We start from the raw sequence: 121,896 nt of genomic DNA on the forward strand, positions 1-121,896 counted from the left end.
TATAGTTGTGTGTCATCAGCTCAAAAATGGTGCTGAAAGCCATATTTGCTGATGGTCTGTCCAATTTATATGCTGTTTAGAGAGAGAAGAGGGCCAATAACTGCACCCTGAAGAACCCCAATAGTGAGGAGAAGTGGAGCCAGCAAACAGTACACTGAAGGAGCACTCAGAAAGATACGAAGAGAACAGGAGAGAACAGTGTCCTTTATGCTGATGGAACGCAGCATAGAGAGTAGGAGATGGTGGTCAACAGTGATAAAAGCTGCAAAAGAGGTTGAGACAAATGAGCAGAGTGTGGTCACCATTATGCTTTGCTGTCAAAAGGCCATTGGTCACTTTGATGAGTGCAGTTTCTGTAAAATTTAGCGGTCGGAAGCCGGACTGTGATTTATCTAGAAGAGAATGAGTGGAGAGGTAACAGGTAAGGCTGGGGTAGACCAGGCGCTCCCAAGAGTTTAGAGATGAAGGGGAGAATGGAGACTGTTCTGTGTTATACTACTAACTTACTCCCAGCCAAAGCTAACAGACAGTTCTCCATCCTCCTCCTTCTCGACCTGTCTTCTGCTTTCGACACAGTCGACCACTGCCTACTGCTACAGATTCTTTCTTCCCTTGGCATCAAAGGCCTTGCCCTGTCCTGGATTGCCTCATCTCTTTCTGACCGCACATTTAGCGTTTCCCACTCCCACATTTCCCACTCCCACAGTACCTCCTCACCCCGCCCCCTCTCTGTTGGAGTCCCTCAAGGCTCTGTCCTTATTTTTTTTCCATCTATACCCTTGGCCTAGGATAACTCATAAAGTCCCATGGCTTCCAGTACCACCTATATGCGGATGACACTCAGATCTACTTCTCTGGCTCAGATGTCACCTCTCTGCTGTCCAGAATCCCGGAGTGTCTGTGAGCCATATCCTCCTTCTTCAACTCTCACTCCCTAAAACTCAATGTAGACAAAACCGAACTCATCAACTTTCGCCATCTTGCTTATCTCCCCTACTTGATCTATCTATTATAGTAAACGGCATCACGCTCTCTCCCGCACCTAAAATCCGCTGCCTTGGGGTAACTCTAGACTCTGCCCTGTCCTTCAAACCGCTAGTCCAAATTCTTGCCACCTCCTGTCGCCTCCAACTCAAAAATATTGCCAGAATCCGTCCCTTCCTCAGCCAACAATCTACTAAAACTCTTGTGCATGCCCTCATCATCTCCCGCCTCGATTACTGCAACACCCTCCTCTGTGGCCTCCCCGCTAACTCCCTTACACCACTCCAATCTGTCCTCAACTCTGCTGCTCGGCTAATCCACCTCTCTCCTTGCTACTCCCCTGCTTCTCCCCTCTGCAAATCCCTCCACTGGCTCCCAATTCCCCAATGAATCCAGTTCAAACTACTAACACTGATCTACAAAGCCATCCACAACCTGTCTCCTCCATATATCTCTACACTAATCTCCCACTATCTTCCCTCACGTAATCTTCGATCCTCCCAAGACCTCCTACTCTCCTCCACACTTATTCGTTTCTCACACAACCGCCTCCAAGATTTCTCCCGAAAATCCCCCATCCTCTGGAATTCCACGCCTCAACACGTCCGATTATCCACCACCCTCGGATCCTTCAGACGGAACCTGAACACCCATCTCTTCAGGAAAGCCTACAGCCTGCAAAAACCATTCTGTCGCCTCATCAACTACTCGAGCTGCTGCCACGTCACCAACCACCCGAGCTGCCGCGTCACCATTGCCAGAGCTGCCGCCTCACCAGCCACCCGAGCTGCAGCACACCGACCTCCTGTCTCTTTCTCATTATCCTGAAGAATGTACGTTCGCAAGGACAGGGTCCTCTCCCCTCTGTACCAGTCTGTCATTGTAAATTTGTTTACTGTTAACGATATCTATAACCTTGTATGTAACCCCTTTTCACATGTACAGCACCATGGAATTAATGGTGCTATATAAATAAATAAATAACAGTAATAATAATAGTTAATTGAGCAGGATGGGTCAAGAGAGGGTCTTTTTGCATTGGATTAAAAATAGAGTATTTGAAGGAGGAGGGAAAGATACCAAAGGAGAGGGAGAGATTGAAGATTTTAGTTAAGTGAGTAGTAACGACTGGAGATAAAGACCGAAGTAGATGTGAGGGAATGGGGTTAGTGTTATGATCCTTAGTGGCAGAGGATCACCGAATGGACTAGCTAAGTTACTGAACATAGAACAAGCTCTAGGGAGGTGGTAACTGGACTGACCGCAACCTGATCCTAACCACACACACTAAAGGTAGCCGGTCAACGTGCCTAAATTCCTGGACGTCTCGACGCAGCCTGAGAAACTTGCTACCCCTACAGAAAAAGTAAGACCTCACTTGCCTCAGAGAAATAACCCCAAAGATATAGGAAGCCCCCAACAAATAATAACGGTGAGGTAAGGGGAAAAGACAAACGTAGAAATGAAAACAGATTCAGCAAATGAGGCCCACTAATACTAGATAGCAGAAGACAGACAGGGAACTGTGCGGTCAGTAAAAAACCCTATACAAAATATCCACGCTGAGAATACAAGAACCCCCACACCAACTAACGGTGTGAGGGGAGAAACTCAGCCCCCTAGAGCTACCAGCAAGCAAGGAAATCACATATTAGCAAGCTGGACAAGGACAAATAAATAATCAAGAAACATATTGAACACTGATGAGCAAAAAATAACCAAACAGAAACTTAACTTCTCTTGGCGAGACTGATAACGAAGGAATTCAGGAGAGATCAAAATAGCACTGAATACATCGACAGCAGGCTACCACTGAAAGTCCAGGTGAGCTAAATAGGAAACCAGCTAACAGATAACGAGACAGCTGAACCAGCCTCAGACCTGCAGAATGACACAAAGAGCCACCAGAGGGAGCCCAAAGACAGCACTCACACAGTACCATTTGTGACCACAAGAGGGAGCCCAAAAACAGAGTTCACAACAGTACCCCCCCTTGATGAGGGGTCACTGAACCCTCATCAAAACCCCCAGGGCGATCAGGATGAGCCACATGGAAGGCATGAACCAAATCGGCCGCATGAACATCAGAGGCGACAACCCAGGAATTATCCTCCTGACCATAGCCCTTCCACTTAACCAAATACTGAAGCCTCCGTCTAGAAATACGAGAATCCAAGATCCTCTCCACCATGTACTCCAATTCGCCCTCAACCAGCACCGGGGCAGGGGGCTCAACAGAAGGAACCACAGGCACCACATACCTCCGCAACAAAGACCTATGGAACACGTTATGAATAGCAAACGACGCTGGAAGGTCCAAACGAAATGACACCGGGTTAAGGATTTCCAAAATCTTATAAGGACCGATGAAGCGAGGCTTGAATTTAGGAGAGGAGACAGCCATACCAAATCCCCAACACGAAGTCGGGGACCCACACCGCGACGGCGGTTGGCAAAGCGCTGAGCCTTCTCCTGTGACAACTTCAAATTGTCCACCACATGGTTCCAAATCTGCTGCAACCTATCCACCACAGAATCCACCCCAGGACAGTCAGAAGGCTCAACCTGACCCGAGGAAAAACGAGGATGAAAACCAGAATTGCAGAAAAAAGGCGAAACCAAAGTAGCAGAACTAGCCCGATTATTAAGGGCAAACTCGGCCAATGGCAAAAAAGTCACCCAATCATCCTGATCAGCAGAAACAAAACATCTTAAATAAGTTTCCAAGGTCTGATTAGTTCGCTCGGTTTGGCCATTCGTCTGAGGATGGAAGGCCGACGAAAAAGACAAATCAATGCCCATCTTAGCACAAAAGATCCACCAAAATCTGGACACAAACTGGGATCCTCTATCAGACACAATATTTTCAGGGATGCCGTGCAAGCGAACCACATTCTGAAAAAATAGAGGAACCAAATCGGAGGAGGAAGGCAACTTAGGCAAGGGCACCAAATGGACCATTTTGGAAAAACGATCACACACCACCCAGATGACAGACATTCTCTGAGAGACTGGAAGATCCGAAATAAAATCCATGGATATGTGCGTCCAAGGCCTCTTCGGGACAGGCAAAGGCAAAAGCAAACCGCTGGCACGAGAACAGCAAGGCTTAGCCCGAGCACAAATCCCACAGGACTGCACAAAGGAACGCACATCCCGCAACAAGGAAGGCCACCAGAAGGACCTAGCCACCAAATCTCTGGTACCAAAAATCCCAGGATGGCCTGCCAACACCGAAGAATGAACCTCGGAAATAACTCTGCTGGTCCATCTATCTGGGACAAACAGTCTCTCTGGTGGGCAACGGTCAGGTCTATCCGCCTGAAAATTCTGCAGCACTCGTCGCAAATCTGGGGAAATGGCAGACAAAATCACTCCCTCTCTGAGGATACCAGCCGGCTCTGAAACTCCCGGAGAATCAGGCACAAAACTCCTAGAAAGAGCATCAGCCTTCACGTTCTTTGAACCAGGCAGGTACGAGACCACGAAATCGAAACGGGAGAAAAACAACGACCAACGAGCCTGTCTAGGATTCAGCCGCTTGGCAGACTCGAGATAAATCAGATTTTTGTGATCAGTCAAGACCACCACACGATGCTTAGCTCCCTCGAGCCAATGTCGCCACTCCTCAAATGCCCACTTCATAGCCAACAACTCCCGATTACCAACATCATAATTCCGCTCGGCAGGTGAAAACTTTCTTGAAAAGAAAGCACAAGGCTTCATCACAGAGCAATCAGAGCTCCTCTGCGACAAAACAGCCCCTGCTCCAATCTCAGAAGCATCAACCTCGACCTGAAAAGGGAGAGAGACATCAGGCTGACACAAAACTGGAGCCGAAGAAAACCGGCACTTCAGCTCCTGAAAGGCTTCCACGGCCGCAGGAGACCAATTAGTCACATCAGAACCCTTCTTGGTCAAATCCGTCAAGGGTTTAACCACGCCAGAAAAATTAGCAATGAATCGACGGTAAAAATTAGCAAAACCCAAGAACTTCTGAAGACTCTTAACAGATGTAGGCTGAGTCCAGTCATGAATAGCCTGGACCTTGACTGGGTCCATCTCAATAGTAGAAGGAGAAAAAATAAAACCCAAAAAGGAAACCTTCTGTACTCCGAAGAGACATTTTGAGCCCTTCACAAATAAGGCATTAGCACGCAGGACCTGAAATACCATCCTGACCTGCTTCACATGGGACTCCCAGTCCTCAGAAAAGACCAAAATGTCATCCAGATACACAATCATAAATTTATCCAGATATTCTCGGAAGATGTCATGCATGAAGGACTGGAACACAGAAGGAGCATTAGAGAGTCCAAAAGGCATCACCAAGTACTCAAAATGGCCTTCGGGCGTATTAAATGCTGTTTTCCATTCATCCTCCTGCTTAATACGCACAAGGTTATACGCACCACGAAGATCTATCTTGGTGAACCAACTGGACCCCTTAATCCGAGCAAACAGATCAGATAATAATGGCAAAGGATACTGAAATTTGACCGTGATTTTATTTAGAAGACGATAATCTATACAAGGTCTCAGAGAACCATCCTTCTTGGCCACAAAAAAGAATCCTGCACCAAGAGGGGAGGTGGACGGGCGAATATGTCCCTTCTCTAAAGACTCCTTTATATAACTCGGCATCGCGGCATGTTCTGGTACAGACAAATTAAAAAGTCGTCCCTTAGGGAACTTACTACCAGGAATCAAATTTATAGCACAGTCACAATCCCTGTGAGGAGGCAGGGCACCGGATCTGGGCTCATCAAATACATCCTGGTAGTCCGACAAAAACTCAGGGACCTCAGAAGGAGTGGAAGAAGCAATTGACACCAAAGGAGCATCGCCATGAATCCCCTGGCAACCCCAACTTGAAACAGACATAGCTTTCCAATCCAGAACTGGATTATGGGCCTGCAGCCATGGCAGACCCAAAACGACAACATCATGCAAATTATGCAGAACAAGAAAGCGAATCACCTCCTGATGTACAGGAGTCATGCACATGGTCACTTGAGTCCAATACTGAGGCTTATTCTCAGCCAATGGTGTAGCATCAATTCCCCTCAGTGGAATAGGGAATTCCAAAGGCTCCAGGACAAAACCACAGCGCCTGGCAAACGACAAATCCATCAGGTTCAGGGCAGCACCTGAATCCACAAAAGCCATAACAGAGTAGGATGACAAAGAACAAATCAAAGTAACAGACAAAATTAATTTAGGCTGTATAGTACCAACGGTGACAGATTTAGCGATTTTTTTTACGCGCTTAGAGCATGCTGAGATAACATGAGTTGAATCACCACAGTAAAAGCACAACCCATTTTGACGTCTATGATTTTGCCGCTTAATTCTGGTCAGAATTCGGTCACATTGCATAGACTCAGGTCTCTGTTCAGAAAACACCGCCAGATGGTGCGCAGATTTGCGCTCCCGCAAACGCCGATCAATCTGAATGGCCAAAGCCATTGAGTCATTCAGACTTGCAGGCGTGGGGAACCCCACCATAACATTCTTAATGGCTTCAGAAAGACCTTCTCTGAAATTTGCAGCCAGGGCACACTCATTCCATTGAGTAAGCACCGACCATTTCCGAAATTTTTGACAATACACCTCAGCTTCATCCTGGCCCTGAGAGAGAGCCAGCAAGGCCTTTTCTGCCTGGTTTTCAAGATTAGGTTCCTCATAAAGCAATCCAAGCGCCAGAAAAAACGCATCCACATTCAGCAATGCAGGATCTCCTGGCGCCAGGGAGAAAGCCCAATCTTGAGGGTCGCCACGTAACAGGGAGATAACAATTCTAACTTGCTGAGCGGAATCACCAGAGAAACGAGGTCTCAAAGAAAGAAATAATTTACAATTATTCTTAAAATTCAGAAACCTAGATCTATCTCCAGAAAACAACTCAGGAATAGGTACTTTTGGCTCAGACATAGGATTGTGAACAACAAAATCCTGAATGCTTTGCACCTTTGCAGCAAGATGATCCACACTAGAAGTCAGACTCTGAATATCCATGTCTGCAGCTGAACTCAAAGCCACCCAGAGATTAAGGGGATGAGAGAAGCTGAACAGACTGCAGCAAAGAGAGAGGAAAAAAAAAAAATTGTACTTAGGACTTCTCTTATCCCACTTCTGCGATGCATTAAACACTTTTTGGCCTGCTGTACTGTTATGATCCTTAGTGGCAGAGGATCACCGAATGGACTAGCTAAGTTACTGAACATAGAACAAGCTCTAGGGAGGTGGTAACTGGACTGACCGCAACCTGATCCTAACCACACACACTAAAGGTAGCCGGTGAACGTGCCTAAATTCCTGGACGTCTCGATGCAGCCTGAGAAACTTGCTACCCTGTCATGATCTCAATGGCAAGAGAACATAGCATAGGCATATATAGGAACTAGCTCTTGGAAGATGGGAACTGAGCTGACCATGAACTAAACCTAACGCACAACTAGCAGTGGCCGGGTAGCATGCCTATGTTGATTCTAGATGCCCAGCACCAGCCGGAGGACTAAATAATGCTAGCAGAGGAAAATATCAGTCCTAGCTCACCTCTAGAGAAATACCCCAAAAGGAGACAGAGGCCCCCCACATGTATTGGCGGTGAATTAAGATGAAATAACAAACATAGTAGGAAAATAGGTTTAGCAAATTTGAGGTCCACTTACTACATAGCAGAAGACAGAAAGGACACTTTCATGGTCAGCTGAAAACCCTATCAAAACACCATCCAGGAATTACTTTAAAACTCTGGCATTAACTCATAACACCAGAGTGGCAATTCCTGTTCACAAGAGCTTTCCAGACACAGTAACGAAACTACAGCTGTGAACTGGAACAAAAATGCAAAAACAAACATGGACAAGAGTCCAACTTATCTAGTAGTTGTCTAGGAGCAGGAACAAGCACAGAGAGGCTTCTGATAACATTGTTGACCGGCAAGAAACTAACAGAGCAGCAAGGTTATATAGCGACTCCCACATCTTGATGGGAACAGGTGAACAGAGAAGATGAAGACACCAGTTCAATTCCACCAGTAGCCACCGGGGGAGCCCAGAATCCAAATTCACAACAGTACCCCCCCCTCAAGGAGGGGGCACCGAACCCTCACCAGAACCACCAGGGCAATCAGGATGGGCCCTATGAAAGGCACGAACCAGATCAGAGGCATGAACATCAGATGCATTCACCCAAGAATTATCCTCCTGGCCGTATCCCTTCCACTTGACCAGATACTGGAGTCTCCGTCTGGAAACACGAGAGTCCAAGATTTTCTCCACAACGTACTCCAACTCACCCTCAACCAACACCGGAGCAGGAGGCTCAACGGAAGGCACAACCGGTACCTCATACCTGCGCAATAATGACCGATGAAATACGTTATGAATAGAAAAGGATGCAGGGAGGTCCAAACGGAAGGAAACAGGGTTAAGAATCTCCAATATCTTATACGGGCCGATGAACCGAGGCTTAAACTTAGGAGAAGAGACCCTCATAGGGACAAAACGAGAAGACAACCACACCAAATCCCCAACACAAAGCCGAGGACCAACACGACGGTGGCGGTTGGCAAAAAGCTGAGTCTTCTCCTGGGACAACCTCAAATTGTCCACCACCTGCCCCCAGATCTGATGCAATCTCTCCACCACAGCATCCACTCCAGGACAATCCGAAGATTCCACCTGACCAGAGGAAAATCGAGGATGAAACCCCGAATTACAGAAAAACGGGGACACCAAAGTGGCAGAGCTGGCCCGATTATTGAGAGCGAACTCCGCCAATGGCAAAAAAGCAACCCAATCATCCTGGTCAGCAGACACAAAACACCTCAGATATGTCTCAAGGGTCTGATTAATCCGCTCGGTCTGGCCATTCGTCTGAGGATGGAAAGCGGACGAAAAAGATAAATCTATGCCCATCCTAGCACAGAATGCCCGCCAAAATCTAGACACGAATTGGGTCCCTCTGTCAGAAACGATATTCTCAGGAATACCATGCAAACGAACAACATTTTGAAAAAACAGAGGAACCAACTCGGAAGAAGAAGGCAACTTGGGCAGAGGAACCAAATGGACCATCTTAGAGAAACGGTCACACACCACCCAGATGACAGACATCTTCTGAGAAACAGGCAGATCTGAAATAAAATCCATCGAGATGTGCGTCCAAGGTCTCTTAGGAATAGGCAAGGGCAACAATAATCCACTAGCCCGAGAACAACAAGGCTTGGCCCGAGCACAAACGTCACAAGACTGCACAAAGCCTCGCACATCTCGTGACAGGGAAGGCCACCAGAAGGACCTTGCCACCAAATCCCTGGTACCAAAAATGCCAGGATGACCTGCCAACGCAGAAGAATGAACCTCAGAGATGACTCTACTGGTCCAATCATCAGGAACAAACAGTTTATCAGGTGGGCAACGATCAGGTCTATCCGCCTGAAACTCCTGCAAGGCCCGCCGCAGGTCTGGAGAAACGGCTGACAATACCACTCCGTCCTTAAGGATACCTGTGGGCTCAGAGTTACCAGGCGAGTCAGGCTCAAAACTCCTAGAAAGGGCATCCGCCTTAACATTCTTAGAACCCGGTAGGTATGACACCACAAAATTAAACCGAGAGAAAAATAATGACCAGCGCGCCTGTCTAGGATTCAGGCGCCTGGCGGTCTCAAGATAAATCAAATTTTTGTGGTCAGTCAATACCACCACCTGATGTCTGGCCCCCTCAAGCCAATGGCGCCACTCCTCAAAAGCCCACTTCATGGCCAAAAGCTCCCGATTCCCAACATCATAATTCCGCTCAGCGGGCGAAAATTTACGGGAAAAGAAGGCACAAGGCCTCATCACGGAGCAGTCAGAACTTTTCTGTGACAACACTGCCCCAGCTCCGATCTCAGAAGCGTCGACCTCAACCTGAAAAGGTAGAGCAACATCAGGCTGACGCAACACAGGGGCAGAGGAAAAACGGCGCTTAAGCTCCCGAAAGGCCTCCACAGCATCAGGGGACCAATCAGCAACATCAGCACCCTTCTTAGTCAAATCGGTCAATGGCTTAGCAATATCCGAAAAACCAGCAATAAATCGACGATAAAAGTTAGCAAAGCCCAAAAATTTCTGAAGACTCTTAAGAGAAGAGGGCTGCGTCCAATCACAAATAGCTTGAACCTTGACAGGATCCATTTCAATGGAAGAGGGGGAAAAAATATATCCCAAAAAGGAAATCCTCTGTACCCCAAAAACACACTTAGAACCCTTCACACACAAAGAATTAGACCGCAAAACCTGAAAAACCCTCCTGACTTGCTGGACATCAGAGTCCCAGTCATCCGAAAAAATCAGAATATCATCCAGATACACAATCATAAATTTATCCAAATAATCGCGAAAAATATCATGCATAAAGGACTGGAAAACTGACGGAGCATTTGAAAGACCAAAAGGCATCACTAAATACTCAAAGTGGCCCTCGGGCGTATTAAATGCGGTTTTCCACTCATCCCCCTGCCTGATTCGCACCAAATTATACGCCCCACGAAGGTCAATCTTAGAGAACCACTTGGCCCCCTTTATGCGAGCAAACAAATCAGTCAGCAACGGCAATGGGTATTGATATTTAACAGTGATTTTATTCAAAAGCCGATAATCAATACATGGTCTCAAAGAGCCGTCTTTTTTTGACACAAAGAAAAAACCGGCTCCTAAGGGAGATGACGATGGACGAATATGTCCCTTTTCCAAGGACTCCTTTATATATTCTCGCATAGCAGCATGTTCAGGCACAGACAGATTAAATAAACGACCCTTTGGGTATTTACTACCCGGGATTAAATCTATGGCACAATCGCACTCTCGGTGCGGAGGTAACGAACCAAGCTTGGATTCTTCAAAGACGTCACGATAGTCAGACAGGAACTCAGGATTTTCAGAGGGAATAGATGATGAAATGGAAACCACAGGTACATCCCCATGAGCCCCCTTACATCCCCAGCTCAACACAGACATAGCTCTCCAGTCGAGGACTGGGTTGTGAGATTGCAGCCAAGGCAATCCTAGCACCAAATCATCATGTAGATTATACAGCACCAGAAAGCGAATAATCTCCTGGTGATCCGGATTAATACGCATAGTTACTTGTGTCCAATATTGTGGTTTATTATTAGCCAATGGGGTGGAGTCAATCCCCTTCAGAAGAATAGGAGTCTCCAAAGGCTCTAAATCATACCCACAGCGTTTGGCAAAGGACCAATCCATAAGACTCAAAGCGGCGCCAGAGTCGACATAGGCGTCCGTGGTAATAGATGACAAAGAGCAAATCAGGGTCACAGATAGAATAAACTTAGACGGTAAGGTGCAAATGGAAACAGATTTATCAAGCTTTTTAGTGCGCTTAAAGCATGCTGATATAACATGAGTAGAATCACCACAATAGAAACACAACCCATTTTTCCGTCTAAAATTCTGCCGCTCGCTTCGGGACAGAATTCTATCACACTGCATACTCTCTGGCGACTTCTCAGTGGACACCGCCAGATGGTGCACTGGTTTGCGCTCCCGCAAACGCCTATCGATCTGAATAGCCATTGTCATGGACTCATTCAGACTCGCAGGCACAGGGAACCCCACCATAACATCCTTAATGGCATCAGAGAGACCCTCTCTGAAAGTCGCCGCCAGGGCGCACTCATTCCACTGAGTAAGCACAGACCATTTACGGAATCTTTGGCAGTAAATTTCCGCTTCATCTTGCCCCTGAGATAGGGACATCAAAGTTTTTTCTGCCTGAAGCTCCAAATGAGGTTCGTCATAAAGCAACCCCAAGGCCAGAAAAAACGCATCCACATTGAGCAACGCAGGATCCCCTGGTGTCAATGAAAAAGCCCAGTCTTGAGGGTCGCCCCGGAGCAAGGAAATCACAATCCTGACCTGCTGTGCAGGGTCTCCGGCAGAGCGAGATTTCAGGGACAAAAATAATTTGCAATTATTTCGAAAATTCTGAAACCCAGATCTATTCCCCGAGAAAAATTCCGGCAAAGGAATTCTCGGCTCAGATACAGGTGCATGACAAACAAAATCTTGCAAATTTTGTACCTTCGTAGCGAGATTATTCAAACCTGCAGTTACACTCTGAAGATCCATTACAAACAGGTGGACACAGAGCCATTCAAAGATTAGAAGGAGAGAAAAAAAAAAAAAAAATTTCAGCAGACTACTTATTTCTCTCCTTTCTCAGCCAAGGATTTTAACCCTTTAGTGGGCCGGTCAAACTGTCATGATCTCAATGGCAAGAGAACATAGCATAGGCATATATAGGAACTAGCTCTTGGAAGATGGGAACTGAGCTGACCATGAACTAAACCTAACGCACAACTAGCAGTGGCCGGGTAGCATGCCTACGTTGATTCTAGATGCCCAGCACCAGCCGGAGGACTAAATAATGCTAGCAGAGGAAAATATCAGTCCTAGCTCACCTCTAGAGAAATACCCCAAAAGGAGACAGAGGCCCCCCACATGTATTGGCGGTGAATTAAGATGAAATAACAAACGTAGTAGGAAAATAGGTTTAGCAAATTTGAGGTCCACTTACTACATAGCAGAAGACAGAAAGGACACTTTCATGGTCAGCTGAAAACCCTATCAAAACACCATCCAGGAATTACTTTAAAACTCTGGCATTAACTCATAACACCAGAGTGGCAATTCCTGTTCACAAGAGCTTTCCAGACACAGTAAGAAACTACAGCTGTGAACTGGAACAAAAATGCAAAAACAAACATGGACAAGAGTCCAACTTATCTAGTAGTTGTCTAGGAGCAGGAACAAGCACAGAGAGGCTTCTGATAACATTGTTGACCGGCAAGAAACTAACAGAGCAGCAAGGTTATATAGCGACTCCCACATCTTGATGGGAACAGGTGAACAGAGAAGATGAAGACACCAGTTCAATTCCACCAGTAGCCACCGGGGGAGCCCAGAATCCAAATTCACAACACTACCCCTATAGAAAAAGTAAGACCTCACTTGCCTCAGAGAAATAACCCCAAAGATATAGGAAGCCCCCAACAAATAATAACGGTGAGGTAAGGGGAAAAGACAAACTTAGAAATGAAAACAGATTCAGCAAATGAGGCCCACTAATACTAGATAGCAGAAGACAGACAGGGAACTGTGTGGTCAGTAAAAAACCCTATACAAAATATCCACGCTGAGAATACAAGAACCCCCACACCAACTAACGGTGTGAGGGGAGAAACTCAGCCCCCTAGAGCTACCAGCAAGCAAGGAAATCACATATTAGCAAGCTGGACAAGGACAAATAAATAATCAAGAAACATATTGAACACTGATGAGCAAAAAATAACCAAACAGAAACTTAGCTTCTCTTGGCGAGACTGATAACGAAGGAATTCAGGAGAGATCAAAATAGCACTGAATACATCGACAGCAGGCCACCACTGAAAGTCCAGGTGAGCTAAATAGGAAACCAGCTAACAGATAACGAGACAGCTGAACCAGCCTCAGACCTGCAGAATGACACAAAGAGCCACCAGAGGGAGCCCAAAGACAGCACTCACACAGTACCATTTGTGACCACAAGAGGGAGCCCAAAAACAGAGTTCACAACAGGTTAGTAGAGAATGTAGTAGGACGAGAAGAAGAGAGGAGCCTGGAGACCTCTTCTGTGACTGGGTTAAATGTGGAGAGTGAGTCAGAGGAGATGTAGGGAGGAATGGGAGTCATGGCATTTGTTGGCTGGGAGCTGATTTCCTGGCGGATGTTTTCTATTTTCTCTGTAAAGTAGGAGGCCAGATGATCACCACAGATGTCTGTGATAGGGAGCTGCACTTTAGGACTGATAGGCGAGGTGGAGGGCAGAGGAATAGGTTCTTAATATAAATTTATAGTGGATAAAGTTTTCTGGTGTGCGAGTTTTCTTCCATAGGCACTCCTAGAGCATCGCTGGAGAAATCGAGTTTGCGATGTGAGCCAGGGCCGTTTTACTCTGTGTTTGGAAGTTCTGAGGGTGAGGGACGCTACTTGGCCTAGGGTGCTTCTGAGAGTGTCATTGTAGTGATGTACAGCCAGATCAGGATAGGAAAAACAGGGGATTGCGGACAGTGATGAGTGTAGAGTCTGTAAGTGTATTAGGGTTAATGGCTTGTACATTTCTGAATGTGTGATAGGTAGGAGTCTGCTGGTGTGGGCGAGGAGGATTTGTGAACGTTAAAGAGAGAGTGTTGTGGTCAGAGAGGGGAATAGGTGAGTTATCTAGGTAGGAGAATGAACAGTCAGACAAAGACCAGATCACGGGTGTAACCGTCTTTGTGTGTCTCAGAGGTTGAAAGCTTTGAGAGGCCAAGATAAGTGGTTAAAAATAGAAGCTGGGATGTAGATGGGGAGAGGTGGGGCTGTTTATGGGGATGTTGAAGTTTTCCAGGATAAGGGATGGTAATTCTGAAGACATGACGTGCACCAGCCAGGCAGAAAAATGGACAAGTGCAGCGCCCCAGAGTCCTGGTCGTTGCAGTAATGTAATTCTTCCACCAGGGGGAGTGATATTAGGTCTAGAGGCAATAAAGGAGATCTTCTGTCCATATATCACAAACCACACACAACACACTTCACACTCCAGGCCGCCAGGGGGAGCTACGCTTCTATCTATTAGGGCACTCCTCACAGCAGTTAGGTAAAACTGGTGGTTTGGATAGGAAGTTAGTCAGAACCCAATGGAGTTTGGCAGAAGCTGGCTGGAGTGGGTTCCAGTCAGCTCCAGACTGCGGTCTGCGGAGGACGAGGGTCCACGGAGCTGCGCCTTCCCCACGTGCGGCAGCATCCTAAGAGAGAGACATTAGAAGAGAAGTGTTTTGCAGTGAGTGAGAAACGAAGTCATAGCAGAAGGAGAGGAAAACCAGAAGGAGTTCTGCCCTGTGAAAGGCTATCATCTTCCTCTTGACTCGGACCATTTTCCCTGTCCCTGCTGCCAAAAAACATCCCCACAGCATGATCCTGCCACCACCATTTTCCACTGTGGGGATGGTATTATTGGGGTGATGAACTGTGTTGATTTGGCACCAGACATAGTGTTTACCTTAGTGGCTAAAAAGTTACATTTTGGTCTCATTTGACCACAGCATCTTCCTCCATACACTTGGGGAGTATCCCATATGTCTTTTGGCAAACTCAAAACTATTTTTACAATTTTTGTAAGTAAAGGCTTTTTTCTGCCCACTTTCCCATAAAGGCCACCTGGAGGTGCTGTCCAGTCTCTAATTTTTTAGTGTATTGCATGCTTTGTCCCCTTTCTTGGACCAGCACTCCTTCTATTTGGCACAGGTGATTTTAATTAGCAACTGCAAAAAGTGGGTCAAGCCTATTTTTGCTCTAATTTCAGAGCTTGAGGAAGGCAAGTTCTAATGCTCCTTTTATTTGGTGTTGGTGCTATGTGGCGGCCTTTGTTGCTGTGGTTTTGTGCTTGTGGGGCGGTGCGGTCTGGGGTCATGGGAACTCAGTTTTACAGCATGGGTGCTGTGAGGCACCAGGCCGCCCACCCTGCGGGTGCATTGTTGCTGCGGCGGTGATTAGCGCACAATGACGCTCCTTTAACCCCTTATCGACGGTATTTTCGGTTTGGTGTTTTGGTTTTTTACTCCCCTTCTTCCCAGAGCCATTACTTTTTTTTATTTTAGGTCAAAATGGCCATGTGAGGGCTTGTTTTTTGAGGGTCAAATTGTACTTTTGAACAACACCATTGGTTTTAACATATCGTGTACTGGAAAATGGGAAACAAAGTCCGAGTGGGGTGAACTTGCCAAAAAAAAGTGCAATTTCACACTTTTTTTTTTTTTTTACCATGTTCACTAAATGCTAAAACTAAAGTGATATTATGATTCTCCAGGTTCATAGACACCAAACATGTCTAGGTTCTTTTTTATTTAAGTGTTGAAAAAAAATACATACTTTGGTTAAAAGAAAAATAAATAAAAAAGGTGCCATTTTCCGAGACCCGTAGCGTCTCCATTTTTCGTGCGTTTGGGGCTGGGTGAGGGCTTATTTTTTGCACACCAAGCTGATGTTTTTATTTATACCATTTTGCTGTAGATACGATCTTTTGAATGCCCGTTGTTGCATTTTATTTCAATGTAGTGGCAACCAAAAAAGCATAATTCTGGCGTTTTTTGAATTTTTTTATCGCTACGCTGTTTACCGATTGGGTTAATTGCTTTTTTAAATTGATAGATCGTGCGATTCTGAATGAATGAATGATACTAAATATGTGTATATTTTGATTTTTTTTAAGGGAGGGTGATTTTAACTTTTATATTTTTTAATATTTTTTTAAAACATTTTTTTTTCTCTTTTCGCATGCTTCAATAGTCTCCATAGGAGACTAGAAGCTGAAGTTGATCGGCTCTGCTATATACAGGAGATGACCAGATCGCCTGTATGTATCAGAAATGCTCACTTGCTATGAGCACCGACAATCTGGCTATGATGACCATAGAGGTCTGCTGGAGACCTCTGGTTGTCATGCCAACCCATCGGTGACCCGCGATCAAGTGACGGGGTCACCGATGGGTGGGATTTCCGGAGCGCTTACTGTAAGTACGAGTTAAATGCCGATGCCAGAGACTGACAGCGGCATTTATGTAGTTAACAGCCGTGGGTGGATCGCGATTCCCCCCGCGGCTGTTAAAGGCAAATGTCAGCTGTTCAAAACAGCTAAGTGTCGGGAAAGAGATGGGGTCAGCGCCGGAGCCCACATCAAAAGGAGGGATTCCGACATGAGTGTACTATTATGCCTAGCATCGGAAAGAGGTCAAAGTAATTAAAGTTAGGACCCTCTGAAAGGTTCGCCGTGACGTGACAGTGGGCTTCATACAGTCTGATCAGAATGTTAAAGTAAGATCCTCATGTTCAGTTACATATATTTTTTGCCAAGCAGCATTAGATCAATGTATGATTTTTTTGGAAGTGCAGTCCATTCTCTCTTTTAGCGTATTGCATGACTTATGAAAGTAATTACTTTCACCAAAAATTTGTAGGGGTTTCATGGCAAAAGGGGTGAATACATGTGAACATGCCAATTCTTTATTTATTTGATCCCATAAATTTGATTTATGCCTATATTTTTTTAACTTCACCGACTTAGACTATTTAGTGCTGATGCATCACACACAAATCGGATTACAAAAATATTTAAATACAGGTTGTCATGTAACAAAATAGGTAAAAAGCCAAGGGGGAGGGGAGTGAATATTATCGCAAGTCACTGTACTTATTTAATTTAAATACTGACTGATGACCTGTTTATGCATCTGTTTTTGAATACTCTATTATATTGATGGCTGGACCATACATGTCTAGCACTTTTTAGCCTTTGGGCTCCCCCTATTTCATTATATATTGTAAGTTTGTGAGCAGGGCCCTCTATTCTATTTTTAATTGTTGAAAATTATTATTAATATGTATTATTATAGCACCATTTATTCGATGGCGCTTTACATGTGAGGAGGGGTATACATAATAAAAAATCAAGTACAGTAATCTTAAACACTACAAGTCATGACTAGTACAGGAGGAGAGAGGACCCTGCCCGCGAGGGTTCACAATCTACAAGGGCTGGGTGAGGATGAAATAGGTGAGGGTAGAGCTGGTCGTGCAGCGGTTTGGTCGATCGGTGGTTACTGCAGGTTGAAGGCTTTTCGGAAGAGGTGGGTCTTCAGGTTCCTTTTGAAAGTTTCCATGGTAGGCGAGAGTCTGATATGTTGGGGTAGAGAGATCCAGAGTAGCTTTTAGCTTTTTTGAAATATTTTAGTTCAATAATTCATTAAAGGTTTTTTTTCAATATCATAAATAGGTAAAGTTCCAAAGTAATTGCTAAAGCACTCAACTTTACAATTAACCCCTCATTAAAAATATTTTCCTCAATCAAAAATGGAGGGACTTTTAATTCTTTATTGCTTGTTTCCTAAGTTACCTCTATCTTTACAGTCAATCAGCAGTAAACAGTTATCTGGGAAAGGAGAACAACACTTTCCAGAGGCGTAGCTAGGGTTTTGGTTCAGGGGGGCGAAGCTTCTGAGTGGGCCCCTAACCAGGTAACCTTCATTACAATTCGGTGACGCACCCTAATAGTGGAGGAGAACCTCAGCAGATGACCGCGCTATTACTGAAGATAATCTCTATATAACGACCAACATGGATATGATGCCTCCAACTCAAAAATATTGCCAGAATCCGTTCCTTCCTCAGCCCACAATCTACCAAAACTCTTGTGCATGCCCTCATCATCTCCCGCCTCGACTACTGCAACACCCTCCTCTGTGGCCTCCCCACTAACTCTCTTGCACCACTCCAGTCTGTCCTCAACTCCGCTGCCCGGCTAATCCACCTCTCCTCGCTACTCCCCTGTTTCTCCCCTCTGCAAATCCCTCCACTGGCTCCCAATTCCCAAACGAATCCAGTTCAAACTTCTAACACTGATCTACAAAGCCATCCACAACCTGTCCCCTCAATATATCTCTGAACTAATCTCCCACTATCTTCCCTCACGTAATCTCCGATCCTCCCAAGACCTCCTACTCTCCTCCACACTTATTCGTTCCTCACACAACCGCCTCCAAGATTTCTCCCGAATATCCCCCATCCTCTGGAATTCCATGCCTCAACACGTCCGACTATCCACCACCCTGGGCTCCTTCAGACGGAACCTGAAAACTCATCTCTTCAAGAAAGCCTACAGCCTGCAATAACCATTGTGCCGCCTCAACATCGCCAGAGCCGCCACCTCGCCCCTACCTTCTGTCTCTTCCCCACTACCCCATAGAATGTAAGTCCGCAAGGACAGGGTCCTCTCCCCTCTGTACCAGTCTGTCATTGTAAACCTGTTTACTGTAAACGATATTTATAACTCTGCATGTAACCCCTTTCTCATGTACAGCACCATGGAATTAATGGTGCTATATAAATAAATAATAATAATAATAATATTACCGCCATATGGTCAGTGGTAGATACCAGCCCTACAGAACATATAAGAGATCACAGCACAGTTACAGATAATGTCTTACCGCTGACTTTCTCTGATGGAATCGTTCACTTTTCCTGTCTTTTCCATCTGCCACAGACCGATATGACAACTTCTTCCAGCCACGACTCGTCTGCAGAGAATACAACGGCACATTTCACTTCTCATATTCTAGCCCCATCACCATCTATTCCTACTACCCTGTAGTAAAAGGCAGTACCCCCATAGGCAGATCCTGAAGTATAAGGCAGCCCCTTTATAGGCAGATCCTGAAGTATAAGGCAGCCCCCCTATAGGCAGATCCTGAAGTATAAGGCAGCACCCCTATAGTCAGATCCTGAAGTATAAAGCAGCCATCCAAAGGCAGATCCTGAAGTATAAGGCAGCATCCCTATAGGCAGATCCTGAAGTATAAGGCAGCCCCCCTATAGGCAGATCGTGAAGTATAAGGCAGCATCCCTATAGGCAGATCCTGAAGTATAAGGCAGCCCCCCTATAGGCTATCCTGAAGTATAAGGCAGCACCCCTATAGTCAGATCCTGAAGTATAAAGCAGCCATCCAAAGGCAGATCCTGAAGTGTAAGACAGAATCCCTATAGGCAGATCCTGAAGTATAAGGCAGCCCCCCTATAGGCAGATCCTGAAGTATAAGGCAGTATCCCTATAGGCAGTTCCTGAAGTATAAGGCAGCCCCCCTATAGGCAGATCCTGAAGTATAAGGCAGCACCCATATAGTCAGACCCTGTAGTATAAGGCAGCCCTTCATAAGCAGACTATAGTAAAAGGCAGCACCCCATAGGCAGTCCCTGTAGTAAAAGGCTGTACCCCATAGGCAGATTCTGAAGTATAAGGCAGCACCTATATAGACAGATCCTGAAGATTATAAGGCAGCCCCCCTACAGGCAGATCCTGAAGTATATAAGGCAGCCCCTCTATAGGCAGATCCTGAAGTATATAAGGCAGCCCCTCTATAGGCAGATCCTGAAGTATATAAGGCAGCCCCCCTATAGGCAGATCCTGAAGTATAAGGCAGCCCCCCTATAGGCAGATCCTGAAGTTTAAGGCAGCACCCTTATAGGCAGATCCTGAAGTATAAGGCAGCCCCCATAAAAAAAATAATAAATGCTCACCTCTCTTCCTCCTTGTTCCAGCGGTGCTCCGACCTCCCGCTCATCTTCTGACAGCTGGCGCCGGGTGGTGACGTCATTGTGCCCACTGTCAGTGTCAGCGTCGGTGACGCCAGATGCTGAGAGGGGGATGATGGGAGGAGCGCAGCGTTCCTTCCCTCATCAATGCGGTGACAGGCGGGGGGCCCACTACTGGCACTGGGACCCCCCGGCCTGCTCAGGGGCCCCATAGCGGGCGGCAGAGCAGGGAGATCGATTCTCCCTGCTCTGCCACAGAAGGTCACTGTACTCATTAGAGCTTACAAGTAGAGATGAGTGAATTTGTTTGGCTCCTTCCTTATTCCGCAAGCTACAGCGCTTAGCGAATAAGCTGCAGAGGGAACCTGGCTACCTGGATCGCTCCTGCTGATCAGCTGTCCAGCTCCGCAGCTGTTAACCTGTTAAATCCCACTGCCAATCACTGACAGCAGCATTTAACAGGCTTCGGTATGCGGTTGTGTCATTCCACGCTCCCATCGGCGCACTCATGATGTGATCATCGGGCGTTAGTGGGTTGCCTTGACAGCGGATGACCCCCGTGCCTGTCCTTACGAACCTACTGTGAAAGCCAGCCAATGGCCAGTGTTCATGGGAGATCGTGACTTCTGCTAAACATAGAACAAGCGATCGGACAATCCAGCTGAAGTAAATGCAGTAAAAAGTTTTAAATTAAAAAAAAAAATCACACCGTGTTGATGAACTCATTGAGAGATTTGGACCTGCAAGGTATATTACCACTCCTGAATTGACGAAGGGCTACAGGCAGATCACTATGTTCCAGGGGCCAAAGAGAAGACGGCCACCTCGAAAACCTGATGGGTGTTTTCAATATACCAGAATGCCTTTTAGACTTGAGAGTGCCCCAGACAACTTGAAGAGAGCCATGGATCGGATCCTAGCTCGGCATAAGAAGTATGCTGCATCCTACCTCAATGAAATTGTGATTTTTAGCCCAGACTGAGGTAGTCATCTTCCAAAAGGTACAGTCGATTTTGGATGTTCTCTCTGAGAGAGGCGGGGTTTACCATAAATCCGAGAAAATGTGGCATGGGGAAGAAAGAGGCCAAAGTCGAGGCATACCAGAAATGGTAGCAACCGATTTCTAAGAAAAAGGTGAGAGCATTTCTTGGAATTGTGGGATATTACTGCCGGTTTATCCCATATTTCACCATGATTGCTGCACCACTGACAGATCAGGCATTCCAGGAGCTGAAGCGGGCTCAGTGTAAACATCTGGTCCTTTTCGCATTGGACTTCAGTAAAGAATCTGTGGACCAGACGGATGCTTCACAATTCAGGTGGAAGTCATGCTGTCTTAAGACATAAAGTTGAAGTATTATCTACTAGGCCGTAATTAATAGATAGAATCTATCATTTTCTCTGTGTATTTGTTGAACTAGTGTGTTTATATATATATATATATATATATATATATATATATATATATATATATATATATATATATATAGTAAGATTGTGCTTACCCCATGTGCCCCATGGGGGACACTCGCTTGGCACGGGATTCAAGCACACGGGCACGGTTTTTCACTTAAACACAGTCTATGCGGTTTACTAAAGTGTCATAAACCGGGTTATGCACAGTTCATTATATACATTTCATAGAACACAATAGGCACCAACCGGTGATATTAACTTGCAGCTTTATCTTAAACACTTCATATACAGCTTTATCTCACAGACACTAAACATACTGGACCTCTCACTTCGTCCAATTACCATGGGTTTCCATACGCCGAATAGCTCATCAATGTCCCTAGTCATATAGCGCACATGACATTGGGTCACTTTGTTCAGTTACCGTGGGAGACCACACAGTTCATAGAATATCACAAGCACCAACAGTCAATGGTACCTTATGGGAGCTCCAGCTCCACCTGCTGACTCCTCGTCAGTCCTCTCTCCTAGGGAAACTGCCTTACGGGGCTCACCAACTTGCCTGGCCGGCACACATCAGTCAGTCCAGAGCCACCGAAGGATGGTAGCTTCCCCAACACAGACCATCCAGGTCCACAGTCTCTCAGGTGCTCCGGGAAGACTCCACTCACAGGAGCTTCCAACACAGACCGTCCAGGACCCCAGTTTCACTGTACGCTATTCAGGTCGTCCATCCCACCTGGGACCGTCCAACACACTGGCATGTGCTCTTCAGGATTCCTACTCCCAGGACATCCAACACAGGTTGTGCTCTTCAGGAAGCCTACTCCCAGGTCTTCCAACACAGGCTACTCAGTGTGCTATTCAGGACGTCCGTCCCTACCGGGGACCGTCCAACACACAGGCATGTGACCTGTCCGGGTGCTATTCAGGACATCTGTCCAACACCCCAGGCCACCAGTGCGCTATTCAGGACTTCCGTCCCAACCTGGGACTGTCCAACACACAGGCATGTGGCCTGTCCAGGTGCTATTCAGGACATTAGTCCAACACCCCAGGCCACCAGGTCTACAGCCCCACCATGTGCTCTTCAGGGAGACGACACTCCCAACACATAGGCTCTCCATGACCTTCCAGCATAGACCATTCAGGTCCACACTCAGCGACCATACAGGAACCATGTGACCCACTCCCTGGTCACATTATACACCTGTAACCACTCCCCTAGATGGGATTGTGTGTGTGGCTAGTTTGACCCACCCTTCTCTCATAAATAGCCTAGTAAGTCTCCCTTCACAACTATACAAACACTTGTGGGACTACAGGTCCCAGAACAACAACATTACAGCAGACTTACCACGCAGACTCCCTCTGCGACACATATCGGCCACTTACAATTCTGCCAGTCACTGTTTCACCACCATTATAACAACAGATACGCCTCCAAGAGCAGCGCCCCAGGGTCCTGGTCATTGCAGAAATATCATTCTCCTTTAGGGGGGAGTGATGTTACGTTTGGAGGCAATAAAGGAGATCCCTTTACCAGGTACCACAAACATACAACACATTTCATACTCCAGTCCACCAGGGGGAGCTATGCTCCTATTTATTAGGGCACTCTTCACACTTAGGTAGGTGTTGGTGGCCTGGGGAGGAAGTTAGGCAGTTGCTGGCTGAGCTTTGCTCAGGTAGTTGGTCCCTGACAGGGGTGGCCTGTCAGAGGCTGAGACAGAAGGTCACTGAGCTGCGCCTGCCCCACGTGCGGCAGTTCCTAAGAAAGGACACGAACAGAGAACTGTATTGTAGAGAGTGAGAAGAAGTCATAGCAAAGGAGTGGAAACCAGAAGGAGTTCTGCCCTGCACAGGCTGCCTCCTTCTGAGGCGCAGGATCCCAGTAGCACCGAGGGAGCAACAGTCCTTTATGCCTTGCTCCAGAGACCGGCAGGACAGCTAATTGCAAGTTACTGATCCGCCCTATACCCAGGAGGCACGGTGGCACCCACGAGAGGCCGGGGCATGATAGAGTCCCTGTAAAAAGCCTCAAGCCACCGGTCATAAGGGTTTATCCTATCCATCCGGGGGACAGAGAGAGAGAGAGATAACATCAATAACATCTACAACATCTGTGAGGACCTAATGAGAGGCTTAGCAGTAAGGTATTACAACACCAAAGCGCTAGAGGAAGGCTACTGATTTCCACCTGGATAAGGGGACTCTGGATTTGCCTCCAAACCGGCCGGACTCTGCCTACCCTGTGGTCTGGTGCTCTGGACTGTGGATGCGGAAGCCTTCAGTAAAAGGTAAAGAGACTGCAACCTTGTGTCCTCGTTATTCACTGCGCCTCACACCATCCACCATCTACATACTGGGAAGCCCTGGGGACATACTTCACCTGTGGGAAGGTATACCATCTAGCTGCCATAACATCACCCCAGCGGACCCCTTAGCAGCATCAGTCACCCTGACCGAATACCACAGGTGGCGTCACGAACATTATCCCTTTAAAGACCTTTCCCCCTTTAACACGGACGTCCCAAGGGCCATGGACCGGGTCAGCCACCGTGACATCCCCCCTGTGAACCGAAGGACCCAGTACCGAGTTCCCCTAGCCCTTGGGGGCACTCCACATGCATATCCCGAGGAGCACACACAGCGCCCCCTAGCTGCCACAGGGGTAACTGCATCACAATATATACATATATACTGTATATATTATTACATAATAAATGTAATCTATCATGTTCTTTGTGTTTTTGTTGAAATAGTGTGTGTGTATACATATATACTGTGTATATATATATATATATATATATATATATATATATATATATAACATAATAAATGTAATCTAACATTTTATCTGTGTTTTTTGTTGAAATAGTGGTATTTCTGTGTATACCTGATGTAATACTTCAACTCCCAGCTTGTGATTTACAATGTTAATTTGTTGAGGTTCATATGTACCAATAAAGCTACAGATGTAAAGTATAATGTCATTAGTAAAAGTGTTTGTGATAAAGTGCAGTGAGAATAGCTGTTTGTGCAAGTATTATCCTAGTAGACCACATGAATCATTTAGAAGGTGCAAAGGTGAATTCACTGTAACATGATACAAAAGAATCCAAATTAAACAGAGAACCTGTCAGAAAGTGATGGAAAAGCGAATGCAGAGAACACACACAGAAGAAAATACACTTCTCATCCAAGGTAAATAAACAACTGAGGAGCAAGAGTAGAGCAAGGCATGAAAGCTCAGAAATGCTCTGAGCACCTCCACTTCTACTGTATGTGATATAATTTATATTGGTGGTCATATGATGTGTAATGTTTGGTCCTCTGATCTGGTTTAGAAGGCCATGAGCTTTCATCAAGGTTAAGACTCAAAGTAAAGCTCATTCGTTTCACATTAGATAAAATTCAGCCAAACCTGATGATTTTGGAAGGATTTGATGTCAGTTTAATGTGTATGGGGCCTCCCACCTCTTCCCCGACAATGATGTCAGGGGAGAGAAGGATCGGGCCTGCTGAATTTTAATGGTCAATTCTTTTGTTCCATGTGGAGAAAAGCCACTATCAAAGGAGTCCGGCAGTGGCTCTCATGGTGAACACAGGAACTCTAGGCTGATCTGACCATTCTTTTGTGGGGCATAATATGGATAGATAGGTATCTGATGAAAGATTGTTCAGCCAACAGCTATCTAACTTGTATGGTCGGCTTAATATGTGAGGAGGAGATGCGTAAGAACATTATCCGTGACCCTTAGTTACATTGAAACTATCAAATATACTGTTAAAATAACACCCAGAAGCACTGATTCGACAGGACACAAAGACGGTTTTGTTACATGTTTTATGTGCGTTTGGTCCATAGGAATCAATGTACATATCCATCCATGAGAGATGTGTAAAAATAAGAAAGGCGTTCTTTGTTCGGAGGCAGGCAGGTCTAAATAGAAAGCACATTAGAAAGCATTTACATATGTTCTATTGTTATGCACAAAGCTCACTCATACACAGGTAACAAGAATAAAAAAGCCTACAACACAGAGAAGCCGCACCCACACTCTGCTTGTCTCTGTACAGAATAGGCAATTCTACCCACACAGCTAAAAACACCACCTTGGGCCTGGCTTCCTAAACCGCCATTGAGGGGTTTCTCGTTCCTCCTGAGGAACCAGTGGTCAGGCCACTGCACACAGCTAACTAGGAGAGGGAAAGTGTGCAGAGAGATAGGATGACGTAAGGTGATTAAATTTAAAGCACATGCACAAAGTGGAACTGGAATACCAAGGAGAATAATAAATGAAACAAGAATAACCTCCCACCCACTTAACTGAGGAGAAAGGAAAGGAACTTCTTAGCACTAACCCACTTGGAAGTATAGCCAGCAAGGAAGTGTTGTGAAGTTCCTGTACCAGTTTGTAGTGTGTAAAGTGATATTTAATGCTACATTCCTTAATGTAGTAGTACCTGTTGGATATAATAAAAGGACACCACATTTGGGTATATTACATCTATCCTACATGTTTTTTTACAGGCTTTGCAAACATTTCCCTCTTTGATATGTGAATGAAACCTAAAGCACCCTACACAGCTTAGATAGCAGTTGGTCAAGCAATGGTTCAACCGATTGCTTAGCCAACAGGTACCTCGGCCATACACAGGAGCCATCAGCTGGCCAAGCTCTCCTGTGTTCTTTATGAGAGTCACTGCCAGACATCTGTGGCAGTGGCCACAGATGTCTTAGAGAACAAAAGGATCATCAATACGAAATTGGACATGCCAGTTCCTTTTGCCACCTGCCATCATTTGTTATACCGGAGAAACAAGAGTCAAAACTGTTATGGTTCTCAATGGCAAGAGAACATAGCCCAGCAAACATACGAACTAGTTCTTGGAAGGATGGAAACTAAACTGACCATGAACTAAACCTGCCGCACAACTAACAGTAGCCGGGTAGCGTAGCCTGCGTTTTATCCCTAGACGCCCAGCGCCGGCCGGAGGACTAACTAATCCTGGCAGAGGAAAATATAGTCCTGGCTCACCTCTAGAGAAATTTCCCCGAAAGGCAGACAGAGGCCCCCACAAATATTGGCGGTGATTTTAGATGAAATGACAAACGTAGTATGAAAATAGGTTTAGCAAAATTGAGGTCCGCTTACTAGATAGCAGGAAGACAGAAAGGGCACTTTCATGGTCAGCTGAAAACCCTATCAAAATACAATCCTGAAATTACTTTAAGACTCTAGTATTAACTCATAACATCAGAGTGGCAATTTCAGATCACAAGAGCTTTCCAGACACAGAAACGAAACTACAGCTGTGAACTGGAACAAAATGCAAAAACAAACAAGGACTAAGTCCAACTTAGCTGGGAGTTGTCTAGCAGCAGGAACATGCACAGAAAGGCTTCTGATTACAATGTTGACCGGCATGGAAGTGACAGAGGAGCAAGGCTAAATAGCGACTCCCACATCCTGATGGAAACAGGTGAACAGAGAGGATGATGCACACCAGTTCAATTCCACCAGTGGCCACCGGGGGAGCCCAAAATCCAATTTCACAACAGTACCCCCCCCTCAAGGAGGGGGCACCGAACCCTCACCAGAACCACCAGGGCGATCAGGATGAGCCCTATGAAAGGCACGGACCAAATCGGAGGCATGAACATCAGAGGCAGTCACCCAAGAATTATCCTCCTGACCGTATCCCTTCCATTTGACCAGATACTGGAGTTTCCGTCTGGAAACACGGGAGTCCAAGATTTTTTCCACAACGTACTCCAACTCGCCCTCAACCAACACCGGAGCAGGAGGCTCAACGGAAGGCACAACCGGTACCTCATACCTGCGCAATAATGACCGATGAAAAACATTATGAATAGAAAAAGATGCAGGGAGGTCCAAACGGAAGGACACAGGGTTAAGAATCTCCAATATCTTGTACGGGCCGATGAACCGAGGCTTAAACTTGGGAGAAGAAACCCTCATAGGGACAAAACGAGAAGACAACCACACCAAGTCCCCAACACAAAGCCGAGGACCAACCCAACGCCGGCGGTTGGTAAAAAGCTGAGTCTTCTCCTGGGACAACTTCAAATTGTCCACTACCTGCCCCCAAATCTGATGCAACCTCTCCACCACAGCATCCACTCCAGGACAATCCGAAGATTCCACCTGACCAGAAGAAAATCGAGGATGAAACCCCGAATTACAGAAAAAGGGAGACACCAAGGTGGCAGAACTGGCCCGATTATTGAGGGCAAACTCCGCCAAAGGCAAAAAAGCAACCCAATCATCCTGATCTGCAGACACAAAACACCTCAAATATGTCTCCAAGGTCTGATTCGTCCGCTCGGTCTGGCCATTAGTCTGAGGATGGAAAGCAGACGAGAAAGACAAATCTATGCCCATCCTAGCACAGAATGCTCGCCAAAATCTAGACACGAATTGGGTACCTCTGTCAGAAACGATATTCTCCGGAATACCATGCAAACGGACCACATTTTGAAAAAACAGAGGAACCAACTCGGAAGAAGAAGGCAACTTAGGCAGGGGAACCAAATGGACCATCTTAGAGAAACGATCACACACCACCCAGATGACAGACATCTTCTGAGAAACAGGAAGATCCGAAATAAAATCCATCGAGATGTGCGTCCAGGGCCTCTTCGGGATAGGCAAGGGCAACAACAATCCACTAGCCCGAGAACAACAAGGCTTGGCCCGAGCACAAACGTCACAAGACTGCACGAAGCCTCGCACATCTCGAGACAGGGAAGGCCACCAGAAGGACCTTGCCACCAAATCCCTGGTACCAAAGATTCCAGGATGACCTGCCAACGCAGAAGAATGAACCTCAGAAATGACTTTACTGGTCCAATCATCAGGAACAAACAGTCTACCAGGTGGGCAACGATCAGGTCTATCCGCCTGAAACTCCTGCAAGGCCCGCCGCAGGTCTGGAGAAACGGCAGACAATATCACTCCATCCTTAAGGATACCTGTAGGTTCAGAATTACCAGGGGAGTCAGGCTCAAAACTCCTAGAAAGGGCATCCGCCTTAACATTCTTAGAACCCGGCAGGTAGGACACCACAAAATTAAACCGAGAGAAAAACAACGACCAGCGCGCCTGTCTAGGATTCAGGCGTCTGGCGGACTCAAGATAAATTAGATTTTTGTGGTCAGTCAATACCACCACCTGATGTCTAGCCCCCTCAAGCCAATGACACCACTCCTCAAAAGCCCACTTCATGGCCAAAAGCTCCCGATTCCCAACATCATAATTCCGCTCGGCGGGCGAAAATTTACGCGAGAAAAAAGCACAAGGTCTCATCACGGAGCAATCGGAACTTCTCTGCGACAAAACCGCCCCAGCTCCGATTTCAGAAGCGTCGACCTCAACCTGAAAAGGAAGAGCAACATCAGGCTGACGCAACACAGGGGCGGAAGAAAAGCGGCGCTTAAGCTCCCGAAAGGCCTCCACAGCAGCAGGGGACCAATCAGCAACATCAGCACCCTTCTTAGTCAAATCAGTAAATGGTTTAACAACATCAGAAAAACCAGCAATAAATCGACGATAAAAGTTAGCAAAGCCCAAAAATTTCTGAAGACTCTTAAGAGAAGAGGGTTGTGTCCAATCACAAATAGCCTGAACCTTGACAGGATCCATCTCGATGGAAGAGGGGGAAAAAATATATCCCAAAAAGGAAATCTTTTGAACCCCAAAAACGCACTTAGAACCCTTCACACACAAGGAATTAGACTGCAAAACCTGAAAAACCCTCCTGACCTGCTGGACATGAGAGTCCCAGTCATCCGAAAAAATCAAAATATCATCCAGATACACAATCATAAATTTATCCAAATAATCACGGAAAATGTCATGCATAAAGGACTGAAAGACTGAAGGGGCATTTGAAAGACCAAAAGGCATCACCAAATACTCAAAGTGGCCCTCGGGCGTATTAAATGCGGTTTTCCACTCATCCCCCTGCTTAATTCGCACCAAATTATACGCCCCACGAAGATCTATCTTAGAGAACCACTTGGCCCCCTTTATGCGAGCAAACAAATCAGTCAGCAGTGGCAACGGATATTGATATTTAACCGTGATTTTATTCAAAAGCCGATAATCAATGCACGGCCTCAAAGAGCCATCTTTCTTAGCCACAAAGAAAAAACCGGCTCCTAAGGGAGATGACGAAGGACGAATATGTCCCTTTTCCAAGGACTCCTTTATATATTCTCGCATAGCAGCATGTTCAGGCACAGACAGATTAAATAAACGACCCTTAGGGTATTTACTACCCGGAATCAAATCTATGGCACAATCGCACTCCCGGTGCGGAGGTAATGAACCAAGCTTAGGTTCTTCAAAAACGTCACGATATTCAGTCAAGAATTCAGGAATCTCAGAGGGAATAGATGATGAAATGGAACCCACAGGTACGTCCCCATGCGTCCCCTTACATCCCCAGCTTAACACAGACATAGCTTTCCAGTCAAGGACTGGGTTATGAGATTGCAGCCATGGCAATCCAAGCACCAACACATCATGTAGGTTATACAGCACAAGAAAGCGAATAATCTCCTGGTGATCCGGATTAATCCGCATAGTTACTTGTGTCCAGTATTGTGGTTTATTGCTAGCCAATGGGGTGGAGTCAATCCCCTTCAGGGGTATAGGAGTTTCAAGAGGCTCCAAATCATACCCACAGCGTTTGGCAAAGGACCAATCCATAAGACTCAAAGCGGCGCCAGAGTCGACATAGGCATCCGCGGTAATAGATGATAAAGAACAAATCAGGGTCACAGATAGAATAAACTTAGACTGTAAAGTGCCAATTGAAACAGACTTATCAAGCTTCTTAGTACGCTTAGAGCATGCTGATATAACATGAGTTGAATCACCGCAATAGAAGCACAACCCATTTTTTCGTCTAAAATTCTGCCGTTCACTTCTGGACAGAATTCTATCACATTGCATATTCTCTGGCGTCTTCTCAGTAGACACCGCCAAATGGTGCACAGGTTTGCGCTCCCGCAGACGCCTATCGATCTGGATAGCCATTGTCATGGACTCATTCAGACCCGCAGGCACAGGGAACCCCACCATAACATCCTTAATGGCATCAGAGAGACCCTCTCTGAAATTCGCCGCCAGGGCGCACTCATTCCACTGAGTAAGCACAGCCCATTTACGGAATTTCTGGCAGTATATTTCAGCTTCGTCTTGCCCCTGAGATAGGGACATCAAGGCCTTTTCCGCCTGAAGTTCTAACTGAGGTTCCTCATAAAGCAACCCCAAGGCCAGAAAAAACGCATCCACATTGAGCAACGCAGGATCCCCTGGAGCCAATGCAAAAGCCCAATCCTGAGGGTCGCCCCGGAGCAAAGAAATCACAATCCTGACCTGCTGAGCAGGATCTCCAGCAGAGCGAGATTTCAGGGACAAAAACAACTTGCAATTATTTTTGAAATTTTGAAAGCAAGATCTATTCCCCGAGAAAAATTCAGGCAAAGGAATTCTAGGTTCAGATATAGGAACATAAACAACAAAATCTTGTAAGTTTTGAACTTTCGTGGTGAGATTATTCAAACCTGCAGCTAAACTCTGAATATCCATTTTAAACAGGTGAACACAGAGCCATTCCAGGATTAGAAGGAGAGAGAGAGAGAAAGGCTGCAATATAGGCAGACTTGCAAGAGATTCAATTACAAGCACACTCAGAACTGAGGAAAAAAAAAAAAAAAAAATCTTCAGCAGACTTCTCTTTTCTCTCCTTTCTCTGTCAATTAATTTAACCCTTTTAGGCCGGTCAAACTGTTATGGTTCTCAATGGCAAGAGAACATAGCCCAGCAAACATACGAACTAGTTCTTGGAAGGATGGAAACTAAACTGACCATGAACTAAACCTGCCGCACAACTAACAGTAGCCGGGTAGCGTAGCCTGCGTTTTATCCCTAGACGCCCAGCGCCGGCCGGAGGACTAACTAATCCTGGCAGAGGAAAATATAGTCCTGGCTCACCTCTAGAGAAATTTCCCCGAAAGGCAGACAGAGGCCCCCACAAATATTGGCGGTGATTTTAGATGAAATGACAAACGTAGTATGAAAATAGGTTTAGCAAAATTGAGGTCCGCTTACTAGATAGCAGGAAGACAGAAAGGGCACTTTCATGGTCAGCTGAAAACCCTATCAAAATACCATCCTGAAATTACTTTAAGACTCTAGTATTAACTCATAACATCAGAGTGGCAATTTCAGATCACAAGAGCTTTCCAGACACAGAAACGAAACTACAGCTGTGAACTGGAACAAAATGCAAAAACAAACAAGGACTAAGTCCAACTTAGCTGGGAGTTGTCTAGCAGCAGGAACATGCACAGAAAGGCTTCTGATTACAATGTTGACCGGCATGGAAGTGACAGAGGAGCAAGGCTAAATAGCGACTCCCACATCCTGATGGAAACAGGTGAACAGAGAGGATGATGCACACCAGTTCAATTCCACCAGTGGCCACCGGGGGAGCCCAAAATCCAATTTCACGACCCAAAACTGGCCAAATAGTAACTAAAAAATAATTAAACATTTATTGAAAATTCATATAATCAATTTTCACCTAAAAACATACATGTCATATATAGTGAATAACAATTTGTAAGAAATACATTGTGACTATATCCATGGATACAACCAATGATCTAGGTTCACAGGGCGGGACAATAGTAAATCTAGTGTCATAACAAGGTACTTGTTACCTACACATGAATGCTAGTAAGTCCGATGTATAGCAATTGAAACAAGTGGTACAATTACACAATTTGCACAAACTATGCTGGTAAAATCGCCATACATCATAAATGTACAGACCACAACATGTTAGATTAAGTAAAGAGGTAAGGAGGCTAATTACCCATATATCTCAAAATGTCCCGTCTGGATCTGGTAGAGTCGCTCCCCTCCTATGCCAGGGACACGTCGGATGTCCTTCGTCGGATCAATGGGATACAGTTGGAGGATAATATGTGTCTTGTTACTGCGGATATACAATCCCTGTATACCTGCATTGGCCATAATGATGGTTTGGAGGCGGTCCGTTTTTTCCTGGATGCCAGCAACTGGGATGGCGCTATCTGTGATTTGGTCATGGAACTTTTGACATGTATATTAACAAAAAAATTTTTTGTGTTCAAGGATGTTTTTTACTTACAGCAGCGTGGCACTGCCATGGGCGCGGCCTGTGCGCCCTCCTTCGCCAATATCTTCCTGGGATATTGGGAGAGGGAGATATTTTGGGGGGGGCGCAGGCCGCGGACCATGTGCAGTGCTGGCTGAGTTACATTGATGACCTGTTTATTATATGGCAAGGGCCCGATGACGCTTTGCATGAATTCATGCAACAACTGAATGACAATGCACACAATATTAAATTGACATACCAGATGAGTAGGACCCGAGGTGGATTTTCTGGACATTAGAATTGAGGTGGATGGTGAACGATATGTGAACGATCACATACAGTGCGCTCCTGTCTGTAAAATTTGGTGAATGAATGGAATGCAGGGGAATGTCCCGTAGTTACCTTGAGTCGCGGTGATGCGCCCTCTGCTGGATGAACTCATATGAACTCGAGCCTGGGAACTTTTCAGAAAAGTTCCCATGGTCGAGTTCATATGAGTTCATCCAGCAGAGGGTGCATCACCGCGACTCGAGGTAACTATAGGACATTCCCCTGCATTCCATTCATTCACCAAATTTTACAGACAGGAGCACAGCTGCATTAGCAGAGCTCCTGGGTGTAAAATGATTTAACCCCTTCAGATGGATTTACAGCGTGGGACATGACTGATGGACGGAAGGTATGGAATATTGTTGTTTTGTTTTGTTTAACTTTATTTCAGATGACAAGGGTCTTCAGGTGGATTGAGAGTATAATAAAATATTAAAACACCCTGTGTCTTTATTTCATTAAAATACTTTTTAATAATGTGTGTGTGTGTTTTATTAACCATTTCATACTATTGGATTAATAATGGGTAGGTGTCATAATTGATGCCTCTCCATTATTAACCTGGCTTAATGTCACCTTACAATAGCAAGGTGACATTAACCCTTCATTACCCCATACCCCACTGCTACACGGGAGTGGGAAGAGAGAGGCTAAGTGCCAGAATAGGCGCATCTTCCAGATGTGCCTTTTCTAGGGTGGCTGGGGGCAGATGTTTTTATCCAGGGGGGTCCTATAACCATGGTACCTCCCTAGGCTATTAATATCTGCCCTCAGTCACTGGCTTTCCCACTCTGGCGGAGAAAATTGCACGGGAGCCCACGCCAATTTTTTCCAGGATTTAACCCTTTAATTTAATAGCTAGAGCTTCAAAATTTTACACACAGGCACTTGTTACATTAGTAAAGAGGAATATGTAATAAAAAAGGGATATGAGATGGTTTACTGTATGTAAACCATGTCTCATATCCTGTCGGGTTTGTGAAGGAGAGAGCAAAAGCCGGCAATTGAATTCCGGCTTTTATGCTATCCTGCGCTGAATTAAATATAAATATATATATATGTGTCTCACTGACATATATATATATGTATATATATATATTCCTATTCTATGTGTACACATTTATTCTCCCTATTCTATTCTGTCAGTGCGATTTTACTGTACACCGCACTGAATTGCCGGCTTTTCTAGAGAACACCGCTGCGTATTTCTCGCAAGTCACACGCATGGTCCGTGTGTAATCCGTAATTTTCTCGCCCCCAGACTTTCATTGGCGGATGTTTTGCGCAATACGCTGACAAACGTAGTATGCTGCGATTTTCTACGGCCGTACAAGACCTATAATATGGATCAGTAAAATACGGCAGATAGGAGCTGGGCTATAGAGAATCATGGTACCGTATGCAATCCGTATTTTCTGCACCTCTCATACGTCCGTAAAACACGCCAGTGTGACGCCAGCCTCATTGTCCAGTGTGAGTCCAAGAAAAGATCAGTGAGGGTAGACTGAGGCTATCAGCCAGATGGAGACCACTTGCCAATGATTTCTAGCTACAGAGTGCTCATCAGGGTCTGAAATGTGTTTTTTTTTTTCAACTTATCTAGAATGAGTGAGTGGCCCGGTATCCTCATTTATTATAAATACTGTACACCCATATAAATGCATTTATCATCTGCTGGTACATATTTTGTTCTAATTAACCTCTGAGATTAAATTTTTCTGGTCTGTGGTTTCTCATCATTGTTCATTAAGACTAAATATCTTTGTTGTGGAAAATAGAGTTCTCCGCGGCTGTTGTAAAAATGCCTCATAAAAGGATTTAATAGCTGCATTAGACAAATCCTTTGTGTGGATGTATGATCTGAATAACACTGTATATGTCCTACAAGTTCTCCCTACAGCCACAAAGCCATTTCCTTTTATCGGATTGTGGTCTTAGGGACTTTCTCACCATCTTCTATAAAGAACATTCCTGAAAGACAACGTCACATTGGCTTGCTCCTTTCCTGTTTTCTTCATCTTGCAGGCGTCTTTAGAGGTGATGGCTTTGGTGGAGTCACCACTTAATGAAGGCTGGAGAAAAGAACATGAGCTGCTCCTACCAGATAGAAAAGCCATGTTTATGAAATGGCCTGGAGCAGAGGTGGAGATTGTTACTGAAGTACGAGGATCTAAAGGAGCCTTGAAGGTTCAGTATAGCTACTGAACGAATCATTGACATTTTTATTGAAACATAGCTGTAGACTTAAGTTACAAGTTTATTTATTTCTTTTTCTTACAATGTATCCGCAGATATAAAGTTATATCTAGATAATAAGTGATAAAGGCACCCATACACATTAAAGTCATCAGCACTGGCTGATTATGGAGGTGTCTGGACTCTCCACTGACATCATAAGGATCAGGCCGTTTGAATCAAACATTATGGTCCCATTTATCAATTGCCTCTTTTTTCTTTAGTCTCGTTTCTTTTTTTTTTGTCCTATAGTTATTCATTGCCGTTTTTTTGAGGCACTTTCTTCAAAATGACGCCCACGGTTCATGCATTTTGCAAAAAGTAAAAATTGGTCTTTTTGTTTGTCTTAATGCAAAAAAAATTGTGCGAAAGATCCTGGCTTAGATAAAATCACTCCAGAGGAGGATGGAGTACAGTTACGCAAAAAATGTGAGACTTTTCCAAAAGTCATAAATTGGGAATTGGGTGAAAAATTCTGGAAACTCTAAACTTCACTTACAATATCAAACTAAAAACAAACAAAAAACAACAACAAATTAAAGTACAACAGTGATTTAAAAAAATGTGCCCATGAAAAGATGAGTATGGTGCTGCACTCATTTGTATGGAGATAGCCATATGCTAAATTAACTGGGACTTGCACTCATTCCCTACATATGGATCTAGTAACAGAGTGCTATATTTTTAAGGTTTTTATCAGTTTGAAAAGTGTTATACAGTAGTGATAGAGATTAGAGTTGACTGCAACAAAAGAAGAAAAATTGAAGGATACCGGGTAATCTCCTGGACCCTGCAAACCATCTAATTTATCACAAAAGCAAAAACAATAGATGGACTGAAAGTCTATGCTGGAGGGTAATCAGTAATGAGTACTTCTAGATTTTGTTCATGGTGATGGATTGTACACAAGTTACTTGCAGTGACTATGGCTAACTTATTCTTAACTGGTCAAGTATACGTGTGTTTCATGGTGATCATTCATCCCATGACAACTTCTTCTCTTTAGCAGAGTGGGACAGGCACCTGGAAGAACTACTCAGCCATCCTATTACTTGTAGATAAGGAGATAAGGTGACAGTTAAAATTTTCTTTTGGGGGGGGGTTATAATACTATTGTGCTGTCATTTAGATCAGCTATCAGTGTATATTTGGTGGGTCTCTCTGGGAATGGACCACAGTAATCCATTCTGATAGTCAGTGGGATCCGGGACTCGGATGACACCAAGATCAAGCAAATTTCTGGACGGCGGTCGTAGCCAGGAAAGGGTGAATCAAACACCCGAAAACCCCGCCCATATGACCTAAAACTGGTCCCGCCAAATTCAGGTGACAGGTTCCCTTTAAGGTGAATGATGGTATCTCCTTCTCTACTGCCCTCTTATCTCCTGTTCCCACAATCGCATACAAGGTTTCTCTCGCACATCACCCCTACTCTGGAACTCTCTACCACAACATATTAGACTCTCGCCTACAATTGAAACCTTCAAAAAGAACCTGAAGACCTACCTCTTCCAACAAGCCTACAACCCGCAGTAACCACCACTCGACCAAACCACTGTCCGACCACCTCTACCCTCGCCTATGGCATCCTCACCCAACCCTTGTAGATTGTGAGCCCTCTCGGGCAGGGTCCTCTCTCCTACTGTACCAGTCCTGACTTGTATTGTACTGTACTTGTTTTTATTATGTATACCCCTCCTCACATGTAAAGCGCCATGGAATAAATGGCGCTATAATAATAAATAATAATAATCTTTCACAGTGCCAGAATGGTGCGAATGACAGTGACAGCTTTATGTGTTCTTACAGTGAATCAGAAGAAATGAGCTCAATAGACAGAAGAATGTGTTCCTCCAGGCCTCCTTTTTCAGATGTGGCTAGACAGCAGTTGTGGTGCGCTCTTCTTCCTACATGACTCAGGACAGTTTAAACAACTTTTTTCTTTCAAACTGATTTGACAACAAGTATATAGAATTATATAGATTTCTTTTAGTTTTTCAGTCACTTCTCTTTGTATTCAGTGTTTTGTATGCTGATAATAATGCAAAGTGTACGGGGACAAACAACTATAGTAAGGATTGTGTCCCCCCATGCACTTTACACATTCACAATGATTACAGCATGGAAAACGAGCATTGATTGACTTCCAATATTGCGCTTTTTGGACAGTTTACCGGTCTATTTAAAAGAACACTCACTCAACCTCTGCAGGAGTTTTCCTCAGGTCGGATTGTGTCAAAATAACTGTCTGTTTTGCAGCCTGTCTAATCCTGCCACCGTGCCATGTTCCTGCCTTTGCGACCTAGACCGGTATGTCTGTCAGTGCTCTGACCCGACACACCACTATTGTTCATAGACACTCACCTCCAGGTAGATACAAACGTGCAATATGACTGTGATGTGATTTCTGAAAGCAGAGAATGGTACCAGGCCTCAAAAGGCAGTCATAGATCACTAGATACAAGTTCACTCAGTTTAGGGTATCGTCTCTTTTAGGGCCACTCAGGTATTCACCAACCCCATGCACTCTGAGAGTTTCCACGTCTGCTCCTTTCATGAAAGTTAGGGCCTATTTACACTGGCAGATAATCGGGGACAATCTTTCCTAGGAACACTTGTTTTCCGATTGTTGTCCTGTTTAAACAGGCAGGCAATCACCCGACCAACAAGTAAAAAGGTTGTTTGTCAGGTAAAATGATTTTTCAGTGAGCTTAAAGGGAACCTGTCATCTGACTCATGTTGCGCGAACAACAGGTAGCATGAATCAGACACTGGCTGCGATATTGGAGTCCTGTATGTTTTATTCTGAAATGTTGCAGACTTTTCAGACAGAATATACCGTACTTTGAAAAGCTGTCTAGGAGTATGTGTCTCATATAGGATGCCCAGTCTGAGGCAGGTCCCCCACGGCCTCTCCCTGTCCCGCTCCCCTAGATTGACAGGTCTCTTCCTATTTGTTTACAGGGAGAGACATCACTATCATGCTCTCGGCCAGTCTACAGGGGCTGAGTCTGAGCTACATCTAGTGAATCACTTGTAACAGGTCCAGGGCGGCCAATCATTCTGAAATTCCTGGTTAGTTCATAAAATATGGGACTTTTTTCCACTGTCCATAAATAAAATTTGTAATGCAACCATGCTGGGTCTTGTAAGGGTGTTTTTGATTGTAATTATCATTTTACAGATTACAATCAGCTCTATTGTTTGTTCATGTAAAAACTATTGGCTGTCTGTAACTTTTGAAAAACTTTTCCTGAAAAAATGAAAAATCTAGTTGGTAAGCCAGAGTGGGTCCTTCTTTCTGCACATTTTGAAGAGTCACACTCTCTGCCACCACATCTTCTATAACCCCCTATGAACTCCTGCCCAGAGCAGTACAACAGCACTCAGCACAAAAAACTGCCCCACGGCATCGATAGTCTCTGCAGCGGACCACCCTGATGTTGGGCTCCTCATCCTCCTGACATGAAGCCTGAAAAACTTTACTTCCAGGCCACTTACAGCTCTGTAAATATTTGAAGGCACTCCTATTCACAGCAGTACAGGGACCCAATAAAAGCAGAAGCAAGCAAATACAAGCTGCAATATAAAGTCACATAATAAAGTTGGACGTGTTACCACTTATATTTTTCTGTAGGCCAGCTGGACCGTATATATATATATATATATATATATATATATATATATATATATATATATATATATATATATATATATATATATATATATATATATATATATATATACCTATGATTGTCTGGACTGGTAATCTGCCCAGCTGTGCAGTTTACTGAATAGTCAATCAGCGGGTGCGCTGCCTGTACAGATAAAGTAGAGACTAGTGATGGACAAACTTGTGGATGTTCATTTTAAAAAAGTTTGGTTCGGGTACCAGAACAGTACCCGGACTCCATTCAGATTTTATGGGGGGCCCGAACAGCTGTTGTCTGCCACACTGTTATCTGCGTGACAGCGCGGCAAACACAGGTTCTGATCAGCGGTAAGATCGTTACCACTGGTCAAAGAGCTGTGGTTCCTATGCTGTCAGATGACAGCATGTGAGGACTATGGGGAGTGCTGGCACTGCATCTCGTTCCGGCCGCCAGCGCCTGCCTGCAGCTCGGCTCTTCCTGTGCTCAGCGGTCACGTGGCACCGCTCATTAAGGTGATGAATATGGACGCATCTCTACTCCCATAGGCATTGCGCGCATATTCATCACCTTAATGAGCAGCACCACGTGATTGCTGAGCACAGGAAGAGCTGCAGGCAGGCGCCGGCAGCCTGAACAAGATGCAGTGCTAGCACCCAGGGTGCGCAGGTAGGTGAGTATGATGTTTTTTTTCAATAGGAAACATGCACACAGGGATAGGGAATAAGGAGGCATTCATACAGGGACGGAACTGGGAGGCATTCATACCAGGATAGGGAAGGGGGAGCCATGCAAAGCAGGACAGGGATGAGGGGACAATGCATACCTGGCTTATACTTGAGTCGATAAGCTTACCCAGTTTTCCATCGCAAAAGTAGGTGCCTCGGCTTATACTCGGATGGGCTTATACTCAAGTATATATGGTATATACACTCACCGGCCACTTTATTAGGTACACCTGTCCAACTTCTTGTTAACACTTAATTTCTAATCAGCCAATCACATGGCGGCAACTCAGTGCATTTAGGCATGTAGACATGGTCAAGACAATCTCCTGCAGTTCAAACCGAGCATCAGTATGGGGAAGAAAGGTGATTTGAGTGCCTTTGAACGTGGCATGGTTGTTGGTGCCAGAAGGGCTGGTCTGAGTATTTCAGAAACTGCTGATCTACTGGGATTTTCACGCACAACCATCTCTAGGGTTTACAGAGAATGGTCCGAAAAAGAAAAAAAATCCAGTGAGCGGCAGTTCTGTGGGCGGAAATGCCTTGTTGATGCCAGAGGTCAGAGGAGAATGGGCAGACTGGTTTGAGCTGATAAAAAGGCAACAGTGACTCAAATCGCCACCCGTTACAACCAAGGTAGGCCTAAGAGCATCTCTGAACGCACAGTGCGTTGAACTTTGAGGCAGATGGGCTACAGCAGCAGAAGACCACACCGGGTACCACTCCTTTCAGCTAAGAACAGGAAACTGAGGCTACAATTTGTACAAGCTCATCGAAATTGGACAGTAGAAGATTGGAAAAACGTTGCTTGGTCTGATGAGTCTCGATTTCTGCTGCGACATTCGGATGGTAGGGTCAGAATTTGGCGTAAACAACATGAAAGCATGGATCCATCCTGCCTTGTATGGAGCATCTTTGGGATGTGCAGCCGACAAATCTGCGGCAACTGTGTGATGCCATCATGTCAATATGGACCAAAATCTCTGAGGAATGCTTCCAGCACCTTGTTGAATCTATGCCACGAAGAATTGAGGCAGTTCTGAAGGCAAAAGGGGGTCCAACCCGTTACTAGCATGGTGTACCTAATAAAGTGGCCGGTGAGTGTATATTCAGCAAAGCGTCCATTTTGCCTGCAAGCATCCATTTCGGATATCTTCAGATCTCACTGTATATCCTTAACAAGTACGTTACCCTATACATGGATTGAATGAAGCAATGAAGGATCATCACTTCATACTGCATAGGTGGCGTGGTAGACTTTGTAGTATATTTGGGGGCAGTTGTGGATATACTGTTTGGGCTGCTTTGGTGACCATCATACTGTTTAGTGAGGAAGGGATACAATTTGGAGAAGGCAATGTGGTGGACAGTTTGAGGGCATAGTGAGAAGGAGGGGCTCAGAATGGATATGGAGAGGGAGCAGCGTGAAATGTGGACACAGTATGCAGAGAGGTTAACAGTGGGGGACAGTGTGGAGATATAGAGAGCGTAAGGAAAAATAGTGGAGGGGGACAGTCATAGTATAGGTTGTGGTACATAAGGTCAGACAATCTGGCAGTCAAAGCTGATAATGGCGGACAGTGTGGTGGTTATAGCTCATAAGGGAGGACAGTGTGGTGGTTATAGCTCATAAGGGTGGACAGTGTGGTGGTTATAGAACATTAAGGCAGACAGTGTGGCAGGCACATACCATAGGATGCTTATTTAGGGCATAGTATGGACAGATATTTTTCTGCAGGGAGCATTTTAATAACACTTTTAGGCCATGTTCACACTTTGCGGTGTGCTCTGCAGGTTTATCCCGCAGCGGAATTGATAAAATCTGCAGGGCAAAACCGCTGCGGTTATCCTTGCAGATTTATCGCGGTTTGTTCCGCGGTTTCCGCTGCGGGATTACTCCTGTACTATTGATGCTGCATATGCAGCAATATGCAGCATCAATAGTAATGATAAAAATAATAAAAATTGGTTATACTCACCCTCTGATGTCCGGATCTCCTGGGCGCTGCACCCGGCGCTCCGGTTCCAAAGCTGCTGTGCCGAGAAGGACCTTCGTGACGTCACGGTCATGTGACCGCGGCGTCATCACGGTCATGTGACCGCGACGTCACCACAGGTCCTGCTCGCACAGCAAACCGAAGACCGGACGGCCGCGGGCAGCGCTGAGAGGTGAGTATAACATCATTTTTTATTTTAATTCTTTTTTTTTTACACTATTTATGGTTCCCAGGGCCTGGAGGAGAGTCTCCTCTCCTCCACCCCGGGTACCACCCGCACATTAACCGCTTACTTCCCGCAACGTGGGCACAGCCCCATGCGGGAAGTAAGCGGTTCAATGCATTCCTATGGGTGCAGAATCGCAGCGATTCTGCACAAAGAAGTGACATGCTGCGGGTTTTAAACCGCTGCGTTTCTGCGCGGTTTTTCCCGCAGAATGTGCACAGCGGTTTGCGGTTTCCATAGGGTTTACATGTTAATGTAAACGCTATGGAAACTGCTGCGGACCCACAGCATCAAAATCGCCGCGGATCCGCAGTAAAAACCGCAAAGTGTGAACATGGCCTTAATGTTAATGGCACCATGATGGAATTTGCTGCAGAACAGCAGAGAAGAGGGAAGTCTGCAGAGAAGAGCTGTGTTTGTGTTAAGTCATCATGGCTTCAGGACAAGATGGAGACGAAAAGAAAGAAACAAATTAATCACAGAAGATGTCACCTATAAGGTACCTGGATGTAAATGTTTACTTGTTGATACTGACTGTATCTCATTAGTACTATGATTACTGTATGGTCCACAGTCTGATAATGACTGATGACAGCAACTTCCAGCATCTCCTTACTATTGTTCTGGTGCCGTAATCATGAACTCATTGTGGTTCTAGTGACGTATTTATTTACTGATGATGGTTCTGGTACCGTATTTATGTACAGATGATGATTTTGGTTTTGTATTCATGTACTGATGATGGTTCTTGTGATAATACATCACCAGAACAACCATCACTATATGAATACATAAAAAGAACCACCATGTGACCCTACATGAATACGTCACCAGAACCACGATCTCTGTACAACAATATGGAACCAGAACCACCATCTGTTTTGTTGCAAAATGTATTTGTCACATGACAGATGTAAAAACCATGAGACGTATCCCTTTATCTATACTGGGATCTGTTAAGTTTCTGTTAGGATATCCGCCAAATGCTGGACACCTTAATTGAAACCAAACAGCCCCTATTATAGTTAAGCTATATTAGTTTCCATGACCATCTTTGGGTCTGACTTTTAAATATAGGATGTCATTGATGAATATCACTATTTCTTGCTTGTATTTTGTAAATTGTCCACAAACAATGAATAATTCCATATCTAACTTTGAAAACTCATTCCCTGTTGAGCCTCACCCCTAAAATACACCATTATTTTTACTTTTGCTGGTATTTTTGGGAGAAAATGTGACAATTCTAGTGGAAGTGGTCATTAGAACAGAGGAGGGGGGAATTATGGGACCTGTTACCTTAGTCACTGACCCATTCCTTCATGTGCTAGACTTAGTGATCGTTAGGAGGGGAAACCATCAAATTCATCTGCCTAGGGCACCAACATACCTTTTCCCAGCCCTGTGTGGAGGGCTATGTGAGTACATTATAATATTTTGAGGGCTTTGTGGGTGCTTTTATACTTAATGAAGGATTCTGTGGGGTCCATTATACTGTATGCAAGCAATGATACAGTGTGAAAGTTTGTGTGGGGCCCATAATATTGTTTGGAGGGATAATAGGGCCATTATACAGTGTTGTGAGGCATGGGACCATTATACTGTATGTAGCCCCATTATACTGCATGGGTGGTTATGTGGGGGTCACAGTTGGGGGATCATACTGTGTTGGGGTCACTATACTTTGTCGGGGGAGTTGAGGTGGGGTACAGTAGGGTTACCATACTGTGCATGTGGAGGCTACTGTGGAGGTATTCACCATGGGGTTGTCATACTGTGTTTGTGGGGCACTTTTGTTTGCATTATACTTTAAGGGTGCAATAAAAGGTAAATCTAGGGCTTCAGGTAGGAGGAAAATTCATTTGTAATGGCTGCAAAGTTGTGAGATATGCTCTTCTGTGACCCCGCCGAATATTCATATTTTTTTTGGGGGGGTTGTATATGGGCAAGCTGTGTGTGGGGGGTCATACTGTATGTAGGAGGCTATGTGGGGGGCCATATTTTATATGGGAGACTATGTGGGTCTTATATTGTATATAGGAGGCTATGTGGGAGCTCAAACTGTATATATGAGGGATCGTATTGTATAAAGGGGCTTTTGGGGCTCATACTGTAAATAAGGGGCTGTGTGGGCTCTTATGGGGATTTGTTGGGGCTTATACTGTATATAGGGGGCTATGTATGGGCTCATACTGTATATAGGGGGATGTCAGCATATTTAATTCTGCTCAACATTAAGTGGTGCAGTTAATATAAAATAATTATAATTAACTAGATGGTGGCCCGATTCTAACGCATCGGGTATTCTAGAATATGTATGTAGTTTATTTATGAAGTTTTCAGAATAATGCAATTTATACACAGGATTCAGCCGGCTGGGTGCGACCAATTAGCGAAGCGTGGTTCAAATTCCGCGCCAATTCGCGGCTGGACTGCGCATGTCGCTGATTGGTCACGCCCGGCCGTGAACAATCAGTGAAGCCAGGGCCTGCTCCAGGTTTTTGAGGGTCCCGGGTGAAAAAGTCTCAGTGGGCCCCCCTCTTTAACACATACCACGATTCATGATGCACAGATACAGCAGAGAAATATAGCACAGCCAAGTAGCATATAACACAGCCCACGTAGCATATAACACAGCCCACGCAGCATATAACACAGCCCACGTAGTATGTAACACAGCCCACGTAGTATATAACACAGCCCACGTAGTATATAACACAGCCCACGTAGTATATAACACAGCCTACGTAGTATATAACACAGCCCACATAGTATATAGCACAGCCACGTAGTATATAGCACAACCCCGTAGTATATAGCACAGACATGTAGTATATTGCCCAGCCACGTAATATATTGCACAGCCACGTAATATATTGCACAGCCACGTAGTATATAGCACAGAGACGTAGTATAACACAGCCCATGCAGTATATAACACAGGCCACGTAGTATAGAGCACAGCGATGTAGTATATTGCCCAGCCACGTAATATATACCACAGTCGCGTAGTATATAGCACAGAGACGTAGTATATAACACAGCCTACGCAGCAAATAACACAGCTCACTGTTATGACCCCAATGGCGAGGGTCTCAGAGATATCAGCAAGTCTGCGAAGTACAAAAATCCAGCTCATAGGGCAGTGGTAACTGGGTTGACCATATATCTACTCCTAACGCCAACACTAGAAGTAGCCGGGGAACATGCCTACGTTGGTCGCTAGATGTCTCGCGCCAGCCAGAGGACTAACTACCCCTAGAAGAGGAAAACAAAGACCTCTCTTGCCTCCAGAGAATAGACCCCAAAAGTTGGATACAAGCCCCCCACAAATAATAACGGTGAGGTAAGAGGAAATGACAAACACAGAGATGAACTAGGTTTAGCAAAGAGAGGCCTGTTGTGAATTTGCTTTTTGCTCCCTCTAGTGGTTACTAGTTTTTTGACTCTGGTTTTTCTGTCATTCCTTTTATCCGCACCTGGGTCGTTAGTTAGGGGTGTTGCTATATAAGCTCCCTGGACCTTCAGTTCAATGCCTGGCAACGTAGTTATCAGAGCTAGTCTGCTGTGCTCTTGTCTACTGATCCTGGTTCCAGTTATATCAGCTAAGTCTGCCTTTTGCTTTTTGCTATTTGTTTTGGTTTTGTATTTTTGTCCAGCTTGTTCCAAATCTATATCCTGACCTTTGCTGGAAGCTCTAGGGGGCTGGTGTTCTCCCCCCGGACCGTTAGACGGTTCGGGGGTTCTTGAATTTCCAGTGTGGATTTTGATAGGGTTTTTGTTGACCATATAAGTTACCTTTCTTTATTCTGCTATCAGTAAGCGGGCCTCTCTGTGCTAAACCTGATTCATTTCTGTGTTTGTCATTTCCTCTTACCTCACCGTCATTATTTGTGGGGGGCTTCTATCCAGCTTTGGGGTCCCCTTCTCTGGAGGCAAGAAAGGTCTTTGTTTTCCTCTACTAGGGGTAGCTAGATTCTCCGGCTGGCGCGTGTCATCTAGAATCAACGTAGGAATGATCCCCGGCTACTTCTAGTGTTGGCGTTAGGAGTAGATATATGGTCAACCCAGTTACCACTGCCCTATGAGCTGGATTTTGTATTCTGCAGACTTCCACGTTCCTCTGAGACCCTCGCCATTGGGGTCATAACAGTTTGCCAGGCCAGTATTAAATGTTTAATGCATTGCAGAAGAGGGATTATAAGAAAGAAGATTCTGAGTTTTTTTTTTTTTTTTTTTTGTCTTCTTCCCCTTTACCTCAGAGTGGCTATGCTTGCTGCAGACATGAATGTCCAGACCTTGATTACAAGTGTGGACCAGCTGGCTACTCGTGTGCAGGGCATACAAGACTATGTTATCAGAAATCCTAGGTCAGAACCTAAAATACCGATTCCTGAACTGTTTTCCGGAGACAGGTTTAAGTTTAGGAATTTCGTGAATAATTGTAAATTGTTTTTGTCCCTGAGACCCTGTTCATCTGGAGATTCTGCTCAGCAAGTAAAAATTGTTATTTCGTTCTTACGGGGCGACCCTCAGGATTGGGCTTTTTCACTGGCGCCAGGAGATCCGGCATTGGCTGATCTTGATGCGTTTTTTCTGGCGCTCGGTTTACTTTATGAGGAACCCAATCTTGAGATTCAGGCAGAAAAGGCCTTGCTGGCTATGTCTCAGGGGCAGGACGAGGCTGAAGTGTATTGCCAAAAATTTCGGAAATGGTCCGTGCTGACACATTGGAACGAGTGTGCACTGGCCGCTAATTTTAGAAATGGCCTTTCTGAAGCCATTAAGAATGTTATGGTGGGTTTTCCCATTCCCACAGGTCTGAATGATACTATGGCACTGGCTATTCAAATTGACCGGCGGTTGCGGGAGCGCAAAACCGCAAATTCCCTCATGGTGTTGTCTGAACAGACACCTAATTCGGTGCAATGTGATAGAAAAACCGCAAATTCCCTCATGGTGTTGTCTGAACAGACACCTGATTTAATGCAATGTGATAGAATCCTGACTAGAAATGAGCGGAAAATTCATAGACGCCGGAATGGCTTGTGCTACTACTGTGGTGATTCTACACATGTTATCTCAGCATGCTCTAAACGTATAGCTAAGGTTGTTAGTCCTGTCACCGTTGGTAATTTGCAACCTAAATTTATTCTGTCTGTAACTTTGATTTGCTCACTGTCATCTTATCCTGTCATGGCGTTTGTAGATTCAGGTGCTGCCCTGAGTCTCATGGATCTCTCATTTGCTAAGCGCTGTGGTTTTACTCTTGAACCATTAGAAAATCCTATTCCTCTTAGGGGTATTGATGCTACACCATTGGCAGCAAATAAACCGCAGTATTGGACACAGGTTACCATGTGCATGACTCCTGAACACCGCGAGGTGATACGTTTCCTGGATTTACATAAAATGCATGATTTGGTTGTTTTAGGGCTGCCATGGTTACAGACCCATAATCCAGTCCTGGACTGGAAGGCTATGTCTCAAGTTGGGGCTGTCGTGGTATTCATGGGGATTCCCTGCCTGTGTCTATTGCTTCTTCTACGCCTTCGGAAGTTCCGGAGTATTTGTCTGATTATCAGGATGTCTTCAGTGAGTCTGAGTCCAGTGCACTGCCTCCTCATAGGGACTGTGACTGTGCTATAGATTTGATCCCAGGCAGTAAGTTTCCTAAGGGAAGACTGTTTAATCTGTCGGTACCTGAACATACCGCTATGCGTTCATATATCAAGGAGTCTCTGGAGAAAGGACATATTCGTCCGTCTTCTTCCCCTCTTGGTGCGGGATTCTTTTTTGTGGCAAAAAAGGACGGATCTTTGAGACCTTGTATTGATTATCGGCTTTTGAATAAGATCACTGTCAAATTTCAGTATCCTTTACCGCTGTTGTCTGACTTGTTTGCCCGGATTAAGGGTGCCAAGTGGTTCACCAAGATAGACCTTCGTGGTGCGTACAACCTTGTGCGCATTAAGCAAGGTGATGAATGGAAAACCGCATTCAATACGCCCGAAGGTCATTTTGAGTACTTGGTGATGCCTTTTGGGCTCTCCAATGCGCCTTCAGTTTTTCAGTCCTTTATGCATGACATTTTCCGGAAGTATCTGGATAAATTTTTGATTGTTTATCTGGATGATATTTTGGTTTTTTCTGATAATTGGGATTCGCATGTGGAGCAGGTCAGGTTGGTCTTTAAAATTTTCCGTGAAAATTCTTTGTTTGTCAAGGGCTCAAAGTGTCTCTTTGGTGTACAGAAGGTTCCCTTTTTGGGGTTCATTTTTTCCCCTTCTGCTGTGGAGATGGACCCAGTCAAGGTCCGAGCTATTCTTGATTGGACTCAGCCCTCGTCAGTTAAGAGTCTTCAGAAGTTCTTGGGCTTCGCTAACTTCTACCGTCGTTTTATTGCTAATTTTTCTAGCATTGTGAAACCTTTGACGGATATGACCAAGAAGGGCTCCGATGTAGCTAACTGGGCTCCTGCTGCCGTGGAGGCTTTCCAGGAGTTGAAACGCCGGTTTACTTCGGCGCCTGTTTTGTGCCAGCCTGACGTCTCACTTCCCTTTCAGGTTGAGGTGGATGCTTCGGAGATTGGGGCAGGGGCCGTTTTGTCGCAGAGAGGCCCTGGTTGCTCTGTTATGAAACCTTGTGCCTTTTTCTCTAGGAAGTTTTCGCCTGCCGAGCGAAATTATGATGTGGGCAATCGGGAGTTGTTGGCCATGAAATGGGCATTTGAGGAGTGGCGTCATTGGCTCGAGGGTGCTAAGCATCGTGTGGTGGTCTTGACTGATCACAAAAATCTGATGTATCTCGAGTCTGCTAAACGCCTTAATCCGAGACAGGCCCGCTGGTCATTGTTTTTCTCCCGCTTTGATTTTGTTGTCTCGTATTTACCAGGTTCAAAGAATGTGAAGGCCGATGCTCTTTCTAGGAGCTTTGTGCCTGATGCTCCTGGAGTCGCTGATCCTGTTGGTATTCTTAAAGATGGAGTTATCTTGTCAGCTATTTCTCCGGATCTGCGACGTGTGTTGCAGAGATTTCAGGCTGATAGGCCTGAGTCTTGTCCACCTGACAGACTGTTTGTCCCGGATAAGTGGACCAGCAGAGTCATTTCCGAGGTTCATTCCTCGGTGTTGGCAGGTCACCCGGGAATTTTTGGCACCAGGGATCTGGTGGCCAGGTCCTTTTGGTGGCCTTCCTTGTCAAGGGATGTGCGGTCATTTGTGCAGTCCTGTGGGACTTGTGCTCGAGCTAAGCCTTGCTGTTCTCGTGCCAGCGGTTTGCTCTTGCCCTTGCCTGTCCCGAAGAGACCTTGGACACATATCTCCATGGATTTCATTTCTGATCTTCCGCTATCTCAGGGCATGTCCGTTATCTGGGTGATATGTGATCGCTTCTCCAAGATGGTCCATTTGGTTCCCTTGCCTAAGCTGCCTTCCTCTTCCGATCTGGTTCCTGTGTTTTTCCAGAACGTGGTTCGTTTGCACGGCATCCCTGAGAATATTGTGTCAGACAGAGGATCCCAGTTCGTTTCCAGGTTCTGGCGATCCTTTTGTAGTAGGATGGGCATTGATTTGTCGTTTTCGTCTGCTTTCCATCCTCAGACTAATGGACAGACAGAGCGAACCAATCAGACTTTGGAGGCTTATTTGAGGTGTTTTGTCTCTGCTGATCAGGACGATTGGGTGACATTCTTGCAGTTGGCTGAGTTTGCCCTTAATAATCGGGCTAGTTCCGCCACCTTGGTTTCGCCTTTTTTCTGCAACTCTGGTTTCCATCCTCGCTTTTCTTCGGGTCATGTGGAGCCTTCTGACTGTCCTGGGGTGGATTCTGTGGTGGATAGGTTGCAGCAGATCTGGAATCATGTGGTGGACAACTTGAAGTTGTCACAGGAGAAGGCTCAGCGCTTTGCCAACCGCCGCCGCGGTGTGGGTCCCCGACTACGCGTTGGGGATTTGGTATGGCTTTCCTCCCGCTTTGTTCCTATGAAGGTCTCCTCTCCCAAATTTAAACCTCGTTTTATTGGGCCTTACAAGATATTGGAAATCCTTAATCCTGTATCTTTTCGTCTGGATCTTCCTGTGTCGTTTGCTATTCACAATGTATTTCATAGGTCCTTGTTGCGGCGGTACATTGTGCCTGTAGTTCCTTCTGCTGAGCCTCCTGCTCCGGTGTTGGTTGAGGGCGAGTTGGAGTACGTGGTGGAGAAGATCTTGGATTCTCGCCTCTCCAGGCGGAGGCTTCAGTACCTGGTCAAGTGGAAGGGCTATGGTCAGGAGGATAATTCCTGGGTGGTCGCCTCTGATGTTCATGCGGCCGATTTAGTTCGTGCCTTTCATGCCGCTCATCCTGATCGCCCTGGTGGTCGTGGTGAGGGTTCGGTGACCCCTCACTAAGGGGGGGGTACTGTTGTGAATTTGCTTTTTGCTCCCTCTAGTGGTTACTAGTTTTTTGACTCTGGTTTTTCTGTCATTCCTTTTATCCGCACCTGGGTCGTTAGTTAGGGGTGTTGCTATATAAGCTCCCTGGACCTTCAGTTCAATGCCTGGCAACGTAGTTATCAGAGCTAGTCTGCTGTGCTCTTGTCTACTGATCCTGGTTCCAGTTATATCAGCTAAGTCTGCCTTTTGCTTTTTGCTATTTGTTTTGGTTTTGTATTTTTGTCCAGCTTGTTCCAAATCTATATCCTGACCTTTGCTGGAAGCTCTAGGGGGCTGGTGTTCTCCCCCCGGACCGTTAGACGGTTCGGGGGTTCTTGAATTTCCAGTGTGGATTTTGATAGGGTTTTTGTTGACCATATAAGTTACCTTTCTTTATTCTGCTATCAGTAAGCGGGCCTCTCTGTGCTAAACCTGATTCATTTCTGTGTTTGTCATTTCCTCTTACCTCACCGTCATTATTTGTGGGGGGCTTCTATCCAGCTTTGGGGTCCCCTTCTCTGGAGGCAAGAAAGGTCTTTGTTTTCCTCTACTAGGGGTAGCTAGATTCTCCGGCTGGCGCGTGTCATCTAGAATCAACGTAGGAATGATCCCCGGCTACTTCTAGTGTTGGCGTTAGGAGTAGATATATGGTCAACCCAGTTACCACTGCCCTATGAGCTGGATTTTGTATTCTGCAGACTTCCACGTTCCTCTGAGACCCTCGCCATTGGGGTCATAACAGAGGCCCACTCACTAATAACAGAATGTAGTAAGAGAACTTATATGGTCAACAAAAACCCTAACAAAAATCCACACTGGAGATTCAAGAACCCCCGAACCGTCTAACGGCCCGGGGGGAGAACTCCAGCCTCCCTAGAGCTTCCAGCAAGGATAGGATACAGATTATGTACAAGCTGGACAAAAATGCAAAACAAAAACAATAGCAAAAAGCAAGAAAGCAGACTTAGCTTAATCAAGCAGGAACCAGGATCAGTAGACAAGAGCACTACAGATTAGCTCTGATATCAACGTTGCCAGGCATTGAACTGAAGGTCAAGGGAGCTAATATAGCAACACCCCTGACCTAACGACCCAGGTGAGCATACAAGGGATGATAGACATACCCAGAGTAAAAACACTAGTAGCCACTAGAGGGAGCCAAAAGGTAAATTCACAACAGCTCACGCAGTATATAGCTCAGCCCATGTAGTATATAGTACAGAGACGTAGTATATAACACGGCCCACGCAGTACATAAAACAGCCCATATAGTATCTAACACAGCCCACGTAGTATATAGCAATGTGGGCACCATATCCCTGTTAAAAAAAAAGAATTAAAATAAAAAATAGTTATATACTCACCCCGGGTCGAGGCGAGGCATTTAACGATGCTCCTCGCGATGCTCTGGTCCCAAGAATGCATTGTGGTCTCACGAGATGATGACGTAGCGGTCTCGCGAGACCGCAATGCATGGACCGGAGCGTCGTGAGGAGCGGGAAAGGCGACGGAAGGTGAGAATATAATGATTTTTTATTTTATTAGTTTTAACATTAGATCTCTTTACTATTGATGCTGCATAGGCAGCAATAGTAAAAAGTTGGTCACACAGGGTTAATAGCATCGTTAACGGACTGCGTTACACCGCGGCATAATGCAGCCATTAACCCTGTGTGAGCGCTGACTGGAGGGGGCACTGACAGAGTAGGAAGAGGCAAATCCGCGGCCGGACTGTGTCCGTTGGAGTGCGGCCGCGACCAATCAGCGACACAGGATTTCCGTTACAAACAGACGGCAGTGCCCTTTAGACGATTATATATATAGATACGTTAATATTGAGCAGAATTAATTTCAGCCTATTGGTTTGGCCTCCAGAACAGTCACAGTCGCTCATGTGGCTCTTTGAAAAAATGAATTACCCACCCCGGTGTAATAATCATTAGACTGGGGACCTTAACCCCTTTCTGACATCTGACGTACTATCCCGTCGAGGTGGGGTGGGCCCGTATGACCGCCGACGGGATAGTACGTCATCACCGATCAGCGGCGCTCACGGGGGGAGCGCGGCCGATCGCGGCCGGGTGTCAGCTGCATATCGCAGCTGACATCCGGCACTATGTGCCAGGAGCGGTCACGGACCGCCCCCGGCACATTAACCCCCGGCACACCGCGATCAAACATGATCGCAGTGTACCGGCGGTATAGGGAAGCATCGCGCAGGGAGGGGGCTCCCTGCGGGCTTCCCTGAGACCCCCGGAGCAACGCGATGTGATCGCGTTGCTCTGAGGGTCTCCTACCTCCCTCCTCGCCGCAGGTCCCGGATCCAAGATGGCCGCGGCATCCGGGTCCTGCAGGGAGGGAGGTGGCTTACCGAGTGTCTGCTCAGGGCAGACGCTTGGTAAGCCTGCAGCCCTGCACAGCAGATCGTCGATCTGGCAGAGTGCTGTGCACACTGCCAGATCAATGATCTGTGATGTCCCCCCCTGGGACAAAGTAAAAAAGTAAAAAAAAAATTTTTCCACATGTGTAAAAAAAAAAAAAAAAAAAAAAATTCCTAAATAAATAATAATAAAAAAAAATATATTATTCCCATAAATACATTTCTTTATCTAAATAAAAAAAACAAAACAATAAAAGTACACATATTTAGTATCGCCGCGTCCGTAACGACCCAACCTATAAAACTGCCCCACTAGTTAACCCCTTCAGTAAACACCGTAAGAAAAAAAAAAAAAAAACGAGGCAAAAAACAACGCTTTATTACCATACCGCCGAACAAAAAGTGGAATAACACACGATCAAAAAGACTGATATAAATATCCATGGTACCGCTGAAAACGTCATCTTGTCCCGCAAAAAACAAGCCGCCATACAGCATCATCAGCAAAAAAATAAAAAAGTTATAGTCCTGAGAATAAAGCGATACCAAAATAATTATTTTTTCTATATTTTAGTTTTTATCGTATAAAAGCGCCAAAACATAAAAAAATGATATAAATGAGATATCGCTGTAATCGTACTGACCCGACGAATAAAACTGCTTTATCAATTTTACCAAACGCGGAACGGTATAAACGCCTCTCCCAAAAGAAATTCATGAATAGCAGGTTTTTGGTCATTCTGCCTCACAAAAATCGGAATAAAAAGCGATCAAAAATGGTCACGTGTCCGAAAATGTTACCAATAAAAACGTCAACTCGTCCCGCAAAAAACAAGACCTCACATGACTCTGTGGAGCAAAATGTGGAAAAATTATAGGTCTCAAAATGTGGAGACGCAAAAACTTTTTTGCTATAAAAAGCGTCGCTGGTTTCACACTTGCGTTTTTGTCTGCAGCGTTTTTTGCACAAAAAAACGCATGCGTTTTGTCCCTATATTTAACATTGAAAACGCATGCGTTTTTTTTGTACGCGTTTGGTCGCGTTTTCAAACGCATGCGGTTTTTTTCTGCATGCGTTCATTTTCAGAAATACAACCTGCAGTATTTTCTTGCGTTTTTAAGCACATGCGTTTGTTTGCGTTAAAAACGCATGCATTTTTATCGAAAAAAAACAGAAAACACACTGAAAAGCCACCCACCACCATCAAGGTGATAAAGGGATCCAAACCCTAACCCTAACTCTACCCCTAACCTCACCCCTAACCGTTTAATGAATATTTTCTGACAGTCATAGTGCCACGTATTTCAGTGCCACGTATTTCAGTGCCACGTATTTCAGTGCCACGTATTTCAGTGCCACGTATCACGTATTTCAGTGCCACGTGTTTCAGTGCCACATATTTCAGTGCCACGTATCACGTATTTCAGTGCCACATATTTTAGTACCACGTATTTCAGTGCCACGTATTTAAGTGCCACGTATTTCAGTGCCACGTATTTCAGTGCCACGTATTTAAGTGCCACGTATCACATATTTCAGTGCCACGTATTTCAGTGCCACGTATTTCAGTGCCACGTATTTCAGTGCCACGTATCACATATTTCAGTGCCACGTATTTCAGTGCCACGTATTTCAGTGCCACGTATTTCAGTGCCACGTATCACGTATTTCAGTGCCACGTGTTTCAGTGCCACGTATTTAAGTGCCACGTATCACGTATTTCAGTGCCACGTATTTCAGTGCCACGTATTTCAGTGCCACGTATCACATATTTCAGTGCCACGTGTTTCAGTGCCACGTATTTAAGTGCCACGTATCACGTATTTCAGTGCCACGTATTTCAGTGCCACGTATTTCAGTGCCACGTATTTCAGTGCCACGTATTTCAGTGCCACGTATTTCAGTGCCACGTATTTCAGTGCCACGTATTTCAGTCACGTTTAGGGTTAGGGTTAGGGGTAGGGTTAGGGTTAGGGCTAGGGTTGGAGGTAAAGTTAGGGTTAGGGTTTGGATTACATTTACGTTTGGATTAGGGTTGGGATTAGAATTATGGGTGTGTCAGGGCTAGGGGTGTGGTTAGGGTTACCGTTGGGATTAGGGTTAGGGGTGTGTTTGGGTTAGGGTTTCAGGTAGAATTGGGGAGTTTCCACTGTCCAGGCACATCAGGGGCTCTCCAAGCGCGACATGGCGTCCAATCTCAATTCCAGCCAATTCTGCGTTGAAAAAGTAAAACAGTGCTCCTTCCCTTCCGAGCTCTCCCGTGCGCCCAAAAAGGGGTTTACCCCAACATATGTATTATCAGCGTACTCGGGACAAATTGAACAACAACTTCTGGGGTCCAAGTTCTCTTGTTATCCTTAGGAAAATAAAAATTTGGGGGGCTAAAAATCATTTTTGTGGGAAAAAAAAAGATGTTTTATTTTCACGGCTCTGCGTTATAAACTGTAGTGAAACACTTGGGGGTTCAAAGTTCTCACAACACATCTAGATAAGTTCCTTGGGAGGTCTAGTTTCCAATATGGGGTCACTTGTGGGGGGTTTGTACTGTTTGGGTACATCAGGGGCTCTGCAAATGCAACGTGACGGCTGCTGACCAATCCATTTAAGTCTGCATTCCAAATGGCGCTCCTTCCCTTCCGAGCTCTGTCATGCACCCAAACAGTGGTTCCCCCCCACATATGGGGTATCAGCGTACTCAGGACAAATTGGACAACAACTTTTGGGGTCTAATTTATCCTGTTACCCTTGTGAAAATACAAAACTGGGGGCTAAAAAATCATTTTTGTGAAAAAAAAAAAGAATTTTTATTTTCACGGCTTTGCGCTATAAACTTTAGTGAAACACTTGGGGGTTCAAAGTTCTCAAAACACATCTAGATAAGTTCCTTGGGAGGTCTAGTTTCCAATATGGGGTCACTTGTGGGGGGTTTGTACTGTTTGGGTACATCAGGGGCTCTGCAAATGCAACGTGACGGCTGCTGACCAATCCATTTAAGTCTGCATTCCAAATGGCGCTCCTTCCCTTCCGAGCTCTGTCATGCGCCCAAACAGTGGTTCCCCCCCACATATGGGGTATCAGCGTACTCAGGACAAATTGGAAAACAAATTTTGGGGTCCAATTTATTCTGTTACCCTTGTAAAAATACAAAGCTGGGTGCTAAAAAATCATTTTTGAGAAAAAAAATAAAAATTATTTTCACGGCTCTGCGTTATAATCTGTAGTGAAACACTTGGGGGTTCAAAGCTCTCAAAACACATCTAGATAAGTTCCTTAGGGGGTCTACTTTCCAAAATGGTGTCACTTGTAGGGAGTTTCAATGTTTAGGCACATCAGGGGCTCTCCAAACGCAACATGGCGTCCCATCTCAATTCCAGTCAATTTTGCATTGAAAAGTCAAATGGCGCTCCTTCCCTTCCAAGCTCTGCCATGCGCCCAAACAATGGTTTACACCCACATATGGGGTATCAGCGTACTCAGGACAAATTGGCCAACATTTTTTGGGGTCCAATTTCTTCTCTTACCCTTGGGAAAATAAAAAATTGGGGGCAAAAAGATCATTTTTGTGAAAAAATATGATTTTTTATTTTTACGGCTCTGCATTATAAACTTCTGTGAAGCACTTGGTGGGTCAAAGTGCTCACCACACATCTAGATAAGTTCCTTAGGGGGTCTACTTTCCAAAATGGTGTCACTTGTAGGGAGTTTCAATGTTTAGGCACATCAGGGGCTCTCCAAACGCAACATGGCGTCCCATCTCAATTCCAGTCAATTTTGCATTGAAAAGTCAAATGGCGCTCCTTCCCTTCCAAGCTCTGCCATGCGCCCAAACAATGGTTTACACCCACATATGGGGTATCATCGTACTCAGGACAAATTGGCCAACATTTTTTGGGGTCCAATTTCTTCTCTTACCCTTGGGAAAATAAAAAATTGGGGGCGAAAAGATCATTTTTGTGAAAAAATATGATTTTTTATTTTTACGGCTCTGCATTATAAACTTCTGTGAAGCACTTGGTGGGTCAAAGTGCTCACCACACATCAAGATAAGTTCCTTAGGGGGTCTACTTTCCAAAATGGTGTCACTTGTAGGGGGTTTCAGTGTTTAGGCACATCAGGGGCTCTCCAAACGCAACATGGCGTCCCATCTCAATTCCAGTCAATTTTGCATTGAAAAGTCAAATGGCGCTCCTTCCCTTCCAAGCTCTGCCATGCGCCCAAACAATGGTTTACACCCACATATGGGGTATCATCGTACTCAGGACAAATTGCACAACATTTTTTGGGGTCCAATTTCTTCTCTTACCCTTGGGAAAATAAAAAATTGGGGGCGAAAAGATCATTTTTGTGAAAAAATATGATTTTTTATTTTTACGGCTCTGCATTATAAACTTCTGTGAAGCACTTGGTGGGTCAAAGTGCTCACCACACATCAAGATAAGTTCCTTAGGGGGTCTACTTTCCAAAATGGTGTCACTTGTAGGGGGTTTCAGTGTTTAGGCACATCAGGGGCTCTCCAAACGCAACATGGCGTCCCATCTCAATTCCAGTCAATTTTGCATTGAAAAGTCAAATGGCGCTCCTTTCCTTCCGAGCTCTGCCATACGCCCAAACAGTGGTTTACCCCCACATATGGGGTATCAGCGTACTCAGGACAAATTGTACAACAACTGTGGGGGTCCATTTTCTCCTGTTACCCTTGGTAAAATAAAACAAATTGGAGCTGAAATAAATTTTGTGTGAAAAAAAGTTAAATGTTCATTTTTATTTAAACATTCCAAAAATTCCTGTGAAACACCTGAAGGGTTAATAAACTTCTTGAATGTGGTTTTGAGCACCTTGAGGGGTGCAGTTTTTAGAATGGTGTCACACTTGAGTATTTTCTATCATATAGACCCCTCAAAATGACTTCAAATGAGATGTGGTCCCTAAAAAAAATGGTGTTGTAAAAATGAGAAATTGCTGGTCAACTTTTAACCCTTATAACTCCGTCACAAAAAAAAAAATTGGTTCCAAAATTGTACTGATGTAAAGTAGACATGTGGGAAATGTTACTTATTAAGTATTTTGCGTGACATATGTCTGTGATTTAAGGGCATAAAAATTCAAAGTTGGAAAATTGCAAAATTTTCGCCAAATTTCCATTTTTTTCACAAATAAACGCAAGTTATATCGAATAAATTTTACCACTAACATGAAGTACAATATGTCACGAGAAAACAATGTCAGAATCGCCAAGATCCGTCAAAGCGTTCCAGAGTTATAGCCTCATAAAGGGACAGTGGTCAGAATTGTAAAAATTGGCCCGGTCATTAACGTGCAAACCACCCTTGGGGGTGAAGGGGTTAATCCTTCCCCGGCCCTGATTGGAGCCATAATACAGCAGCCATAATACAGCAGCCATAATACAGCAGCCACAATACAGCAGCCATGCAGTCATTAGCCATAGCGGTGGCCTCACAGGCATTTTCTGATAACCAGAAGCCATATCAGGAGGACGATAGTCTTTATTCGGGGCTGAGGGCCGCTGCTCTGCTGGTCCCTGCTCCACTGACTGAATTCCAGCTAGTCATTATGGGGTGATACACCCAGACACACGGCACGGAGGGAGTGACACACGGCACGGAGGGAGTGACACACGGCACGGAGGGGGACACACGGCACGGAGGGGGACACACGGCACGGAGGGGGACACACGGCACGGAGGGGGACACACGGCACGGAGGGGGACACACGGCACGGAGGGACACACGGCACGGAGGGACACACACGGCACGGAGGGACACACGGCACGGAGGGACACACACGGCACGGAGGGACACACGGCACGGACGGACCCACACAGGTCCCCTCTCCCGCCACCACTGCACCTCACCACATAGACTGACTCCCCCAGACCAAGGTGCACGGCAGTGCCCCGCCCCCAGACCCCGCGGCTCCTGATTGGTTGTGGCGGAGGTGATCGGCACTCTGGCCCCGCCCCGCCGCTCGCAGTAACCAGGCAGCGGTGTGTAATTGATGAGTTGCGTGCAGGCTCCGGTGGATGTGAGCGCGGCGCACGGAGCTCAGCATGTCCCGGGACAGGGTGGTCCAGCTGGCCCCGTCCTCCCTCGCGCTGGTTCTGTGTAGACTCGATGGTACGGGGTCGGAGGAGAAGGGCAGCCAAGTCTTTCAGGACTTCCAGGCTGCGAATGCGAGGTGCTTCTGGAACAGGAGGCTGGTGCGGGCCGTGGCGGAGGTGTCCTTCCAGGGCTGGCTGGAGAGCTGGGTGCTGCTGGTCCAGGGCCAGAGTGCCAACCTGGAGGTGCTGCGGGATGCCTGGGTCAGGAGGGCTCTGAGACCCCCCAGGGGCTTCCTCATCACTGCGCTGGGTAAGTGATAGACCTGTGCAAGGGTCTGTGCAGGGACATGTGCAAGTGGTGGACCTGTGCAAGTGGTGGACCTGTGCAAGTGGTGTTCCTAGGGAAGGGTGGTGGACCTGTGCCGGGACCTGTGCAAGTGGTGTTCCTAGGGAAGGGTGGTGGTCCTGTGCAAGTGTTGATCATGTGGAAGTGGTGGTTGTGTGCAGGTGGTGGACCTAGGGAAAGTGGTGGTCCTGGAGAAGGATGCTGGTGCTGTGTGCAGTCCTGTGCTCCAATATCCCATAATACCCAGAGTAATGCTGCAGGTCTGAGTGATCTACTGATTCCTGTGGCGATCCTAGTATGATACATGCAGTACCGATCCATGGGATTGTTATTGTAGTTGTCACATTTGTAAGGAAGGCTTCATTACTTTTACCTGTCGTCGATGTTGTCATGGTTTCCATCACTGGGCCCGATCTTTCTTCTGGCAGATCCAATTGGTGATGAACAGTGACATGATGGGATTAAGATTTCATCAATGTTCCCATCATTTTGCCTTCAGCGCCATCACGGCACTCTACAGCACTACATGGACCAGACATGCTGCCGATTTTTCTATGCGGATTTGTCACCAATCAGAAAATCTGAGGCTGATTACTGTACCAGCCGTGGGGACCGGAACAAAACTCTACCACATACTGAGTCAAAAATTGACTTATGGGACGGATCCAAAATGTGCAGGATTTCCATTCTATTCCATATTTTCCTTGTAGATTTTGCCCCGTTACACAAGAGCTCGTGTATGTGAAGCGGATTTCCTGCGGCTCAGCTGTACCACAATCTATATTTGTTACATGCGGATTTTGATGCTTATTTGCCTCAGATTTCTCTCCATATAGTCAAAGCCGCTGTGAAAATCTGCAACAGCGTAAATGTATAAAAATCCACAGCAGGAGGAGTCGGAGATTTGTAGGGAATCATCCACATGGCTGGTGCTTTAATTTGTTACAGGTTTTCTGTGGAAGAATCTGCAGTGTAATTAACAGGCACATGTGGCGCTATAGATTGGCTGCCGTACATCTCCGGCGGAGCAGGGCGCCCTGTATGGAGAGCTGACGGCTCCGTACTCTGCAGTCTAGTGTGTGCGACAGAGTCAGTTTCTCAATATTCTCAGGAAACTTCAGTGAAGAAAAGGGTTTTAAAATATTGAAATATTCCTGAAGGCTCCTATGCAATAGTGTACACCAGTGCTAGCCAGGTCTTGAATGAGTTTGGTTTGGGAAATGTCTGTGCCCGACCCTACAGGTTATTACCCCCCATGTCCTTGTGATGCCCCTGGTGCTTAATAACCACTGGTTATCCTTTCTCCATCACTGATGTCTCCTCAGATTTCTTATTGGCAGAGTAGATCGCTTCCTGGCTTTTGTGATATTCAGCAGAAGGGGCAATTTACTTTTGGAAATACACACAAAGGCATAATGAGGTTGATACTAAATGTCATATATTTTTGGGCCACCTGTCATAACTTTGTTGTCATATTTTAAAGCCACTCGTGATAACTTTCATTTGGATGTGTTACTACTATTAAAATTATGTTCTGTTCCCCAGATCCAGATCTGATGGTATCTTCTTAATAATTGTCCACTGTTTTAATTTAAGCCAAGATATGCTGTTGCCACGTGATGGACTTAAAATATTGTCCACAGAATAGGTGATAACTTGTTGATTTGTTCAGGTCAGACCACTGGGACCCCCTCAGATCGGCAGAAATAGGCACCTTATATCCCCATTACAATGGAGTGACAATGCACATGCTTGACCTCATGGGCAATATAATAAAAAATATTAATAATAATAATAATAATGGAGCTGCTGAGCACTGTGCTTGGCTTTTTCAAGCCTCCCCATGAAGAATGAATGGCGCAGCAGTTGCATGTTTAACCGGCCACAGCATACTGTAACGGAGATTAAAGTTCTCAGTTGGGGATAAAAGTTTGCTTTTCTGCTGATCACAGCAGGTGCCACTGGTCAGACCCCACTATTCAGAAAGTCCTCACCTATTCTGAGGTTCTTTTGACTATACAACCCCTTTAAGGGACATTTCTAAACTCCAGATGGTCTGTATTAACCTGCCAGAGGTTCTCTTTCATTGAACCCTGTAGATAATGTCTTTTCACAGCCCCATTGTAATTGTTCCAGCACCTTTTTTTCCTCCCCTCTCTGTCCTTGTGAAAATCCACACTTGTGAATTTGTATTTGATTTTCACACCTTGGTTCTTGGCCATGTATTACAGATTGTACAGTTGAGTATCCACTTTTTTTTTTTTTGCACAGTTGTCGATCATCCCATCCAAGAAAATATGTTGAATTTAAAAACGTCATTTATTTCAGTATGATGATAAAAACATGGTAGATAGGTACAAAAGAATTCCCGGGAACTGGCCTACATGTTTCACACTGAGAAGTTCCTAGTCCTAGCGCTGTCCATTAATTAGGGACTTAAATTTTATAAAACTAGAGGGGAAGTGATGTAAAAACATCAGATTCTTTTTTTTATAGTTTTTGGAGCAGAACCTGAGCCTATACTCGCCATATTCTCTTGGAAAACTCAAAAATTCCTCAAAAACTTGAAGTTTCTGCTCAGATTCGTATACAAAAACTCGGCAAAAAGATTCCGTGTGCACATAGTCTCACATGGAAAATAGAGTGTGCCTGCTTAGCTCAGGGCTGCACATTACTCCTGCCATTTGTTCTGCACTCTATTATTGGAGTCTCACTTATTGGACTTATAGTGACCTAAATTGTGTTTGATACATTCTCATCTAAATTAATAGACAGATCAGCTTTTTTGTCTTTAGGTAGGGTTACCAGTCTCTGAAAACCTAGAATATTTTATATAAAATCTACTGACAGCTTATCACAACTCATGGCACAGTTGCCTCTTCACATTAGCATGGTAGCCTCCGTTCATTGCAGGACTATGACTGCTATGCCAAGCCTATCTTAAAGGAAATGCTGATATATCAAGACTGACCCTATTTTACTATAACCAGGTCCACCAGGTTTTCTGTATGTTTGAATGGTGCAATTCTTATAAAAGCTACTGGATCTTGTGGTGGAAATCATGAAAAACCAGTGTGAATGGAGGCATATGTCATTCAATACTCTTAAAGGGAATCTGCCAGTAGGATGAACATAACTAGGACCTCTATATGTGCATGCAGGTCATAGGAACCTGAATAAAATTATACTTTTATATCTGCAATCCAATATCTTATTCTGGAGAAATCCATGGGCCGGACACTGATCTTCCTGAGAGTCTGCCTCCAGAGATTATTTACAATGATAGGGGATTTACAAGTCTGAGACATGTAATGGCTGACAGTCTGCTCTCATCATACATAGCTCTGCAGTGATATCAGAGCCAACACAGTACAGAAGTGAGCTATGTCTTATTAAAAACTTATCTGCAGTTGTCCTCCCACCGTGCTGTCTTCTCTGCTGTGCTGCTGTTCCCCCCACCCCGGCTGCCTGTGAGATGGAAGCTGAAGCACTGTGAGAGGAACCTGCAGATGCCAATGTGTTTGTAATGAGACAGAGCTCAGCTCTGCTGTACTGTGTTAGTTCTAATCACACGGCTCTGCAGTGAGATCAGGGGAGCATAGAGTGTCCATTACTTATCACACTGGTAACACTCCCTTTCATTAATTATAAGCTCTGGAGGCAGATTCACAGGCAGATCAGTGTCCGACCCATAGATTTTTAATAGCTCATTTGCATATTAAGAAAAACGTTGATGTCTCTGGAATAAGGCATCGAATCACAGATATCAAGGTATCATTTTATTCAGCTTCCTATGACCTACTGAAAAATTCCCCCTTAAATAGACAATCTGTATTTATATAATTGTCATCACATTTGTAAAACAAGACCTGATACAATAATCCTAACCAATACTGAGAAATGGATACATGTTCACGTCCTACTGAAGGTATGGCAAACAGTTATTACATGACCAAGTGTTCTGTTTCTATCTTTCCGTAATGCTTTGTAGCGTAGTAGTAGAGCACATCCAGGGTTCACACTTTCTGATAAGCTAACTGGGGGACTATGGTTGCCTGTGAGCAGAGGGGGATTGTTTGCACAGTCTCATAGGCTTTTGTATTGGACAAGCTGTGGCCTAGAGATCAGCATTCACTGACTCTGATAATGGGGACATTAGGATGTGTTTATGCTGTTTTGCAGGGTCTTTTGAAGGTATACCTTGGGATGATTTCCTAACCTCTGTACAGGGGCATCTATTGCTTATAGGCTCCCATTGGGAAACAAGACTCCTCTATGCGCACTGCGTTAGTCTGTATAGAAATTAAAGGTTTGCACTCTTTTTGGCTGCTTTCTTGTGGATAGGAGCTTATGGGTGTGTTTGTCATATGTGCCCGGAGGTTTCCAGAGCATGCAACAAGCAGACCCTGCAAAACTAATTGTGAAAGTGGCCTTACGGGTGTCCTTTTATTTTACCATTGTAAAATTAAGGCTTTCTATCATTGCCACCGCTTAATGTGCATCTTGGACTCTGTGCAGACTGTTCTGAGCCTTTTACCGGTGGTATACATTGCAAAGCTATCCTGACATACATCAAATGGAAACTCTAGGTGCCACTTTATAGGCATGGTCTGTGAAGCTTTAGGGTGCGCTCACATTCGGTGGCCCCGTCGGGGTTAAGTCTGACTATCCCGCCACCCGCAAAATGGGATTTGGACATATGCACCGACAGAGCCATAGACTATAATGGTGGCTGCGGAGTGAATGTGCGCTGTGCCATGCATCACTTTCAGGCCTACACACCGCAACACAGTCTACTACGTTTGCTGGCAATAGACACTTTTATTTTTACCGTACTTTCTGTCCTGTCACTTATCGTGCCGATTGTTACATATTGTGTACACGGGATCAGGCACTCTCATTAGCGAACAGGTTTTCTATGGCCCGAGTGGCACTGTACACACTCGCTGGGGCGGATTACTGGGACAGCACGGCCAGTAAACAAAAGCTGCTCCTTCGTTTGTTCAGAGCTGTGCGTGACCCTGGTCCTGCTTCTATGGGTGCTTGCTGCTGACTTCAGGGTGGGACTTGAGACTGTACATGATAATAATTTGCCATTTTAGGGCTATTAAATGATCCCAGCACCTCTGTTTCCCTATATCTAGGTATTTGGGGCATTATGCACCTAGAGATTATGGACACAGGGGGCTTTTTAGAGAGGCAGTGGTATTTTTCACTGTAGTCGATAAAGAAGTTTGTTCAAAGCTGGATCCTACACACTTTTTATTTCGGTCAGTTCTATTTTCATATTTGTACTGTGTGCCATACATTTTTTATTATTATTATTATTATTATACATTTTAATAGCGCCATTTATTCCATGGCGTTTTACATGTGAAAAGGGGGCAAATATAGACAAATACATTAAACATGAGCAAAAAACAAGACACACAGGTACATAAGGAGGGAGGACCCTGCCCGCGAGGGCTCACAGTCTGCAGGGAATGGGTGAGGATACACTAGGAGAGGGTAGAGCTGGTCGTGCGGTGGTTCAGTAGGTTGAGGATCACTGCAGGTTGTAGGCTTGTCGGAAGAGGTAGGTCTTCAGGTTCTTTTTGAAGGTTTCTATGGTAGGCGAGAGTCTGATGTGTTCTGGTAGAGAGTTCCAGAGTATGGGGGAAGCACGGGAGAAGTCTTGGATGCGGTTGTGGGAAGAGGAGATAAGAGGGGAGTAGAGAAGGAGATCTTGTGAGGATCGGAGGTTGCGTGTAGGTAAGTACCGGGAGACCATGTCACAGATGTATGGAGCAGACAGGTTGTGGATGGCTTTGTATGTCATAGTGAGGGTTTGGAACTTTTTACAAGTGTTTTGTTTGAATGTGTATTTAAGTCATTATTACGTCTTGTCAGATTTAGACAGTTCCGTCCAGCCAGTTAAACGGCTGCCAATTGGCTATATACAAGCCGATCTGTGGTTCTTTACTGGTCTATGGTGATTCTAGGCGCACAGAGCCCTCATTAATGTGCTCGCTTTGTGTGCATAGGACATCATATATTATTGACAGCACAGCACATATTAAAGGGGTACTACTACACTACTTGGACAACCCCTTCTTAAACTAAATGTTCGACCCCGATAAAATAACGCTTTTACTCGCCTCCCGTGCCAGCGCCATTCCAGCGGTGTCTTTACTCATGGTCCTGGGGCTGCGATGTGGTGTCACACATGATGGCGGTGACCAATCAGCGCTGGTGTCACTGTCTCCACTTTTAGACAAACTGAACATGAAGAGGAGGTCGGAGATCGGCTGCAGCCCGGACTGCCTCCTAATGTCCAGTTTGTCTGAAGGCGGAGACATTGACGCCAGCACTGATTGGGTGCTGGGCATCACGTGTTGCCACACCGTGTCACAGCTCCATGGAGAGCGAGTGCCGACACCACGGGACCGACATGGGAGGGAAGTATAGGTTTAATTCTATCGGGGCTGAACATTTAGTTTAAGAAGTGGTTGTCCTAGTAGTGGAAAACCCCTTTAACACAGGGTGATGTGCTGACAATGATTTTATTTCGTACTGGCATAAAAATTGTGCCCAACGAATAAGTATTTTGCTCCTTCGTTAGGTGATTGCCAGCATTTTTAAAGGGCCAACAGTCGGAAACAAACATTTCTATGAATGCTTGTGCGCCATTTATTGGCTCATCTTAATGGGCCATTACTGATGCAGCTGAATAGAGATGTTGTCTCTGTTTTGACTGTGAAAGATCAGGTTAAATAAAATAGATCAATTTTCAGAACTTGCCACCTTCCTGCTTTTAAGTGATGCAACACTGGATCTATTCAATGTAACCACATCAGATTGCCAACTGGAAGTGGATTCTGTCTGAAAATGTGTTTTTTCCCAGTCTGAGAATCATTGCCTGTTCATGAACTGAAGCCATTAATCGGTGAGACATATCACAGTCTTAAACTGCTGGCTTTGGATTGAAGGCAGGACTGGACAGCTTCACTTAGGAACCTGCTGCTAGTCCCTCACTTTTGCCTTATTTTTTATAGATCTTTAGGAATCGGTGCATAATGCTTTTGTGCAAGAGTTATTGTCCAGAAGGCATTTCTAATGTATACATCCAACAAAGGGCTGAAACACGGTGTATATATGTACGGGGGCATATATTACTCTCAGGCGCCGTTACACATTGAGTAGTTGTCAGACGCCGCTGTTCCTCCTTTCCCTCATACACATGTATGCTTAGTTCCGCCGAGCATGCTTGTGTTCTTGATGGGGGAGGGGATAGATATGCAGTTTCCAGACAGCTTGGTAGGGAATTTATAGTCCCTGAAAGTGTAAGAATTGTGTGTTGAAAATCATCATGCCCATTCCGGCTTTCTTTGACATTTTTTTTTCTGGGAAGAATTGTCTGTTAATCGACGTAACAAAGATGGACATACCGTAATACTGTGCAGTGTAGATGCTAATTTGTCTTTGGCAAAGTTCAACAATAGGAATATACATCAGTAGAAAACCACCCAGAACAATAAATGTCAATATCCTATTGGCTCCCTCGTTCTTGGTTTGTGGCCAGTTTTATTGCTTTCTAATGCTGGCCATACACATCGAAAGGCTGAGGTTGAAGGATACTTTGGCCGACGGCCATCCCTGCTGACACTACCATACACAGGAGCGCTCTCGGCCAACCACTTCTGTGTTCGCTGTAAGAAAGCCGCCGGCCGAGGCGTTACCTCCCGGAGAGCAATCCGACTGACAGTCCGAAATTGGACTTGTGTGATCGACATTTCGTCTAAAAATCCGGTGTCCCCATACACGTTAGACAGTCGGCCAAACCTGGCAATGTTGGCGGGTTAAGTCAACATTAGTCTAATGTGTTGGGGACTTTTACTCTGTTCTTTTATCCCTGATAAAGCCCAGATTTAGGCTGTATTCACATGTCCAGTTCCCGTAAGCACAGAAAAAAAAGGATCCTTTAAAAATGAAAGGCACACAGGTGCCTAATTAACGGATCCGTTCTCCATAGCCTTCAATGTTATAAAAATGGATCCCTTAGATAAGTTTAATAAAATAAAAAAAACAGACTAAAAAGTTGTCTGCACAACTTTTTTGCTCACAGATTGCTACTGGATCCGTTCTAATGGATCATTACTGGACATGTGAACAGAGCCTAAGCAGTGAGAGCTGGAGACAAGGTTTATCTGGCTGTCCTGGAGGTAATGTAATATACTATAGAAGATTTACACAACAAGAGCCTTGTAATGAGATGGATCCAATTACCGTGTGATTCTCCCCTGTCCAATACTAAACAGCAGTTGAGTAGAACTGTTAGGCCACGTTCACATGTTCAGTATTTCTCATCAGTATGTGTGAGCCAAAATCAGGAGAGGAACAATTGGAGGAAAAGTATAATAGAAACATGTCACCACTTCTGGTTTTGGCTTACAAATACTGATGTAAAATACTGACCAAATAGTGAACGTGTGAACGTAACCCAAGCTACATTTATAGCGCATATAGTGAACGTGAGTTGATAAAACGCTCGTCTTATGGTTATCATGCTGTGTAAAGAGGCTGCCGATCGCCCAATGAATGACTAAAGCACCTGTTCATCAAGTGACATGATCTTTTGTGCATTGTTCTCGACGGTGCATTGTCCTGTGTAAACAGGAGTCTCTGCCGAGAACTATGGCAGGCTACGTGTTCTGAGCGGTGTAGTATAGATCACTCGGTGCGTATCACTTAGTCTGGCCCGCCTGGCTAAAGAGGGATTTAGACGACTGCTGATCGGCAATTGTATTGTGCCGCCGGTCAGTACCTGGAAACAGATCTTCAGTAATAACTCAACGTTCCTATACGACAGAATTGTGTTACTTGTCACAGTTGTTGCGCATCCCGTTTAAAGGACGTCCATCGGCGTAAAATGACTTTTCAAACCAATGACAGGTGCGCGATGCACCCTTGATGTGGCCGAGTGTTTCGGTGCAACGTCCCAGCGACATGTTTTCATTCTAACTGCAACCTCATGTTCATTAGTTGACGGCTTTGTTGTTACAGGAGCCAGGGAAAGGCTGAACTTCCACAGACGGAAGGGCACTAATCCGCAGCACCAGGGTTTTTGATCAATTTATTCAAAATTTGCATCTCTGCCTTCAATTTTTTTTTCTTTACAAATATAGGTTTTCTTTAACATGGCACCACAATGACCCCGTCTGATCTCTTTGTAAATTAGTGTTGGAAAATCTAGAACCAGTGTGCCCAAGCGGTAAAAAAGAATGGCTGCTTTATGAGCAAGGTTTCTGATCAGTTTAGGGTGGATGAGAAAGGAAATGAAAATTCTCTCTTCAGCCCAAGGGCACTTGTATTATTATTTTTTTTTCTCCAAAACTATTGGTATTTCTTATTGAAAATCTTAGCAGGATCCAGTGGTAATAAACACATTATTGTGTGGCCAGAGTCATTAATTGTGTGCTTGTGTTTATATTGTCCTGTGGATGGGTGCGGTGCCCTGCCCTGGACATTCACACTGGATTATTTTATATTGAATTACTAACATAAGCTGCTTGTTTGTTCCTGTGCATTCAGCTGAGGAAGGGATATAAAACTCCGACTCCCCTATTGTAAGATGTGTGCTCATAAATAAGGAAATCACCTTCTGTTGCATATTGCAGATCACTGCTTATCTGTAAAAAAATACTGCAAAATGGTGGAAGCCATAGATAAACGGCAATAGAAATGTTCTGCCAGAAGCATCAGTGCTACGTGAATTATTTATTAGGGAAAACAACATACCTGACATATGTATGTAGAGATCAATGTTACATTTTTACACACCTAGACACAAACCAACATGCATATCAAAGCATTTAGATACAAAACAACCTACATACATGCATACATAACAATACATATATGATGCATGAAAACAAAACATACGTGTGCATAAAAAACACATAAATACATAACCAGAAGTTTACATACACTATATAAAAAGACACATTTGCATGTTTTCCTCAGTATCAGACATGAAATCAGAATAAACTTTTCCCATTTAAGGTCAGTTAGGATTTCCATAATTACCGTATTAATATTTGACAAATGCCAGAATAATGAGTGAGAGAATGTTTTAAGGCATTTTTATTACTCACTGCAAAGTCAAAAGTTTACATACATTTCATTAGTATTTGGTACCATTGCCCTTAAACGAATGACTTCGGTGAAACGTTTGGGATATCCTTCCACAAGCTTCTCACAATAGTTGGTTGGAATTTGGGCCCATTCCTCCTGACAAAACTGGTGTAACTGATCCAGGTTTGTAGGTCGCCTTGCTCGCACCTGCTTTTTTAGCTTTGCCCATAAATTTTCAATAGGATTGAGATCAGGGCTCTGTGATTGCCACTCCAAAACATTGACTTTGTTATCCTCAATCCATTGTACCATTTTGGCAGTATGCCTCGGGTCATTGTCCATTTGGAAGACCCATTTCTGCCTTAGCTTCAACTTTCTGGCTGATGTCTTGAGATGTTGCTTCAGTATTGCCACATAATCTCTTTTTCTCATGATGTCATCTTTTTTTGTGAAGTGCACCAGTCCCTCCTGCAGCAATACATTCCACAACATGATGCTGCCACCACCATGTTTCACAGTTGGGATGGTGTTCATAGGTTTCCAAGCTTCTACCTTTTTCCTCCAACCTTAACAATGGTCATTATGCACAAAAAGTTCAATTTTAGTTTCATCAGACCACAGGAAAAATTTAAGTCTTTGTTCCTGTTTTCATTTGCAAACATTAATCTGCATTTTTTATGTTTCTTTGGGAGTAATGACTTCTTCCAGACAGAGTGGCCTTTCAGGCCATGTTAATGCAGTACTCTTTTCACTGTGAATGTTGACACAATCCTACCAGTTTCTGCCTTCATCATCATAAGGTCTTTTGCTTTTGTCATTGGGTTGATATGCACATGTCGGATCAAAGCACTTTCACCTCTGGGACACAATACCTGTCTCCTTCTTGAGCGGTATGATGGCTGGACATTCCCATCTTGTTTCTACTTGCTTATAATTGTTTGTACAGATGAACGAGGCACCTTCAGGTATCTTGAAATTGTACGCAAGGATGAGCCAGACGTGTGCAAGTCCACAATTCTCTTCCTGATATCTTGGCTGATTTCTTTACTTTCCCATGATGCTACACAAAGAAGCAGCATAGTTTACATACATCTGACATAAAAAGTGGCTAGGGGCACGATGAATTTCAACATACTGAGCCTTTATTCTTGGCGGAGATAAGCAGCTGCCATTATTATCTGGCAGCTGCTTATTTCCTTCTCGCTAGTGATATTTACATGTACATCTCTCGTGCACGGCCAGCTATGACACTTAGCTACAACCGCCTCTGTCCCCATCAGGTCTCTTATAATGTATTTGTCCCCAGGTCCTGATAATTTCCTTTGCCGATTTTGCCATTAGGCTATTCAGATCAGTGTGAGGCTTGTTTCTCTCTGTTTCAGAATTCTTTGCTGTCTCTCCTTCCTTTCCATCAAAAGTCCATAAAAACAGGATTTGGGTGGAATCCCAACAGAACCAGTGCGTATAATGGGGCAAACAGAATCCAAACGGCAGCTTTGACCTTTTTCCTGGTGGTGTCCGTTTTTTTTTAATGCTGGACACAGTATTGCAGTAGAAGACAGATATCAATGGAAAATAGACGAAAGTTGCAGATTAGATTACGTTTGCCTCATTACATTCAATTGCTCTGTCATGGTTCTACCTGAATCACAATCTTCTGGCCTTCAGATGGGAGCCCCTAATGTATACATAGTGTGAAACGAGTCTTACTTGGTAAGTTACAATTAAAGACTAGTGATGAGCGAATGTACTTGTTACTCGAGATTTCTCGAGCATGCTCGGGTGTCCTCCAAGTATTTTTAGTGCTCGGAGATTTAGTTTTTCTTGCCACAGCTGAATGATTTACATCTGTTAGCCAGCATAAGTACTTGTGGGGATTCCCTAGCAACCAGGCAACCCCCACATGTACTTATGCTGGCTGTCAGATGTAAATCATTCAGCTGCGGCGATGAAAACTAAATCTCCGAGTAGTAAAAAATACTCGGACGACCCCCGAGCGTGCTAGAGAAATCTCGAGTAAAGAGTATATTCGCTCATCACTATTAGGGTATGTGCACACGTATCTGTGAGGGCTGCGGATTTTTCCGCAGCGGATTTGATAAATCCGCAGTGCAAAACCGCCGCGGTTTTTCCTGCGGATTTATCGCGGTTTCTATTGCGGTTTCCGCTGCGGGTTTTCACCTGCAGTTTCTATTGGAGCAGGTGTAAAACCACTGCTGATTCAGCACAAAGAATTGACATGCTGCGGAATGTAAACCGCTGCGTTTCCGCGCGTTTTTTTCCGCAGCATGTGCACTGCGGATTGCATTTCCCATAGGTTAACATGGTACTGTAAACGCATGGGAAACCGCTGCGGATCCGCAGCTGCGGAAACGCTGCGGATCCGCAGCAAAATCCGGAGCGTGTGCACATACCCTTAATAAAGACCTATTTCTATTCCTGACAGGTTTTTTTAGGATTTTTTTTAATGAAATATTGTGTATCAACTTTTTTCATATCTTTACCTTGATGGAGTCCCAATGAGACCTATAAGCTGGCCATACAGGGTCTATTAGTGTTTGTCTGTGCACGCCAAAATCTACTTTACCGTAGCAGCAAAGTAGATAAGAATTTTCCACTTAGTCAGAATTTGTGATAAAGCCTAAGGATTTTTTTGTGAATTGTGCCATCTGTGTGTTCACAAATACACAAGTCCAGTTTAAAAACCTAAAGGAAACCCATGGTGCTCCCCGCGCCATTTGGTGCTCTTGCTTTTATTTGGCTTTTTACGGGAAAGTGCATGGTGCTGAATAAAATAGTGTAATTCTTTGTATCATAAAAGTTTCTTACAATGTTTCATATGTTGTTAGTTATTGTCCTTAGATAATCACAAAAAGAACAAAATAGTGAACAGAAAAGCTCCTAAACCGGGAACGATTTCCTATATATTGCAGAAAGTAATGTAGATAATTGGCATATTGTACATTCTGATGATGCCGGTGAAGGGGGTGAAATAACCGCTTCACTGGACTGACGATTTTATGATCTACCTGATATAATACAGCTCTGTCAAAAATTAAGAGACCACTGCAAAATGTTCAGTTTGTCTGATTTTTCTCTTTATAGGTATATTTTTGAGTAAAACGGAGATTGTTCTTTTAGTCTATAAACTTCTGACAACATGTCTCCGAAGTTCCAAGCAATAAATTTTGTATTTCTTTTTTGAAAAGGAGAAATGGTCAAAATAAAAAAAAACCCCCCAGTGCTTTCAGACCTGAAATAATGCAAAGAAAACAAGTTCATAATCATTTAGAAACAACAATACTAATGTTTTAACTCCGGAAGAGTTCAGAAATCAATATTTTGTGGAATAACAATGATTTGTAATCACAGCTTTCATGCGTCTTGGCATGCTTTCCACCAGTCTTTCACACTGCTTCTGCCACAAAAATCTAAGCAGTTCTTCTTTGTTTGATGGCTTGTGACTATCCATCATCCTCTTGATTATATTCCAGAGGTTTTCAGTAGGGTTCAGGTCTGGAGATTGGGCGGCCCATGACAGGGATTTGATGTGGTGGTCTCATAATTTTTGCCAGAGCTGGATAGTAGTCGCTTTTTCCTTGTGCACTTGAGGTAGAAATGGAGATGATTTTTGGGCAACTCCCCTCATTTAGCCGCCTAGAGAGGTTTGTGGAATGCAGTCATTACAATTTAGGTCTGAAAATTGCGCTGGATAAAGGAGTCTCAGACCGTCCATGTATAATTGTAAAAATATGCTAACCATAGCGGTGACCTTCTTTTTAGAAGAGATTGACCTTGTACCAACATTCATCTCTGAGGGACGGGTGGAAGTGTAAATATAATTATCATCATGTTAACATTTTATTTCCAAAAGCATTCCACCGAAGACCTGCCTGCCCCGAGATTATTCCAGAATGTCACAGGCCTCCTGCTTATTAAACGTGAGCTGTTTTCCTTATTCCATGTGGTTCAGCTTTTTCACGGGGTTTCTATAAACTGCTTATTATGAAGAGGATTTGCCATTGCACAGACATCACATATGTATGTTTTGCCTGTATGATTAAAGCGGAACTTCCCACTTAGATCAAATAGCAATGAAAGCTTTGTGTCTTCACTCTTTCGCTTTACACGGCTTCATCACTTTTGATGCCTGCTTAAAAGGTTTAAGCAAGCGAAGTTATATGAAAAGACTATATAAAAAAGATGAGAGCCTGACAAATGTGTTGTGAATGGCACCCAGAAGTATAATTATAATAAAACATGCCACTATCAATCAGTTTTCTCCACTTGAAGGGGTTTCCGAGCGTGGGCTCAATTTCCGCAGTCACATTATTTGACTGCAGTTCGGCAATTCCTTGCCATACCAAGGGGATATGTAATTTGCATACTTTTGGTCATATGCAGATTAGATTCTCATCCGCTTCTCTCAATGTTCTATTGGATCAAGACCAGCCAACCATCTAATGTTACCCAATATCTCCATTTAGGAATCCCCTGCTCCCCAGTCTTCCAACATTCTGCTTGCCGGTTGGCGGCCGATCCTGATTTATTCACAGTTCAGGCTAGCAGCATTGTCGCATTGTTTGCCTGAGCGGCGTATGCTCCAATGCTGATTGTAGAGGTGGCCTTGCCTCTGCAGCATTAGAAGAGCAGTAAAGTTGGCCAGGATTAGACGCTAAGGCTGTGTGCACATAGTTTCTCTAAGCAAAGCCACTCGGAAACTCTCCAAATCCTTTTACGAATCTTACAATTCCTCAAAAATGTTGAGTTTCCCCTCAGTTTCTTCACCGAAAAATCAGCAAAAAAGATTTTGCATCCGATTCATCAAAGCAGTTGCATAACAAGATTGGAAAAGTTTTTAAATGTTGGCTTAACGCGAGGTTATGCTGAAATGTTACGATTTCTGACTTTCTCATGCTATTTTCACCAAGCTATGACAAAGTGTGCGGAGCTGGGGTGAGATAGGGGCATGGCAACCCCCTCTTAACAAATTCATGATGCGCATCAGTGTTCCTTGCTCCATTCTCCAGTTGGGGTCAAATTTGTGGCGAGGTGCTCGCCACTTGTCAGATACTCCTGATCTGTTAAGATGCATGCAGCTATCTATTAAGACTGGTGAGAAAAGGGCACCTCTTGATTTATCCCTGGCCTTTGTGTGCACATTGCCAGTTTTAGGGCAGTGCTTACAAGCGCAATAACAAAAAAACTGTAAACACTGCGCTTGTTCGGCCACCACTCCCAGGCAGCAGCAGTGGCCAGTCCTCTTGGTAGCAAGAAAGAAGAGCAGAGATAGGAGGAGAGCAAATGCATTTAAAAACTGTATGTAAATTGCAAACTTGCGTAACATCTCATGATGTTGGAGGGGTCCGGCAGATGAGCTTTAATGCTGATATTTTTATTCCCATGGCGTCAGAAACTATTGGTAGAAGAAACCGACAATGGATTACACGGTGGAGTTAGGGATTTGGGGTGGATCTTGCTGAAAATTTATGAGATCCATAATAATCAATATATGTGAATAACCTTCAAGTAAGTAAAAAGCATGTCGCCAACGCATTGATATTATTGATGGAATTTGGGGTGCTAAAAGCCCCCATCAGGAGCACAAGTATTCTGTTAGGTTGTTTATTTTGGCAATGTCTCTAAGTTTATTTAATTATTAGCTGCCCTTTAAGCTGAAGTTTTCACCCCAGAGATGTGTTGCCACATGACTTTATTATCATTACTATTAATACATTGTTATATATATCAGTCTTGAGTATTTAGCAGAACAGATTGGCACAGGGGCCTCTAATGTGATGATATGGTGCTCGTCTATGCCTGCTGGAAGCTTTAGCAATGCTTATATACACACATTGGTCCATGCGCCTCAGTAATGAATATCCTTTTTACGTCTTTTCCTGTTACTCTATCGCACAGCCCCTATATGTAATGTAATTGTGATCATTGCATAAAGCGTGTTTTCTTTACCTCCGGCTTCCAGTCACGAGTGAAGTTCTTGGTCAGCTTGGGACTCCAGTTTGTGATCTCTTAATTACCGTATGTGTTCCCTGAAGACTGGTTTAGTATGCGAGCTCGCTAGGAGCCAGTAACCAGATAGTGTATTTTTCTTTCCATTCTGTTTCACAGGCTTTTGGAACAAATAGTGTAGTATTGGATGAATTACATTAGCATCCATATAAAGTCAGCCTAAACCTTCCGAGTAAGACAGGAGTTCAGAACTTTGCTTTTATGTTTCTTCTTTGTTTTTAGGTATTATTTAGAGAAACATATACATTTTACAAGCAATCATAAGGCCCAATTTTTATAAAATCTTATTTTTTCATTTCTGATTTGGAGAAAGTTCATAAAAAACTTTCATGTTTCTGAACTGCACAGTTGCGGTATTGTTCAATATTGTGGTAGATTTACCTAATAATGCCACAAATATGGCAACTGTTAAAAGTGCGACTGTATTGCATATATCTTAGAAAAGCAAGAACAAAACAGCTCACCCAGGCTCTAGGCTTACAAGCTCGGAATCCAAGGGACCACTTGTGGAGTAAACGAAGGAAGATCCAGCTTCATAAAATTCCAATTTTATTTAAAACATTTTTGCACCTAAAGATACTGATTCATGGTGCAATAGAAACGGCAACACGTTTTGAATGCACACACTGCGTTCTATAACAGAGATCATGAATCAGTCTTTTTAGGTGCAAAAATGTTTTAAATAAAATTGGAATTTTATGAAGTTGGAACTTCCTTTACTTCGCCCATATATCTTACACAACAGTCATCTGAACGCTCATTTGGCTGACCGCTAGGTCTCCTGATTCCCCCATACACATGAAGGGTACAACCTTGTCCGATCCTTCTTTCCCCACAACATCATCTGTAGGACGAGAGTGGAGTGGACCCAATTAGAAGTAGAACATCAGATGGTCAACCGGTTCTGCTAAAATCAGCAGGTTCATTTCACTTTTTTTATGTATGGAATTTCTGAGATCTTGTTTATCCCATAGGCCTTCACAGATTAAAAATGGCAAGCAAAGGTTTATCCACCGCCCATTCTCTAGCGCTGGTTCTCCACTGCTGCCCAGTCTTTATTTATAGGCTGTGGCAGTGACGTGACCGCTGCAGCCAATGATTGAGCTGAGTGGCGATGCTAGGGGGTTTTCAGCAGCACGAATGCTAATATGGGAATTTATAAATAATAATAATAATAATCATTTTTATTTATATAGCGCCAATGTATTCCGCAGCACTTTACAATTAAGCGGGAACATGTACAGACAATAAATTCAATACAAGTTAAGACAATTTAAACAGTGACATTAGGGGTGAGGTCCCTGCTCGCAAGTTTACAATCTACAAGGAAATGGAGGGGACACAATAGGTGAAAAGTGCTTGTTATTTCAGGTCTGGCAATTATAATAAATAGGGATTTTCATATAAAGCTGCATGATCCGGTCATCAGCCCGTGTGTTTAAGTGCAAGAGTCAAGTATCAAGTGCAGTTATCATGTGCATGGAGGGTATGGAGACAGATGAATAGTAGGGTGCAGATTTAGAATAATATTTGGAAGGAGGGAACAGGGCAAAGTTAGTTTACTGAGTAGTTGATGTGGTAGGCTTGTTTGAAGAGATGGGTTTTTAGAGCGCGCTTGAATAGGTCGGGGTTAGGTATCAGTCTGATCATCTGGGGAAGTGCATTCCAGAGAGCTGGCGCAGCACAAGAGAAGTCTTGGAGACGGAGGTGTGAGGTTCGGATTACGGGGGATGTTAGCCTAAAGGTACCTTCACACTGAGCAACTTTCCAACGAGAACGACAGCGATCCGTGACGTTTCAGCGTCCTGGATAGCGATCTCGTTGTGTTTGACACGCAGCAGCGATCTGGATCCCGCTGTGATATCGCTGGTCGGAGCTAGAAGTCCAGAACTTTATTTCGTCGCTGATCACCCGCTGTCATCGCTGGATCGGCGTGTGTGACGCCGATCCAGCGATGTGTTCACTTGTAACCAGGGTAAATATCTGGTTACTAAGCGTTACTAATGTGTCAGCGCCGGAAGAGCACAGCGGTGACGTCACCGCTGTGCTCTGCTTTACGGCCGGCGCTGACACAGTCAGTGCAGGGAAGCTCTCGGCAGCAGCGCAGCATTAGCAAGCGCTCCTGCCGAAAGCAGTTTTAACCCTGTGGACGCCGGGGGACGTGACAGACATCAGAATGTGAGTATGTAGTGTTTTTTTTTTTTTTACTTTTACAATGGTAACCAGGGTAAATATCGGGTTACTAAGCGCGGCCCTGCACTTAGTAACCCGATGTTTACCCTGGTTACCTGGGTGCTGCAGGGGGACTTCGGCATCGTTGAAGACAGTTTCAACGATGCCGAAGTCGTTCCCCTGATCGTTGGTCGCTGGAGAGAGCTGTCTGTGTGACAGCTCCCCAGCGACCACACAACGACTTACCAACGATCACGGCCAGGTCGTATCGCTGGTCGTGATCGTTGGTAAATCGTTTAGTGTAACGGTACCTTTAGGTCATTTGTAGAACGGAGGGCACGTGTAGGGCGATAGACAGAGATGAGAGAGGAGATATAAGGCGGTGCAGAACTGTGGAGAGCTTTGTGGGTGAGAGAGATGAGTTTATACTGGACCCTGTAGCGAATGGGTAGCCAGTGTAATGACTGGCACAAGATGGAGGCATCGGTGAAGCGGCTGGACAGAAATATGACCCTGGCTGCCGCATTCAAGATGGATTGGAGAGGAGAAAGTTTGGTAAGAGGGAGACCGATCAGAAGAGAGTTGCAGTAGTCCAGATGAGAATGAATAAGAGCAACAGTAAGGCCATGTGCACACGTTCAGTATTTTTCACGTTTTTTTCGCGTTTTTTTTGCTATAAAAATGTGATAAAAACGCAAAAAAAACCGCTAACATACGCCTCCCATTATTTTCAGGGTATTCCGCATTTTTTGTGCAAATGTTGCATTTTTTTCTGCGAAAAAATCGCATCGCGGAAAAAAAAGCAACATGTTCATTAAATTTGCGGAATTGCGGGGATTCCGCACACCTAGGAATGCATTGATCTGCTTACTTCCCGCACGGGGCTGTGCACACCATGCGGGAAGTAAGCAGATTATGTGCGGTTGGTACCCAGGGTGGAGGAGAGGAGACTCTCCTCCACGGCCTGGGCACCATATAATTGGTAAAAAAAAAAAGAATTAAACTAAAAAATAGTCATATACTCACCTTCGATGGCCTCCGCAGTCTTCCCGCCTCTCAGGTGCATGCTGCCGCTTCCGTTCCTATATATGGTGTGGTGAAGGACCTGCGATGACGTCGCGGTCTTGTGATTGGTCGTGAGACCGGTCATGTGACCGCTCATGTGACCGCGACGTCATCGAAGGTCCTGCACACACACACCATCTATAGGAACGGACGCCGCTGAGGAGATCGGCTGTCTGCAGGTGAGTATAACCATTTTTTTAATTTTTTTAATTATTTCTAAACATTCTATCTTTTACTATTGATGCTGCATAGGCTGCATCTATAGTAAAAAGTTGGTCACACTTGTCAGTCACTATGTTTGACAAGTGTGACCAACCTGTCAGTCAGTTTTCCAAGCGATGCTACAGATCGCTTGGAAAACTTTAGCATTCTGAAAGCTAATTTCGCTTGCAAAATGCTAAAAAAAACGCGAAAAAAACGGGAAAAAAAAGCAAAAAAAAAACGCGGATTTCTTGCAGAAAATTTCCGGTTTTCTTCAGGAAATTTCTGCAAGAAATCCTGACGTGTGCACATACCCTAAGAGTCTTAGCAGTTTCAAAAGTGAGAAAAGGTCAGATTCTGGAGATGTTTTTAAGATGCAGGTGACGAGCGAGCGAGTGATCGGATATAGGGAGTAAAGGAAAGTTTGGTGTCGAATATGACCTCAAGACAGCGGGCATGCTGCTTGGGAGTTATGGTTGAACCCTCCAGGGTAATTTCGGTGTTGGTTAGAAGAAGGGAGAAACACAAGAAGTTTCGTTTTGGAGAGATTTAGTTTCTAAGAGAGTCCTAAGCTACTTTAATGGCATTTCCTTTTTTTAATATAATGTTGAGATGGGTTATAGTTAAATTAGTGACGAAATGCACAATTGGTGGAGGAAGGTTGAACTTGATGGACCTACCTGTAGGCCTTTCTTAAACCTATGTAACTATGAGATGTTATTGCCATTTTTTGTTTGTTTTGACACTTGACTAGAAAAGTGATCGGGGGCAAGCCTGAGGGATCTCCCTTGGATCAACAGATTCACTATATTGTGCACAGGAAATTGATAAAAATTCCAACCATGGATGCGGCTGAGCAAAGTCTGAATGTGAGTGGACATCCAGTACTAATGGAGATTGCTCACTCAATGTGGTTAAACCCTTTAAGGGAAAAAGTATTTCTTGTGTAATGTTATCATCTTTTCTAGGGTAATATTTCATACATAGCCAGAGGAGATCTGACCATCATTTTATACATTATAGTCCGACACTTTGATGAATGGCCCTGGGGCCGGTTTTTCCAGAGGGAAATAAACTTTTCTTTCTCCATAAGCCAGTTATTTATTTTGTTACAAGGGAAGATGTGCGTTGAAAGATGGAGAACGTCTATTTCTCCTTGTATTAATAGACTCCACTGGCAGAAAGATAAATCTCTGGTTTATCCTCGACCTGCATCTCATTTGCATTTTCTTAGACTACAAAGTGACTACGAAGACTTCTACTTTGTACACGTGCAATAGGGTGTGGATATCTGGCAGAAATGGCCATTTCCCCTGAGCAGGGTTAGTGTATTCGGTTTCTGAGGGCCAAATCCTTCAGCAATGTAAACCACGTTTACCCATGGGGCGCATTTCCTACAAGTTTAAAAGAGAAGTGTCAAACTGTGTTTACTGTATGTGGGGAAGGAACTTTTTTGAATTGCTGCCATAGGAATCTGCTAATTGTATGGACCTCTCCTGTGACTATGCTAATAACATGTTCCTCCCCTTGTTAAGGATGTATAGCTACCCCAAGGCTACGTTTCTACTATGTGTGTTCCTTATGGAAGCCATCTGATCAGATCACACAGTCCAAGGCAAACAATGACCCAAGGTGTTCTGTGCTCATGAATCTTGTAGAAAAAAAGTATTAACATGTGAATTGCATTATTCTGAGACTGCTTTGCGTCTGATGCTTAACCAGTGTTGTTTTTCTATGTTTGTACTACATATGATACTGTCCAGAAATTGTAGAATAATATTATGGCATGATATAAGTATAGAGGATAAAGTAGCAAAAAGAAGATCCTTTAATTTCAGCGTTCACAAGTTGCAAAGGTTTGGCCATAGAATTGTAGAATCATAGAATATTGACGCTTGAAGGGTCCTCGTGTCCAACCCCCTGCTCAATACAGAATTCACTAAACCATCTCAGACAGATGTTGGTCCAACCTGTTTGAAGACTTCCATTGAAGGAGAACTCATCACCTCTTGTGGCAGCCTGTTCCACTCATTGATCACCCTCACTAACAACATTTTTTTCTAATATCTAATCTGTATGTTCTCTCTTCAGTTTCATTACATTGCTTCTTGTTTTTCCATGTCAAAATGAGAATAAGGTTGATCCTTCTACACTGTGACATCCCTTCAGATTTGTAGACCGCCATTAAGTCTCCTCTTAATCTTCTATTTTACCAGCTAAACATTCACAGATCATTTAACTGTTCCTTGTAGGACATACTTTGCAGTCCGCTCATTATACTGGTAGCTCTTCTCTAAAGTTGCTCCAGTTTTTCAATGTCTTTTTTAAAATGTTTAACCCAGAACTGGGTGCAGTATTCCAGATGAGGCCTGACCAAGAAGGAGTAGAGGGGGATAATTACTTCACGTGATCTAGACTCTATGCTTCTCTTAGGGTACCGTCACACAGTGCAATTTTGATCGCTACGACGGCACGATCCGTGACGTCGCAGCGATCGTATGATTATCGCTCCAGCGTCGTAGACTGCGGTCACACGTTGCAATCACGGCGCTGGAGCGATGCCGAAGTCCCCGGGTAACCAGGGTAAACATCGGGTTACTAAGCGCAGGGCCGCGCTTAGTAACCCGATGTTTACCGTGGTTACCAGCGTAAAAGTAAAAAAAAAAAAACCGTACATGCTCACCATCTGATGTCCGTCCGGTCCCTTGCCGTCCGCTTCCTGCTCTGACAGATCCGGCCGTACAGTGAGAGCAGAGTGCAGCGGTGACGTCACCGCTGTGATCTGCTCTCACTTTCCGGCCGGCAGACAGTCAGAGCGGGAAGCGGACGGCAAGGGACCGGACGGACATCAGATGGTGAGCATGTACGTTTTTTTTTTTTTTACTTTTACGCTGGTAACCACGGTAAACATCGGGTTACTAAGCGCGGCCCTGCGCTTAGTTACCCGATGTTTACCCTGGTTACCAGCGAACGCATCGCTGGATCGCTGTCACACACAACGATCCAGCGATGTCAGCGGGTGATCAAGCGACGAAAGAAAGTTCCATACGATCTGCTACGACGTACGATTCTCAGCAGGATCCCTGATCGCTGCTGCGTGTCAGACACTGCGATATCGTAACGATATCGCTAGAACGTCACGAATCGTACCGTCGTAGCGATCAAAATTGCACTGTGTGATGGTACCCTTAATACATCCTAGAACTGTGTTTGCTTTATTGCTGCAGCATCACATTGTTGACTCATGTGCAGTCTGTGATCTATTAGTATACCCAAGTCTTTTTCACATGTGCTGTTGCTTAGATCTGTTACTCCCATTATGTAGATGTAATTTTCATTTTTCTTGCCCAGATGTAGAATCTTGCATTTCTCACTGTTAAATACCATTCTATTTGTCACTACCCATTGTTCAAGCTTCTCTAGATCCTTCTGAATCTTTTCTGTCTTGTCTAGTGTTAGCTATCCCACCTATCTTTGCATCGTCTACAAGTTTGATTAGTTTACCTTCAGTTCCCTTATCTATCTCATTTATAAAAATATGTGGTAGGAGATGCAGATTGCAAATGTCAATGTTGGCAGCTAAAAGCTGGAACGTTGTTGATGGCCTTTCTGTAAACTGCCATATTGCTCTATTTCTCATAGACATCATATTAATATTGGACAATATTGACAGGTTCAGCTGACGGTCTAATGTGTTTGGGGCTGCCGGCCAATTGATGGTCAGGAGAGAAGTGGATGGTTCATGTCCAATGTCAGACTGCCGATCGCATTGTTTTCCCTTAGATAAGCCACGAGCCAAAGTGTCAGTCCGCGGCTTTGTCATAAAGAACACTGGAGCGCTCGGCAGAACCAGCACTCTTGTGTATGGGAGAATCAGCTGAGATGTCTGCAGGTTGAACGATCAGCCACAGCATTGTTCGACTGACAACCTTATAATGTGCACTGCTGCCTTTAGAATACATGCATGCTTGGCCAAGCTGAGCATGCATGTGTATGTGGAAGTTGGGATGATAGCAATTGGCCAACTTAAGACACCTGTATACATTTAGGATTATTGTCATTCTGTCTTAAGGTATGTGCACACTATGTCTTGAAGTGTTATCTTCCTGAAAACCTTGCCAGGTTCACACACGTCTAAAAGTCGCTTTGTATACACCTTGGTGTCCCTATTAGGCCTTATTCAGACTTACGGTTTTCATAATACTTGTTCTTTCTGTGTTTTTCCCAAATACGGTGTATAAGGAGTGAAGTTTCTCTTTGTGGTTAGTGTCAAGTCGGCATAGGGAGACTTATAGGCCATGCACTGTTCACCTGGGGGCTTAAATATGCCAATAGCTTATTCAGATAGAAATATTTCCTAGATAGAACATAGCACATTATATTCTATGGGACTGTTCACATGTCTGTGTTTTCTTGTGGACCAAGTACATCCCTGTCCCTTCCTCCCCTTCCCTTGCCCCAATAAAAACAATTTTTTTAAAGTGCTGGTCTGTTTTTTATAATATAAGTCCATGTTCACACGTTCAGTATTTGGTATGTATTTTACATCAGCTTTTGAAAGACAAAACCAGGAGGAGAACAATCAGAAGAAAAGTATAATAGAAACACGTCACCACTTCTGTATTTATCACCCACTCCTGGTTTTGGCTACAGATACTGAGGTAAAAAACTCACCAAATACTGAACATGGCCCAATGGATAGGAGAAACGTGGACATATATTTATATAACTATATTGTATTTATGCTATGCTGAAGTAAAAATGAACATATGGACCAAAAGTGGATGAAAATCTTATCCTGCACATTTATGAAAAACTAGATAGTGGCCCGATTCTAACACATCGGGTATTCTAGAATATGTATAGTAGTATATAGCACAGCCCACGTAGTATATAACACCGCCCACGTAGTATATAACACAGCCACGCAGTATCTAACACAGCCCACGCAGTATCTAACACGGCCCACGCAGTATCTAACACAGCCCACGCAGTATCTAACACAGCCCACGCAGTATCTAACACGGCCCACGCAGTATCTAACACGGCCCACGCAGTATCTAACACGGCCCATGCAGTATCTAACACGGCCCACGCAGTATCTAACACGGCCCACGCAGTATCTAACACGGCCCACGCAGTATCTAACACGGCCCACGCAGTATCTAACACGGCCCACGCAGTATCTAACACGGCCCACGCAGTATCTAACACGGCCCACGCAGTATCTAACACGGCTCATGCAGTATCTAACAGGGCCCACGCAGTATCTAACAGGGCCCACGCAGTATCTAACAGGGCCCACGCAGTATCTAACAGGGCCCACGCAGTATCTAACAGGGCCCACGCAGTATCTAACACGGCCCACGCAGTATCTAACACGGCCCACGCAGTATCTAACACGGCCCACGCAGTATCTAACACGGCCCACGCAGTATCTAACACGGCCCACGCAGTATCTAACACGGCCCACGCAGTATCTAACACGGCCCACGCAGTATCTAACACGGCCCACGCAGTATCTAACACGGCCCACGCAGTATCTAACACGGCTCATGCAGTATCTAACAGGGCCCACGCAGTATCTAACAGGGCCCACGCAGTATCTAACAGGGCCCACGCAGTATCTAACAGGGCCCACGCAGTATCTAACAGGGCCCACGCAGTATCTAACAGGGCCCACGCAGTATCTAACAGGGCCCACGCAGTATCTAACAGGGCCCACGCAGTATCGAACACGGCCCACGCAGTATCGAACACGGCCCACGCAGTATCGAACACGGCCCACGCAGTATAGAACACGGCCCACGCAGTATAGAACACGGCCCACGCAGTATAGAACACGGCCCACGCAGTATAGAACACGGCCCACGCAGTATAGAACACGGCCCACGCAGTATAGAACACGGCCCACGCAGTATCGAACACGGCCCACGTACTAAAGAGCAATGTGGGCACCATATCCCTGTTAAAAAAAAAAAAAGAAAATAAAAAATAGTTATACTCACCTTCCGGCAGCCCCCGGATCCAGCCCAGGCGTTTAGCGATGCTCCTCGCAACGCTCCGGTCCCAAGAATGCATTGCGACAATAACATAAGCATAGGCAGCATCAATAGTAAAAAGTTGGTCACACAGGGTTAATAGCAGCGTTAACAGACTGCTAAAACGCTATGGGGGCACTGACTGGAGGGGAGTAGGGAGGGGCAAATTCGCTGCTGGACTGTGCCCGTCGCTGATTGGTCGCGGCCGGCAGGCCGCTACCAATCAGCGACGTGGGATTTCCATGACACAAACGGAAGTGACCCTTAGACGATAATATAGATAGATGGTTTGTTCTTTTTCGCACACAACCAAGTTGTCTATATGAGACTTAGTGTTTTTTTGTTTTTTAAGCAGAAGAACCTTGAAAAATATTCATTCAAACATGGAACCTCAAACCTACAAGTTTATATAGCTGTGTATATTAATACATTTCGGAGTTATGTTGGAATCCTTTCGCAGGTAAAGTATTTGAGTGACAGCCAATGGTGGCAGCAATTACAGCGCCTATAGGAATTGTCCTCTAGGCTTGAAACCCTGGCCCGGCATTACGATTGCCGCATGCAATGTAAATTATGGTGTAAAAATACCTGCTTTTGCCAATTAATGAATTCCAAAGTGACCGCCGTTATGACATAATGTATAAGGCTATGTTCACACTTTGCGTTTTTTTCTGCGGATCCGCAGCGGATTTGCAGCTGCGGATCCGCAGCCGTTTTCCATGCAGGGTACAGTACAATGTTACCCTATGGAAAACAAAAACCGCTGTGCCCACTTTGCGTTTTTCCGCTTGAAAATCAGCGCGGATTTTCTGCGGAAAAAAAGAAGTAGCATGTCAATTCTTTCTGCGGATTCCGCAGCGGTTTTCCACCTGCACCAATAGGAAAGTGCAGCTGGAAACCCGCAGTGGAATCCGCAGTTGAAACCGCACAAAAAACCGCAGTGAAAACCACCGCGGTTTTGCACTGCGGTTTTTCCAAATCCGCAGCTGAAAAATCCGCCGCAAAAAAAGGAACGTGTGAACAAGCCCTAAACCTCCTTTTCGTCCACCATTGCTGCCTTCTTTAATGACAGAGTAATATAGCAACTGCAATGATAGATGAAAGGACATCTGCGTGCAAATAGCGTGAGGGGTACACAGGGTCAAGCACGGCTTTAGGCTGGGTCTGCTCGCCTGTACATTGGAGTAATGTGTAGGTGCTGACACATTGCATTATCCTCTTGTTCCTTTAGTTTTGGATTTGGCTTGAAACACAGTTTGTACTTCCTCCTAATACCCTTGGATCACGGGTGTGGGCCTTAAAGGGACGGTGCCATAAAAAATGTTTTTCAACAATTGAAAAAATGTAAAGTATTTAATGTTTGAATTAAAAAAAAAATAGTTATCATTGGTTTTAAATTAAGCAAAATGTGAAAAGTAATTTGAAAAGGTTTGATATTTCCACTTTCAAACACTAGGGGGAGCAGCTGCTGAAATTTGGGTTGTCATTATGATTTAAAATGAGAAAACACAGTAGCTTGACATTAAATGGCTTCACCCAACCACTAACCATGAGTGGAGAAAAAGTGTTCGTGTTATCATTCATATTCTCTGAAAAAAGGCCAAGAAAGCAAAAATTCTGCTGGGGTATGTAAACTTTTGAGCACAACTGTAAGTGTCGTTGCACACCAGCAAAGACAAATGACAGCCCCCAGTGGTTGAATAATAATAAAAAACCAACTGCTAAAACAGTGAATTTAATATGTATTAAAAATTGATTATGTAATTAATACAAAAATAAAATTTGCGACACCTTCCTTTTTAAATAAAACCAACATAATGTATTGTCAGTGTATTATGTAGGGTGAGGCAGATGTAAATTGCCTACTTAGGACATGCTGAGACATTTAATTGGGAAGTCCCTCTGATAGCCAGTATAGTCATGCTGTACATTATTGCCTTAGAAACGTATAAACCTTACATAGGACAAATGGCGAGTACAGGGCTCCCGAATGCTTGTTTTTGTCAATATTGCACATAATATTTATTCGTAGCTGACTATATCGATTGTTTCAGAAAACTTTCCTCTCGGGTCCATGGGCAGCTGAAGTTTGTGGTTGGAGCTTGTGAGTGCACGATTGTGCCGTTAACTCACTATGTGCCTTTTTAACATATGTTCCGTCATTATATTGGCCACAATCCAGGAGGGGAAACCACAAGGGTTTACGGATACTAACTATAGTGTTACTTCCAATCCGTGTTTAGTGAGTAGTATTTACACTTGTTTATAGCTTGGATGTCCTAAAAATAAGAAATGCTCCATTTTAGAAGCAGCTCCTGTAAGGACGTTAATATAAGATTTCATCTTAAAAATAAATAGTGCCAGGCTGGCATATATCACGTGTTGGCATCAGCTTGGTCTGTGTGATATTACGGTGTATTACATTGCATGGTTCATATTGCAGAGTGTTATTGAGAGCCGCGTAACTCAAGAACTGACATTCTCTAGCTGCAATAACAAAACTGAGGACATTGCTTTGTCCAGCTGTTCCAATGGGACAAGGCCACAAATGGAGACATTTTCTTGATAGTTATTACCTTGAAGTTATTAGATAACTGGATAGATTCCTTAAAATAAGAGCATCTATTATTACCCATTGATGGCTATAATATCTTGAACTTCCCCCAGGATGTCCCTTTAACAATTAATAATTCCCTAAGTGTCCCCCAAAAATAATAATGCTTTTTACTATTAATGGTCCCAATGCCCTATCAAAAGAAATAATGCCCCTTGAGTCCCTCCTCAAAAAGTAATAATGCCCCAAGTGATTTTAAAAAGTAATAGTGCTATAGAAAGTAAAATACGGACAGTACTGTGCGAAAGTTTTAGCCATGTGTGGGGAAACAAGCTACAAAGTAAGAATGCCTTCTAAAAAAAGGAATTAATTGCTTTTTTTTTTATCAACTAACAAAATGTAAAGTGAATGAACAAAAATTAATTAAAAGAATATTTGGTGCAACCTTGACTTCAAAACAGTATCGAGGCATCAATTCTTCTGGATTGCACACAATTTTGGATGGCTCTCTGCATGGAGATTGTTCCAAACATCTTGGAGAACTAACCACAGATCTTCTGTGGATGTAGGCTTGGGCAGAGTCTTCTGTTTCTTCCTGTAATCCCAAGCAGACTTGTGAGGAGATCAGGGCTCTGTGGGGGCCATCTTATCACTTCCAGGACTCCTTGTTCTTCTTTACACTGATGATCATTCTTAATAACATTGGCTGTATATTTGGGCTTGTTGTCCTGCTGCAGAATAAATCTGGAGCCAACAGGATGCCTTCCCGATGGTATTACATGATGGTTAAGTATCCGCCTGTATTTCTCAGCATTGACATCACCAAGAAATGGGCAATATTCAGGATTGTAGACACCGTTGTTGGCCATGGAAACTTAATGCATCAGATGAAATGCACATCATGCTTTCTTCCCTTCAAAATGAGGAGATGTGCAGCAGTTCCATCATCTCAGAACTGGCAGCAACCAGTCTAAAAAGTTGCGGGATATTGCAGGTTTCTAATCTCCATCAGAAGAATCATGCAAAAGTGTAAAAACCATGCTACATCCAAGTCTGACCAGACGTGGTCTCCATAAAAGACTTGTAGCCAAAAATCAAACCTTCAATATGGGGGGAGGGTCGAGAAGACCTTACACATACTAGACAGCCAGCTGAACACCCCGATACTGGTGGAACTTTAGTCTGCGTATGAAGGGTCTTAAGAGGATCACTTTTCTTACACTCTTGCCTATCATAGATTGCTGCCATTTTTGATAGATGTGCCAGATTGAGTAAATCCCAGCTAAAAGCTTTTATCTGGACTAAGTGATGACCTAACCTTAGGTTAACTAATCAATATCCGATTGTTGGAGGTCCCACTCTCGGCATCCCAGCCAGGCAGCTGACGAGTGCTGCATCCACATCTCGTTTTACTGTGTCTAGTATTGCAGTGCATGTGCCCTATTCAAATAAATGGGCCAAAGCTGTAGTACGAGACATAGCCAGCACTTAATATGTAGAGCTGTGCTTGGAAAACGATAGAGTGCTCCTCAGAGCGTGTCTAAATGAACTACGGTCTTCCACTCCTTTTACATATATCGAAAGATACAAAATGTTTGATAGCTGCTTATTGGAAGCAAATATCTCCCCCGTCTCTATATGATCTATATATTAGGATTAAAAGATGTCAGAAATTGTGAAGCTGAAACGGGTGAGAGATACAACCTTGCTTTGGTCCCTTGGGACACCTTTTGGGTACTTCTGAATATTTTAAAAAACCTTGGTCACGGGTCATAGATTTCCAATCCGTCAACTCTTAGCTCCTCTACTCATCCCTACCCACCTCTATCTGTGTGTCTCGTGTGTACCCCCTTCTTTTTAGTGTGCAGTGCAGGGGTACAGAGACCTTATTTAATTTGCCCTAATAATATGAAATAACATTTATTAAAGAGGTGCTCATATTACATTATGTGTAGGGATTCCAAACCAAATCTTCACGTTAAATTCCACCGCCTACTTTTCCATGGTTGCTTTTGTGTTCCATATTCTTTTTTTTTCCTTCTGTATGCCTATTCTTTTTTGCTACACTTATATAATGTTTTCCATAAGCGCTCCCAACCCCCACATACTGTGCCCCAACCACAGTTCCTCTGAGCCATTTGGTGTGGTTTGCCTTGTGTTTGGGGATAGGGAGGAACCTATAAACCTCTCCCGGGTGGTAAATCCACAGGAGGCCTCTTCTCTGCTATTTCCATTCTCCTTTGGCATCTTTCATGTGAGTGTGGCTCAGGGATAGCCCGGGAGCTGCTGCGGCTGGAATTCCTTAGGATACATTAGCTGTGAGCATGTGTTTCAAATGAAATTACTACACATTGGAGACGTTCCACTTCCATGCGGTGTTTTCCTTTTTTTTATAATAATCTTTCTGAATGGCTCCGGTTGAGAAGTTTAAACAAACTGCAGTAAAAAGTTGCCGTTCCCACATGTTTTAAAGCTGAAGCTGACGGCATTGGTCCTTACTGCTTTGTCCTAGAATTTTATGGGTCTAAGTGGTAATGCCACTTTGTCTTTGAAGTTTGTAAACTTTCTAGATTGTCATTTTAACCCTTTCCTTGAGTTGTTGTTCACCCTCTAAAGACCCTCTATGGCAGCATCTTCTTTTTTTTCACAGTCCTTTCCAGCTGGGATGCATCCTTGAACACACACATGAGTGGGTTCCAACCACATGTATTTATAGTCAGTGTTTTCTTGGCTAAACCAAAATTATTGGGGTCATCCAGTATTATGTAAGCAAGATAAACCATTGTGTAAATACAAGTTATGCATCCTGGGGTTACTTGGGTTTTCCGTTTTACACCAGAGGCTGGAAATCTGCAAAGAGCTATCGCCTTTTACAGCTGAAGGATTGCAGCCATTTATTTTGTAATCCTCGGTAAAACTAAATAGCTTGGATTTTAGACAGAATAAGCATATTGATAATATGATTTATCAATACATTCTAATTCTTAATGCAGACTTGGACTAGACAGCCTTGAAATATTACAGATTGATAATTCTGGCATATTTTAAGATTGTTTAGTCTAAAGTTTACAGAAGTTTGAATGGATTTGCTTTTCTAGTGTAGTATAAGTAATTTCCATAATTTGTTATAAATGGGCACAAGTAATGTTAACAGCTCACTATGAAGGGAAACATTATATATTATAACAAGGACATCTTGCACAAATAGAGAATTGAGGTACTTCTAAACAAATCATACATTATATCTTGCCACGTGACTGCTGCCGCCAGCTATTGGCTTCACCAATCACATGTATATTTTGCCCCGCAAATGAACTTTTTGTTTCCCAAACAACAGTTCTTTACTGGCAGCAAAAATTCCAAGTGCCGCCACTTGTCAGGCCAGCTAGGGCCATATATGATCTGCTAATGGCACCTGTCAGGATTACCCAAACGCCAGCTGGGTTAATAGCCTCCACCAAAGCCAACCAAACCCCAGTCAGGGGCAATGGCCCCAACCAGGCTTATTTGAACCCCTTCCATGACAACACCACCTGCCAGCAACCACACTAACCTCAGCAAGGACAACAGCCACGCCATCATCACGCTATCCCCATTACCACGCTATCCCCATTACCACGCTTATCCCCATTACCACTCTTATCCCCATTACCACGCTGTCCCCATTATCACGCTGTCCCCATTATCACGCTGTCCCCATTATCACGCTGTCCCCATTACCACGCTGTCCCCATTACCACGCTATCCCGAGCACGGACAACAGCCTCCCCAGCATCACACTATCCCCATCTAGATCAACAGCACCTGCCAGTACCACGCTAATTCCAACTAGGACAATGCCTACCAGCATGATGTTAATCATAGCTAGGACAACGGCACCTTCTAGCACCACACTAATTCCAGCCAGGACAACGGGCACCCAACAGCTTACCCCATCTAGGACAATGGCACCTGCCTGTATCACGTTAACACCTGATGGGACAACAGCACCAAGCTAACCCCAACCAATACAGTAGCGATTACCAGTGGCACCCCAGTCAATCCAGTTAAACCTACCTACCAAGCAACTGCTGCCATGACCACCAAACTAAGAAAGTGATCACAAGCAGCTAGTTTGACAACTAAATGTATAGTTTCCATACACTTAGATGGATGACTTTATACAATAACCTGAAGTTCTGAGTCTGTAGCTCCCACCACATAGGACCAGTGCATTTTATGAGGATATACACAATGTACTGTAAGCAGCACCAAGTCCCTGAGGAAGAAGCCCTATATGTCAGAAAAGGAGTGCTACACCGCCTGAGCTGAAGTCTTCCGACCGTAAAGAACTTTCCTTGGCTGTGACACTAGTGCTGCTAGCCATCGATATAGTCCTAAAATAATGTCATCCAGAAAGATAGGCTCCGCCAATGGCCCTCTTGTTAGGAACTGATTAGATTTGTAAAAATTTGAGATGGTTCTCCACGTTTATGGTTAGTCTGGGGTAGGACACCAATTAGAGGAAATGGGTCTATGTTTGGGTTTATTTTTATCCCCTAAATGCTGTAATAGAGGGACCCTGTAGTATTTTGTATTGGTCCCAAAATTTAAAGAAACCGGTCCTGTGTGTGGGAACCTTAGGTCTGTGGTGTAATTGCCCTTTATGGTGGGTGAGTGTGTCTATTTCACACTCTAGTATTGTTTGAGAAGAACAGTAGAGGTCATTAGCAGTTTACACCTACTACAATTGTGGGGACTGTATGATAAGGGACACTACAAGGAATACAACCTGGTTATTACTTTCATGTTCTTGGCTTGTACACATCCCGTTTGTCATCTACGGTGTTTGCTGATCAGTAAATGGGACACCTGACTGACTCAAAAGCATGAAAACGGCCATGTACATAAGAATCGAAAACGTCTACCTGTTCTATGCGGTAAGCAAACATGGAGGCACTGGGCGTGTAATATGCAATATAAGTCAGAGATGGGCGGCTGCCAGGTGAGCCTGCAGGTCACTCGAGGGGACAAAGAATATGACCTGTCCATATCGATCATGGTAATGGCAATCCTTTCTTTTTAATGTCTAAAGCTATGCTTACTTGTTTTATAGAAGGAATTCTACTTGTTTTCTTAATGCTTTGGTACATCAAGTTGTACTGTAGAAATATCCCGAGACCTTGCGATATGCAGTTATTTATGACTGGGAATACTCTTTTAAAGTTGCATGTTACTGTGTACAGAAGAAGTACACTGTGTGATACATAATATGTAATAAAGGTAGGCCTTATAGGCAAATTATCATGTTAAAAATCTACCATCTATATAGGGCCAACCTCTGGCCTCCACCCCATCAATGGAAGGGCCCCAGCATTTAAGGCTGTGTATTCTTCACTGTTTTTCTCATGGTCACCCAACTTTGAAGGGAGCTGTAGAAAGCCTAATTCAGGTAAATGGGTCTATGGTGCGTTATGATTATTTGATGTCTCACTGTAAAGGGAAAAGCTTATGAGCCCTGCGTCTTTCATTCTCAAGATCAATTTGTGTCCCAGAGCTTGGTCAGCCACTAAGTATAAATTGTTCTTATATCATAGCTATATTTTATAACTTTAAGATAGGGATATCCCACCAATGTGGCCTGTCTGTCAGGATGTCTCTAGGATTTAACGTACCGTATTTGCTTCCTCAATCCTTTGGGAGTTATCTAATTAATAAATTCTGATAAGATGAATCACAGGTAAAGCCAGGCTGCGAGGTCAGGATGTGGATGTGACACCGCAGTCTCACAAATGAATCTGCTCATCTCTAATTACTATACACAAGATATCTATATTCATTTTTCAGGGTGGAGGGTCGCTTTAATAGACTGATGTAATCAACTTGGAACTTTTGTGGTAATGACCCTGATAAACAGCATTAACAATCAAAAAGCGCCTATTTAGCTGTGCAAAAAAAAAAAAATCTCTTTTTTTCACATAATCAACCCCTTCACAACCTCGTCACATCAATAATGTCTGGCCTTACCCCAAGTGTTTCATCCATTTTTAAACATTGAATTAGTGTGAAGTTGATCGAAACATTTCTTTGTTGGTTTAAATTTATTAAATGGTTGATTGTTGTAGCCGACCAACGACAACCCATCATTATATAGAAAGGAGTCTCTGGTCACTATTCCACAACTGATCTTTCCATGAAAGCCTTTTCAGACTAACCATTGATGACGGGGCGATGCATGAAGACTTGTGATGCGTCCACCAATATGGACTTAAATGTGTATGGCTGATTCACCAGACATTTATTGGTTCAGAAGTTGTTTGAACATTTGTGTGCGGCCAACTTTACTCTTGGGTTCAATGTCCAGAACACCCATCGGTGTACTCTGCATCGGAGTCCTGAGATCTGATGATTGAGTTTTTGGTCACTCCATTGGTACATCTGTATCAGATATGAAATAGCAGCAGGTTTTCAACCCTACTTTGGGGCCTTTTAACAATTTCAGCTGAAAGATGCCTGTACTGTTTATGAGGAATTGTGGTTGTCCAATGGCTCTTTTTATTTTGCACGACCAGGTTTCACGCTAGCACAAATGTAACTGTTTTTTTTATGACTTCTACCTATAAGGAAGTACCTTTCTGTTGTAATCTTGCAAAAAAGAACTTTTGTGGCAGGTAAAAGTGATCTATAGGTCGTTAGGTTGCTAAATATACATATACTGGGGTAAAAGGTTACCAGATCTTAACCCTAAGTGACACAGTCAAATTGATGTATTGTCCTGTTGCAGTTTGTAAAAACATCAGTAAAAAGTTGACACTGTCAGGATGAAGGATGGAAGAAGAGAAACATGTCCTGGTAATCCCACCAACCAGGGGGTCTGGTCACTGGTTGATTGCAACCATTCATAGTGTGCAGGTGTGTCTTGATGAGCCCACATTCTCCCACGTAGAAAATAAAGAAGTCGTTGTTTGCATGTATCCGTATCAAGTGTGGACGTCTTCCCTTCTGAAAGCAAAAAAAAAAAAGTCCCAAGTTCCTTGTAGAAACAGAGGCACTAGATGCTGCAGTCAGTCCGGAAGGAAAAGGCATAATTTGGGCTACAGCTGTTTTCTCATTTGCAGAAATGTAAAGCATGTGGCAGCTTGGTCCAGGGACATGCAAGTAACGTTGTTATGATTACTGTTAGGAGGCATCAAGGAGAATGTGAATGAATGGTAGCATTGCTGGTTATTTTCTTTTGAAGGAGAGGAAGATCTCCAGATGACGAGCTTCAGCATGTTAGTTGGCCTCGGCTGGTAAACACAAGATACTTGAATACAACTGGTTCATGTGTTGGACGTTCGGCATCTCACAGACTGCAGTTTTGTTTTGCAATTAAGCCCATGTTTCCAAGGACATATTCACAACTTCAAAATGGGCCCTCTCACCTCACAAGCCACATAGAGACCCCCCTGACCACAACCTTACAGCTTGTTTAATAAACAGGATCCAAATGGCCGCCCCTAGGTCAATGATACATGTTCATGTGTAAGGCTCTGTTCATATCTCATTTTTAATTTTAATACATGTTTGGTGTGCGTACCAGAAAGTACCTCTGAACATGTCAGTAGGTGCCAATGTACTCTGCTCATGTTGAGTGTTTCACGATGAGTGTCTCCCGTGGAGTCTCTTCGGCATAAGCTGGGTGGATATGGGTAGTTGAGCGGTGTAGAACTTCAAGGTATAGGCTGTTCCATAGTTAGCAGACACCGTATGATAGCCACTAATTTTTATAATGGTGAAGTCACGTTGGGAAAATGCATCAGGGCATATGTCTGATGTATACCTAGTAGACGTCTGATGGAGCTAGACGACTAGATCTGAACGGAGCTTGAACCGTACAATGGCAAACAGATGGTAAAATATTGCCTCCATGCAACTATTTGAAGCATTTGTCTAAAGATTACAATTAGAGGTAATCTCCAAGAAAAAGCAGACCAAGGACGGATATTAGGGATTCATATTAATTCCATTTATTGTTGTTGGAAAAAATGTTGCTTTAGAAAAAACTGCTAAAAAATGTTTAACCCTTAGTTATGATGGTTTTACAACGGCACACTGTGGATGAAAAACAGACAGGCTCCAAACTTAATAGGTAGCAAAAAAAAATATGGAAACACAAAAAGTTATTGTGAACAGTTAAGCAAGTTGAAGATGAAATGATCTCTAAAAAAATATATATATATTTTCATCTTTTACATTTTAAAAATTACATAAAGCAAAATGCTTGTTTGTTGGTTGGAATGATTTTTAACCCCTTTCTGACCTCGGATGGGATAGTACGTCCGAGGTCAGAACCCCCGCTTTGATGCGGGCTCCAACGGTGAGACCACCTCAAAGCCGGGACATGTCAGCTGTTTTGTACAGCTGACATGTGCCCGCAATAGCAGCGGGTGGAATCGCGATCCACCCGCTGCTATTAAGTAGTTAAATGCCGCTTTCAAACGCTGACAGCGGCATTTAACTAGCGCTTCCGGCCATCGGGCCGGAAATGCGCGCATCGCTGACCCCCGTCACCTGATCGGGGGTCAGCGATGCATCGGCATGACAACCAGAGGTCTATTGAAGACCTCTATGGTTGTTCATGCCAGATTGCTGTGAGCGCCACCCTGTGGTCGGCGTTCATAGTAATGCAGCAATTCTACTACATAGGAGCGATCTGAGCATCGCTTCTATGTAGCAGAGCCGATCAGGCTATTGAAGCATGGCAAAAGTAGAAAAAAATGTTTTAAAAAATATGAAAAAAATAATATAAAAGTTTAAATCATCCCCCTTTTGCCCCATTCAAAATAAAACAATAAAAAAAAAAATAAGATATACACATATTTGATACTTCTGCTTTCAGAATCACCCGATCTATCAATAAAAAAAGGATTAACCTGATCGCTAAGCGGTGTAGCGAGAACATTTTTTAACATGCCAGAATTCCTTTTTTTTGGTCGCAGCGACATTGCATTAAAATGGAATAACGGGCGATCAAAAGAATGTGTCTCACGAAAATGCTATAATTAAAAACGACAGCATGGCATGCAAAAAATAAACCCTCACCCGACCCGAGATCACGAAAAATGGAGACGCTACGGGTATTGGAAAATTGCACAATTTTATTTTAAAGCAAAGTTTAGAATTTTTTTTCACCACTTAGATAAAAAATAACCTAGACATGTTTGGTGTCTATGAACTCGTAATGACCTGGAGAATAATAATGGCAGGTCAGTTTTAGCATTTAGTGAACCTAGCAAAAAAGCCAAACAAAAAAACAGTGTGGGATTGCACTTTTTTTTGCAATTTCACCGCACTTGGAATATTTTTCCCATTTTCTAGTACATGACATGCTAAAACCAATTATTTTTTTCAAAAGTACAACTTGTCCCGCAAAAAATAAGCCCTCAAATGGCCATATTGACGGAAAAATAAAAAAGTTATGGCTCTGGGAAGGAGGGGAGCGACAAAAGAAAACGCAAAACAGAAAAAAGCTGGGGTCATGAAGGGGTTAAGCAGGCTTAAAAATCATGGTTCTAGGCAGCACATGTTTTGTATAAACAGGCATTGCTGAGAACAATGGCTGTCTATACACAGAGCATAGGAAATGTAGCCTGCCCTATTATAACTAGCTATTAAATGACCACTGATCGGCGGACATTTAACACCGCAAGTCGTAAACCTACCCTTATTCTGTAATGTTGCTTAAGGGCTCATGCAGATGTCCAGTTTTTTTTTTGGCGTATGATTGCTGTCCGTGATTTTCACAGATAACACTCGACCTGTGATGGTCTACGGGTCATTCACATGTCCGTGATTTTTCACAGACCGAGTGGTATGCAGAAAATCTTAGGGTCCGATTTTGATCTGAGGGTTGAATCAATATCGGAAATGCAAATTAATGGGTAGATGAACAAAATCAGACCGTACTCTGAGAATATTAGATTGCGATCCAATTTTCACAGACTGACAGAAGTGAGAAGGTGGATATTTCTTTTTTTTATTTATCAACACACGAGAAAATCGAATGAGGCTTGGACCACACTTTGATCAAACTCTGATAAGAATAATCAGTCCATTTTTCTCATATGTGGAAAAAATCTGACATCTGAATGCACCCAAAGGGAAAATATCCCCATAGAATGACTTAATGTTTAAATCAGGTTTATGTCTTTAAATTTCTTTTTTTCTATTTTTCATAATGTTTTTTCAATCTGTGGTAAAAATAAAAGTTTAGCAATTTTCGCTGGGCCACTCGAGCTTTTATTGACTAACTTCCTGTAGTTTCAGGAAACAACACATGTACATTAGTCACAATGAACAGACGGATTGATACATCTAATGAGCGAGTGCTAAAGTCATTGTGAAGGGAGGTGGATCTGTGTGATTAGCTGTGTATAAATGCATTACCTGTCATTATAATCCTGCCTGCAGGAAAGTGATGGACAGGAAGTATGAGTCTAAAACCCCAGTAGCGAGTGTGAAAATTGCAAGATTACTACTTTTTTTGTTAAATAATGATAGAAAAAGAAAAAAAAAAGGCAAAAATTCAGAAAAAATGCATGCGAACAGGTGGTCAGCCATCTATTGTGTATGAGGGTGTCCTGATTCTACCCTGGTGGCAGAAGAAGGGAGCGGGTTAAGGGTATGTGCACATGTTGCAGATTTTGCTGCAGATCCGCAGTGGATTGGCCGCTGTGGATTCGCAGCAGTTTTCTATGAGTTTACAGTACCATGTAAGCCGATGGAAAACAAAATCCGCAGTGCACATTCTGCGGAAAAACATGCACGGAAACGTAGTGTTGTTTATTCGGCAGCATGTCAATTCTTTGTGCGGATTCTGCAGCAGTTTACACCTGCTCCATAATAGGAATCTGTAGGTGTAAAACCGCAGGTGGAATCCGCACAAAAAAACACCGTAATTCCGCAGTAAATCCGCAGTGCGGATTTCCTGCGGATTTACCAAAATCGGTGCAGAAAAATCTGCACACCTTTCCGTAACATGTGCACATACGCTTAGGATTCTGTATGTTGAATTTTTTCATGTCCATATTTTTCCCCATATTTGTGAAAACCATCAACCGCAGAGGTATCTGACAGCAGCTTAATCTCCTTTGGCTATTCAGCTATTGAAACCATGTATAGCGCCTTAGAACAAGTATCAGGGGTTTGTGAATTTCCCTTGAAAGAACAATCTAAATGATTAATAATAAAAGCATCAAATGGAATCACATAATGGATAGAACTGTGGCAGGTTCCTGCAACAATTTTACTACATTTAACAAAATGTCAGGTCCCACAGAGCGTGATATATGATTATGCATTCCTATCAATTAGATGAGAAAAGACAACACTACCTTATGTCTGCACTGTCACTTTAAATAAGTGATCATCTTACAAATTCCTGTGTGCACTGAGATCACTTATGGAAAAGATCAGGGTTAGGTCAGGTTAAGCTAATGTGTTTTCATCAGGGAGAGCCGTGACACAATGCTCCTTCCTCCACCTGACAGAAAATCCTCCATTTCACTATGACACTATATTGGATTACATTATTATGATCTATTTATTGGAGACTCGGCACAGATGCTACCTCGCATTCTTGTGTATTCATCACTATCAGGTTTAATCTCTGATACGTCTGCTGAAAACTAATCCAAATATGAACCCAGCCTAAAAAGACGAGCCACGTAGCATTGTGAGATCGCAAAAATAGAGTCCTATAATATCCTGTAGAAAGGCAAGGGTCTCGGAAACTTAAAGATTGCAAAAACTACTGCTCTGGCCAGACATTCTAGTAAAGCCCACCCCATACCCCTTAAATGGCTGTTGGCCGACAGCTATTTTGGACACGTCTCTCATCCACAGAAGTGTTCCCTCTGCCGCGTGCGCCTGTGCTAATGAGAGATCCGCTGCCAGAACTCTCTCATGGTGGCTTCTCTGGGAGAGCAAAAATACCGTCAGTCCAAAATCAGACATCCGTAACTCCCCCTACAATCTTCTGGCCGGGACCCCCATCAACTGGATGGTCAGCCTAATGAGTCGATATAAGCAGGTTTTAATCGACATTGTCCTAACGTGTGTGAGGGGCTTAGGGGTGCATTTGAAATAGTTGATTATCGGGGATAAGTGCTCCGAGGAATAGTCGTTCCTCAATAATTTTCCAGATTTCAAGAGACTGCCAGTAATAGTTCTTTGCGAATGGGAAGTGGCTGCTGATTGGCTTATTTTAGTGGATTGGCAGTGATTTGTTAGGCTGTAACAATACAGCCTTAAAGGGGTTGTTGAGTGTTAAACTAGAAGACTGCAGTCAGTCTTTGCTTGCCCTATGAGAATTGTCCAGTATCGGCAGTGGGAGGTGATGTGACCTCAAGTAGGTGATTTGCATACTTCCGGCCACATTCCGACTAGACTTGTTCATCCTCACTCAATACACTTGCATTGAACAAGGCAGGATACAGTCTAGTCAGCATGTGACCTTGTATGCGAATTTCATGCTTGCAGTCACGCCCCCTCTGCACGATGCGACCAATTTGAGGATTCACAAGTCTGCAGCCACATAGAGCGACTGAAGACTTGTAGTTTAAGTCCGGACAACCCTTTTAAGTTCCCAAACACCTTAGATAGCAGTTAGCTGATTACCCCATACACATCTATGATCAAAATGTTCATATGTTCTGTAGGCAGGTAAGTGGAAGCATTGACGCAGAGTGTAACTCGCATTAGGATTCTAGACGATCTGCCAAAATGTCATTTGTACGGGTGCGTTTAGTTTATTTTATTGAATCACAGCTATTGGAGGTAAAAAAAATAAATAGCAGTCACAAATGGCCCTCGCCCCTCTGCCGCATATGATTAAATTAGAATCAGCTACACACAGTAAGTGGGGACCCTCCTTGCAATCACACCAAGGATTTAGACATTTTCTCCCTGGGAATTCTCGGTTGTTTGCTGTGCCTGGTGCTGCTGCTCAGTCCTATTCAAGTGAATGGGACTGATGTTCTCCATCGGGCACAGCCCCAGTAAGATGTATGGAGTTATGCCTGGTACAAAAATAAGTTGCTGCAACCCCTTTAATCAGCTGGTTAGTTGAAGTGTCTTTAATTCACCCCCCACAGACCTGATATTGATTACCTAACCATATGATAGTTTTTCAGTATTAGGCTATGTTCACACGTTGAGTATTTACAGCAGTTTTTCTGCAGGAAAAAGCTGCTCAAAATACATGTGTTTTTGATGTGTTTTATTTGTGTTTTACGGCACAGTTGTAAAAATGCTGAAAGAATTGATATGCTGCCGAATTGTTAAAACGCTTGTTTGAGTTCTGCAACAAAAAATTAAGCAGCGTTTCCATGAAATTTCAGAAATCTCTAAAACGCTTTTTTCCCCCCTGCGGCAAACAAGTGGGAAAAAAAAGCGATGTCTCTCTGCTCCATAGCGCAGTCTCATTTCCATCCATTGACAATCTTTGTCATTCAGGAAATCCAAAATTCATCTTTAATGGTATTTTATACTGAAATCGTTTTTGGATTTCCTGCCCATTAACTTTTACTGAGATGCCTAAGGGCAATTGATTCTTTTTTTTTGTTTCCATAAATAAAAGCATATGGCGGGCTGGGTCCTAGTTCTACACGACCTTTCCTGTCCGTACCCAACGAGATCCCAAGCTTTCTGATGGGAAGTGACGGATTGTATACACTGAAGTGCGCTGCAGCCCAATAGGCTTGTTATGACTAACGGGTTAGCCTTTCACCTACGATAAGTGGCCCTTTCAGGACATTCCTGTCTCACTCAGGTAAGTATTAGGTTTCTGAGCTGACAGAGCTCACACAGGAGGGACGGGATCTGAAGTTTGTCTTTCTTTACTGCGTACAAAGGCATTTCCCTGATTTATACACCTGAAAGTGGTAACTTAGCAACTACCTGGGATAAAAGGCTCCTGGAAAGCTCTCTATAAACAGGCTTTGTTGTAGTTGACAATGGCAAGCTGTAAAACAAAGGTCGGGCGTAATTTACCAGTCTCCACGAAGATGTGGCTCTGTCACGATCAGAGCATTAGACGTTGCAGACCTGTTTTGCATTACCACTTAAGTAAGATATTACTTTCTTCCATTTTTAGGCTGCACCTAGATTGTTCTATTTAAAGGAGACATTTCACTATTTTTTTTTATTATTTTGAAGAAGTACCTCCTCCAGTTGATGCTGCTCCACTGATTCTGAAATATTGAATATTTGTATCATTATCACCGCGGAGGAGGGAGATAAATCTTTGGAACAGAAGAAAAAAAAAAAAACTGTTCCAGAATCAGTGGAGCCACGCTAATTGGTGGAGGGACTCGGTTTAAATAATAATAAAAAAAAAATCTGTGAAAAGGTCTTTCTTGAAGATTTCTCCCTCCTTTGTGCTAGATTCACAGCTACACTGCTCAGTACTGCAGTCTATTCTCTGCCATCTGTTGCTTCTGAACATGCGCTACATAGAGATGACAGAAAGCAATATAGGGGGCACAAAGGGTCACTATGTAAATAAGTCAAGTCACTGGAGATATGCCTCAAAAATATCACATATGAACCAACAAAGAAAAAGGCACAAAGCTAGCTATCTATCTATCTATCTATCTATCTATCTATCTATCTATCTATCTATCTATCCATCCATCCTTAAATACATGTCACTCAGATTTTAATTTAATAAAATGCATTATTTTTTGGGACACTTAAGAATGCTGTACAGTGCTATATTTTAACATGTATTTTATTCAATAAAATAATTTTTTTACATAGTTGGTTTGCTGCTTTTTCTCTGTTTGTTCATAGAGACAAGGGAGCAGGAGTTTCTCTTGCCTGTGTGCAGAGTATGGGAGACATTTTAGCAGCTAGTCACCACTCACTAGCTTAGGGTGAACTGAAAACTAAAAACAGAGCCTGAAAAGGGGAAACCTGGTGGGAAATGCAGGAAACTAGTCATATAATGGACAGAGAGTGTTAGTCCTCATTTGTGCTCACAGGACAGCTTATTCTAAAAAGTCACCTAAAATGAGAAGGGCGCATTGACTGGAGATGAAGGTAAATAATTTGCATTGTTAGGTGGTGCTGTATGTTGTGACTGCATCAGCTGATCAGAAAGTATTTTGTGCCCAATCTTTTCTGTAGTATGAAGTCTCATAGATTTAGCGTAATTTGTTCCCCCTGGCCTGTAGGATCATACTAGGAATGTATGATGACTGTATGATACTATCTCCTGGAGGTGCGGGGTTTTTACGTTATTATTTCACGCTCCCTTATTCTGTTTTCTCGCAGGTGACGTGTCTCCCATGCAGATGAAGCCTGTGGCTCAGTCTCAGTTCATTCCCTTGGCAGAAGTATTGTGCTGTGCTATATCTGATATGAATGCAGCCCAGATCCTAGTGACACAGGAATCCCTCATGGAGCAGCTGATAAAACATTATCCAGGTGCCGAGCATTTTTCGCCTGTATTTAGAATATGTGTAATCTATATCCGTGGCAATGTACTTGTGGCAGAGAAGTGGTGTCTATGCCGCATACATTTGTGGTGTAAAGTCTCCTGCATACACACAATAATTATTATGAGGATTCATTATGGCAATAGGCCAGTATTGCGGTAATTTGGAAAAACTCAGTTTTATTTTTCAAATCACATAATGCTCATCAGAGCTTTGAAAAAATGCACGTAATGGGCTCCTAAGACTGTTATGCAGATTTCAGTCTCATAGTTGAGTTAAATTATTAATACAATGTATTATTCATGTTGTACAGATCCTGCGTTACTCTATATATCCTACAGCAACATTTCTTTCATGATATTCTGGTTGGTATCCGAAATAGCTGACCGCCTCTTGACTTATCCCTGAGGCTAGCTTACACTATGTTCTCAGCACTCCAAAAAACTGACTTGTGGGTTTTTTTTAGTTTTGATGTGCATTTTTTTTAAATTAATGAGTTTATGTACGCCTTCCATTTAAAACTCCACGCCAGTGTTTGTTTGTTTTCAGTGCTGGAGTGGTGCAATTAATATTAAGTTCCCCAGACCTAGTACTATACTTACCATCCACTGTCTTCAGCTCTTCCTCCTGCCACTCTGGTCCCGAAGTCAAAGGTAATGGTCCCAAGCTCTCAATGTTAAGTCTGTGAGCCTCATACTGGCCTCGTTTTGGCCCTCATAGACTTACACTGAGTTCTGACTTCCGGATCGTCCAGCAAACAATGGAGTGATCCAGCAGGTCACACCCTGCAGAATATAACCGGAGCGGCACCTATAAAAAATGTGTTAAATGTGATACTGGATGCAGAGAACTTAGATTAATGGCACCACTCCAGCCCTGCAACAATAATAATAATAATAATTAATACAAAACACAAATCTCTGGAGTGGCGCTTTAATGTTTCCCTATTGGCTTCCAGCTAACACTAGGCCATAGTTTTTTTTTTTGTTTGTAACAAGTAAACTCTGCTCTCCGCCACCAAAAAAAAAATTCAAGTGCTCCTAAAATTGCTTTATAACAAAAAAAACCAAAAAACCCCACACTGTATGATGGGTCCTTAGAGGGGCTTTTCAGTAGTATTCCAAAATTGCTGTAAGGTAGGAAATATTATAAAATTAAAAAAAGATCCCCTGAATTTTGTGCCACTCTTTTCTGGTCCCTACTGGTATTGGAATTGATGATGTGCCTTCCATCGCTTTTCTGGGCACAGCAGCCAATCACTGGCCTCAGTGGGCACGTACACCAAGCCAAAAGTTAGCTGTAACAGTTAGGGGGGGAGTGATACATGGGGTATCATTACTTCTGGAGTGGCCGTGTAATCGCGGGCTAAGTGATTATTTCTTTATTTTATAACATTTCCTACATTAGGGCAAATTTTGTAAAATTTTGGCAAACTCCGTTAAACAGAGCGTACATAATTCATTGTGACTGGGCATTGCTTATGTTGGGAATACCTTTGAAAAACTCAAAATCGGCAGAGTAAGTGCTATAAAGACACAAGAACAAGTAGGATTGCCGGAAGTTTTTCTCATGATCGTTTATCAGGAGCGCACTGCTCCCTTGCCTACTTGCTTCCTGATTGCTATGGGATGGTACACTCCTGAAGTCAGACAGGTCAGGTTGGAGGCATAGTTGTACCTCTGGCCCAAGTTGTGTGCTCATATGCTGCAAGCAAAGACAGCTTTGCCTCTGCAGTATCTGAGGAACGGAGGAGAACTAAAGCTAGTGGATCCAGCAATCTGACCAGCATCAGAGCGGTTGCAGACTCTAAAGCAAAGGAAACTTGGGTAATGAGCAGTAAACTATAGAATTAAAAACACCTGTGTTCTTGAGATAAAAGAGGATTTTTACTAAAAGGTAAACTGCAAAGTTGATTATTTTTACAAGGACTTGGCTGTTTTACCTACTGAACAAGAAGAGAATAACTTATCAGTACATGCTTTGTCTTGGAATAGGGGCAACGATGGTTAACTTTTGATATAAATCATACCTGGGTTTCCGCTTCTAAATTGTAGTTGTAATAATTGTTCATTAAATAAGGAATTAATATAACTGATAATATCTGTTTTTACAGGTATAGCTACTCCATCCCAGGAGATCCTGTATGCAACCCTTGGTACACTTATAAAAGAAAGGAAAATATACCACACAGGAGAAGGCTACTTCATTGTTACTCCTCAGACTTACTATATCACTAGAAAAACCATGCCTCACAGTAAGTGTGGGGCAGCTGAAGATATTTCCGTCTCACCACCAGCCATCACTTATCTCGTCAGCATGGAGAGTTGTGCAGATCTAACCAAAGCTAATGTACCCTCAGTATCTCACTGCAGGTCCTGCAGCTGCTTCTCCGAGAGCTCTACCCATAATATACTGGGGCAACAGTCAATCAACGAGAGTAATGGAAAGGAACACAAGTCAGTAAAAGATTCAAAACCTTCTGTTCAGAATCAGGCAACATCCACATCACGGGACAATCACACATGTATTAAAGCTAAGCCACAACATTCGCTAAAAGAAAAAGAAAAGTGCAGTAAGAAATTTGGAATCAGTCTCTTCTGGCGCAATGTTGCCAAGAAAGAAAAATCCAAAAAAGAGTTAGTGAGCTTTGCAGCACAATTTCCACCGGAAGAATGGCCAGTCCGGGATGAAGATAATATAGATAACATCCCTCGTGACCTTGAACATGAGATCATTAAACGCATTAACCCTGTTCTAACTGTGGACAACTTGATGAAACATACAATGATGATGCAAAAAGCTGAGGAACATAAAAAGTATAATAGCAAAGGAACCTCAACAGAGATAATAAAACTTAAAAATGCTCATAATCTTAAAGGAAGTGGCAGAAAGAAAAACAATAGAATATCAAAATATCACAAAAAAGTGCTAGCCAGCAAAGAAAAAAATAGGAAAGACATGGGTGGCCCAAAGTTGACCACACAAGTAGAAGTAGAGGCGGTAAGGAAGTCACAGCATCAGTCCACCGTGATGGATGATATAAGGGTTCCAGATGTATTCACTGCCAGTAATGAAGATAGCAACCAGCCTGACATTATGTACAAAAAGCAAATATGTAATCCATTTGAGGGTATGTCCTACAGAGATAACGTTAATGGTGCAAGCAAATCTATAAAAGAGGTTAAGAAATGCAGAGCCGGGAAGGAAAGAAAAAATATACCACGGCCAAAGTCACTAGACTGTTCAGGCTTAAATGTTGAAGCTGGAACCAAACATCTAAAAGCTGAAAGGCCTGACGATGAATATTGTGAGAACTTGTTCCCTGATCAGATAGTGTCAATTAATGAAAAAGATGATCTGAGAGAATATCCTCCAAGTTATCCTCAATGTAGTACCCTGAGGATCGATGATAAGTTTAAGCACATTAAAGAACACAGCTTGGCACTAGGTTTACCCGGTGAAGACGGATGTCCTCTTTTTAGTGACAATCAAACAAAGTTATTGGTGAAATCCGAAAGGACTTGGGAACATGAAGCCGGGAATCTTTATACTACAGTGTCATATTGTAACAAGATGACCTCTATCAATGAATCTTTACAACATGCACAAGCAAGTCATTGTAGAAGTGTAAGTTCTTCAAAAAGTTTCAGTAGGTCGAACATCGGCGCATTAGAGAAAAACGAGTCAGAATCGCATTGTACTTATTCCGCAAGTGAAATGAACAGTAAAGATTCACCGAAATACACGGCATTTTCCAGTTCTCACAACGGAGAGCCTGTCGAGGAAGATCAGATGTTTTACAAGAAGGAGGACGATGATGCCTCAAGTTCCTTCTACTTTGAAGGTGACACCGATGAACATATTGCTCTGTGTCAGAACCTTGAGACAAGCAGGCAAAAAAACAATTTGGATATGCACAATTTGTATAATTCACATGAGAAAAGCCATTCCTCACTAGAAGCATCTCCAAGTCACTGGGACCCAAACAGGCCTACAATACATCAATTTTCTTCAGCTAACCATCAGCAAGAAGAGTATACATCTTCTGTTTTCTCTTCCGAGAGTTCTCAAAGTTATACTGGGCCTGCTCATGTGAAGGGAAGCTCTTGTCAGCCATTGCCTCAGTATGTTCTCCATCATCAGGAGGTGGATGTCAATACTGCAGAATGTGTCCAACCTGAGCTTTGTGAAGGGAGTATATTTGATTACTGCAATTCAAGTGACTGTAACTCTATGGCAGAAACTGTCCAAACATCCATTAAAGGAAGTGATGAAAAACATATGAAGAACTCAGGACAACAATCAGGTGAAGGAAGGACGTGTTATGAGCACACCTTAACGCTATTCAATACAAAAGCGAATCCATTGGAAGCTAACCAAAATGAAAACCATAGTACCACGGGAGACAGTGGAATCGAATCTCCACGGTAAGAAAATAACTTGTTTCACTTCCATAAAATATGAGGTTGTTGTATAGTATTATGTAGTAGTATTATTAGGCTGACTCACACAGTGCGATGGCCACATGCGCTACCTGTGGCCACCTGTGAGTGCCAGAGACTGAGCTCAATAGAAGAACTGCAATTCCTCCGTATACTGTGATATTGTAGTATAGAGTATAAGTGATTGAACGACCGCAGACTTCAAGTCCTCTTTTAGTTAAAGAAAGTAAAAAAAATATATAAAAAAAAACCTGTTAAACATACGGAAAGAAAAAAATTAAATCATCCCTTTTACTTCCATTAAAAATAAATACATAAAAAAAATTGTTTGGTGTCTATGAAAGTCCAATCTATCAAAATAAAAAATTATTGAAAATGGCTAAAAGAAAAAAAAATCCAGATCTTCCGCTTTATTTCCCAAGAGATGCAATAAGGCTCTGAGCTCACGTTGCTTTTTTTATGCGTTTCTGCCGCGTTTTTGCCACCCCGGAAACGCTTAAAAACGCACTCCCATGCAATCCTATGGGATTCCGCAGTTGCTATGCCCATGCTGTGGATTTTCCCGCTGCAGAATTACATAGCGGTAAAATCTGCAGCATGTTCATTATTTCTGCAGAATTGCGGCGATTCCGCAGTCATAGGATTGCATTGAAACGCTCACTTTACGCATGTGGCTATGCCCACCATGAGTAAAGAGCGCTTCATGTGCGGATGGTACCCATGGTTTGGGGGAGAGGAGAATCTCCTCCAGGCCCTGGGTACCATATTCATGTAAAAAAAAAAATAAATTAAAATAGAAAATAGCGATATACTCACCTTCTGATGGCCCCCAGAGTCTTCCCGCCTCTCAGCGGTGCACGCGGCGGCTTCCGTTCCCAGGGATGCATTGTGCGAATCACCTGAGATGACGTCGCGGTCACGCGACCGGGATGTCACAAAGGTCCTTTGCGCAAAGCATCCCTGGAAACAGAACGTACCGGGAGCGCTGCTGAGGAGATCAGGGGCCGTCTGAATGTGAGAATAACCATATTTTTTTAAATTATTTTAAACATTCTATCTTTTACTATTGACACTTCATAGGCAGCATAAAAAAAAAAGTAAAAAGTTGGTAACACTTGTCAAGCACTATGCTTGACAAGTGTGACCAACCTTTCAATCACTTTTTCAAGCGATGCTTGGAAAAGCTCAAGCATTTTGCAAGCTAAAAACGCTTGTGTTTTGCGGGAAAACTCATGCGAATTCCGCATGCGTTTTACCTGCAGCTGGGAGTTGCGGAAATGCTGCGGACATTTCTGCAGCATTTCTGCAATGTAGGCACATAGCCTTAAAAATGTCTGTGTCCAGCTCCATGTGGAAAAATAAAAAAGTTACAAGTCTCAACAACTTTTTTTTTTTTAATTTTTTACAAAGATCAGAATTTTGTGTTTTTTTTCACCACTAAAATAACAAAACTACAAGTTTCATATTGCTATAATTTTGCTGATCTAGAGAATCATATTGCTGGGTCATTTTTATCAAAGAATGAAAACCGTAAACACAAAACCCCCCAAAAAACGATTTTTCTGTACATTTTATGTTAAAATATATGGTGTCATTCAGAATGAAAAATTCCAGCGTCATCAAGGAATTGAGAGGTGACATATATTGAAAACCGATCAATGAGCATTAATGTTGCTAATATATAGAAATATTTTTACTTTTTTGTGGGTGCTTTTAATTTTTTAATAGCCATGTATGAGTGAACAACAAATGGAAAATAAATATTGCCTTTCTCAAATTTAATTTGATTAACATTTTACTTCTCCTGAGTAGAGCCCATTCATACACGGTTGATTAGGCAGGGAGACTGTGTTATTTTTAAAGCAGTTTTATTGTATTTTTTTTTAAGCTAGGTTGGTATCCAAGATGGAAACTTTAATGTTTCATTCACACACAATTTTTCCACCTGTTTACAAATGCTTGTAAGGCCGGTTTCACACGTCAGTGGCTCCGGTACGTGAGGTGACAGTTTTCTCATGTATTAAAATCAATGTGTCTCTGCACATGTCAGCGTGTTTTCGTGGACCGTGTGTCCGTTTGGAAAACACGGAGACATGTCAATGGGTCCGTGTAAAACACGTACCGCACACGGATGTTGTCCGTGTGCCGTGCAGGAGACAGCGCTACAGTAAGCGCTGTCCCCCCAGCATGGTGCTGAAGCCGCCATTCATCCGTTCTCTCCAGCAGCGTTCGCTTGGGAGAAGGGATGAATAATCTTTTTTTTTTTTGTTTGTTTTTTTTGGGTTTAAAATAAACTTTCGGGCATCCTCCCCCCTCCCACCCGCTGTGCGCCCGGCCGCCGGCATTAAAATACTCACCCGCCTCCCTCGACGCTTGCTCTCCGCCCCGCAGCTTCTCCTGTATGTGCGGTCACGTGGTGCCGTCCATTACAGTGATGAATATGCGGCTCCACCTCCCATAGGGGTGGAGCCGCATATTCATCAACTGTAATGGGCGGCACCACGTGACCGCTCATACAGGGAGAAGCTGCGGCACGGAGAGGAGACATCGCGGGAGCTAGGTGAGTATTTCTCTGCATCTGCTAGGGGCCGGGCGGCGCACTAGGGATGGGAGGACACCAGCAAAGTTTATTTTTAACAAAAAATTGGAAAAAATTGATCTTTCATCTCTTCTCTCCAGCGAACGCTGCGGGGGAGAAGAGATGAATGCAGCCTTCAGCACCACACAGGGGGGACATCGCTTACTGTAGCGCTGTCTCTCCTGCATGGTCCGTGTGATACCCAGGCGGCACACGGCTACCGCACGTGTGCCGCACGGATGGCCTACGTGAGCACACGGACACGGATAACTCCGGTACCGGAATCATCTGGACGTGTGAGACTGGCCTAAAAGTTACAAGTTTCAGGCGTTTTTCATGGCACCTTTTGTAAAATGCTTTTTTTTTTTCTGGTGTTAGTAAAGTCCATGTCAACCCCCCCCCCCCCTTCATTATGTATTGCATGTTGCATTAACATTCTGGTGCACAAAACACTATGTGTGCAAATGTTTCAGTAATTTCGTAGATTTTGACAACAAAGTAGTTAAAAAGGATAACAAATAGTGATGAGCGACTGTACTCGTTGCTCGGGGGACCTCCGAGTATTTGTAACTGCTCGGAGATTTCGTTTTCCTTGTAACAGCTGAATGATTTACAGCTATTAGCCAGCTTGATTACACATGGGGATTACCTAGCAACCAGGCAACCCCCACATGTACTCAGCCTGGCTAATAGCTGTAAATCACTCAGCTGCCACAATGAAAAACGAAATCTCCGAGCAGTCATAAATACTCGGGGTCACCTGAGTGTGCTCGGGAAAACCCGAGCAACGAGTACCCTCGCTCATCGCTAATATCAAACGCTGCAAAAAAAAATATTGGCCCGATTCATCAGGACTAGCGATTTCTACCGGTCTCGAGGTTGCGTGTTGTAGTTAGACGCTCCTGACTCATTAAGATTAGCACGCCTCTTATTGAATCAGGAGCGCCAAAAATGTTACTCCATTCCCAGACTGGTGTAAAAATACTGGTATAAGGAATGCAGATTGGGCAGAGCTGGATGAAACTGGTGTGGTGTAAAACCGCAACAGGTCGCAGAATGTGTTTGCAAAGTTTAAAATCTGGGCCATAGTGTGTAACCTAAAGGAAATATCTTTCTCTTGCTTATTGAATCCATCTTTGTTGACTACAAAAAAAACTCTGCCTTGAATGTGCGTCTGTGATTCCTGCCTGCTGTGGGCCTGTACTCTACCTCCATGTGCATCCACTTTTTAAACCCTGTAGGAGCATTTAATGGACATCCGTAGGATACCACGTGCCATCATAAAGGGTTTCTGTCTTTCATGTGAGCATTCATGAATTATTATATCGCAAAGATTAGTGTTCACCACCCGATGTAATCTAGTCGGTTAGGAGGTGACACTTGTGGGTGGAAGGCAGGCGCGGACATAGCCGTGGTGCCACCTGTAAAGCTGCACAGGGACCCAAGAGATAAGGGGGCCACAGCCAACTGGAAAGTAGGTGGGATTGTGCATTATCAGAGCTTTGGATGGTCAGGGGTCCTGTTCTGTCTGTGTCCGCTCTTGGTGGCAGGGAGGTGAAGTCTTTGTTCTTGAAGAAATATCTTCTTACTTTGTGTCATTTTTCTTTTCTCGCAGAACTCGGATAAGTCTGGCATCTAGTAATTCTGTGATTTTTGAGAAACTAAAGAAAAGGACATTTTTGCAGAACCTTGAAGTCAATGTTGGGAACAAGAACGAAGGACTGCTTGCATCAAGCTCCCTAATGCAATTGACCCCTGCTATGAATGTGTAGATTGTTAACCAAGGAAGAAACTTTACTGTAGCAAAATACCAAACTATTCAGTAATCTACGGGTCTCCTTCCTCATAGTGACTCAAATATGTAAAAAAAAAATTATTACATCCAAAGAGAAGTATCACAGTGTGATTTTCATAAAAAACAAGACTTAAGTGCCTCAGATACAAAGTAGCATTTCAGTTCATGACACCCATTGAAACTATTCGTTATACTGTCTCGTGTATTGCAAAGAAATGTCTGTGTTTTCCATCGCAGGACGGATCCCATTGACTTTTGCAAGTCCTCAAGTTCCATTAAGTGTTTACAGTTTTGCAAAAAATGGAGCCTCTGTAGATGTGTGGAAAACCTGAAGCCTAAGACACCCAGCCGGTAACCTTTGCTTTAAGGGAGTATATTGCAAAGTATTTCCAGAATGAAAAATCATGGACTTCTGGAAGAATCTGACACATCTCGCTCTTCCTTGTACTCCAAGAAAGCACAAATCTTTCATCCTGTGACTGCATTAATACCACCATACCGCAGCTACGCTTTGGAATCCATATTGGTGCCACAAGATGGCTTTCATTCGCTATTAGGCTGGGATCACACATGTGAGAAATACGGCCGAGTCTCGCACGTTAATACCCGACATTGCCGCCGTCACTCAGGAGCGGAGCGTGCGGCTACATGTATTGCTATGCGGCCGCACGCTCCTGAGTGACTCGGCCGTATTTCTCCCGGCCTTAGGCTGTGTTCCTACAATCAATTTTTCTGAGTTTTTCATGCTACGTATTTTCACTGAATCAATAACTCTATGTGTTACAGTTCCAGCAAAGTGGATGAGATTTATGGACGTTTCATGCCCACTGTGTAAACTGTCCTCTGGTGCAAGTTTGAAATCCGCAACATGTCAGTTTCTCTTGGGGGTACGCCAAGTTTTATATGCTGATTTTCCCCCCTAGACTTGTATTAGATGCCGAAAATCTGCAGATGGAAATAAGGCACATGACTGTAATAATTTTGTCAAAGCGAGATATCAGGAAGTATCAAAAACAAGGCAGCTTTCTTTAAATCACAACATACCAAAAAGAAACAAAAACCTCAGTATCAAAAATGCGACAAAAACAAAAGTTAAAATAACCAGCCAATTTCCCTGATAGGTGCAGAAAATCTGCAACATCATGGGAACGTACCCTTAGGCTATGTGCACACGTTGCAGATTTGCCTGTGGAATTTTCTGTGCGGATTCTGCATCTCTTGGCAGAAAACACAGGTCAAAATCGACGTGTTTTTAATGCAGATTGTGTGGTTTTATTTCGGATTTACTGCGTTTTTACCCCTGTGGATTTCTATTATGGAATGGGTGCAGAAACGCTGCAGATCCGCACAAATAATTGACATGCTCCTTCTTTTAATCCGCTGCATTTTCCGTGCAGAATTTTCTGCACCATTAGCACAGCATTTTTTTTTTGCCATTGATTTACATTGTACTGTAAATCACTTTGCGGATCTGCAGCGTTTCGTAGGAAATCTGCAACGTGTGCACATAGCCTAAGGGTACCGTCGCTATGACGGCACGATCCATGACGTTCCAGCGATATCGTTACGATCTCGCTGTGTCTGACACACAGCAGCGATCAGGGACCCCGCTGAGAATCGTACGTCGTAGCAGATCGTTTGAAACTTTATTTCGTCGCTGGATCTCCCGCTGTCATCGCTGCATCGGCGTGTGTGACACCGATCCAGCGATGTCTTCACTGGTAACCAGGGTAAATATAGGGTTACTAAGCGCAGGGCCGCGCTTAGTAACCTGATGTTTACCCTGGTTACCATTGTAAATGTAAAAAAACCCAAACCACTACATACTTACATTCCGGTGCCTGTCACGTCCCCGGGCGTCTGCTTCCTTGCACTCCTCCTGCATCCTGTGTCAGCGCCGGCCGGCCGTACATCAGAGCACATCGTTGACGTCACCGCTCTGCTTTACGGCCGTGCTTACACAGGATGCAGGAGGAGTGCAGGGAAGCGGAAGCCCGGGGACGTGACAGGCACCGGAATGTGAGTATGTGGTTTTTTTTTTTTACATTTACAATGGTAACCAGGGTAAACATCGGGTTACTAAGCGCGGCCCTGCGCTTAGTAACCCGATGTTTACCCTGGTTACCCGGGGACCTCGGCATCGTTGGTCGCTGGAGAGCGGTCTGTGTGACAGCTCCCCAGCGACCACACGACTTTCCAACGATCACGGCCAGGTCGTATCGCTGGTCGTGATCGTTGGAAAGTTGCTGAGTGTGACGGTACCCTTAGGGCTTATTCACATGCTCCATTTTTGTTGCGTGGTTTTCTTAAGGAGTAAAAACGCTGCACTCTACCTTATCAGCAAAGTGATTGAGATCTCTGAAGTCTCACGCACACGCTGCTCATTTTTTTTACTTCCAGATTTGAATACCTGTGTGTTTGCAGCGTTTTTTTTTTTTTACTTGTAATTGTTTTTCTTTTTTTCCAATGGTTTCAATGGGTGAAAAATGCTGCCAAAATGCTGAAAGAATTTATATATGGCATATTCCAAAAAATTCCAAGAGGCTTAAAAAATGCAAGGGGGAAAAAACAAGCTTGTGTAAAATGCAGCGTAACTTTCCATAGGACAACGAAATGCTGTAAAAATGCCACATATGAATAAACCCTCAGGTTGCATTTTTGCTGCATTATAAAATGCAAATTAAAAGCTGCTTATACAGTACCAGCAAAAGCGATGGGATTTCTGAAATCTCATGCACATGCTTGTTTTTTTTTTTTTTTTTACTGAATTGGAATACTGCTGTGTTTTTGAAAACTACAGCATGTAAATTTCAATGTTTTTGCAGTTTTTTTTCATCCGTAGAAAGTAATCAGTAAATACAAAAACACTGCAATTTAGTTTTTCCAGTGTTTTGGGTGAAGAAAACGCAGGTACAGCAAGATGTGATTTTTGTGCTTTTGTTTCTCCTGACTAAAGGTACCTTCACACGAAACGATATCGCTAGCGATCCGTGACGTTGCAGCGTCCTGGCTAGCGATATCGTTTCGTTTGACACGCAGCAGCGATCAGGATCCTGCTGTGATATCGCTGGTCGCTGAATAAAGTCCAGAACTTTATTTGGTCGTCCGATCGCCGTGTATCGTTGCGTTTGAAAGCAAAAGCAACGATACCAGCGATATTTTACACTGGTAACCAGGGTAATCATCGGGTTGCTAAGCGCAGGGCCGCGCTTAGTAACCCGATGTTTACCCTGGTTACCAGCGTAAAAGTAAAAAAAACAAACAGCACATACTCACCTGCGCGTCCCCCAGTGTCTGCTTCCTGACACTTACTGAGCGCCGGCCCTAAAGTGAAAGTGAAAGCACAGCGGTGACGTCACCGCTGTGCTGTTAGGGCCGGAGCTCAGTCAGTGTCAGGAAGCAGACGCTGCGGGACGTGCAGGTGAGCATGTACTGTTTGTTTTTTTTACTTTTACGCTGGTAACCAGGGTAAACATCGGGTTACTAAGCGCGGCCCTGCGCTTAGTAACCCGATGTTTACCCTGGTTACCCGGGGACCTCGGCATCGTTGGTCGCTGGAGAGCGGTCTGTGTGACAGCTCCCCAGCGATCAAACAGCGACGCTGCAGCGATCGGCATCGTTGTCGCTATCGCTGCAGCGTCGCTTCGTGTGAAGGTACCGTAAGTAGAGAATAAAGTGATATGTTAGTGATATGTGTTAAAGTAAACAATACCCTACCAATTCAATGCCCTACCAATGTGTTAAAGTAAACAATGTCCTACCAGTTTAACTCTGCCCTGCTGTTTTTACATTTGCAATTGTGTATTTTTCCATGAACTCCTATACCTTAAGGTACCGTCACACTCAGCAACTTTGCAACGAGAACGACAACGATCCGTGACGTTGCAGCGTCCTGGATAGCGATCTCGTTGTGTTTGACACGCAGCAGCGATCTGGATCCCGCTGTGATATCGCTGGTCGGAGCTAAAAGGCCAGAACTTTATTTCGCCGCCAGGTCGGCGTGTATCGTCATGTTTGACATCAAAAGCAACGACGATAACAATGGATGTAATGGAGCTAACAACCTGTGAGAACGATAAGTGAGTCACCGTTACGTCACTGGATCGCTCCTGCATCGTTCTGGAGTTGCTGTGTTTGACGTCTCTACATCGACCTAAACAGCGACGCTCCAGCGATCTAGTTTAGGTTGGATCGTTGTCTATATCGCTGCAGCGTCGCTGAGTGTGACGGTACCTTAAGTTCAGGAATGCGCTTCTTACATGAATCCAGCTGTTTTGTTCAGAATTGTCACTATTTCTTCAGACATAAACTTTTTTACCTAAATAATTTGATCAAATTGCCCTTTTTTTTCCCCCCCGAGATGTTTTATGGTGTCGCATATGTCTTGCATTGGTGGCCTAACACCTTGTATTGTTTCTGCTTGCAAGGTGGAAGCAAAGCTGAACTTTAGGATCCAAAAAAACACAACAAAAAAGCAGAAAAAAAATGCCACAAAAAAGAAACGTGTGAACATAGCCTTACTGTTAGGAAAAATATATCACACTTCTACTCCTTGATTTTCTACTCAAGTGCCTTTACCATAGTTTTTTTTGGCAGTAGTTAATTTAGTCAGCTAAAATGTACGATGACTAGCATCCAAATCCTACATGCCACTGCCACTTTCTAATGATTTAAAAAAAAGAAATAAATTTAATTAGAAAAACAAGATTTTTGCTTTCACAGAGAAACTTAACTGAAATATTAGCCACATATTTCCATGATGCATGACTCCAAAGATACATTTAGTTTAAAATGAAAATTCTATTTATATTTTTAAAACTGTAATGTAAATGCAGATTCGTTTCTTTAGTTTGGGGTTTGAATTTCATGTAAATTGTATGTAAATATCCTATAAAATAATTTTTGTAATACTGTTTTTATCGTTACTGTAGTGACTGAAAGATTAAAGTAATGCAGGAAATGCTGTCAAGATACAAAATGATTTGTGGTTGCCTCAGTGTTATATTTATTTCTTTGTAAAAATTTTTCCCCTTTCCAGAAAATGGGAATACCTCCTATTATTTTTATGTTGATTAAACCTGTTAATGATCCAGTGATACCCAGAGTTATTGTTTGCCACAAAGTGACAAGCAACCCCTGCACCTTTTTTTGTTATAGCACGCTTTTGGACCCAATGCTTTATACCGATTTATTAAAGGGAACCTGTCACATTGAAAATGCAGATCAGGCAGGATGTTAGGGAAGGTGGATCTGAGCAGAAAGTTATGGAAAAAGCTTCAGTATAACTTTGATTTTGAACCTCTGCTCATTTTGGACTTTTGGTTTCTCAGTGATTGACAGCCTTATTTGTATAATAGCTCTCAGTCACTAATTAGGTCCGATGATTAATCGCAAAATCCCAAAATGAGCAGAGGTTTATACAGGTGTTCTGCTGAATCTTTTATTTCATAAATTATATACCAATGTGCTCAGTGTCTCCTGCTCGAACATCCTGCCTGCTTGTTCTGGACAACTCCTTTTAATATTTTTTACTAGCAATGTATTTTTATTTTTCCATGATGCATATTTCACATATGGGGGTGTAGTCAGACTGCCGACATGATCGGACGCATCCTTGGAGATATTCCCCCCTCTCCCCACACGGTCTGTTGTGTTATAAAGGGCAATCCGTGCTTCACAAGTTTCAGATTGCCTACTGGATGCTACATCCATTATCCAAGTATTGTTGAGATCTGATAAGCCCGAGACTGGGGCATTTTCAAACAGCTTTCATTTGCAGCCTAGGCCATGCTACAAAGCCACTGTTCAAATTTGTATCTGACGCCTTTTTATATATCCACTGGCCATAAGTGGAGCCTCACATCCTGCTAACCTTTTAGGCCATGTTCACACTTTGCGGGTTTTACCGCGGATCCGCAGCTTTTTTGCAGCTGCGGATCCGCAGCAGTTTCCATTGCTTTTATATTTACATGTAAACCCTATGGAAACAGCAATCCGCTGTGCACATGCTGCGGGAAAAACCGCACAGAAACGCAGCGGTTTACAACCCGCAGCATGTCACTTCTTTGTGCAGAATCGCTGCGATTCTGCACACATAGGAATGCATTGAACCGCTTACTTCCCGCATGGGGCTGTGCCCACGATGCAGGAAGTAAGCGGATCATGTGCAGATGGTACCCGGGGTGGAGGAGAGGAGACTCTCCTCCAGGCCCTGGGAACCATATTAGTGTAAAAAAAAAAAAAAAAAAGAATTAAAATAAAAAATGATATACTCACCTCTCAGGCTGCACGCGGCTGTCCGGTCTCAGGGTTGGTGTGCGAGCAGGACCTGCGGTGACGTCGAGGAGATCGGACGTCAGAGGGTGAGTATAAACCATTTTTTATTATTTTTAACATTACTATTGATGCTGCATATTGCTGCATATGCAGCATCAATAGTATAGGAGTAATCCCGCAGCGGAAACCGCAAAACAAACCGCAATAAATCTGCAGGGATAACCGCAGCGGTTTTGCCCGGCAGATTTATCAATTCCGCTGCGGGAGAACCCGCAGAGCACGCCGCAAAGTGTGCACATTTTATCTGATTTAAATAGGCTGCCATCTGAAATCACCTCTTTGTATAGTCCACTGCTCCAGACCCAATACTACTGTGTCCCCTTATCCTCTTCTGAATATCTCTTATCCTATAAAAGAGTCTCTAGAGTAAAAAATAAGACAGCTAAAACCTTACAGCATTAACATCCCCTCCTCAGGAAAAGATAGAGGCAAATCATAGTACGCATAATAAACTGATGAACAAAAGGGTAACAATGTCTTGAACTTTTGACTTTCAGGCTCCATATCTCACCATCCACTACTGCCTTAATCATGAGACTACCATCATTTTATAGACAATCATCCTGGCTACCTCACACATAAATGTGACTTATAATTATTTAGCATATGATTAGTTATGCAGGTTCTTGTCATGTCACTGCATTATTACGGTTTTGCAGCTGGTGGAAAAATCTTCTTCTTCCTGTGTACTACAGCTTACAACCTGTTCTCACATTCTCTAATAGCTCAGTGAGTTATTAGCTTGATTCCCAAGTGCAAGGTCACTGATTTGAATCGAGGAGCAGCCATAAAGATTTGCCATGAAAAAAGAAAAAGCATCATCCAGCTCATAGATAGCGGTATCTCGGCCAAGAAAATTGCCAAACTGCATCATGTGAGATGACAGGTGGAAGAATACACAGTCATGTCCGTCCATCCATTCATAGCCAAGAGGTGGACGTCCAGGCAAAATTTCAGAGTCAACAAGTCCGCAGTGGAGGTGGCTCGCATGTTTTGTGTTATTGAGATCACAGACATCCATGTAAGCACCGTAAAAAAAGGGAAGAAGCCTCAGCTTCAATATCGTCTTAAGGCACTTCGGCTCGAGTTTGCAAAAGTACGAAAAAAGACAATAGAAGATCGGAAACCGGCAATTTGGAGTGATGAGACAAAAGTCAATAGACTAGGCTCTGATGGGTGCAATAGTGCAAATGGGTCTGGAAGAAACAAGAGAAAATAGAATTATTCTTACCGTTAATTCGGTTTCTAGGAGCCTTCCACGACAGCCACCAGGAGGTTGTCTCCATACCCTAATGGGGGACAGGAAGCACGAGAGGTTAAAAGCCCCTCCCACCTCCCATTAACCAGTGACTTACAACTGAACCCATAGCACCGGTTACCTTTTAGGTTCTCAGAAAAAATGTATCCAAGAACATCGGGAGGGAATTAATGCTGTCGTGGAAGGCTCCTAGAAACCGAATTAACGGTAAGAATAATTCTATTTTCTCTAGTAGCCTTCCACGACAGCCACCAGGAGGAATGCCAACCAATTCTGTATTTTAGGGGGGGACTACAGCCTGAAGAACCTTTCGGCCAAAGGCAAGATCCCGGTTGGACCAGAAGTCCAATCTGTAATGCTTAGTAAAAGTGTGCAAGGAAGACCATGTTGCTGCCCTGCAAATCTGCTCTGTTGAAGCACCAGCCCTTTCAGCCCAAGAGACAGACGTAGATCTGGTGGAATGAGCTTTTAGGCCCGCAGGAATAGCAATATTCTGAGTTAGGTATGCTTCAGTAATGGCTTTCTTTATCCAGTTGGCGATGGTACTCTTCGCTACCTTCTTGCCCTTGTTTTTGCCAGAAAGATGAACGAAGAGATTTTTGTCAATCCTGAACGATTTAGTATGTTCCAAATAGTACAACACTATACGTCGTACATCCAAAGTATGAAATCTGTGTTCCTCCGGATTTGAAGGATTGTGACAGAACGATGGGAGGACTATATCCTGTGATCGATGAAATTCTGACACTACCTTCGGGAGAAAGCATGGATCAGGCCGGAACACGATGGAGTCATCTCTTATGGTAAGATAAGGCTCTCTAACTGAAAGGGCTTGTATTTCTCCCACTCGTCTTGCAGTAGAAATTGCAACCAAGAAGGCCGCTTTGCAGGACAGAAGTTGCGAGGAACAAGATGACAATTGCTCAAACGGAGGAGCCATAAGGCCCTTTAGAACTATGTTTAAGTCCCATGGTGGTACAAAAATTTGTTTTCTTGGACAATGCCTTGATGCTGCGACCATAAACCTCTTTATCCACCGATGATTTGCAAGGTCTTGATCGAAGACAGAGCTCAAGGCTGACACTTGGACTTTCAAGGTACTTGGCTTCAGCCCTAACTCCAAACCTTTTTGTAAAAAATCTAATATCTGGGAGATATTAGGATGGAAAGGGTCAGGATTATGAGGGTGACACCACGATGAGAATTTATTCCAAATTCTTCCATATATGGCGTTGGTGATAGGTTTTCTAGATTTCTGTAGGGTAGAAATTACCGACTGCGAAAGGCCTTTGGCCCTTAGTACCTGGGCTTCAATAGCCAAGCTGCCAGATTGAACCTTTGTGGTTCCGGATGATAAAAGGGGCCCTGGCGGAGAAGATCTTCTGCTTGAAGAAAAACTGGACCATCCACCTTCAGTTCCTTTATGAGGTGGTACCAGCTTCTTTTCGGCCATGTCGGCGCTACTAAGATAGTTTGGACTTGATCGTCCCGGATCTTCCGGAGGGTCTTCGCCAGTAACAGTATTGGAGGGAATGCGTACGCTAGATGAAACCTCCATGTGTGAGCGAAGGCGTCTACTCCTTGAGACCTGTCTTTGGGGTTCAGGGAGTAGTTCTCGACCTGTGCATTGTGACTTGATGCTAGAAGGTCTATATCGGGAAGTCCCCATCTGTCTGTCAACATTCTGAAAATGTCCGCCTTCAGGCTCCACTCTCCTGGATGTAAGTCGTGACGACTTAGGAGATCTGCATGAATGTTCACTGACCCTCTGAGGTGTATCGCCGATAGTGAGAGGAGATGTTTCTCTGCCCAGCAAAATATTCTGTTTGATATTGCTCTCAGCTGGTTGAACTTTGGACTTCCCTGGTGTTTTAGATGCGCAACAGTCGTCATATTGTCCGAATAAATTCTGACATGTTGACCTATAATGAGACTGCTGGCCGCCAGGAGGGCCTTCTCCACTGCCATCAATTCTCTGGAGTTGGAAGAACTGGAACTTTCTCTTTGGTTCCAGTGACCCTGGAATGGGATCTGCGACACCACTGCTCCCCAACCTTTCTGACTGGCATCCGTTGTCACCGTGATTAGAGGATCCTGTACCCAGTCTACTCCTTTTAGCAGGTTTGATTGTGTCGCCCACCAGGTTAACGAGACCTTTACCTTCCCAGGAGTGTACACTCTCCTGTTCAGGGAATTTGGATTCCCGTTCCAGTTCCCTAAGATGTGTGCCTGCAGTACTCTTGAGTGGCTCTGAGCCCACCGGACTGATTGTATACAGGCCGTCATCGACCCCAGGAGAGACATTGCGGTCCGTAGAGTCGGAGAACGTTGTTTTCTGAAGTCTGAGACTTTGGAAATCAGGTTTATTCGGTGTTCCTCTGGTAGGAAAGATTTCTGATTCTCCGAATCCAAGAGGACCCCGAGGAATTTCCTCACCTTTGATGGCGACAGCTGAGACTTTTTTAGATTTGGTATCCAACCCAAATTTTGTAAAATGTTTAGAGTTTTGGAAATTCTCTGATTGAGAATTTCGGCGGAAGGACCAATTATTAGAAGGTCGTCCAAGTATGGCACTATAGCGATGTCTTGGCTCCTGATATGGGCTACTGCTTCCGCCATAACTCTGGAAAACACCCTTGGGGCTGAGGAGATCCCGAAGGGGAGAACATTGTATTGGAAATGTAAGATTTTTTGATTGAATTGGACCGCAAATCTTAAATATT

At 43.8% G+C, this 121,896-nt stretch overlaps 1 protein-coding gene across 1 annotated transcript; it reads left to right on the forward strand.

Annotated features, from left to right (window-relative positions):
- Positions 1-58,666: 58,666 nt before the first annotated feature.
- Positions 58,667-113,312, forward strand: STOX1 (storkhead box 1). The gene is made up of 4 exons (XM_077259029.1): positions 58,667-59,091; positions 102,601-102,753; positions 104,878-107,191; positions 111,400-113,312. The coding sequence occupies exons 1-4, from the start codon at positions 58,791-58,793 to the stop codon at positions 111,554-111,556; spliced, it is 2,925 nt and encodes a 974-aa protein (XP_077115144.1). The 5' UTR covers positions 58,667-58,790; the 3' UTR covers positions 111,557-113,312.
- Positions 113,313-121,896: the final 8,584 nt, after the last annotated feature.

Source organism: Ranitomeya variabilis, chromosome 4, assembly GCF_051348905.1.
Source record: "Ranitomeya variabilis isolate aRanVar5 chromosome 4, aRanVar5.hap1, whole genome shotgun sequence".
Classification (NCBI taxonomy): Eukaryota; Metazoa; Chordata; class Amphibia; order Anura; family Dendrobatidae; genus Ranitomeya; species Ranitomeya variabilis.

What these genes read in the sequence shown, in the direction of transcription:
- STOX1 (XM_077259029.1), top strand. Translation starts at nt 58,791, where the DNA reads ATGTCCCGGGACAGGGTGGTCCAGCTGGCCCCGTCCTCCCTCGCGCTG. An exon ending in CTTCCTCATCACTGCGCTGG is followed by an intron (nt 59,092 to 102,600) that starts GTAAGTGATAGA and finishes GTTTTCTCGCAG; the next exon opens with GTGACGTGTCTCCCATGCAG. An exon ending in GCTGATAAAACATTATCCAG is followed by an intron (nt 102,754 to 104,877) that starts GTGCCGAGCATT and finishes CTGTTTTTACAG; the next exon opens with GTATAGCTACTCCATCCCAG.